This window comes from Channa argus, chromosome 10 (assembly GCF_033026475.1).
Source record: "Channa argus isolate prfri chromosome 10, Channa argus male v1.0, whole genome shotgun sequence".
In the NCBI taxonomy this organism is placed as follows: domain Eukaryota; kingdom Metazoa; phylum Chordata; class Actinopteri; order Anabantiformes; family Channidae; genus Channa; species Channa argus.
In genome coordinates this window covers 25,004,191-25,125,863 of record NC_090206.1, presented here as the reverse complement: position 1 = coordinate 25,125,863, position 121,673 = coordinate 25,004,191, and the positions used below count along the sequence as shown (strand labels likewise).

Below are 121,673 nucleotides of genomic sequence, written 5' to 3'. Positions count from 1 at the left end.
TAATGGCAGCATCTTCACTCCCCTCCAAAAGTATTGGAACAGTGAGGCCAATTCCTTAAACTGAACACACTTGGTTTTGACATCAAAAGATGGAGAAAAGAAATTAACATTTGAGCTTTTATTTCCAGACTCAGAAGTCTAAAGAAACATTTTGTCGGCCAATTTAAAGAAAGATGCAACCAAACCGAGTAGGAAATCCTTCATCATGCAGCGAGATAATGACCCAAAACACAGAACTTAATCAGGTGTTTAGACTTAAACCTTCTAGACCTGCCAAAGAGGAGCCTGAACTGAATTAAACAAACAACTGAGGCTGCAGTGAAAACCTGGAAAAGCATCACAAAGGAAGAAGGCAAAGGTTTGGGGATGCAGTTATTGCAAGCAAAAGGATTTGCAACTAAATATGAAGTCTGCACTGATCTATTATGCTCAAATGAAAAATGGGCAGGTTCATACTAAAAGTGCCGTCATCTAAGTTTGTATCACTTCTCATATTCATCTTTTAATGTCAAACCCAAATGTTTTCAGTGTACAGCAAAATAAAGGAACTGGCCTCGCTGTTCCAATACTTTTGCACGGTGTGTAAAGGTTAGTTACTTGTCAAATTGGTGGATATGCTCAACTTTCGACGGACACCATCTCCTGCTGATGTGTGTTATTAGACTCAAATAACAGGACAAATGCCTCCAGGCCGTCATGTTTGGACGTAGCAGACCACTGTCCAGTAAAGTCATTACTATTTAATGTTTGGCCGGGAGGCAACACGTCAGGCTGAGGAGCCAAACAAATTAGCTCCAAAGTTGGTGAGGTGATGAAAAAACCTGCAGCAAAAAGGGGAAAGATGAAAAGCTGAGCCTGTACAGAAGCACAAATAGTGACAGAGAAGAGATTGTCCTGGTTAACAACAAAACTAAAGCTTTGGCCAAGTAGAGAAAAAAAACTCAGCTTATCTGTGCCCAGGCACCACCCAGACCCTGAAGTGGAGCCAAATGTGGGTCATGTTTTGCCAAATTGAAATGAACAAATGAATATACAGAAAAAACAGCTTTGAAGCTGAAACATCCAGAAATACCATAACCAATCTAAACCATTCAATTTAGTTCTTTAGATTTTAAATTTCTGAAGTTTAACTTCCTCTTCTGACTGAATACTTGTTTTTCAGGGCAGAATTAACAGGGATAGTTTGCTGCCTTCAGGAAACATGGGAACTTTGACTACACCACATATTTTAACTATTACCTGGAAAGAAAGTTGTATTTTCCAGCCTGACACGGTGCAGCTTAAAGGCCGTATCTGGCCTGTAAACTGCATTCACTCATTTTGCTAGAACACGTCCTTCAACTTCATTTTAATTAACAAAATGTAAAAATAAATCACTGCAGGACCTGATTTGAATCCATGTCAATTTACACTGCTTTTTCACTGCAAACTTCATGTCAATCAAATTACTGTTTAATTATTGCCACATACTATGGTGGTTGTGTCCAAATCCAAACTTTACACGTGAGGCACATGGAACCATCATGTTCTAAGATTCTGGCATCATTTGTCATCCAATAGTCTGAGCTTTAGGTTTCATATGTTCTACATACATTTGGCACCGTGTTTAACCAGCCGATAAAGTCAAAGGAAACCAAACACACGAGGTTTTAAAACAGTAAATCACTTTTAATTTAGTTCTCTCTTCGGCAGGGGAGCGCATTTTCAACATGATGACAAATGAAGTGCATCGTTAGAGAGGATTTGATACATGCTCCATTCAGACGCGTTCGTGAATCCACATATTACAAGCCAACATTAGTCAAATAAAACCACTACAGCTCAGTTCTTGACCTGATAGAATAAAAAGATAAGACAGATCCAACGCTAGATTCAACGGTGGCAGCAATACACAGGATTGCCCAAGCAGTAAAGTACACGTTCCTTTAAGAAACAGGGAGAGAGAACGCGAAAAAAACCTAAACTCCGGGTTTTTACATCCCCAATTCAAGTAGTATTTACCCCTTTTTCATGTGTTTGCGTGTTTCATATCTTAATAAATTCAAGTTCAGCATGAAAAAACAAACATGACAAAAAGTCCAGATAATACATGTGTTGGTGGAGGCAGGAGGAAGAGAAGGGGGGAAAACAATGACCTTGTGGGTTCCTTAAAGAGAAACAAGAAGAAGAATGAGGTGAGGGTGGAGGGAGAAAGGAGGCAGCCGTCTTCGTGACAGATGTTGAGACGGGCTGTTTGAATGCAGCAGGAGCTGAGGTGACCCGAGGGTGAGAGCTCGACCAAACCAGACGTCCCTTTGAAATACTTGTTGTTCAGGAGAAATTATGAGGAAGAATCAAATCAGGGCACGGCAACCAAAATGTGGCCTTAAAGAAATGAGCTATTCTGAGTTGTTGCTTCTAGATGTAAAGGAGGGTTAAGGTTTTACGTTTGCCCAATTGGTTCCTGCTGCATTAAATCAATAACCGCTAGAGTAAATTACATCCAAACTGAATTTAAACTTAGACTTGGAGCCTCACTGACGCTGAGCAGAGTAGCGCCCCTCGCTGGGCCCGGAACCCCTTCCGGAGCCAAAGCTGGGTTTCTGTGCCATGCCTCCTCGGGTGGGGGGACCTCGGGGTCCTCCACCACCTCCTATTCGCTCTCTGGGACCACCGGGCCCTCCTGGGCCGCGGGGCCTCACGTCCCTCCTGTCACCCTCTCTGGCAGACCGGGTCTTCTTCTCCTCCACGTTCAGACGGACGTCGCCCCTGAACTTGATGGGCTGAGGAGACGAGAATTAAGAAATCAAGCTCAATGGGAATTACTGCCTTTACAAATGGGTTCACGTTGGGGAAAGTTTGTGAAAAAACTTCAAACGCAACAGTGAGAGCAGGTAGCGTCTTACCCTGTTGCTGAGGATTTTCTGTACAGGTTCAGAGTCATCAAACACCACAAAGCCAAAGTTTGGCAGCTTTCCTCCACTGTTGATCCTCAGCTCCAGGACTGTACCATATTCTGGAGGAGGAAAGACATTTACTTCATCAGTATCCAATCGTCTACCACCATAGATAATGCACATAATGTTATATTATATATTCAGAGCTACAGCTGTTGCCGTACACAACCATGAGTGTGTAATGTTGGAATATTTTTGTATCATGACACCTATGGTGAGTTTAACAGACCAATCAGAACATGGAGCTGTAACTACTTTTCCCAACTCATGAGCTGCTCTGTTGCTACTGTAGCTGAACCCAAATATCTGTTCATAACCTTCACGCGCTCCATTTGATTTAGACGTTTTCCACCTGATCAAAACTGAGACTGTCAATTTTTCTGCCAAGTACATCTCTCTTGAAATGAACAGTTTTAATGTTTGTCCCCATTTTGTAAATGTTCACTTATTAAATAGCAGGTTCCAATCAAAATTAAACTCGTTTTAAAAAAAAAAGAAAAGTACAGATTGTTTTTTTTCTCGTGCTGACTTTTGCTCTTCCTCTCAAGTAACTGAAATTTGAAACTTTATCAAGCCCCCACCCCAGCAGTTTTTCTGCTGCCTCATCACATCTGACTCACGTTCAAAGAATTCCTTGAGCTCAGTTTTGTCCACATCATGAGGGACGTTTCCCACGAAGAGCTGGTGAGTGTCGGGATACCTGGTCACCCTGCGACCCTCTGACTCGCCCTGCTCACCCTCCCGGGCTGAAACAAACAAAACCAACGGGTCAATACATGTTGCATTTCCTCTTCATTTTAACAACACAGATAACATGAGTCATGCAGACTCGGAGCAGCGTGGCCTTAAAACTCAAGAAGTCTTTCACAAAAGTTCCAACAAATGGAACACGTGAACCTGCAGGAATTTTAATTTACCTACAGTTTCATTTCAATTGACGTCAAGAAAAATCTTGTGAGGACTTTTATGGAAACCAGTTTACTTCTGTAAATGTACAAGCTTCAATGTTTGATGCTTCAGTTAACACAGCCACTGTGTCTCTCGCACTTACGAGGCCTCAGTGCCAAATTCAACACATCAGATTTGATTACGTTCACTTGATACTAGCAGCCTAATGCTTGTTTACCTGTCAAAACAACTGCTGGTTAAGTTTGGTTGGAGGTCATTGATGGAGTGTATTTCTCTGTGCATACCTGGTCTGGGTCCTCTGTGCGCCGGTGGGGGGCCGCCTGGCCTCTGTTCCCTCGGCCTCTGGTCTCTCTGTGGCCTCTGTGTTGCTGTCTGGGACTCTGACTTCACCTCCACTCTGGGCTGAAAGAATCAAAACACGCACACTTGAGGAAACCACGCTCTCTCCTACTACTTGAGGCCGATAAACAAATATCAAGTCTCATTAACATCATACAGGTGCAGCCAGCAGGCTGTGTACACGTCCTGCTGTTTTCATCTCCACTCTGGAAAACCAATCAAATTTTCAAAGCCACTTGCTTTCTGGAAGATTCCACACAACAGCAAACAGAGACTCAGTTTGCCCTGAACATAACTGCTCTCGTTTTTGCACACAATAACAGACGTGTGGTAAAAATGAGACCCCACCGCTTTGGAGGCAGCTACTACTTTTAGATTTGTCCCGTCATTCTGCAACAGTGTTTAGGTGGAACTGCACTGCAAACGATTCATTTTATTCAAGGCAAAGGTCAAAAAAGGTAAATGTAGTTACAATTAAAACTGATGTCATGTTTGGCCTTTTCGCAGTGAATGTGAAATGCACTTTGGAGTTTTACACCAACCAGGTGTTTGCAAACCTACCGGTGCTGTGGGAGCAACTTTGACGACGTGTGGGGGGATTCCTGAGACTGGGACAGCCCCACTGGGTGGGAGGTTCTTACTGGTGACTAACGCCCAGGAGAACGGCTGCAGGAAGACGGAACAAAGAAGAAAGTCAGGCTTGCTGAACAAAGAACGCATCTTTATTCCAGTGTGGTTTAGAATGACAATAACCACATGAACAAACAACATGCTACCATCATCTTTTAAATAAGAATAGATATCTGCATAAACAAAGTCATTACTATCCATTTGCTCTCATATCACTGCCGATTTTTCACTCTTTTCTGTTTCCCTACAGTACATTTAGGTTCATCATCTTTGCAGACCTACCCTGTTTTCTTCTGGAGCTGCGGGGGCGGGTTCGGCTGGCGCCGACACAGGTTCTGTGGTTGGTGGGGTGACAGAGGGGCTTTTCTCTGTCTGGTCGTCGGCTGCGTGCCCGTCTGTTTGAGACTCCAGCATCGTCTCCTGTTTCAGCTCCACCACAGCGGCCTCTTCCACCTTCTCAACTTCTGGCTCTGGCTCTGGACTTGCGGCTGCTGCCACTTCCTCCTCGTCAGCAGGACCCGCTGGCTCTGAACTGCAGAGGACGAGTACAGAAAATTAGGAAGACAAATCTGCCTTTTGTGCTGTATTTAACAATATGTTAATAGAACTGTGTGTTTGTGAAAGTGCCACTTAAATAAAACTGATTTTGAAGATTTTCCTCAGTGACAAGTTGCACTGCAATTGCAGTTTTTTTTTCACTGTTCATATTTTTCATATTAGAAATTTGTGTAATTGAATAAATCCGACTTTGTGAAATTCAGTTTAAGTGCTGACATCAGTTTAACATTAAGCTTCAAATTAATGAAAATCTAGTTCCAACAGGTTTACTGCCTCCAGGAACACAAGAAAGGAGGCATCTAGCCAAATCTTTTTTGATGGATTTTTGCCATAAAACAAAAAACAACCCACAACAAAGCAAAACAGTTTGGACCTGTGAATCTAATCCCCGCCGGCAAAGGAGAACTCTGGCCACGAGTGGACGATTTACGAGACATTTCTTTGGGAACATAAGTTCATAATCCATACCAGGCTGTTGAGTCGTAGAAGGGAGTGGACTCCTCCGGAGCGACGTCAGGGGAGGGAACCCTCTCCTCGATCTCCTCCACCTCATCCTCAGACTCTGAAAAGGCACCAACACATTCAGGACAATCAACATCACATCAACCTTGTGCTGCTCTTACTGAAAACAACAAAACCAATTTAGACTCACTTTGTCATGCTGCTCATTTACACTTTACACAGTTCAAGCAACAACTGCTACTGTAATGACCAACAACTTTAATAATGAGTAAAGAAACTGTTGTATGTTGTAAATGTTAAAGGTCACCTTCTGGAGGCTCAGAATCAGAGTCGCCAAACACTTCGTCTTGGTAACGAAACACATCGTTGTGGACATAGAATTTGTTGGCAACAGTGCCCTGAAGGCATAAGAAAAACAATCATTTAAGGCATCACAATATTTATTCTGCGTGAAAAACATGATCAATCTGTACGACTGAGGAAAACCACAAACCTCAGGAGCCAACACAAAGGTCTGCATGAACTTCCTCATGGGCTGCATGTTGTTCGACAGCTCGCCCATCACCTGCACCACCACGCCCTCGTTCAGGGTGGCATGGGCGTCCACGTGCCTGATCTTTGTGTGGCAATCGCGAAAACTTAAAGCCATCACCTGCTTATGAATCTCCTGCAAACAGAGAAGTGGGCGTTAAATAACCACAATCATTCAAAGAGTGAAAGTTTACTTTACTGCAGTATTTTCTAAGAACATCTTCCCCTCACTTCCTTAAAACAGAAGCAGAGATAATGTTAAATGTCTCTAGTGAAAACTGTTCATTTCAGCTCTGTGGTGTTTTTCCTGCCGTGTTGGTAAGTGGGAGTGAAGTGCAGTGCCTCTCTATGGAAATAAAACTTTTAAAAGCTGTTATCTGCTGGCTGAAGTCTACTTACAGATTGTCCATAAACGGCCTCTACTGGTTTGCCGTTGCTATCCAGGCCGCCGTGGACGTAGGAGGAGTTCTTGCCATAAAACCTGTGCAGAAAAAAGGTTAGTTTGTTCCATAGAGCACTTTCAATAAAAATATGCTCATATGATAATTACCACATACTGCAAAGACAGGTCTTACCTGTGCAGGTAGTCGGGAGCCTGGTTCAGGAGTGTGTAATACTGTCGGACAAACTCTCGCCCGACCAGCTGGGCACTTGGCTTCTCCATCACCATTTCTTTGGTCAACTGGAAATCTCTGAGGGACAGGAGCAGGACTTTTTACCAGTAATTACCACTGAAGAGAACTTAAAACGAGTGATGTGTTTTCTGATTGGCTGACGTTTATCTGGAGCATATCAACCCTAATGTCTGGTTTTGTTCTACATTTGGAGACCAAATTATGCTCATTTCCAGTAGTGTAAAAAAAGTGAGCATTTGATTTTTGGTCATTCCACTGGATTTTACCAAAAAGTCACAAACTGAATTGTTACATTTTTCCGCCCCGAGTCTTCAAACATCTTTAAAGTGTGAGAATTGTTTCCTCCTTCGATTGATTTACTTCTCAGCAAATTACAAACCTCTGCGCCGTCAATGGAACAAAGTGTTACATTTAAACACGTCCCCCCTAAACCATAGTTAAGCAATGTTTGCTCAACAGTGACTTGGCACTTTCATAGTCCTTTGCAATTTCTCAGTTTGGCTGTAAAATATTAATTAACTACTATAAAATGAGTTTCAATTTAAAGTGATTAAGGATGTTGCTTACACAGCAAGTCCTTGTGAATTTATACATCTACTTAAAAATAACTGCCATTTTTTGAGAAACTACCTGTTTAGAGGTCACGCTGGATTCTGACAAATACTAACTCAACTTGTTGCAGCAGTACCTGTAATTGCCAAAGTGCAAAACTAAAAACGGATCATCGGATGCTACTGTTGAGGCATTCGGTGCTGAGAAGCAGTTTTGTATCTTTGTTATGTTAAATACTTTGCGAAATGAAAACACATCCACGAATGAAGTTGGGACAAAGTTTCTTCAGACCACCTTCACCTCGGAGAATTTGCAGAATGACGATGAATCAGCTGGCTGTCCTGACCGGAGAGCGGTCTGAAGTGTAAATTAGGTTAGGTAAACACAACCTCCGGTTTCACGATGACACACATCACGTTACAAGCTTATTTTTAAACTTGTTTTTCTGGACTGCTGAATGCATAAAGAATGAAATGTACAAAACTAAGAGAATTCTGCCCAATGTATACTGGCCTGTTTATGTGCACAGACAAACAGTCACCCAAAGGCACGAAAAACAACCCCAGATTTTAGAAGTGGGTTAAAAAAAAAACTTAAATCTCACCATCATTGTACTCAACTGTAAATTCATTACTCATCCCTCACTTGCACTTTTCATTATGATTCTTGCAGTCGAGCCAAAGGCACTTATTAAAACTACAGTGGCACAAGCAAAACTCAACAAGTGCCAAGTTATCTGGATGTTCTTCTTTGTCGACTGCTGTGTGAGGTCAATATCAGTGATTTAAATAACTGCTGGGATCATGCATGTGGGTTGCATTCATAAGCCTGTGAAAGTCTGAGAAAAAGGAACAAATGTGGACATGACCTGTTGTTTCTTGCACTAAACCCGGCAGCCTCCTCCCTGCACAGACTGCAGCACCACGTGAATATTCTTCAAATATGTACGCAAGCTTCGACAGACCCACATTCTTCACCATTTCCTGCACATTTTATATAGAAAATGCAACCTGGCACTAATGTTGCAGGCAGTCACTTACATGAATAATTGCACACGGCACATACATGCTTATCACACTTGAATCGTGGCCCGTCGCCACCAAATCGTGTACCGAAACTTACGCCTGGGTAGAAGACAGGAATTGGTAAAACAAAAAAAGAAAAGGACACGTTCTTTTTAATGTGCTATATTCTGGATGGTTTGTCAAACGTTGCGCTTTTCCAGTTCATCTGTGGCTCCAGGCTTAACGATGAAATCTCTGAAGAGGAGACACACTCTTTGAAAAGTTAAAAAGGCTCAAATTTACACAACAATCGACCACTAGTGTTTTTAGCAAACAGTAATCGAATTGTGAATTTTTTTAAATTAGAGACCTGGTGCTTTACAGAATATTCCCGCTGTAGGAATGACTGCAGTGATCTGCAAAAGCAGACAAACATAATTCAACAAGAGGGAAAACCTATGTAGTACACAAAGTTTCGATTGTTGGTCACTGGACACCGAATCAAGAAAACCAGAGCAAAGATTAAAGTAACCAACAGTGGTGCTCGCTGCGTGATTCGTGAGGTAACGCATCTAAAACACGCAAACACGCTGGGATGGTCCACTGCAACCCGGGGAACAAGTGCTTTGGTTAATGGACTGTGTGCCACACCTGCCCACAAAACCTAGAGCCATCTGTTGTCCGGGTGCACTCTTAGCAACCACCGCACCAGCAAACACCACTGCTCCAACAGGCTGAGGCGACGTGCCCGACGAGCACAAAGTGTGCAGGGCGAGATCTAATGTTTCAGGAGGATTGAGCGAGTCTGGAAGCTTAGAAACGCACATGCTTAACTGCAGCAGCCATATCACAAAGCAGCTTGTGTAAAAAAGAGAGAGAGAGAGAGAGAGAGAGAGGGCGAGCGAGCATGGCACGCAGACAAAGGCCACGCCGTGCCCGCAATGATGGTGCCATTCACACACACTCAGCGCCAGTCATGGCGGCTCCGTGAGGCAGTCCTCCACCAGCGGTTTGCACATATAAGGTGGGGTCAAGTGGCCCCCTTGGCTGGCCCCACGACAACTGGACGCGCACACGGCCCCCAAGGTAACGTTAGGGCAGGCGAGGGCTAACGTTGTAGCTCGGTTTCAAGAACAGCCCCAACACGTGTCCCGGCCGGTCACCAGCTACACTTTACATCGCCACCGAACCCAGTTAGCCGAGTGTGTGAATTTGCAGTGCGAACACCACATAATACCTGCTTTCCAAACTCATTCACTGGGTAAAAATACCACAGAGGACACACAATCAAGGCGGCAAAGAAAGACAGGAAGGGAGGGCGTCACGACAGAATGAGAGCTAGAGCTGGGCTACACTTGGGCGGTGGGTAAGTCCAGGAACCGCCAAGTGAAACCAGATAGTGATGGCGTAATACGCTACTACTTCACACACTGCTGTATTAATATACACCAACTGCCAAATTATTGAGTAACTTTGCTCAAATATATAGGTTGACGAAGCTACGCTGCTTCCGAAGGTTGCTAACCGCTATCGTCTGCTCACCGGGATGTAGACGGGGCCCAAAGGGGCGACCCAGTCACTCAAATTAACACGATTTTTTAAAAAACGATTGAAACTTCCGATTGACAATTAGTGACGGTTCATCTAAAATAACAACTTACCAGCGGGTTAATGATCAAAAAAAAGAGTCGTTGGTCTAAAAATAAGTGTCTTGAATCACCGCGGCAGTTGCTACAAACACTAGCGGCTTCACAACGTGCTGGAGTGTTCGCTTACCGGTTTCGACTCTGCAACCGAACATGAAATCCCGCCCCTTTACACATTTCTAGCCAATCACACACAGGTTTCACGACAGTTTAACCAATTGCGTGGCGGTACCGCCGGCGCCAACAATTTGTATGACCAGTTCCGATTGGCTGCAGCTCTACCTGGCTGTCGCAAGAAGACCAATTGCATCAGAGTAACGGTTAAGGGTGCGTTGGTTTCATTACATTGTACACACCGATTCCTTAAGGTTGCGGACGACGGTGCACCGAAGTCGTTTCTCCGCTTGGGGACGACAAAACTGTAGTCGGTGACAACGGATTCGTTTGGAGAAAATGACTCATCACATGATGCAGATTATGCGAGCAAAAAAAAAAAGTTCCTTATTGGAATAATATGTGTGTCTGTGATACAATCAGCAACTATGTATTTATTTTTGCAATTTTTATTTCCATGGTCAAACATAAGTTGGCCCCACAAAATAAGACACGTTGAATCATGACACCCAATAATATCACAAAATATTTAAAATGGTCCCCACATTTTTAACAGGGTTCTGTACTTAGTTGACAGTGGTGTCAGCAGACTACATACGTGTGTTTGAGTCACATGAAGGTGACAAAGGTGAAACAGGCCTTGTATCATCTGAATATGTTTCTTGTGTGCAAATAATATTTAAAATCTACATCTTATTACCACATTTTGTGGTAGATATGAAACAGAGGCATGATATTATGGGCATGAGTTGTATTCACTTTTGCTTTTATTATTTTTATGTTGGGCTTTAGTTTTAAATGTGGTTTTCTCTTATGTGCTCATTTTGTGTGTGATCTTGCTGTTTTATTCTCTGTCACTGATTTACTTTTCTTACATGTTCACACGGTTTTTCAATGAATTCTATCAGCGCTTTCAACTAAAACAGGTGCATCTCAACAAGAAGCATTTCTCAGTACGAGAGTCTTCAAAAACTCAAATTTGTGGGACGATAACAAGACGCTTCACAATTTCATAATCTATTGATTTGTTACTGTGACAAAGCAAGCAGTAAGAAGCAGCTTTAAACCATGCTGAGAATCTGAGGTGTGTCATCAAAGGAAAAAAGAAGATAAAAGACAAAAGCACTTTAACCTCCCGTAAAAGGACTTCTATTGAAAATAAATGACATTATACTACTTCCCCCTCTTCTCCCCCTTTTTCTCAGTCACAAAGTGAGACTCAGAGCGATGGAGGAAGCTCTTTTTGCTGCTGCGGCTGAGAGGAGGGACTTCAGGCTTTGTCAACGAAGCACCGCTGTTGTTTCACATTCTTGACACTGGAGTCTGGATGAGCGGGTGGAGATGGTAACAGGGTGCTGAGTCTCTCCCTCCCTCGTCTCCCAGGGGACCACAAGCAGCTTCGCACACCACCAGACCACAAACAGTCAGAGTTTGTGTACATACTGTTCTTTTGTTTCGCTGCTCCTTAATTTACAGCTTCATTTAAATAGCACACATGTTGTGTTCAGGTTCATAATAATAATGTGGGAAGAAACAAGTATAATTTCTTTATGTCCAAATGTTGAACATAATAACCAAAGGAAACATGCACAAAATGTTAATTTTCCTTTTGATTAAAGTTTATTTTAATCTGTTTAAGCTCAGCAGGGGCTTAGACTCTGACGTCCTCTTAAAGTACATCACAGCTCTTTCCACTTGTTCCTTAATTTGACAACTTTATGGTCAAAAACGCACCAAAAGCAGAGCTGCTGCCCACTAATAAGCTCCTGTGGTGGGTCAAATGAAGAAAGGATCCCAAATGATTTTACTTATACTACAGTGGAGGCCAACAGTCTGAAATCTGTTTGCATCTGTTTTTATTTTTGAAGAAACTCCAGTAATTTCCCAGCATGTCGCTGCTGGTTCGAAAAATAGGAAGAAGAATAGCAGCATAAGACAGAAGCAAAGGCTGGGCCTCTTTTTTCAGGTCTGTCAGTCAGGTGATAAATTAGACTACTGAAGCCTCCTGTCAGCGGCGGATGGTGCAGAGGACTGTAGGTTTAATCAAACTTTTCTTGGTTTAAATACCACATGTCAGCTTATCTTCCCTCCAGCTGATAGACATCATTGTTTTTAGCTGCTGGTACAAATAACCTTTTACACGAGGACAGTCTCCACCCAGAAAAAGCCCATTGATTTGCTACATGCTACTTTTCTGACAGATTGTTAGGAGCTTTTTCTTTTAATAAACACCCTCCTCAGCTCTTTCTCCTTTCCAGCCTGTTGTATCATCTCCAGTGTTTTGGGTAACAAAGGTGTTTATGTTGCTTCCCTTCTCTCCCCGCTGAATTGAGCTGAGCTGTAACATTGACCTGCATAAAACTCCTGCCCCCTCTGGTGGAAATGTAAAGTCTGTTCCATCTATAACCACAAAAACAACCGCTGCTGGATTTCTAAGGTCTAAAGCTTCCACACTTAAACAGAGAAACCATTGAAGAGTTTAGTTTTGCTATATATTCTGAAAATAACAAAAGAGGTAAAGTGGCCTGAGCGGAATTTCACCAGTGCAACATTTGCACTTGAAGCATTTGGCTGAGCGGCTGCGGATTAAATTCCCAGGGAGAGTGGATCATGATCATGGTTTAGAGAAAGGAGCTGTAGGAAAGACAACATGTGCTACAGGAGAAAAGACAGGAGGAGCTGTGTCAGACGATTGTAAAATGTCTAATTTTGGATCAGAAAAAGAGTCAGAAGGCAGCGTTTCACCAGCATTACTGCAGCATTCAGACACATAATGCATGAAACGTGATTCCTGAGGAAGAGAAGTGAGGATAAGCTTTATTTAAAAGCCAAATCAAAGGTCAAACTGTCGTCCTGAACCTGATGACTGACGGAGCTGATGCCTCACCAGAGGAGAAACTAAAGGGAATATGAATGCATGCAGAGATTTCCACATCTTTTCATAGTCTTTTATTTAAGGAAAGAGTTTGCTCATGGTCTCAGTGAACTTGTTGACTGTGAGAAAAACTCTCAGCCTGCGAGATTTCCAAACAGTTCATCCTTTCCACGGTTTTAAAACATCACATATATCGTTCGGGCACACAGACTCTGTATGGACATCAAAAAACTAGCAGTAGTCAGAAGATTCAAATACAAATACACAAAACGACCAAAAATAAAAAAACATAAGTAGTTGTTTTGTAGAAAGCAAGCAGAGGGGGCTTTTATTTAGAAACTTTATTTTTGACTTTACAGTTTTGTCTCCTCAAATTTTCCAATCCAATTTAAACCCTGAAGAAATCAAAGCACATATATAATATTGTCAACAATGTACATTTACATCAGAGGTCTTTAGTTTTTCTTTAGGTGTTTTGTATAACAAGCAGTGTGAACAACATGATGATTAGTACAAACTGTGCAGGTTTCTTTTCTGTAACTGTTTTTCTAGTGGTATAGGTAGAAAAAGTCTTTATTAAAAAACAAAATAAAAAAGGATTTGTAATTAGCACCGTTACTGTGATTTCTTTTTTAACTTAGGGATCAGCACCTTGTCCCGTTAGTAGCGACTACGAGTTGTCATACTGCTGCTGCTCGGACGAGCTTAGATGATGAGGTCTTTGTCCACATCCTCTGCAAACACAAAGACAGAAGAGACACATCAGTGCTGTGATCTATGAGGGCACAGCAACATTTTTGGATTAAATTACTTTCTCTTGCGCATGTGAAGTGATGTTAAAAGATGAAATATGCAGTTTCTAATGCAAATATTTAGGAGTCATTGCCATGAAACAACACCTGTGCAATTTAATGCATCCAATACATTGGCAGGTGGTTCTAATGTTTTGGCCACCTCATTCATTTTCAGTAGGGTGGACAAAACATTAGAACCACCTGTTCTTATAATGCACTTCAGTACAACTCCACCACCCACTATGACGTCAATAATAGAGTAGAATTATCACCTTTTTGACAGTTTGAACTTAAAACCTGAGGAATTACAACGCTGTGAAGGTAGAATTCATGGCAGAGCTGCTGTTTTGGATTCTACAGGTGGTCACAGTGTGATACCTGATCAGTGTATAACACATACAGTAGATGTCTAATGTTACACTGTGCACAGGACTGTCACAGCACAAGCCGGAGTTTGGCTCCAGAGTTACATAACAAAACCACTTAGGTCCAGCGTTGGAGAAAGATTGTGGTTTTCTAACCTGAAAGTGCCGTGAGAGTCTAAAGACAACCATACAAAGATTTAAAGACACGATCGTTGGACGAACTGGACGTTGTGCTGCAAGATGAGGTGTTTTGGCAGAAAGAAAAAGGGTCTTTGCCACTGGTCATTTATGGTAAATATCAAAACATGGTCAGTATGATCAAAGAAAATATGTCCAGAAAAACACATTTCAGTGTAGTTGTACATGATTTTTAGGAGCCAGGGTTGGACTTGACTTCACCTCAGGACTTTTGGTCGTTTTATACGTTCAATGAATAACACACACGGTATTTACAGTACATCAGTGGCTTGTAAGAAGTACTCGATACTCACGCTCCTTGATGCCGAAGCAGGCGGCCCACTCCTCCAGGGCGATGTACTTGTCGTTGTCAGAGTCGCACTGCTCGAAGAAGCGGGTGGTGCAGTGCTCCATGGGAATGAGGGGGGCACGCAGGGGGGCCAGCTCTGTGTGAGTCAGGTATCTGGAGGAGGACACACGGTGATAAGTGTTAAAGAGGTTACAGGTTACGTTAAACGGTAGCTTTGCTTCACTGTTTCCTCCGAGTGGAAGACACAGTCTGACTCTTAGAGGAAAGAGGTGGAGGGGGATGAGGAGATGATCACCAGATGAAAGGAAAATGCTGAGAACTTTGTGCTGGGGCTGGTGCCACATCATCAGGTTTTAGCGCAAATGAACAGCAGCTGGTGACCTGTTTTCTGTGGTGTGAGATCTGAGGCTGCATGGTCCACACTGAGAACCAGTGAGTCTACCTGTCCAACACACACACATTTCTAAAGTATATTTATAGTTTGACATGTGCCAACTGCACCGTGTCGGAGCGCAACCTGAAGGCTCCTCCATCTTTTCATCTCTGAGCTGTGGCAGCTTCCAGCCTGTTTCTCCGCGTACGTACCCGTCGATGGGGTGCTGGTCGAGCTGGCCAAACTGCCAGTGCACGGGGAAGATGTACATGTTGTAGTTCTTCTCGAAGTCGTGGGCCAGCAGGTCCAGAGAGTGATCGCCGGCCTGCAGCCTCTTCTCATTCTCGTAGATCTTCCTCACCTGAAGGATCCAGGAGACATGGTTAATGTCACCAAAAACGCCACTGAACTTTATTTAACCTCACTATTTATGGTATTTTTTAAATATAGGTGGTGTGTGTGTGTGTGTGTGTGTGTGTGTATGCGCGTGTGTGTGAGAGATTTCACTGCGCTAAACTGATAAATTTTAAAGGTACATTTAAACTTTGATTGGATTATTCTATGTATTTTTTGGTTATTTAGGTAATTTTTTTGTAGCTTTTCTCAAATTTTCTGTATTTGTTTCGGTCATTTCTGTTTTATTCTGTTCATTTTGTGTCACTTAACCTTCAAACAGGAAATATTTTCATTGACCTCATACAGATGCTCTGGCCCATCAGATCTGGGATCAGTTACTCACCCTGAGCTTCTGCTTCTCTGTCAGCAGGTTGTTCTCCTCATCGCGCTCGTACAGAGTCACCAGAACGTTCTTCAGCCAGTCCCTCATACGCAGGGGGAACTCGCCCAGCTCGTTGTCCATGCAGGGCTCGATGTCTGCGGGGAGAAAACGCTGACAGCATGAGCAAAGGCATGAAAGTTCAGCCCGCAGCTCTGCTTTATGTGAAGCAAAAGTAAATAATATTTGGTGAAAAGCAACAAAAGTCAATGAAACTGACCGATTCTCTGTGAGGAAATATTTCAACAGAACTATTTGACACTGTTATATTTTAGTGTTTTACTGTTTCTGTTGCTGTTTCACTGGCCTTTTTTCTTTGTACCGTTCATGGAAATGCAGACACACTGACATCCAGAGAGAAACACACACCATCTTTAACCGTATCCTGTTTTATTGCAGTGTACTAAACAGCACCTTGAGCTCCATCTGAACCCTTCAGCCCTGACTAAACTCACTGTGTCATCTTGAGTATGAACAGTGGAAGAAATGCAGCCTGCATGTCTGGACTGGTTCTCCTTCTGCAGAGCTGCAGCCTGCAGTCAACACGTGACGGTGCCCATTAAGGAGTTGTACTGTGTATGCACATAGTAGTCAGTGAAGACATTGTGTGCAATGCACAGAGACAGAAATATCCATTCATTTCTGCTTATTCTTGATTTAATCTTTCTTGTTTTATGTAGATTTGATTTATCTGTTTTTATCTAAAAGCCAAACCAGGGATAGATGCTGCAACTTAGCTTTTGCTACTTGCTCTTTGCACGACATCAGTTGCTTAGTTGTAACAATGTTTAGTTGTATTGTGGCTGTAAAAGAAAACACACACACAATTCTCAGACGGGACATTTGTCCACCTCATTTGATTGAAAAGCCAATTTTCCCCAGAGATAACGTCCACGTCTTATCCTGTGACGGGTGTGTCCAGGGTGGAGACAACAAACTCATTTACTGAGTCAACACAGTTTAAATGATGACTAAAATTATTCCTAATTACGCTGTTCATCATCTTTAATCATTCTACTAAATATAAGCAGTAAGGCAACTTGAACTGAGTCATTTTTCTGATCTGTCCTTCTTAGTGACATGAGCCACGAGGGTGGATCTGCAGGAAGCGTCAACAGGTTCAAGTTCAGTTTTCCATCAGTATTGTTTTAAACACAAGCTCTCAAACAAAGGCTTTAACCAAAACGTTAATCACTAAGCAAATTTCCTAAACTGCTTTGGGAGCTTAGACTACTTTCTTGAGACTCTCAGGTTGACGAGTCTTGGGGTCAACGTTTGTGCAATGGCTGAAGACTGGGAAGCAGAGAGTGAGAGCTCACATTTGCAGGGCCCGATGTAGTCGAGGTGCAGTTTGTGGCCCTTCTTGGTTCCCTCCAGGGTGCACTTGGTGGCGAAGAAGTGGCAAGAGGTGTCGTAGGTCTTGTTGTCAGTGCCACAGACCTGCAGAAAAAGACAGAGAAGCTTTTTTTATAAATGGTTTGTGATAATTAATGACTGTTCTGTGGTTTTGGATAAATCCAACTGGACCGATTCGGTTTACTTTTTCGGGAGACAAGTGGGAATTTACTGTTTCAACACTTGTGAGAAGAAATGTTTTTTAACATACATGCTCGAACTCTCCCTCAGCGGTGGGGCAGGTGGAGGGGTCCTGGCACACACACATGGGGGTGTTGCTCTCATCGACCTCACACACTTTGCCCTTCTTGCAGTGGTGGTTCAGGCAAGGATCTGTGAAATAGAACAGCCCCAAGAAGGGGTGAATCTGTTAAACAATAAAGTAAAAACTGTGACCGAAAAAAGGAAAACTCAGCGACGATGACAAAATCACTGAATAACAGCCAGTGTTAAAGCAAACTGCAGAAAGTGTGGACAAAGGCACAAATTCAAGTTAAAGAACATACAGGTGTGTGTTCTTCATTAACTAAAGGGGAATTTAAAAGCTAATGACATTAGGTCAATAAAAGGATTTTTTAAATGTGTTTATATTTTCAATTTTAGATTAACACACACTCAATTCATCTGTTTCTGAAATTATATATATATATATATATATATATATATATATATATATATATATATAGTCTTCCTGCTGCTGGATGTGGCTGAGTTCCTGGGCTGAGCTGCTCCTTAAAGCAGAGTGGAACATGTAATTATAGGCTTCTGTTCACAGAAACAAGAAATAACAGAGTCTGTTATTATGGTGGTTTAATTTCCAAGTCTGGAGCTCCACTAAACACAGAGGTGCACGATGCAGCCAAATCATACGTTGACATTCGGTGCATGAAAGGAGGCTTGCGTGTAAGACATCACACATGGCACAGGGAGTCACCAAAAACTCCACGGACTAAAGGACTTATTAAAGCGCCAGCTCGTTTGAAGTGTCTCAAACCTTATTGTGAATGTTTGTCTAAACTGCCCGTGTGCAGGCGAGTTTAGTTGTTTAGTCTGAATGGTTTCTGACCCATAAGTGCAAAACTATAAGTAAACTGAGTGTATGAAATCCTGAAAAACTATCTGCATGTAGTGCATAAATAGATAAAGACGAAGGAAAATACGTTTGTTTCATCAAACCTTGAAACACTAAATGACATTTGTAATTCAGTTTTTTGGGGACAATCTCCAGGTCCCTCTGAGTAAAACCTTTGAATGCTGGGTTTAAAACTTACTCTCAGCAATGATGTCTTCAACAACCTCAATGGCCTCGTCAAACTCTCCAATCTCGACCTGCACTGGGTTGGCCCCCACCTCAGCCTCCTGAAGAACATGAGAGGTTAGAGGTCAGTAAAACACCTTCAACAGGACCCTAACTTCTGCAAAAGGACACGTGAGTGTGGACAAATCTGTAACTGTCATTGCATTTGGACTGATTTAGGTCCAGATGACTTCAACTGTCTTCAGCTCTATTTCTGCATGACAGCTCCTTAAACCAAAACCACTCAAAAATCCCTGGTTTCCCTGAAGAAAACGTTTAAACATCACCACTAAAGTAGGTTCCTCCCTGAAGGCCAAACAGAGTCTGGGAGCAGTGAGACCATAATATCCAACAATAACAAGCAGCTGCGTCCACATGTGGTTAAGCCACGAAAAAATGGAGTGGCTTCCTGGCCGGCTGCTTGGCTTAACGGGAAACTAAAATGAACGGCTGTGGGATCTCTGGTCCCACTGGACCTCGAGAGCAGGAAACGATGAAATGTTCACATGAAGGTTTCGCTACAGAAATGTTTCTGCATTTCAGGTTTGCTTATCACTTTTTATGAAGGATATTGTCCCGTTTCAAAGCAACTGTATGTCAATAAAGAGATTTGTTTCTCTCATGACAGGACCAAACCGTGGAGGCAGTTAGAGGGATTTTGTTTTTGCATTTCTGTCTGTTTGTTGGACAGAATAAAGTAAAAGCTCCAGAGATAACAAGTGGACTTTGGAGGAAATGAGTGACTTCTAGAGATGACAGCGACTTCCAGAGGAGCTGCAAAACATAGGAATGTTCTGGAATGTTTATTTGCTTATATTTAGTCTGGGACATTACAATCTGGAGCTCACTAGATGATTGAAGATGTAAAGGAAAACACGTTTCCTTTTTATTGTGAAATTCCTTTCGATTTACTTCCTTATTCATGCATCAAAGACTTGTGTTAGTATCTGGATGTCTGCGTGACAAACAATCTAACACTACAGGAATCTCAAATCAAACAATCCCAAATTTAAAAAAACATATTTCTGTGAGACCTCAGATTTCTTTAATGTCTTGTTTTCATTTCGAGGTCGAAGGAAACCAAAAAAAGTTGAGAATTCCTCTGACACGGTGGCATCTTGTCTTCGAGATCAATCAGACTCCGTAGTTTTCTTGGTAGATCAGTTCTTCTACAGGGTTAAACATGAGTCATTCGGCTGTAAGTGTTTTGAAAGCCACCACCACGTGGTCACGTGAGCAAATACCACAAAGATCACGTCTTTAGCTGCAGTGTTGGAACCTCTAGGCTCCATCCCAGGTCGCATCATCTGTGTGAGCAGCTGCCTGGCTCAGGAAACACATCGCCACCGCCGCCAAATCGCAAACACAGATGAGAGCAAAGTATCTGAGTCATGTTTCTGAGAGAAAGTTCAGGGGGGCAACCACAAAATGTTCTGGAGAGAGAGCAGTAAAGTCACCGCATTTGGACGGGAGACAAAATCTCCTCTTACAACCCTGTCCCATCGAAAAAAACAGGAAACCATTTCATACGGAACCGGATTAAATTTCCTGTTAATATATTTATTTACAACCAGTCCGTCAACTTCACCAACCAGTTATTGTCCATCAGGGGAACACTCGATGTGATCGATCACAGTGTGGAAAACTGCTCTTTCCCATCAAAGAATACGACATTATTGGATTATAACTACTTTAAGTATTGGGCTGATCGATCTTAAACATCTGATCTGATAATTATTATGTTTAATTACTTTACATACCAACAGGTAGGTTGTAACTTGCACACTGAGGATCAATACAATCAGATGATTTTATTGTGTTATGTGCTATAAATCTGAATAGTAATTAGGTACTTTTCATTACAGGTGTCAAATAAATGTAAGGAAGTAAAAGTCTCTGAAATATGGGGAGTCGAAGAATAAAGTAGCAAAAAATGAAAAATGAACATTTTCACACTTTCACCGCAAAAAGACAGTGAAGCTAAGGAGGAATAATAGAAACGCAGAGCAGCTACTAAAACAGCGGATTTGACTGTGTTCTATCAGACAGGAGGAAACATCTGGACTGACCTCAACAACTGTCTCCTCTGTTACCAGTTCTTCCATGACGGGCTCCTCCTCAGCCTGAAACACACACACACACACACACACACAGAAACACACGTTAAACCACCACAACTTTCACATGCGAACACACATTTTTGATGCATTCAGGAACAAAACACTTGAGTGAAGGACGTCAGAAGCAGCGACAATCTCTCACGCACACAGACCTATACACAAAGACACACATGGAAACATGGTAATACACTGACACATCAAAGGAGAAAAGAGGAGCCTCAGGAGTCCTCGACACAGCCACACAAAGAGAGGAACACACTCATCAGGACAAAAGGCGACCACACACACACACACACACACACACACACACACACAGTGTAACTTACAGGAGCAGCCATGGCATGGCCAGCCAGACACAGGAGGAAAACAATCCACACCCTCATCTTCAAAGTCTGTCGAGAAAGACGGAGTGACACAAAGTTTCTTTTTATTCAGTTTGACTTTGTTATTCACACAAATGGAAATGACTGTTAATTTAAACTGGAAGCATTTGGTCTGCTTTTCTGAATTTCTTCCAGGAGAATAAATATGAATTCAGCAAAGAAACTGAAGACGAACAGCAGTTTGTTGGTTCAAGTGGTTTTCACACACAAATACGAAATGATCTCTGTGAAAACGTAAAAAAACGGGACATAGCAAAATGCAAATTAACACACTGGCTTCCTAACTTTAACAGAAAATGTGATCCAGTTTTGTTTTGATACAATAACAGGTAAAAGATGAGCTGTATCATTTTCATTATTATTACTATAACATTGTCTTAATGCAGCTTTTATACAACTAAACTGTCAATACAAATGCTTTTTTTGGGGGGAACATAATCGCAACCAGATCACATTTTCTATTAACACAATGAGGATACGTTGATAATTTATGTAAACAACAAGTACAGATGTTGAACCTGAACATATATATTTCTGATCCTGCAGTGTAACATCACATTTTTGCAAATTTACCAGCATTAAACCTTTATTTACATTTGTGCTTAGACACACAGTACTTGGTTAGAGTTATAGAAATATTGTGGTTTGTCTTAATAGAGACAACTAATAAAGTTTAAACTGAAATAACCAAACAAGGGAATTTGAGTCAAACTATTAGTCCTACATCATCAGATCACATTTCTTACACAAACATTATTGCATTTGTAGTTTAGTTGCAACATCATTTTTAAATTGAGGTTAAATTGATGCTTTGTACATTTGGAGTTATTCATATATAAGATAACATTCAACGTATTTCAACCCTTTTTTGAGTAATATTTTCCACGTGGATGGTGCAGCTTTGCAATGCAAAGGGACCTCAGAGGGTTCCGTGTGGAACACCCAGAAAGAAAAATGAGCCGTTAATAAAACTTAAACTTAGCTTTGGTTCACTGAAAAGGACATTTGTGCAAGCTAATATTAATAAACAGGGTCACTGTATAAAGAGAGAGGAGGATAATAAAACTCGCACCAAAATGACTTTAACACAAAAGAAGAGATCTGGTTCGTAAAGCCGCCATTTGTTAATCTAATCTTTCACTCGGACCAAACATTTATACTGATTATTGTCTCCATGATGCATCTTGCAACTTCTCACCATAGTAACAGTACCGTATAGTATATCTCCACTTTGATGCTAATAAATCAAAAGAAGTGGATATTCATGGTAAAAAACACACTTCCTTATTTCGCCTTCACAAAAAACCCACAGTAGCTGACAAATGAATTTACGTAACAGTAGATTTCACTGCTGTGCATCTCTATTTCATAAGAAGGATAATTCAACTTGATTAAGTTTCAACAAAAAACGACTCTAATCGTCTCATGAAGAGCTGGAGCTGTTCTGCAGACAACAAAAGCATCGGGACACAGCATGTAACACAATCTCACTGCAGACTGATGGACGCTTTCCAGTTTCCCAAACAAAAGGCCTCAGTGTCAGGTCTGTTTACTGCCATGCTGTGTTCCAACTGTCTGTGGTTGTTGTTGAAATGACGTTTCACTCTGGGAAATGGATTTTCTATCATCCTGGAGCAGAAATTAGGGCAAACACATTATGTACAGGTCCACTTACACTTTCTTTGGTACTCAGACCTCTTCACTTATGTTATTATGTTGAAGGTTTAACGGTAAAGGAAGAAAATTGCCATCTTGGAAACAAAGAGATGGAAACTTTAAGGACCATTCATGTTTCCCAGTCTGAGTGTCCTGCAGGCTTTGGTGATCCCCTGACTTTTTCTTTAGACCCGCCGTCAGATCAAGTGAAATAACTCAACTACAGGCTCCTGCCTGCAGACAAACATCAGGCTCAAACCTATTACAGTACTTTCTGCCAAGTCATTTGGTTCAGTTATTCATGTTGGCCTGAGGGAGAATTATAATTAAGGGGCAAACACATCTTTGTCCGACATCTTTAATTCGTGACATAATACTAGTCCCATTTGCACTTTGTTTTACAGCTAAAGAGCAAAGGGCTGTAGACTTTAATGCAAAATTGGTCCGTGATCTACTGTTTTGTTTTAGTGCAGTTGTTTGGGGCCTCGTGTCAGCATGTTTTTCGTAACAGATGCTAATGTAATCTACTTTTTCTGTCTAAAGACAGTGGAATGGTTGTGATTTCACTTTTTCTTTGAAGCACAAACATGTTTCAATGCCTCAGCAATCTGTTTTTTTTTTTTTTAATCAAATCAGATGAAAGTACATATTTGTCAGAGGAGACTCCCAACAAGCTCCCTATCTGCCTCTGACTTTGCCTTTTATCTCCATCTGGCTGATGAATGGAAGCTCTGATGTAAAGTTCTTGTCTCATCTGAAGGACCATGTGAGGCCTTATTTGTTTGGTCATGGAGCACAGCATTGCTTAGTCTATCCTACCCGCTCTGGCAAGTCAGCTGTGTCTCCCAAATATACGGAAACAATCTTCACTGACATCAGACGATGAACTGTGTGGTATATGGGGGTAAGTTTGTGTCATAATGTAAATATCAAAGATAAAAAAAGAAGAGTTTCACGCTTCACAAAACCTTTGACTCTTTTGTGAAGCGAATTCCTCATGCGGGACAGTAACTTACATGCTAACTGTAATCTGCATGCTGCAGGAGATCAGTGGGGGATAATACGATTTGCAAAAACAGAGCTGTGCATAGTTTAAATTCCTGCAGCTCAACTAAGTAGGCAGCAGGTTTAAAACAACCATAAAATGCATCACACGAAACAAAGTGGTCCATCAGTGTTTAATGATTATCAGGTGAGATGTGGAGGATCTGGAGACACTTTGGGTCTTAAGAACATCACTTTGAGCCAAACCCAACCTGACATTTTGAGAGTGGAGGGACAGTGATCATTCGGTTGCTGGGTGCCCAAAAAAAAAAAAAAGCAGGACATGAAGAGTCTGAATAAGGCAACATGTTACAGAGGTGGATGGTGTTTGACGGTAAAGCTGACAAAGAGAAATTTGTCATTTTCCTTTTGGTACATTTTTCATCCAAGTGTTCACAAATTGTTCGCATGAATGTGATGTAGTGATTTGTTCTTGACAGTGAGTTTTATCACAAGATAAAACCACCAGAATGTGACTGAAGAGCCGTGTCAGTGCAACCGCAGTTCACATTTACATGTAGTTATTTATATAGAACTTCACTCACTTTGTTTTCCAAATTAATTTTACCTTCATATCTCCTCTCTACTCTACAGTTGTCCACGCAGCTCCAGCCACAATCTCACCCTAAATCTGTGCTTTGTTTGTCTTTTTTGCTTTTCTTTCTGTTCTTTTCGCCGCCATGTTTGTTTTGGCAGAACTAACAAAAATTTCAGTTCTCATGCGATTTGCTTTGCAGTGGATTTTACTGTCCAGCAACTCCCACAGGAAGCAAAACAGTTTCGTACTTGTATCAGTGCACTGTGTCGGCAAGTACTCAGCTTTGTCTTTTAGCCAGTTAGAGCCAGTTTTCTTCTGCACAACTTAATGCAGAGTTTGACTAACAATACCAAGAGTGGAACATCGAGTTCTAGTCACAACTTTAAACGATCTTACCGGTGTTTCTTACAAGTGGATGCTACACTGTTACCCCAACATTATCTGTAGAACCGTTTGCTTAGAAGTCTGAGATCTGTCTCCAGTAGATGTGGGTGTCAGTACCACAGATGAGTGACGGTAGTGGAACAAGAAATGCTACTTCTTCTACAAGACATGTAGAAGACCCCTGAATAAAGGAAACAGCTTTGTTATTGTTGCACTGTTCTCGTCCACGTGTCCACGTCCGCAAAGATTTCAGTGCTTCATGAAGAGTCAGGGCCAGGATTCTACAAGTGGGACCACTGTTTGTGAAGGTCCAGAGATGTTGGGCTGAGAAGAAGAATAAGCAGGTCTGGATGTGAAAGATACAGGAACACTCCAGATAATGACGTTTTCTAAATAACCCGAGCACAAAGAATGATCCTTCGACTTTTAAATAAGCTAAGCTATTAAAAATGTTCTGCTGACAGGAAATTCACTTAAAAAAACATAAAAACATAAGCAGTGTCTGACTGAGAGCGAGTGCTAGAGTAAATGTGATCCCACAGAGAGGAAAGTCTGCTCTCGTTTCCAAAACACATGGTGTCAGTATTTGAGTTGGAGGGATATGATGTTCCCGTCGTATGTCCACTTTAACACATTCCTGTTTGGAAGGAAGACGCAGGACAGACTGACATAAGAGCAAGACAAATTATTTTACTTGGAAAGCTGCTCTCATAATCAAACAGGACTGAACTTCAGGCTCATAAAGGGGCCTTTTCTCCCCCAAGTGTATTTAATTTGGGAGGTTAGTCAGGTAAGAGAGTGTAAACGCACTATGGAGGAAAACAACCTGGAGTGAAATTGCTGCTAAAAAAAAACAACAGTCTTTTTCCGTCTCTGTCCTGCTGCTGCTGCTTTTTCCGACCAACAGCTTTAGATGTATTCTTGTTCCGTCTTTTCTGCGACGTAACAGGCAGGTTTGAAGGAATGGAAAAACTAAAATTGAGCAGACTGTTTGGCAGCGGACACTGCAGACGTCCGGCATGCAAACGACTGTGACGAGGGAAATATTCAGAACAGTGATTTGCTCTGTCTGCTCTGAGGATTATGAGCCGGGATCTATCTGAGTGGATTTCGATCAATAAAGAAAAGATTTGCAGCTCTGAAGGAGATGATCTCGCAATCCAAGGTTATTTTTTTGTAAAATGAAAAGAAAATTGGGACAATGTTAAAACTGTAATAGATAAGGATTTAACAGTGCACAATTTAAAAGTTGATTTTATACTATTTGAGCAAACCAAAAATGGAAAATTTGGAAACAATGTTCAATTACAATCTGTACAATCTGTGTGTCCAACACAGCTTCAATGTTCAATTACAGAAGCAAGGAATTTAATTCCAAGTTGTCAAGATAAAAAGAAAACTAAACTCCACATGAACACATATAAAGTTCAATAAATTAATAAAGAGGTGCTTGTTCAGGCAAAAATATTTCCATTTGTCTTGTTAATCTAATCTAAGATTTTTTTAACAGAGTCTTGCTTGTGTTTTTTTCTGCTGCACAGCTTCTTCCCGCCCTCCACCTCCCAAAAAAATCGAAAATCAGTAAATTCAGGAATGTGGAAATTTCTAATTGAGGAAGGAGGTTGTTCTTAAACAGCTTCCACCATCTGTTTTTTTCTTTTTGGCAGGCTTTTTGGGGGATCAAACAGGAGCGCAGAAGGTCAAACAGGTGTTGAGAGTGTCAGCAAAGTTAAAAAACACCTGAAAGTTACGGGGGCGTTTCACTGTGTTACACATTTCCAATCATATCACTTGGAAATATTGTTGGGCAATAATGTGAAACATGGAAAATGACAGTAACATTATGTTTTTGCTGCACAAATTGAGTTTTAATTAGATTAGACACCAGACAAATGAATGTCCCCTGTAGAGAAGACGAGTCAGGGGGCGACTGGGGGAAAAACCCAATCAAGTCACCTGAACAAAGTCGTTTTCAGAGAGACCACCAGTCAGGAAACTGTCAGCACAAACAAAAAGAGGAGGGGAGCTCAGGGGAAACTGAGAAGAAAAGTCATGATCTGTGTAACCTGAGGTGCTTGTGACCTGAGCTCTTTGACTCTAGCCCCCCATCACCCCCCCCCCACCACCACCACCCTTTGCTTTTGTCCTTTCTCTTCTTTTACAGTAAAGTACTGATTATCTTTTAACATTTACCATTTACTCTAAAATGATCTGCTATTAGCTGTGGCTTCACTTCCAGCTGGAGGAACGATGGAGCGCAGCGTAACCTGTGTTTGCCGAGCAGACAGAAGCTTGTCGTCCAACCTATGATGCTGGAGATGCAGCAGCACTGCACCACTGAGCACTGATCACTAAACATGGGGGCACATCCGAAACACAAGCATCTAAAGTCAACAGGACTCACTTTTTAGCTCTTTAGCTTCTCTCCCTCTTTTTCAAATCGCAGCTGTCACCTTCGACATTATCTTACAGTTCGATTTGCTGTATCTGCTGGGGTTTGGTTTTTTTCGCCTTTTTGACTTTAACGTTGGCCTGTGTCGGTTTCTGAGTCTTTGAGTTATTTTGCTGTTATTGTAATGTTTCACAACATCTCCTTTCTGTGTCTTCTGCTCTCGTTCAGGGCTCCTTCCCTCATAACCTTCCTGTTTAGTCTCTCCTCCTTCTTCTCTTCTTGCTTGCTGACACTGAACTTCTGCTTTTACCTCTGCTTTACATCGAGCCCCGACAGCCGGACAATCCTTTCATCCCTGTTGGTAGATTAGAGCTTGTCTAGTGTTCCCCAAGCTGACCCAATATTTCCCAGCCTCCTCCTCCTCCTCCCACTTTGGTCCAGACCTGCCACCTCAACAATTAAGCAGCCAGACATGTTTCTACCTCGGTCATACTAATGCAGACACTTTGTCTTCGGGTCTTCAGGCAGTCCAAAAGCAGCTCAGCTGAACTGAAATTCTCAGCAGGTGCGATGAATACGGAAAAGCAGAAGCCAGTTTTGCACCGGACATACGTTACTAAATGTGAAGGCAGAGGAAAAGATCGGAGCAGAAGGATTTAGTTTCTTGAAGCCGCATCTGAGTAGCTTCAAGGAAGAAAGTATGTAAACAAGCTCAAAACCTTTTGCTAACAAAGGGCCAAAGGTTCCTAAAGTCTGATCCACTAAAGTTCCTATTATTTCAGGGCTAAACAAGGGGGAAAAAAAGTTTGGTTATAAAAATATAAATAAAAATAAAATAAATTAAAATAAGGGCTCCAATGGTTTACTCTGCTCCTTCTATACATGTAAAACTTAGTGGAGACAATATGTGGGTCTCTGAAATAAAATTTTCAAGAAAAGAGAAAAATCTCTAAAGCAGATATAAAAAGTGTCAGTGCATCCACCCTCTGCTACGCTGAGGCCAAAGGTACTAAGGCCAATTATGAAGGCTGGACATTTTGTTCTTAAACAACCTTAAACACAAGCTCAGTAGCGAAGTTTGTGAACCACACTAAGCTGAATCACCCATTTCCTCCTCGTTCCTCAGCGTAAGATGTAGCAGGTTTCTCTGCATTGAAGCTAAAGGGTCAAACCGTGACAAAACCAATTGTCCATGAGTGACACCCCAGCACTTGAAGGCATCTGAACTAAGTCAGGGAGCATTTTAAACAGCTGGTGACCAATTGCCATGGCAACCCACATTCCTTTACATGAGAGTAATCGGGGGCGAGGTGGGGGGGGTTGGTATTGTGTGTTGGAGAAATCCTGCCAGTTTCTGTTGGAATTTCATCCACTCCCAGCCGTCTGCTTTCCTCTCTTTTTTTCTTTTATGAATTTTCACGCAGAACTGTATGAACAAACCTGCAAATTCATGTTTCTCCAGCCAAACGTAGCAACATCTCTCACACTACGGTAGAAAATCAACTATTAGGATCATTCAAACAAATTAACCTAGATTATTAGACACACTGTCACCGTATGCGTCTGCATCCCCCTCCTCCCCTAAGCCCCAGCCCACAGTCCACCTCGCTCCCTCCTCCTCCTCCTGTTGCCGATGTGGCACACAATACCTCCACAGAGAACGAATCCTCCTAATCACAGCTTGTTTACCTGCAGGGAGTGATTTTCCTTGCAGGTGTTTTATCCGTAATGACAGAGGAGATTGTCCCCCGAGGCTTCAGCCCACACTAGCCGCATTTTAAAGAGGATGCCAGTCATTTTAAAGTGAGCTTAAAATTAAGCGTGAGCAGTGGAAAACTGAGGGGGAAGTTTGCTTTGTGTGTTGCAGCTGACAAACCAAATTATAACCGTTTGAACAGAAAACAATCTGGAACTTCAGCAAGCTACTTTTCCAGGCTCAGAAATGAGACTTTATGCTATGTTGACACGTTTAAACCTGACATTTTCCGGCGAGCTCTTTTCATCATTATCTCCAATTATCTCTGTAAATTAATGCAAAGCCTGCAGCCAATAAGATCCCGAAATTAAGTCTTCTAACTCTTGTGCAGATAATCAAGAGCTCTTACCTTCGGCTTTGCAGAGCAGGGACACGAGGAGAGAAGTCAGCTGTGTGCGGGGCCCGGGATAAACTAACTGCCTCACCAGTTCACCCAGAAGACATTTCCAGTGGGACGTCCCAGTTAGGACCCCCCCACCCACACCCCTTCCCCCTTCAACCAAACCTCCCATTACACCCTGTCTCTTCCTGCCCTGGGTGGGGCTTCTAATATTAACTCTCTGCTCCCACTGCAAAGGGTCTACAGTGAAACCTGCAGTTTGGGACAGTAAAACGTTTTCCTCGGTTTCTTCATCATTCTCCTAATCACATAACCACAAAGAAGAAACATTTGTCGGGGAATAATGGAATAATATTTTTTTTTTAAAAATCATTTATTTTCAAAATAAAATGGCACAAACTTTACTTAGCTGGGTTCAAGTAAATGGCTCCAAGAATCAACATTGACTGTCGATGAAAAACCAAACAGCAGCTTGTTACATCCAATGTTTTGTCGACCATTTCCTCTCTAGTCAGACTTTTTTGCTCTCTAACAAAGTCACGGACGTCCTTCACTTGCTGTGTCTTGATATATGCAGGGGCAGATCTAGAATTTGTTGGGGTGGCACAGGGTTAAAATAGGGGGGTGCATTTGGAAAAGGATTTAAATGGTTTTAAACTGAAATTTATAAAACTTTTTACAACAACTTAATGTTGTTGTTGCTGTGACCACGAGCACGTTACATACATGACTAAACCCAACCATGTATATTTTCAGCCTAACCCTATGGACGAATAATGACGAGCCCCTGAGCACGAACAGATCAGTGCAGCCCTCCTCCTTTTTTGTGGTCGTTTTACTTTTGGAAGTCGTTTATCCTTTTTTGTCATTTTGTGTTTTTGTCACTTGGTGTTTTTGGATATTTCGTAGTAATTTTGTGTCTCCTAACTGAGCTCTTTTAATCAAGAATTGTGAACAGTAACTTCATTGACTGTGGTCCAGGTGGGTGCCTGACCTCTTGGACTCCTGGACTGGGGCCCAGTAGGACCGTTTAGTGATCCATCCACGCCTAAAACCAACCAAACCACTGTGTTTGCACCGTTGTAAAAGTGTTAAGAATGAGAAATCACAAGATGGCAGCCACTATTTAGGTGCCCAGCACCTAGGGGATGCAGTTTTAACAAACACCTGCTGCGATGGCAGCGCTCTTTCAACAAGAACGTCTCCGGGTCATATGAAAGGGTGGGACTAATGCCATGTGGTTGTTCAGGTGGGAGGACTTCTTTGTGTGCTATGAGGATGTCACACCACTTCAGAAACTAAAAGTTGCCTCTGAACATAAATCAAGTCATGAGTGTAAATTAGCTGGATATAATCATTACTTCGAGTAGAATGAATTGCGTGGGTTTAAAGCTTAAAGCAGACGTCTGTACGTCCTCGACCTTCTGAATATTTCCACTCTTCCTCAGACGTCTCACTCAGACAGTAGTCGGAGCTGATAATTCGTTCAGCAGAGTAAATGCATGACATCACCCACATTTTTTCATCTGTGGTCATGCTGCCTATGGGAGCAGGCTGATGCAACTCGTTCCAAATAATTATCAAAGTTTTCAGCTGCTCTTGTTTAGGAATCAGTATTGTCAGTTTTATTATTATGGCCTTGTTTCTCCAATCACACATTTACTCAAAAGGGCTTTGCAATCTTCACAATAACAATCCATCCATCCATCTATCATCCTGTTCAGTGGGCTGGCAAAAGGCACTGTACACCCTGAAATTGGTCTCCAGTTTTATGGGCCAACACAAAGAGACACATTCACACCTATGGACAATTTAGATTCACCAATTAACTTAACATGTATGTCTTTGGACTGTGGGAGGAACCCGTAGTACTTGGAGGAAACCCAGCTTTACCCAGGTTTGTCCTCCCTCTTGTGTACTTTTTATTGTGTGGTAATGGTGAATAAAGCATTGCATTTTCATTACATGTCTCATGAACATGTTACAGCTCTGAAGCATCAGCCTCAGTTCCTGTAAACATTGAATCCTCTGGAGAGTTTCAGCCTGTGGAACATTCACCTCATTGACGCCCACGATTCAGGCTTTAAACACCTGCTGCTTACTGACAGAAAGAAGCAATCAAGCTCCGAATCCATTCTGAGAAAAGAAAATCAAACAGTTGTTCCTCTTTGCTGGATTGCTCCTGTCTGTTCCAGACCAGACTTGATGTGAAGAACAGCTGGATGAGAAGGAGGGAGGGAGCTCGGAGGTGCAACGTGGCATTTTCCATTTTGCCTGGAAGCCACAGTCCAGGACTGTGAGAGAAAAAGAGGAGGAGGAGGAAAAGTGGGAGGAGGTGTCATTACACCGTGAGATTCTCTCTTTCCTCCTCCCATATCTCTTATCCTCTGCTTCATCCAGCCTCACTCTTTTTTCTTCTGTTTGTCTACTTGTTCCGTCTCTCTACTTTTAATTCTCTCTCTCCTCTCTCACACCCTTTCTCTCTCTTTTTTGCCCTCACCCACCCTATTTCCCCCTCTTTTCCTCTGCAAACGTGGCAGTCGCCTCTCTAGATTTGACTTGACTTGTCTTTCAGAGATAAAGAAGTGAGGAGTCACCATTATGTGTTTTTCAAATTATCCATCTGCATCTCTGCCTGTTTAAACACGTGGCTGTGAGTATGTATGTGATATGACTGTGGTAAAGTGGTTTTCTAGATCTCAGCTCAAAACGTAAGGAGTATTACTAAATAAAGTAACGTGTACTTGTCTGTTCCATATCATTTGGTCAAGTACCAAATAAGGAAACTGGTTTAAAAGCAAAGATTAAGAAGCAACGCTGGCCCAGGTAAAACTGAAGATAAATGACAGATGATATTTAAGGCTTCTAAAAGGCTTTTCTACACAGAAATGTCAGGGTTTTTTCCTGTATCAAGACTCATATTAATGTTGATTTGCTTATGGTTAATGTTACTTTTGAAAATAACTTTCATCTTTTATTCAACAGCTGGTGGTTCATGATGGTGCTGATGTTTCCAACCACTGACAGCTGAGGGGGGATAACGGCAGGATGTACTTTGGGGTTTGCTACCTTCTCCAAAAGAACAACAGCACAACACGCTCTCATCCCACAGTCTCAGATATTGACTCTTTCTAAGACTCTTCAAATTGAACCTTTTTGTTTTTTACAGCCGTAGCTCAGCTGGTAAGGCAGTGGTCAACGGGTTGCAGGGTCAGTGGATCAATTTCCGTTGTGTCTTTGGGCCAAGACACTCAACCCCAAGTTGCTCCTGGTGCGTCAGGTGAGCACCTAGCATGGCAGCCAGTGCCATCGGTGTTTGAGTATGTGTGTGAATGGGTGAATGAAGACAACATTATAAGCACTTTGGATAAAACGTTACACTTTACAACTTATCGTGTGAACAGGCCCACAAAGGAAACGCAGCTCTAATGAAACCGCATCTCTTTTGGCACCAAAATGGCAGCTGGTGTAACCCAGTTTCACCTTGAACTGTCAACAAACCTGGATTACAACTGTGCTAACGTAGTGGTTTTGTTGAGTTGAGGAAAACAGACATCAGGTTTGGTTTAGGCACCAAATAAACATTGGTAGTGTCAGTAAGAACCTGCCTTCAAAATCACCGCTTCATGTTGCTCGTTACCAAAAAAAAAAAAAAATACCAGCACTTTCACAACAGACTTTACCTTTTAAATCGTTTTCTCCTCTTTTTAGACTTCAACTCTGACAGTTTGTTTTACAGTCTAAAACAGAGTGAGAGGCATGAGAAAGCGAGGCAGCAGAGAAATCTGAATATTGAAACCTAGCAACAAACATCAAAGCTACTTTTTTAAGCACCATTTCCTCTATAAAGTCACTCTGGCTCTTAAACTGATTACCGCTGTGCTCCGAGGGACAAGGAGCCTTTTCACTTTGACAAATGTTTTTCCTTCATTCAAATTGCTGCCAGTCGACAAACACCAGCAGTGTAATGAAAAACAAATTATGGGTCTTTGCAGGATTCGTTTTGCCCATTTGAATCCATTTAAAGGCGTAAAGGACTTTAAATGTTGACTGTGTAGAATTTTCTTGACAACTTCAGAGCAACCTCAAGAATAAAGCTAAACTAGGAGAAATGTTTTGGGTATAAAATAAAAGTTATTATTGGCTACAATGATTAGTGCATAAGTCTGCTGTTTTTCTTTTTTGGTAATGCACGAAATACAAAGCAAATCTTTGCCAAGTGAAGTTAAGTCTTTATTTTTAGTCTCTGAATATTTCAGTAACTATGTATATGTGCTGGAGCAAAGTCCTTGTTTGAATCTCATGTCAAAACTGGTCAAAACGGAATCACGACTCTGATTTACAAAAATAAAACAACAGGACAATTCTGCAAAGTCTGTGATTGAATTAAGTTACAATATTTCTTATGTAGTTTGCTAACACATTGTGCAAACTCTGGCTTTGCTTTGTAGAACATTTCCACATACCTATGCAGCATCATGCTGTGGCTGTCATTGTGGACTGGCTGTAATAAGAGTCAGCACCTTCAAGTCAGAGGTCCTGGTTCTCTGTCAGAAAATGGTGGACTGCTTCCTTCAGATTAGGACTGAGTCGCTGATGAAGGCGAGGCTAATATGGAGCAGTGTATCAGTGCACCTGTTCCCACTCTCACCTGTGGTCATGAGCTTTTGGTAGAGACAAAAAATAATAAGATTCATACAAGGTCCCTCATAGGGCAGCTCAGTTCAGCTTTACAGGTAGGACATGCTTCGGTCCTTCGACTGGGATCCTCCAAAGATCATCTGCTGGAGATTTCTGGATGTACCCCATCTTTGAAGCGACTTTGTTGTAGACGGAAACTAAGCATAAGACACTGTATACGTCATCTGACCAGGGAAGGCCCCAGGATGCTCCCGGAGAAGCTGGAGAACATCTGAACCACCTTGTTGTAACCAATCACAGGTGACAGCCCAACAAGCACCTACCCCCTCCCCATTTAAGTCTCTAGAACTTGATTTAGTACTACCTCCTGAGGGGGGCTGGTCAATACACAGAAAGGTAAAAAAAATAAGTAGAGGTAAATGTATATCATGTACTAACATATTTCCTATTTGGCGAATAATAATAATGATATCTAACATCATTAGGATTTTCTTTTTTTTTTTGTTTCCTTAGTGGATTTGCTAACGGCTGAATTTTAAAATGTGACAGAGCGAATTGTTGGTGTGTTCAAGAGAAGCCTGCGATTTAGTTGTTCCTCAAAGCGAACTGACTGTGCCAGCACACAGATGCACAGCAGCCTGATGGAAGGTCACAGGCTGTGACTGCACCAACAAAGAGGCCTGGAGATGAGCTCACAGCTGACCACCGCGTGGGACTTGAGTCACAATGGGAGGAAACGCCGTTATCTGCAGGAGGGAAACACTGTGATCAGAAAAAGATCGGTGCAGGTGATGACAATCATGTGGTTCACTATTAATCAGATTCCAGCACAAATCGTTTACTAGACAGTAACTGGACTGATGGTCACCACATCCCTAAGAAGTAACATCACAGTCACGTCTGTAATACATCTGGAACGTGTTCCGCATGTTGATTCGGCATGAGTTTTTACACCGCATGCCCTTCCTACCACTGAGCCCCCAGTTTAAATCCCAACCCTCCAATAGTAAAGTTCAGTATACTTTCCTAACACACTTGAAAGGAATCCCCCCAAAAAACATCAATTGACTGTGTGCATTTCAAATCCAACCATCTCTACTAAAAATTATATCCATACACAATTAATCTGCCACAGCAATAACATGGCAAACACTGATCCCACTGTCTTCCATCAAAAGCATGAGTTAATGTTAATAATCTACAGACTTGGTATATATTGATTTTGAAGGTATCAGGTCTTTGAAGGATTTTTGATTCATTTGAGAAAAGGGCAGAGGCCCCTAGAGCCCCCCCATCACTGCACATGCCTTCATGGGACAGATGGGAAACAGGTATCTGGTGGGAAACTTTTCCAGTTAATAATAATAACAATCAGCATACGGCAGGTATGAGGGCGTAGTAAATGACTTATTAAACATTAATAAAGCCATTAATGTTTTTACAACCTTTATGCTCTATCAGATGTCTGTGCTGCAATGTGAAAGTTTAACTTGATAGAGTGAGAAAGCCATAAAAAACACATTTGAATCTAATATGTTCATATTTTACTTAGTGTCCCTCTCACACAGCGAAGAGCTGGACAAACAATGACAGTAAAAGTCCTGTTTTTCTGGGTTATAAGCGAAGACAAAACCCTGGACTCTAACTCAAAGCAGCAGATGTCAGCAGCTGCAGACAGTCTGCTGACGTGTAAACCCGGGAGCTAAACCACAGTTTGGACACAGTGTACCCACATCAGACACACACACACACACACACACACACACACACACACACACACACACACACACACACACACACACACACACACACACACACACACACATACACACACACACAGCAGGTTTTGTCTACTGTACCTGACTGTCAGATATGCACCACACACACACACACACACACACACATTAGAGGCTGGACATTGTTTTGTATTGTGTAGATTAAAGGAGGACAAAACATTTTTGCTCTGTGTACTTTGTGTACTTACACTGAGGACACGCAGTACTTTGAGGAGAGCTGAGGAGTCAGCAGTAGGAATTTTGCTTCACATTTGCTGACAAACTGAACCTAACTAAAGTCACTGTAAACATATAATAGTAGGATTAAATGAATGTGATATGGTTTGAATAACTGAGGGATACAATAACCAAAACAGACTAAATCTCTTTGTGCTACTTATTCTGCTTTTACAGTAATGATACAGGATTTAATCACTTAATTTAAGGGTTTGGTTCGGTAAACGGCATCTATTACACATCACAGGAAAACTGTAATATTAAACGTTAATGGACTTTGATACCATATAAGTGATCTGCACAATTTGATGAAACAAGATTTAGGTGTTTTTACTTTGTATTTTTTTAGGTATTTGACCACAGTTAAGGATTCAAGGAAATCAGTGATTTTTTTCCTTTGTTTCTAATTCTCTGGGACCTTCTAACTATCATCTAACTTGTTCATATCCACAGCTACGGTGTAACATTGCCTTAACTGCTCCTTTTTGCAGGTTTGTACAAGTTGCTCTGCTTGTTCAGCACAAACTCTAAATAGCTACAGTATCTTTGCTTTGAATCTAATTCAGCAGAAACTCGGGCATAATGGGAGTGAGAGCACCTCTCGCTTGAGGACAGCTGCTAAATGCCAGCAAGCTGCTAAATGTCACAACGTGAGGGCTGAAATACACTTTAACTTGCAAAACTGAAGAATCGCATTTAACACTTTCTTGGTGGGCTCAGAGTGTCTGCTGTAGTATTCATCAATTGCAAGTGTGCAACACCAGCCCAGGGCCCAAGCTGATATGACGGACTTTAGTTAGGTCTTATACATCTAAATAACCTTTTCTGTGGCGGTTTCATGCTTGTTACAAAGTTATCCTTCTTCACATGAAGGATTCACCCACGATCAGGTAAAACCACATGTATACATGTTTCAGGTCATGTGTACATGCTCATCTGCTTTTACCTGCCTTTTCCCCTTTATCTGGCTTGAACTGTCTTCTTCCAGGCCTGTGGTTGAGTGGACATTGCCTGCATTTCTTTGCAAGGTGACAAGCAAAGACAAGATTGTTCCACTGCAGGAATTCTAGATGGTCCCTGTCACCTTTCACTTTTGCCCTCTTTTTCTGAATTTTATCTTTTCAGTTGGACTGATTTGTCTTTGCCAAAAGAAGCAAAGGGGAGAAGGCAACAGGAAACATGTTACAACTTTGTCTGCGTCATGTGTTGCTGCAGAGACTCACGTCCTTCCACAATTGTGGTTTAGCCACCGTAAATCGTTTGGTTTGTATCAATCCAAAATGTTTGCTGGCTCTGACCTGTGAGATGCATTTGACATATTGGGATGACAAATAGTGATCCATGCTGCTTTTTTTAAAAAAAAAATAACGATACAAAAAGTCTAAAGGAACATGTTAATGCACCTGTTGTATGAATATGATTTTGTATGTGCCGAATGACAAGGTGTTAACAACTCATAACCTGTGTTTGCAATGTTGATAATAGGCAACTTAAAATGCATGGAGAAAGCTAAAGTGATCATTTTAGCCTTGATCTCAAATCATAGCAGCTGAAGTAGAATTCTAATGAGTTTAATCTACGCAAAATAACAATTTGATTTAGAAATGGGAACCTGGGCCCTGCTTGTTTTCCAACTATCCCTGCGCTGTGCACTGATGTTGTTTGCCACCCCTGGTTTTTAGGTCCTATAAGATTTAAGGTTGGGCTTTAATTAGTATACAATTATTCCAGGTTATGTTTTAGAGCTGCTGTTTTCCATCTTCTAACCATCCTCAGGTCCTCAGATAAGAATGTGTTGGATCCATGTGTCAGCTTTGAGACTAGATAGGATATTTTCTTTGCTGTCTGGTCACTTCTTCCTGTCCTTTATATCATGATTTACTTTTAAATAAATGCTTAAAACTAATATTTATCAGTAGGACACTGTTGTTACTGCTGTCTACTTTTTGGTTCCATCCCTGTACTGGTTTTATTCCTTGCTGTGTCTAAAGCATTTTGTAAAATGAGTTTTAAAAAATTATTTTTATTATAATATGAATAAGAAAATTAGAAATCTCCTTGATTTGGAAAAGGTGTGGATGGATGGACCATAGGTTAACGAAGAAGCATCCAGATTCAATAACCCACTAAAAGGCAGTTTGACAAGAACAGGAGTCCAAACAAGAAACCTATCGTCATTTTGCAAGTACAACAAAACTGTAATCGTGTTGGTCCCATATAGTTTATTATATTTGGGTCATCATGCATATTGAAAATGGGAAATGTCACTGATAAATAATCTAGAAAAACAGTTAGCCCTAAGAAAAAACTACAAGAGTGCAAGAGTAATCTGTGATCATCTATCGACTGTAAAATGTAAAGATAATTGTTGCACAACAACATCAATCATCCAGTCATTGGTTTTGTTTTACGCTTTCTGTTATTAATATTATAAACAAACATTATAATTTGCTTCTGCTACTTAACTGGTGTTTTTGCAAATAGCCCTTAAACCGCACACGATTCATTTTTCCTCTATGCATGTTACCACTCACTGTACATGCAGCTCAGTGCACAGTGCCCTGTTTCACTGGATGGAAACGTCAGGCCTGTTATCAGTCCACTCAAAGGGACATTAAGTTAACTATTCAACACACACAAGGAAAAGTGTGGTAACTACTTAGCAACCTGCTGGTGCATAATAGCTCAACAATAAAAGCAAACAGACTGTATTGACTTCCGTATATTACATTAACTGAATCAACTGTGGCACAACAGAAGGCGGCGGAAAGACATATAGTGAGACACCTACACTAGAACCCACCTTTTCAGTGCATGTAGTCATGGAGAGGATGAACGCACACAGCTTTTTGTCTTTACTTCCCTTTACAGAGCCACACCTGCACAAAAGCACAGTTTTCTGTGGATTATAATACTGTGTGTCTTGCTCAAGGGTTGTTTGGCTGCGGATGCTGATGATTAAGTGATTTATTATCAATATTTTAAGACAGCTTCTGTATACAAACTCCAAATCTCCTTAAGCGACAGTGTAAACTAAGCTAACGAAAGCACGGGCAGCGTTTGTGTCTGTTGGGGAGTAAGATGAGGAATCCAGTGACTGTGCTGAACACGCTGTTATCTGTGGAGTTTGTGCTATACACAATGAGTCTCTGTTCACCCCAGTGGCTGGTTCAGAATGAGGGGGCCAGTGAGGGACTCTTTGCTCTCTGCACTGTCTACAAGAGCTTCTCCAGCTGCACGGCCTTTGCAGCCTGGCTGGGTAAGCATCCACTATGCTGTGAGGCCATCTTTCACTCTTTTATTTTGGACAGTCAGAACTGTGAGTACACTTTTAAAGATGATGTAGAATGAGAAACATTGAACACTTTATCTGACAAGCTTAAAATATGTCAAACCCCTCTTGCTGATTATTTGATTACATCTGCTAATAGCTCCTCTACAGTGTATTTGACTGGATTTGCCCCACACAGTCATCATGAGATGAAACTGGATCAGGAGTCACACAGGTTTATTGCTGCATAGCTGTTGGAATTGTATCCATATTGCTGTAGTGTTGTTGCAGTTTCACTTTGTGGCAACAAATTTCATTCTTTACGTCAGAGATTCTGCTTTGTTCCACCTCAAGGTCCATTTATTTACATTTTCAAGAGCTTTAAGACAAACAGGACATGTTCAACCCATCCATGTATAAATAAATATTGAGGATGAAGGTTCATTTCTCTGGAGCCAATGATGTTAAATTAAGCACTAAAGTACATTGTGGACAATCACAATTACATTAGAGATGACATGTACATGTGTGAAGAGCCTGTGCATCCTCCAGGTGATGCCAACAGGCAGGAGAGGGGCCTCATGAGCCATGACGGCCTTGAATGAGGACAGGATTCACCAGAGGCAAAACTCAAATAAAACACGGGGAAACAAGAAACGATCGCGACAGAGAGCAAGAGCAACAAATAGAAAGAGAGAGCGAATGAAGAACACGCTCAAGTCTTCCAGGAACAAGAATGTCAACAACTGTGGAGCCAAAGACATTATGTGGTGTCTCGTAGACTAGAGTGGAACTAGGTGACATTCTGATGTAGCAGTACATTTGTAAAGACTAAGATAAAGGGGCTTGTTCGGGCAAACACTCAGGTCCAGATAAGAACACCAACAGCAACATGGATTGTAACATTTCATATCTTCTGCTTGCAGGTAGCTACAGTTTGTCCTGGATGTTTCTATCTGCTTCCTGTCTGCTGTCTCTGACCGCTCTGCTCACCGTCAGACCTGCTCTGTCCAGAGGAAGAAAGGCCATCGCTGCTCTGCTCCTCAACACCACGTCTGGTACAACACACAACAAATTTCATCATTTCATTTCTAAGGCAATTCTACATATGATTATAAAGCAAAACTATAAAGTAAAGTATTTTAGAACGTTGCACTGCCTTGTATATTTGCATTATTTGGAATATTATTTGGACATGACAATGAATAAACTGAACATCTATTGAAATCATCATGCATGTTTCAGCCAGTGTTTCTTTTAAATTTGCACGGAAAAACATTTTTTGATCACGTTTTAATTATGTTTTCTCAGAAAATACTTCCAACTAAGGTATTTAGGGTTGTGGGCAGGGCCTTTAAACACAGTGTAGGGTGAAATGTCTTGCACTGTGACACTACATAGTATCAAATTTGGGCAGCACGGTGGTGGAGTGGTTAGCACTGCTGCCTGTCAGCGAGAAGGTCACTGGTTTGAATCTGGTTTTGGAGTTTGAATGTTCTCCCAGTGATTGTGTGGGTTTCCTGTGGGTCCTCCCACAGTCCACAGACATGCATGTTAGGTTAATTGGTGACTCTAAATTGCCTGCAGGTGTGAATGTGAGTGTGAATGGTCGTCTGTCTGTGTATGTGTCTCCGTGTTGGCCCTGAGAACGACTGGCTCAAGGCCAACGCCTGTTGCCCTATGACAGCTAGGATAGGCTCCACTCTGCACCCGTGACCCTGGGCATAAAATCTAGTTTTACTGACCCCCAATGATGTACCGGCACAGGTGTAGATCCGACTTGGACCCTGTGCCACAGACATTTCCACACAGTGCTTGTGATCCTGGTGTCGGCACTAATTCCTTGTACTTCCTCGTTTCCTCTGCAGTTGTTCTGTGTGCCAGTTCTCTGATCAACTTCCTAGTGTCTGTCAAAGAGCACAAACCAGAGCTGCAGCAGCAACTTGGCTGGAGCTTCTACATCTGCTGCGCCACGCTCTTCTATGCTTCGGTAGTGACCATGCTGCTGGGGGTCATCCACGGTGAGAGAGGACAGGTGGAGCCAGCTTTGAGAGGAGGGGCTGTGGATCTGTCCGTCATAGCAGCCGGACAAAGTCACTGACTATGTACTATAATATGTCATGTTTTCAGTTTTTCATGAGGTTGCATATTGTTGTTCTACACTCACATTACAATATTGGGCCGTTTACTATCATGTTGCACCAGATTATCAGGAAAGTCTACTGCAACAATATACAGTAGTTCTAACATTTTAAACATGTATCCTTATCTACCTCTGACTTAAGTCTTTTTCAATCTTTCCACTGAGGGATCAGTGTTTTTGTAACTTAAAATACACCCATCTCATGCAATATATGGGCAATTTGCTGCATGTTATAATCTGGCAAAGCATTAAACCTTTTGCATTTTGCACTCAGTGCTGGAGTTCATCCTCATTTGAGTGGGAAATGTTCTTTACTTGCATTTGAATCCTTAACCAAACAGCTGATGGCCTGTTCAAAGTTTCGGTTCCTGTCTCAAAGTTTGAAACAATAAACTTAGCAACTGGTATGAAGATTGAGAATTGTGCTTTAAATTTCTCCTGTTACAAAGCACAGGAATGAAGGGAATGTGGAGCATTTCTAAGCAGGAGAATTGTTAACATGTCTTTCTATCTGCATGAGATAACACACTGTTCAAAGCAGTTTAATGAGCCCACAATGATCACACAGCACCTCCTGGTGGTTAAACATAAACTTATTATGCAACCTAAACATGATCACACATTCATGTGACAATGTTATACAATGTTGTGCGAGGACAATTGTCCTGGTACATCAGTACAGATATAAACACGAGGATCTGCTGTAACAAGATCACTACACACCGGTGTGATTATAGGTAAAAGTATAACTACTATAGTCTATATTCTACTGAATACATTATCTCTTCAGTTACTTTTTTGTGGTGAAGTTTTTTGCACAGGAGCAAATAAATCAGGCATTTTTTTTTTTTTTTGCTTTCAGGTAAGAAGCAAAGACAATTATTGTGTAATTTACTGCCGGTGATCCTGACAAAACACAGAGCCTGCAGTGAAAGCAGTAAAAACAACTGTGACCATTTTGCTTCCACCATCATAAAGCTGATGTTCGAGAAGCCTTTGGATAAAATGGGCTTCTGTATTGTATTCATGTATTGTCAGTACTTTTTCATTTTAACAAGACTTAACTGAAAATAAACACTTTCATAACCACCAGATGCACGTGCATGCAGTACAATAAAACTACTCACAATTTTCCAGTGAGTATCAGCAATGTCAAACAGTACTGTGCTGCCACAGTCCCATTATTTGACATTAATGTATATTATAATTATGTGTATATACACACACTGCATCTTTAAATTCACATTTTAAAACATAAGTGAATTTTGACTAATACTACATGCAAAGGCTCTGGTGACACCACAGGATCTTGACAAGGAAAGTTCGAATGTTTCACACATACACGCATTTCCTTCATAGAAAGCTTTTTGCAATTGTATATGTATAGACACAATACATAAAGATACTCAGCCTTTCATATTCTTTATCAGGAAAGACCTGCACTGTTTTCTCTCTCTTGGCAAACAGACGCAATTAGACTTGGCCAATGTGATTACTGAACATGTTGTTTTGAGTAACTGCAGCAAAATCATATTTACTTTCAATACCATCTGTATCACATTCCTTCTAATGAAGTTACCTAGACGACAGAAAAAAACACACTGTAGCATAAATGATTTTATTTTCTCTGTGTATACATAACATAAAACTAATGAAAAAAGGCCTAGAGAGACGGTCATGTTCTAAGAACACAATAGTCTGACTTACTATAATCACTTTAATAACAAACGTATAATGTATGTTAGGGAATATGAATAGACATAATTTGCTTAATCTCTGGACTTAGGGTCTATAGTAGTGTAAACTATGATAAAGAAAGAGTAACGGTAAATTAAAAAAAGTCCAGCAAATGATACCCGAAGGTTTGAGTTTCCCCCCGGTGCAGATCCATAGACATCTTCATAAATGGAGCTGTGAAAGTTGACTTTTTATGTGCAGAGCCAACTCAGTAATACAGTAATACTTAATAAGATGTAGCAAGGTTGTTACTTCAAACAACATTTTTTTTTTCTCAGTACATTAAACTAAAACACACTAAACTGAATGGTGTGAAGTGTAGTGCTGAAGATTTCCTCACATTATTTCACAGATTGACTACAAAACTTTGGAACTGTTGTCATTTTCCAAACATGGTCACCAGTTCTCAGTGGGCAAATAGCAATACTGAAAGAAGAGCTGCATGCGCAGGGGATTATTGTGCGTGTGAGCTGTGGCGTTGGCATCTGAAGGGGGGTGGATCCCTCAGACTCTTCCCGACAGATGAAGATGTTTATTTTCTCTACAAATCTTGACTTTGCATCAACAGCAATAATTTCCTACAGAAAACACACAGGTGTTTAAAAATAAGATGTCATCCATATCATTTGATAATAAAGGATTAGCGGATATTGAGATGATCAAATTGAGAAAATGGGCCGCCTCTATCTATCTGAAACCCCAAGATTAAATGTATATATTATTTTTTGTATATTTTCTGTCTGTTTTAAGTGAAGAGTCAGTACACAGTCTTTGGACCCCCACTGGATAGTGAACTTGGCCATAGTTGCAATACGAATGTGCTCTATATAAATTCAAACTTAATGTTGCAGAAAAGAATAAAGTCTAGGTTGTTTTATTTGTACTGTGTTCTGAATTAATGTACTGTAGGTTTTTCTTCATGCATAGAAACATCTCGAATTAAATAAGTAACATAAGTATCATAATCTTCTTTTACCCTTTATGATCGGAACAAGCTTCCACAAATTGTTTATGGGGATCATAAACTGTTGGAAAATATATCTAGGAGTTCAACCGCAAGTAAAAGACCAGACTTTATCACAGTGTCACCATTGTGTCACCTGCTTTAAATAAAGTAGATTCCTTCATTTAGTGCCGTTGTACTTGACCTCCTTCCCGCATTTCTTCAGGGTCTCCATCAGCACTTCCACATCTTTGTCGGACTCAATCCAAACCAGTTTCTTAGGCAGGTCGATTTCAAATTTGACATCTGCGAGCAGAGAGAACAAAGACGAGAGTTTGTATATTTCAAGAAGCAACAGCACCAGATCCCCTGCATCCAAAGCTTTAAAAATGATCCAAGGCCATACTACAAACATCTATGCTAGCAAGCATAGAGAAGTCAAATAATTGGAATAATCTAAAGTCTTCCACATCACATTGTTTGACTGGGAAGACAAAGACAGATCGCAGTCTCACCTCCCAGCTTGTTGAGCACTCTGGTAACAGCACCGGAGCATCCCTCACATGTCATCTCCACCTCAAACTCGTGCTTCTGTTTGAGAGACATTAAGTCATGTGCTGTTATCTGGCATTGCATTGTGGGGGTAAAGTTCGTTTCCAATATGAATGAATCCACTCTCTCGGCCATTTTTTATTTTAATTTAATTTATTTTATTTTATTTATTTTTTTTTTTACAAATAACCAACTTAAATTCGGTAACATTACGAAACGAATGACACAAACCTATTCGTGAATCGATTATCTAAACACTCGTTGCGCATTTCCTTTTCTGTCAGTCAAACAACTAATCGATTGTTTCTGTTCGGAAAATCCCAGCACTAGAAGCGGTGATATTGCTAACAGTCGACATGCACCGTCTAAACAATTACAAAGGAAACATACTGTATGCAAGAGCTAACCTGATGCTGCTGACTAAATCAAGTCTGAACAGGCAGATGTTGGTACTGATGGAATAACTCATTGTAAACTCGGGAATGAAAAAAACGGAGGAAAGAGGAAAGTGGGACGCCTAACGTTACGTTAGCTCACAGGCTACTAAGCGCCGGGACAAATAAGCGAAACTTCCTGGCATATAAAATATCGGTCGTTAGAACTCACAGTCATGTTTGGAAGGATGTGTCGCAACCTGCTTTCAGACCAGCGTGGACCTTTGCCTCCGAATGACTTGCAGGTTTTGCAAATCACAAGGAAACCTCCAGAGACGTGGACTAACCGGAACGCTTGTCCGGATGGTCAAGCTAACGCTCATTCACAAACAATTTCCGGTTAACATTTTTATATTTTGCAAAAGAAAAAAGTGTGCTCGCATTATGCACATTTAACTTACGTCTCGTTACATACATAATATATAATATTGTAAAAATATATATGGACTGAAAGAGTAGGTAAGTCACTTGGTTTGTTTTGTTATACTTTAAAGCCCGCTTCACCTGTTTATTTTCCCAGGGCATTCCGGCTAACTTGACACACGGCGAACCGGCGTCGGGTGACTGCATATTTCCATGTTTACTGATGAATTTTAAACCCTTATGTTGTGTAGTTTCCTTTCACTATATTACGTGAAACGATTTCAGAAGTGAGAGCGACAATAAATGAAAAATAAAGTACGTAGATAACATGGAATTGTACTCTCAGCGTTATCTGGCTGCACCGGAGGTTAAAACCAAGCGCTTACAAGCTTCATGGGTTGTGTCTCATTCAAATAAAAGCCCTGCAAGTAGTGTAGGCGACATTTTTTAATTTTATTTTTTTATTATTAAAATTAATTAAACGCACACGTTTACCAACATACATAAAAACATCGAAATATTAATATTTTGAAATACAGATAAAATAGGTCAATTTTAACTTAAATATAACGGCGCTTAAAGAGGTTCGCGGCAACTTTCTCAGAATTACAGCACGTCTCTATGGAAACCGTGCGTCAAACGCAAGGATATAGCTCGTACTCCGCCAGCAGGGTCACGTGATTCCACCGCTGGCTCCCCTGAAAGCCGAGTCCTCTTCAGCTTTCAATCGCTGCAGTGTTGACGCCGCGGTGGATCCAGCCAGCAGATATGGCCAGGATAGGAAAATAAGAGGTTTTCGGCGAGGTGAACCTCTGGTAAAGCCAGCGAGGAGCGGAGGCAGAAGACACGGTTTCTCAGAAGGCTGCGGGTTAGTGTTTACGCTCCCATCGGAAAACGTAGTTAGCAAATGTTGGCTAACCTATTTTTTTAATGACATTTAATATCAGCTAAGCTAGCTGCCGTGTGTTCTTCCAAACAAATCAAATACTACGTTTCCACACGGGCTAAAAGGAATGTTCAGCTGCGGCCGTGTAGCAAACGTCTTCCACCGTTGCTATTCCGGTCCCTTCTCGGCGTTTGTGTTTCTTAATCGGAGACAAATGTCAAGTAAACAGTTTGTGCTCAGCTTTCCTGGCAGAGCACAATCACCAATAAGCTCATTTGGTGGGACAGTTTCCTGGCCAGATCCCATCGGTGCTGTTCGTCTGCCTTTTTATCGCCACGTCCATTGAGGCAGTGACATGGACACACGTCTCCTGGTCAACAAATTGCTAATGATTAGCAATTTGTTGGCCCCATCGATTAGCCCCATGGTTTATCATGTCGGTCTGCACAGTGTGTGGGATTTAGTTTGGGCACACCCTGATAAAACATGTGTGTGTGTGTGTTTGCTGGCACCTGAAGTCAATGTCATAATTAATATTGACATTCAGACCTCGATTGGACAGGTCTCTATTTACACCATAGTTCTGTGTCACTTGAATTGAAAGAACCATATAGATTTTCAATATAGACCCTCTGTTTGACATTACACTAGACCTGATTCTATCAATCGGTTTTCAGTCAAAAATGCCATTCGCTTCTTTTTGTTTATTAAAAACTGAAAATCTTTTGGAATTTTGATTCATCTTGGGTCAAAATAAGCTATTTTTAGGCATCGCACAATTATACAGGCTATTCTTAAGTAGTTTATCAAATGGACAAAATGTAAATGGCAAAGAATAATCGAGACTAATGAAAACAACCATTAGTTGCAACACCAACAAGCCTGAGATACAGCAAAGAAAAAGATGTCATTAAAATATAACACAGAACTGCAAAGAAAGTAATGTAATAAGTTGCCACGTTTAATAGATGGTTTTATATTCCATCTCAGTAAAAGTGCTATTTTGACCTTTGTTCAAGAGCCTGCATGTTATTTTTCTTTCTCTCCTTGCCCTGTGAACTACCTCGTGATTGTTTCTTCTATTAATAATTGTTATATTGTTGAAAGAAGCTCACATATTCACATCTTTCTGGATGCTTTTGTGTCTTTGAGCTGATGATGTGAAATTGCACACTGATGTTTGTATTTCCATTATCATTTCTTTAGTCCTTGCTCATGTTCACAGCACATTGTGAAAATTACTTAAGTCAGACACTTTGGCCTGTTACTTTGCAGCAGTTGTGGACACCATGCTTCTTTTTCAGCATGATCACTGAACCAGTGCTTAAAAGCAACTCATGCCCAAGAGGAACTAATTTTAAAACAATATCTGTTTTTCATTATGTTTGGACACAGGACACATTTTCTGTAAAATATTCTTATTTTGTTTTTCTATGGATCATGCAATAAATGATCATTTACAGTGACGCATGAATCTCATTAAAATCACTATTCACTAAATGCCCTTGAGAAGAAGATAGAGGAACTGTGCTTACTTGAAAAGAAGTTACCGTCAATGGAAATTACTTTTGGTTCCTTAAAATTTCAGCAAGGTCTGAAATTTTCTGTTTTCTTAGGGTGCACCTAACATTTCTTGTTGGGTTAATCTCTAGATTATTTTCCCATTAAGCCCTTTTTTAGTTTTAAATAAATATAACAATGAACTTACAAAAATATAAAATTTGAATTCCTCAATCATTATATTTCAATATTTTATTCAATCCTCTTTACTTTAAACTAATAAATATGACAAAGTATGCACTGCAGGACATTATTATTCCTCAAACAAAATAAAGACCAGTCTTAACTGTTGTTCTGTGTTTTATAGACTAATAAAAAGTCTGTCTACAATCTAATTAGAGCCAGAGCTTGTTCCATCAAGTCAAAGGGAAGTGGTGCAATCAACATTTAGCAATTCAACTGCAAAAGAAGTCAAACAATTTGCAGAGCACCATGGTTTGTCTCTGCTTAAAATGCTGATTGCGGTTGAGTACGCTGGACTTACTGGACGCAGTCATCTTACTTACTACTTGTTGGGATGCATTAACGTGTGTATATATGACGAATATCATATTTAGCCTAAATTGTATTTATATATGGACGATTTAGGCACATTAATGAACAAGCAATAATAAGACCCATAAACACAAGTTTACATAAAAAATTACCAATGGCCAAAAAGTGTAGCAGCTACTACTGAGCCTCCAGCTCCACGTATGTTCTGCACATCCAGAATCCACAGCAGCCAGAAACCCTGGCTGAAACGGAAAAATGGACAGAAAAGTTAGAGACAGTTGGACACTTCAAATGTAAACTATTCTAACACAGGGTTGACAGGATTATCGGTACCAGTGAAGTAGAATATTTTGTTTGGGCCAGTTTTTCATACACTACTGAATGAAAGTGACAGTATCATGGGAGCATTTAAAAAAATTTATACTCAAATGACTTATTGTCATTGTTCATAGAAAACAGCCTGGTTCAAAGACGCAACATCAAGAACATGGTAAAACTCACATTTTCTTTACTGCTGAAATTTACACTGAAGTACTTTCTTTCTCTTGTAGTGGAAAGGTGTCAATGCTGGACTCCCTGACGTCCCAGGATTAGAATCTGCCAGTCTGGGAGAGACACAAAACCACCTGATTCAACATGATGGCATCAAGTGATGTTGACATCCGTGCTGAAGGTAGTCAAATTAAGGCTTATTTTCTTTTTTCTTTTTGACTTGTCACATAGTTACTAGATTATAATCTCAGAAAAAAAAAGATTATGTAACACAGAAACAGGACAGGATAAACAGGCTCCATAGTTGCAGTAGGATTATTTGTAATTCCATTTGATGAGTAAACACTGAATCATCAAAGCAGGTTTAATTTCTTTTTAATCTCCTTGATGGCACTGCTGGTCTTTTGTGGGGTAGAAGTTCACAGCAACAAGTTAAATTTTTCCCATGCTGTGGCATTTAGTCATGACTTACTGTATTTAGTGGGAGACTGGAACACAGCTCTCCCACTTTTCTCATTAATAACTTTTATACTTTTTATTATATTTCACTTTTTATCAACTTTTCTTCCCATAGAAAATGAATGGAAGGCACTTACAAACTTCCCCTCAACTTGCCTCTATTGATCAGCTTCTTGTATCGTCATACTTTGGCATAGAAACTTCATTTAAACGGGTCTAGTCCCTTTCAAGTTTTTCTATATTGATCAGCTTCTTTGTATCTTCTCTACTTTTTTGAATAATCACAGTTTTTGCCACCTTTTGGAGCTTTCTCAACTTTTCCATTAGTGTGTATTGCAGAATGTTGGAGCAGCTAGAGTGGGTGACATCACACGCACTCTAACCTTTCAGCTCCCACTTTTAGCAACTTTTTTCCTTCTTTTCCTTCATTTCTTCAGTCAACTTTAATCTACATAAACAAACTATATGTCAAAAGGTGGGCATTTTTGTCTTCTTTCAGTAAATGTAACTGTCATAGTGACAGGACTTACGGTTCTTTCTGTAAGAGTCCAGAAGCAGAGAGAGTGCCGTCTGAAACTAACATTGGAGCCCATTATAACAGAGATCCTGAAATCACAAACTGGGGCCGTTTGAAAAGTACATCACCGTGTTCGTTGAAGCCTTTTGCCGCTCGCAGTTTTTGAATTTTTTGATAGGACTAATACTTTTTCATATTTTGAACATTTTGGGAGGCAAAGCCTCAGCACGCTCACAGCCTCTCTTTGCATTTGGCTGTTGACTCAGCAGGCAGGCAGCAGTCATTGTCATGGTAACAGACATAGCTGCATGAGATCATGTGATCAGCCTCAGAGCTGTGTCCACACACTTTACCGGAGTTTTTCTCCCTCAACATACACAGTGGAGACACACACACACACACACACACACACACACACACACACACACACACACACACACACACACACACACACACACACACACACACACACACACACACACACACACACACACACACACACACACACACACACTCCTTCACAGACAGGAAACACCCTTTCAAAATAAAAGCCTTTCATCATACTTTATCCACTTTTTAGCATTTAAATGCTAAAATGAGTTTGTGTTAACGTCTCCCTACAGTGGACACACCAAACACACACAAACAGACAGGAAACACACTTTCAAATTAAAGGCTCTTTTCAACTTTTTTCAGTATTAAAATGCTCCCTTCCTTTTTTCTTTACACTTTTAGTAGCAACTTTTTACTTTGCTTCTTTCTTTGTTTCTTTTAACTTTGAATATTTACCTTTTCCTTTGTTTCTTTCTACTTCTTCTTTTAACTTTTGTTCTTTCAACTTGTTAGTTTTTTACTTGTTCCTATTTCTTTACACTTTTAATAGCAACTTTTTACTTTGCTTCTTTTCAGTTTAAATCAACTTTTTACTTATTTACTTCCTCCATTGTTTATCTACTTTTTTTTTCTGAATTCAACTTTTCCTGGACTTTAGTTTTTTTTTCTTGTTACTGTCATCTTCTTTTTTTCTCCTTTACTTCGTATTTATCCGTCTTCAGCGTTTGCGCCTTTGAACGTGCGAAAGCCTCCGCTCTCTGCAGCTTCTGAGCGGTCGGCCTCTACCGGGCGACTTAAGAGCTCTCCGACATAATTTCCTTGGAAATTGCCCTTTCTAGTTAATCTTTAACATATGCCACGAAGCATCTATATTTACATTATGCAGAACTTCTGTGTAAACTCAAACTGAAATCAGATGTGGTCATGCATGTTTACAGTCTACAATAATGTTAATGTGTATCCTAGAAAGGATTAGAAATGGTTAGGGACTGGATGGGTGTGCCCATGTGTGTCTAAAAGCATATAGCAGGTTAGTGCCAGTAGGGAGGGTGTGACAAAGTAAACACACTTGTGCTTTAGCTACATATCACAGGCAGTTAGGGATACTGAACATTAAGAAGCACACCAGCATCCGGACCCAAGCAACGTTTGCAGGTATCTTTACATGCTGTTTTATTGTTTTGCAGTTAAGCAGGTACTTGGCTTTTTATTTTTTGGTGGCTTATTCAGTGAACTAAGGTACACGACAAGTGTGTTTAAGATAAGGAGGAGACCTGAGCAAGAAAGTTAATGGCAGTTCTTGGTGAGAGTCTGTGGCTCCTGTGTTGTGTACTTGCTGCTGTCTGACTGTCTGCTATGCCTGTGATAGAAAATTAATGAACTGCTTAATCTAATTGACTGACTGGCTGTATCAATATAAGATCTTTTTGACATAGATGGCTACCAGGGTGTTCAATTCTCAGCTTTTGTTTCCCCTTTTTTTTTCCCAAAGGAGAACACAGGAAATAAATTACAGAACACATGTGCTAACTGTAGACTGCAGACAAAAAAAATGCTACTTAATTTCAACTTAACCTAAATGCGTAAAAGAATGCACATGACCACTGACTATATTTGTTATGAGGCGAGTCAAAGCTGTTTTCATGTCAATAGGTGCTCAGGGCTTTATGGTCACACCATGATAATGAGTTGGCCCTCACAGGTCCTTGCTGGTTGTAAAACAGTCACAAGAGACTAAAACTCCACAAATCCTTGAGTCTGTGTCCTGAAGCAGTGACATAACGTATGTCAATAAGCAGGTAGCACCAGCTGAGTGTAGCTGCAGGGCTTCAGACTGTCAGGGCTTACAAGTTGTTTTTTGTTTGCTTGTTTTCGATATCCAAAATGAAACAGCCAAACAAATATCTCAGATATGTTACAGTCAGCTGATTTACAGGAAATTGTTTTGTAGGAATTTCTCTTATCTTATTAGGTCATTGTGAAAAACTGTAAGCCTATGCTATACTGAGAAGTCAATAAAAGCTCTGTTTCAGCTAAACTAACATAACCCGAGGGCTTGAAGTGGAGTTTTTGGGGCTTTTAAAGAATTAAAACCTTCAATGACCGTAAAAAGCATCTAATTTTACAGTGTTGTCTTACTGCTCTCTTCTGCACTGTATTCAGATGTGGCGAGCAAGATTTAAAAAAACATTTTTATACGTTTTCTCTCAGCAAAAAAAGGCATAAAACCTCACTATACTCTACTTTCCCAGCATCAAGGGTCAGACAGATGGAGTTGGAGACAAGCTGACTCAGAATCACTTATCATGTTGTTTCAGATCTGTTGAATGTGCAAATAGGCAGATGCTTGATTAGCAATTTACCATATCATCATGTAAGTTCATAATATGTAAACTCTTGTTTTTGCTTCTCCCAAATAGCTAAAAGTGTCACAATATACTTAATTTGGTTGCAGTTTAGTTACAGAGTTGCTTCATTACTTGTGGACATGACTTTCTGCTAGTGAAATAAAAAGAGAAACTAGTAGGATCTGAACAGGGAGGCTTTAACACAGCAACACTGCTATGTTCTATTGTGTAAAATTGCAGTCATCAGTGGCTTTTACTTTTTCAGGCTTTAATGATGGGCCACAGTTGCTTGCAGCTGAGCAAGCCACAATTATCCAAAGCTCTGTCAAAAACGACGTAATGTGACTATGCAATGGAGCTTTCGGAAGATATGCAAATGTGTTTTTGCCATGTAGAAGCTTGTTAACTAATAAATTCCTGTAGGATAATTCATTAGTTATTTGTGAGATCACCATAATATGTAATTTGTCGACAGGTTCTTTGTTTTCTGACCAAAATCCATCAGAGATGGACGCTCTGTGTCCCTCTCCTCCTGGACCATCCAGACCGCAGCGTAACTATGAGAGAATTGGAGAACGAACAGGAACATCGTAAGTTTAATATCAAGCTGGAAGTGACACATGTGGTGATAAAACTACTTAGGATTTTAGCCTTTAACCTGGACCCAGATGATCCTCATACCTCCATGCTTTAGGCCACGTGAAGTCTGCGCACTGTTGACCTACTCCCCTCCGCTCTCTAACACATGAATAGGGATTAAAATATATGCTTAGAAAAATGTATTCACCATTTTATTGCTGCTCCTTTTCCAAGGATTCTCAATGGGGAAAAAAAACATTATTTTTTTGGCCAAAAAAAGACATGATCAATCGCTAAAATGCCAGCCAGTACGCAAGAATTGCCTCACTGCTGATGCTGGTATTTTGGAATATGCTTAAATGCTTACAATGTGTAATATAAATGTAGCTGGCCTTGTACTAGTGAAAATGTACTAATACTACAAACCTGCTTGTTTTTTGTTTTCCCCCCTCCAGTTTTTTTCAGACTCTTATCCACCTCTTGAAGGGGAACATTGGTACAGGGCTGCTCGGGCTGCCTCTGGCTGTCAAGAATGCAGGACTGGTAGTAAGTACACAGAGATTTTATCACGTGATCACACCACCTTGATCACTAATTTTCTACTTCCGTGTCTGTAAATAGAAAATTAGATTCTGCTCCAATTGCTGTCAGATGTTCATGACATGGTACAGATGTTATGCTTATGTGGTGATGGTCCTGGGGCTGTCATAAATAGATATTTCTTGTATTAATAAGTAAATGTATGAGTAGCTCTTAATTTCAGAAGCTGTTCATTTTTCCTTAGCCTTTCCTTTTTTCCTTACTGTTAGTGAATGTTGCAGGAGCATTAACTTCCAGAGCTGTGAAAAGTCAGAGTAGAGAGCTGTGGTTGTGATGTGTAAATATGTACATGTTGCAAGGAACAGACTGATTCTATCAGTGTAATGAGATACACTGGGTGTTCTGCATGATAGAAAAACGCTTTTATTAGTTTCCTGGGCCACTAACTTTTAAAAGAGGCTGAATTACTGTCAAAAAAGAGAGTTTCTCCCACCAGTTTTGGCACAAAACACAACTATCACAACGGCCATAGTAATATCAGGTTACTTTTAACATGAAGCGAACACCAGATTTTTAATTTTATTCTTTATTCAGTTTTATTCTTATTTAATCTCCATATTTAACGTTTATACTCATAGCGTTGATTCTTAAAAAATAGTGGCAAAGAAAAGAAGTACATGAATATAATGTAACCTTGTGGAAGCAGGCGTTTACGACTTATAACATGTAATTGAAACAGGTCTGGTTTAGGTCCAGACACTTTCCTGTCACATATCATTCACCATTCTCTGCACTTTATATACTTTTACAATGGAGTGAATGCAATTTACTTTAATTATTTAGACCTGCATTGTGTTTTTAAGTTTATTTTTTTGTAATGTTTATTGAAATATTACAGTACATTTTATTAAAACTTTTGCAACGTCCTCATTCTCTGCTCCGTCTCTGTCTTTTTCTTAACAGATTGGACCGTTAAGTCTACTGGTTATGGGTATCATCGCAGTGCACTGTATGAAGCTGCTGGTGAAATGTTCCCACCACCTCAGTGCAAAGTAAGTTTCAAACAAATTCATCACATTGGCCGTACTGGATTTATGTAATGTTCATTTACTTCCAGCAGGTATAGTGGAGTTGAATGACATAACATTGAAGGTCTCTGAAGTGGCAGTTAATGCTATGATTTTGATTTACCTACCACTTCACATACACTTCATCATACACACTAATCTGGAGTACGCTTTTATGTCACTATGAATGGCTGTGGCTTAAATGGTTTTTATTTTTAATACATTTACAGACATATCATCATGGGACACTGAATGTAGATTGATGAGAAAAAATAATGCTGTATTATTTAAAAGAATTGTATAATTAGACAAACTGGTTAATGTAGTGATAAGTCCATGTGTATCCAAGTTCAGGTACATGGGTTGGGTAGTAAAACTTGAACCCATTTTTCTCCCAATTCCCACTGTGAGAAGAAATCCTTAAACTTATACTTATTAATTATAATACTTGATTAAATGCACTTTGCCATGGAGTAAAAGCATTGCCTGTACTTTAACAAGAGATATCCAAAGGGTATGTGAACCGTAAAAAATTTCTCATGTTAACTGTTATTGTTAACATCACTTTTCTTTTTCTGTAGATGCAGCTGCAATTGTTTTGTTTTTAAAAAACAGCTTAAAGATGACAGGAGGTGCACTGTCGCTTGTTTCTACCAAATAACACGATAATATGAGCTCTAAAACCCCAGCTTGGCTTTGTATGCTGCTGGCTGACACATTACAATCTACAGCATATGACTGTCACGCCACCCTTTTCTACTGTGTAGTAAGTTTTGAGTGTACACACTGAGGCTGTCATCTACTTTGCTGAACAGACACAAGGCAACTGAAGAGCAATCATCAGATGTAGTCCAGTGAAGCACATAATTATGTAACCAAACCAGTGAGACCAGAAATCAGTCTATCATCTGTCATCTGTTTTACTGCTACCGTGTGATAACTGAGGTAATAAGCGTGTCATAACCACTTTATGAGCGTACTGCTTCTGACAGTTAACCTGCCCGACCATGGTGCCTCCCTCTTTCCGTCGGCTCATGTGTGAGGATTTTCTCCAGCCCTGCCCAGCCACAGTAAAGACGATTAATCAGATCATGTGTGAATGAACAGTTCCTGTTGCAGGCCAGAGTCAGAAATGGCTCCCGAACAAAAAAAAGTCACACATCAGTACAAGAAATGCAGAAAAGAAATAATCATGGTAGGATTAAATGCTGCTGTTCCTGTTTCTGAGGTTTTGTTTGTGCAGAGTCAGAGTCTTCACTTCCTCTTGTTCATTTCGTCATGAGGGAACCACAAATAACGAATGCATTCTCATATAAATTAGGAAAAACAATTCACTTACACCCCTGCTTTTTATTAGTTTTTATTGTTTCTTCCACAGCCTCAGTTGTACTTATTAGTGCTATTGAACTGTTTTATTCTTCATATATTTCACTCATTGTTTTGTAATCTCACACTGTGGCCTTTCTCTCTTCTCCCTGTGCTTGCGTGGGTTTTTTCAGAGTCCTCCAGTTTCCTCCCACAGTAATTAGTGACTCTAGGTGTGAATGGGAGCGTGATAGGTTGTCTCCCCATGTCTTTCTGTGTTGGCCCTGGGATAGACTGGAGACCTGTCCATGGAGTGGCCCACCTCTTGCTAAATGACAGCTGGGATGGGCTTCACCCCCCCCATGTGCTTGAACAGGATGAGCTGTTACACATAATAAATGGATGGATGGATGCATCTGATATCTAATTCCTAATAAAATTGTGTTTCTATGATAGCTCAGTTCCAAACAGACAAATTCAGTGGCAATAAAAGATGTATGTGTCTTATCTAGTATGAACAGACAATCCCTGACATACGGCGAGGCAATGCAGTACGGGATGGAAACTGTCCCATGGCTGAGGAGGCATTCGCAGTGGGGAAAGTAAGACATGGGTTTACCTGTTTGTTTTTTAATTTGGTCTGTCAGTAGGTATTTAGCAGACATTTCTAATGTTCAGTGTGTCCTCATCAGGGTTTGAAGAGTGTTTCAATTCTATAAAGTCTTGTACAATGATTCAGAAATGTACAGGCCTGTATAATGAAGCATGATCAAATTAAAGAAACTGTTAAGATTACGTGTTTTTTTTGGTTTTTGTTATTTTTAAATGGCTTTCTAGCCAAGAGTCAGAAGACATGATTTATAATAGGCTAGTGCCAGAAAGAGGTGAGTTTAAGGCCACTCACTTTAATATATCTAAAGATGGAAAAATAAGTGGGAATAAATGAAAATAAACCTATCAGGCTCTAAAGCTATTAAAGGATGTTTCGCAAAATATGTCAGTAATTCCTTATTAAAAAGCATTGTCCATGTACTTTGTAGTAGTTCATTCTCATTTATTGTGGAAACATTTTTACCCTTTTGTCTGACCTCTTTTCTCGTCTCTCTCTGTCTCAGACGGACGGTGAACTTGTTTCTCATCATCACCCAGCTGGGCTTCTGCTGTGTCTACTTTGTCTTTCTTAGTGACAATGTCAAGCAGGTTATGATCACACTCACATGGTTTTCCTGCACTTTGAATAATAAAAAAAAAAAAACGTATTCAAACACAAATGTTTCAGCTTCACATTCACACATGCTGTCAAAACCACGTTGTCAGACTATTTACTGTGTCAGCATCACAATTAAGTTACTGTTTCCTCTTAAGACTTATGGCCTTAACTCAGTTACATGAAGGTTATTTAGTTTCTATGGTAGTTTCCACAAACATGAAAGAGGTATTTAACATCAATTCCATCAGGGGCAGAAGGTTAACATGCATCAGTTTTAACACAGCACATTAAAATAATCCCAAATAATCCCACAATTGTTTTACATGTAGCCGTATGCACAGCTACCACTAGAACTGAATCTTGCACCTTTTGTGAAACCCGTAACAAACTCTGATACAGCTTCAGAGGACTTGGACAAATTTTTGTATAATAAAACAGTTTCTATTGAATCCATTTCATTAAATGTATAATTTTGTTAGACACAGTCACACTGGTTTTGAGTTTATTTTTTACTTTTGTTCATTTTTGTTGTCTTGGATCAAAGGCAATGAACCTTAGATTCTGTAAATGTAACCTCGTTTAAAAAAAAACCTTTATGGATTGCATATAGTTGTTTACATCTGACTTTATCATATGGTTTTAAATAGACTTGTACTGTAGTACAGTTTCTGACCACCAGATGATGGTGTCTGTCTGCTATGGTGGTCTCCTTTGATCAGCTACCTCATCATGCAGAACTGACTACATTTCATTGGAGCAATCATTATTGCCACTTTAAGCATCATTTTGCCCTTTTTTCCAAACCAAACATTACAATATGTTGTGAACTAATTAGTGTTCCTAAGTAAAAGTAAAATTGATTTATGCCCACTTTCATAATCCGATTAACATTACTACCAATTATTTCCTTTTTCTACTTAATGTTTATGTAATTAAAGATTATACTAAATTGTTTGTGTTGTCAGATAAAATGGGTGTTAAGAGATTTTCTTTGGTGTCTAAAAGATGACTATTCAATGACTTGATACTGAGAAAAAAAAACAAAAAACCCAGAAGATTGTTTCAAACCTCTTTGATGCAACAGGATTCCCCCCAAATCCCACAAACCTACCTTTGTTCCTCCATCAGATTATCTTTATGCACAGTCCTTTTCTTTCCTTGCCTCTGATCGATTTCTCTGTTCTCCTGCCATCTGACTTTACCAGGTGGTAGAAGCAGCCAATGCCACCACCTTCAACTGCCAGATGAACTACACCAACCAGACCCAGATCCTGGTACCGAGCTTTAACTCCCGTCTCTACATGCTCTGTTTCCTGCCTTTCCTGATCCTGCTGGTGTTCGTCCGCAATCTGAGGTACCTGGCTCCCCTCTCTCTGGTGGCAAACCTGGTCATGACCACCAGCTTAGTTCTCATCTACATCTACTCACTCACGGTAAACACTGTATTTATGTCTCATCTTTTTGTGATCTGCCTCACTTAATTTTTATTCAATGACTTACATTCTCCACACTTGGCAACCAAATAAGATCAGAAAATTATTATACGTACAGTACTGCATATGTTAAAAGTAATACATTATTGTTTAATATTAAACATTGACTTTACACAGTGGTAACTTTATTAGTGATTCCTCTCATGGATGGATTACTGAATGGGCTTCCACAGGCCTAGAACCCTGAGAGTTCAGGGGCCCCTGGGACAAAGCCTCTGAAGTTAATTTACATATTTATTTTTGGAAAGATATCAGTTAAAAGATGAAAGATTAACACGAAGAGGTGCAGAACAACCATTAAAAAAAATATGCAAAGGACTTAAAAAAACAATGAAATAAATTCTAGAAACAAATGTAAAATTAACGCAAACAGACTCAACAAACCAAAAGTGTTGGGGGCATCTCCCCTGTCTGCGCACAGGTTACCGATTTCATAATCTGTCCATGATTCCTGAACAGTATTTATACAGTCACTTGTGTCATACTCAACAGTAAACTTTTATGATGCCTTAAATGTTCAGTTGTAGATATTTTTATTGAAGATAGTTAGTGCAGTCCAGTGTAACCCTATCACTATTTTTTAAAATCTGCCCCCTTATGTTTTTTTTAATTGGAGGAAAAAAATGAAAATACCTGAACACAATCCAGTCCAGTGTACCAAATGTAATTTACACACTTCCTAGGTCAAAAAAAGGACTTTATTAAGCTGCTAATGATGATTCATAACAATGTTTAAGTGCTGAATTGCATTAGTGTTTAACACTTCCAATACAAAAGATATATAAATACCATCTTTCACATCAGTTAAAATGCTTCGATTTATTAGATTTGCATACACACCAACAGAGCTGTGCTGACAGTGATCATTTTCCTGATTTGAGTCATTGTCATGAAAATGCTCACATGTGAAGCCCAGTTAACAATTGCAAAAGTTAGGTTTATTCAGCAGAATCTTCCCCTTTATGAATAATGAATTGAATTCTTATAAGATAAGTTGTTGGGTTTTTTTTTTACTTCTGAGTATATGATCATTACCCATATTTGCTGCCCTTTTCTAGCCTCACCTTTCAATATTTATACATCTTTACAATATAGCCCAGATTAAAAGAATCTGTGTGACCCTAATTAAACAGGTCACAATCATAAAGTCAGGCACACTGACCTTATTGTGCACATCCATGCAGCCACTGTCCCACCGATTATTACGACATGGGTCTGTTCACTTTCAGTCGTGTTTTCTATGTTCCTTTTCAAATTTGAACATTTAGGCGGGAAAATAAATCTATCAATATATAGCTGAGATAAAGAGAAAACGATTAGCTGTGTAATGAGATCTTTAAACTGTCTGCAGATCAGCCTGGCTATCACAGTAATAGTAGTGCAAAACAATAGGTAGTAATTTGTTACTGTGTGTTTGTTTTTTATTGCATTTGAAGCAGTAATCTAATTTTATTTATTTATTTTCAATAAAGTTTTTAGCCAGCCAGCTTAATCTCTCACTTTTCTGTCTGGCCTTTACACTCTGCCTCTCTGTTTCTACCCAGCTGATTGCTTTTTGGGGTTGTTATGGATAACAGGACGACTGGAGGTGACACAGGCTCCAGATTACCTGCTTTCCAGAGTATTTCATCATGCAGCTTCTGCTCTTTACAGATAAATAGCGGCCCTGTTCCCTGAGTAACGGCCATGTCTTTAAAAAAGCAATTTCTTGCATCAAAGATTCAGACTTTACAAAAATTCCGCACTAAGAGATATATGTGGCCCATAAGGTGTTTCTGTGGCTTATATATCATATGAGAAATGAATTTGAGGAAAACTGGAGCATAAAGGCTACGAAGTGAAATGACAAGAAAAAAATAGTCAAATCCTGATTTTCAGAATTAAGTGGTAATAAATTTTGATCCAGACTTCATCTCAATCACAAGTATAGACAAACACAAAACAAAACATGTATGTCTTTGTTGAAGTCACTCATAACACATTCACAGTGAGGCTGAAGAGTAAGTGAACCCAACCATCTAATAACTGGTTGAACCTCCTTCTGCAGCAATCATGTCCAATTCTTCCTGCAACTGTGGATTGGACCTGCACATTACCTTTTCCATGGCACCAAGGGGTTATCCAGTTTGTTTCAGGAGATTACTTTGTCTTGTAATCACATTTTATCAAGCGGTATTATGTATGTTTCGACTTACATAGTTGTGTCTTTTTAAACAGTGTATGCAAACATCTTGTTTCAACTGTATAATACACAATCAGGACACCACCGGATTTAAATTTGATATGACTAGATGTGAAACTGTATACTGCTATTCATAAATAACAGCCAATGGAAGTTGAGCAGTCAACTCACGCTTGGGCTGTAATATAAAATAAGATGATGTGAAAAGTAAATATTTTTTTCAACTTTTTACCCCCTCCAGCACATTACATATCCTATCAACCTACCAAAAGTTGGAAGAGCTAAAGACTACCCTCTGTTCTTCGGGACGGCTATCTTTGCATTCGAAGGAATTGGAGTGGTACGTTTCTGACTGATCAAGAACACACATTATAACCTAAATGGTTAAACTCAGTTTGTACCTGGTCTTACAGCAAATGTTTATCCATAAACATTGACTGGATTTGTCACGTTGTTTAATTTCTTCCGTTTCTTAGTGCAAACCATAAGTTTGCTGGGATGTGTTTAGTATAAACTCAGGGCATAAGGCAGAATAAAACATAACCTGTTTAATTGTGGTTAGAGTCCTTGACTGTTATGTGAAGCATATCACCCTATTCATCATGTTTGAAATTTAGAGCTATGAAGTCAATTTATAACATTTTTAATAGTCACGTCTTCCAAAGTGTTCAGTAGCGTGTATCAATTCAATAAGCACTGCAATCAGTATTGTTTAAAATAGTTTTCATAGTTAAACATGTTTACTTTCGTACTAAATTGTAGATAATCTACTTAGTAAAGTAAATGTTTTGAAGTGGTACTTCAGTTTGTGTACTTCTGCCACCTCTGTACACAGTATGTATCATATTATGTTGAGGCTTTGTAGCTGCAGCTGGCTCAGAGTAGCCTTGCTGAGCCTTGTTTTTAATAAGTTTGTTACAAAGACAAGTTTTAATGTTGGGACTAATCTTCATATATGATCAGGCTTGTTTTTATCAAAGCTTGGTTTAAAAAAAAATGAAGTGAGCACTCAAGCATTCAAATCCATAGGACAGTACTTACTACAATGTCTACATGTCAGTGTGTTGTCCTTTTTTAATCACCCACTGCTTTAATATGCACTGGACAGATAACCGAAGCAAATGTGTTATTGGTATTCAGTTAACATCACCCAGTGTGCTGGAGAGAAGATTAGGCTTGAGTGCAGTGCAGGAGATCTTTTGCTAAATATCATCACAAATTGAGTACTCATTTTAATGCCCATAAGCTAAAATTAAGACATTCCAGCCTCAGAGGAAGTGACATTTTCCTTTGGACTGTTGACTTCTAAAGCTGTCCATGTCGCATGTCCATTGTCCTTTTAACAGTCCTATTGTCTACTTTTGTTTCTGCGGTTGAGCAGGTCCTTCCATTAGAGAACAAGATGCAGAGGCCTCAGACCTTCACCCTGGTTCTTTTTTTGGGGATGGGCATTGTAACTTTCCTATACATCAGCCTTGGTACCATAGGATACCTGTGCTTTGGGGAGCACATAGGAGCAAGCATTACTCTCAACCTCCCAAACTGTTGGTAAGTTTACAGCACGTTTCCTGGATTGGATTTTTGGTGTTTGAGTCCCCAGTCAGCAGGATTTATCTTTGAACTGTATGTTCTTTTTATTCAGAATTTTTATTTTTTTTTATTCAGCTAGTTGAAGTGTTTTATTAAATAGATATGTCGATATCAGCATCCGGTATGAAGTCCCTTCTAGATATACCATAATGCATGTAAAGTAGACTTGACCACAGACGTTTAGAAGCTCCAATGATTCTTTTAAACCAGTGCTTCTCAATCCTGGTCCTTAAGGATTCCTACTACTACTTCAGTCAAAAACTGGAAGATACCAAGGTAAAGAGGGGGAAGACAAATTGAACCTGTATCTTCCAGCTTCTTATTGACTAAACACACTTGATCGACATAATCAATAATTAGAAGTGCCTTGATAGTTGGGGGGGGGGGGGGGGGGAACAGAGCAGGGGTCCTTGAAGATGGGGGGTGACAGTGGCCCAGTTGGTAGAGTTGCTTTCTACCCACCATAGGGTCGGAGGTTTGTGCTCCGCCCATACCGACCACATGTCAAAGTGTCCCTTAGCAAGACACTGAACCCCCAACAGCCCGTCCTCATCCCCAGCTGTGCGGTTCCAGTCCCAAGCCCAATAGAAATTAGGGGAGGGTTGCGTCAGGAAGGGCGTCTGGCGTAAAATAATATCCACATGTGGACAAAAAAAGGGGGTTCGTGAAGACCAGGATCGAGAAGCACTGCTGCTGGTTTTTTCTCATCTCATTGAGCATTCGGCATTGGTGATCACTGATATTGCCCTTGTTACTGCCCCTTACTGATGAAATTAAAAAGATACAATACAATTTGGCACAGGCCTAAATATGGAACGCTCTACAGGTACACATTGACACATTTTTGTTAATTGAAGTCTAATTATATAATTGTGCATTAAAATATACATATTTGTATTTACGTTTTTCTAACCATTACTCAGCCATCAAAAGCATTGCAGTAGCAACTGTTGAATTTGGAAGCAGATGACAAAGTGGTGGCTAGTATTCCTCTGCCACCTAGTGGCCACCTGGAGTTTGTCATTTCAGTTCGATTTTCAATGGGCTCTGTCATTGATGCTATGGACAAAACATGTAAGCAAACTCTAACTCTGTGTGTAATTCCTGAATTCATTGGGGCACAGCAGCTCTGTCTTTTGCCACCAGATCCATTAGCACAGTTGGTTACGGACGAAGGACGAGTTTCTGTAGATATGGTTTTCTTTAAGGTTGTCACAGCCTATGCTCACTCCTTATTTCAAAATGTATTTAAATTAAAATAAAAAAAAAAAACACTTTCTTTGCACCTAGGGATTTTTACCAGGCAAGCGTTTCGCTGTCCTGTGTGTTCAGAAATGCAAATGTAACATATTTTATAACCCAGCAAAGATATAATCAGCATTATTTGTGAGACTGTAAACTGGATATATTATGGATGTGGAAACATATTACTTTTGGTTATTAAGCAGTGTCTTCTCTGCAGACATACAAACAGGGAGCTGATAACAGATCTCTGGGAATTACACAAGTAATGTAGGTTAGAATATGAATCTTCTCTTGCAGAGAGCAATCTGACGTTATAGACAAATGTCATCTGATTCGGTTGGCTGATATTTTCATCCCAATGATGGAAAAGGCCCAGGCATGACTTGTTTTATTCTATCTGTAATTTTCTTTTCTAATAAAGTTATTGAAAGCAAATATGGAGATTGCATTTATTTGCTCGTTACTTGTTACTATCCTCACACATGTAAGAGACACAAAACTTTTGAAATGCGTCCTCATGCTGATGCTGCTAATTAGTGGAATAGATTGCCTGTTCAATGAGTTTGAAATTTTAAAGACTGTAATTACTAACATCGCTGTTGTAGCCCAAGTGAGGAAAAGACGGTCAGTGTTTGCTGTTTGTTTTACAATGATTACCAAATGATTCCTGTTCAGTTTGTAATATGTTTTGATGGATCTTCAATGTGACAAGTGCAGCCTTGCACTGATGCTTGTGTTGTGTTGGAAACAGTTTGGATTAGCTGCATGTGAGTGCACTGAACAAACCTCAACATGGTTGGTTTTTATTTGCTGTAACTTTTTTTTTTTTGTAACACCACTTTTCATTCGTTCAGTCTGTTCACATCAATTTCTTCCTTCTCAATCACTTTCCAGGATGTACCAGTCTGTGAAGCTGCTGTACTGCTTTGGTATTTTCATTACCTTCGCTCTGCAGTTCTACGTTCCAGCGGAGATTCTTATACCACCAGCCCTGGCTCGCGTGACAGAGAGGTGGGCGACAACTGTCGACCTGCTGCTTCGCACCGTCTTGGTTATCTTCACCTGTGAGTATAAGTCTTTCATCAAGGTTGTGCATGGTACAGTTCAGTTGTACACATTATGTCTGGATGCAGTAAAAGATAAAAGAATGCCCTTGCAGATTAATAATTTGAACTTTCTTTTGGGGCCTTTAAGAACTACTTTAAACTTTTTTTAAACTTTTCACAAGTTCTTAACTTGCTTAGAAAAATGTCAACAGATGCTCATAGAATTTAGAAATTAATGGAGAAATGACAGAAGAAGCAAAAACCTACCTGCTCTTACACTTGTGTTTTTACAGAGGAACCTTTGCTGAACTGAAATACATTAAATTGCAGTCAGTTTTGTCAGTGTGCATAGGTGCAGAAAAGACTGAAATCACTAGTGAAGGGATGGTCAACAATGATCTGGCTCTTTTGAAGACTGGATAAGAATAAAGGAATCAGAGTGCTACTTCTGAGCTATTCTTTTTGATGTTCTGGCCAAATGTCACTGCCTGACTTTCATCCACTCCCCTTCACGTGGACAATGAGAATCAGCCACTTAGAACATTGTCCTCTCAGTTTCTTTAAAGGCAGTATGATTTGTCTGTTGCTGTACCTAATGCATCATTTAGTTGCTCAGCAAGTGAGGGCTGCACGAAATCAGTAGATCAAAAGTATAAAACCTTATTTTCCTAATGTTTGAAAGCGGTTACGTTCTTAATAGCCACATCAAGGATCTTGTGTGAATGCGATTAAAGGCTACTTTTCTCCTACCTGCTTGTCTGCGGCTTCTTTGCTCTGCAGGTGTGTGTGTGTGTGTGTGTGTGTGTGTGTGTGTGTGTGTGTGTGTGTGTGCGCGCGCGCCTGCGGTCAGACAAACCCATGAGACTATAACTGGATGCATGTAACTTACTGAATACTGATATTGGGTCTGGCATTTTAGTAATTTAGTGCTGTTAACCACCTTTTGTGATTATTCCAATAACCACAGCCCCCTAAAGAAAACATGAGCCAAATGAACAATGAGCTGGTTGGTTTGTTTGTTTGTTTTGTTATTTGTTTGTTTGTTTATTTTAAACAGCTGTTGGAAAGGAATAGAGCCATAAAAAAAATGGTTTCCTTCAGAGACCATACGTCCTATCTCCAGAGATCACCCTGGCTTCTCCGTTCTGTAGCTTGAAACGTGATCACCCACCTCTTTTGCACTTTGTATTATCATATTTGTATTATTACAGTAAAGTTCAGTTCAGCACCATATTTCAAAGGTACAACAATAATAGTTGTAAAAGAATAGAGATGTACTATGTTCCCATTTCGAATCTTTGATTAGCAAGTAAATTCCCAAGAACGTTTGCTGAAAGATGCCATTCCTTCTGTCATAACACTTTAAATGGATTTCCTCAGCGTGACTGCCCCTGTCGAGTCGGTGTAGGTGTGTCTGTGTTTGCACGTGTGTGTGCTTTCTTTCTAGGTGGTCTGCTTGATTGGAAAGCCCTGCCAGATTTGGAGCACTTGGGATCGGGCCTCTGGAAACTATAAATGATTTGGTCTCCAGTATGTCGGTCTCTTTGCTGCTAAATTGTTTGCACGTTTCAATGCCTCATTCTAACTGATTTGAATGACTTGACTGACCAAAACTTAAAACAAGTTTTGCTTCATCCCCTTTACTTTAACTGCAATTTAGCATTTATTAAAGGTAGGCGGAATCCAGCCAATTATTGAGATTCATGTACTGGGTCTCTGCAACTAATTATATTTATTATAGTAGCTCCAAATACAATTGAGCCACAGGACCTAAACTAGGACCTTAAACTTAACTGCTTTTTTAAGTGTCTAAGGGTTAGTTATCCTTCCATTAGTTAGGGACCGGTTCTGAGTTTCTTGGATCCAGTTTCAAGTGGTAAAATGCCTGGAAGGTTAACAGCCAAACCAATCCCCTGACGAGCTTTTATTTTTTTCTCAATCTTTTTAGCTAACAATAAAAAATAAAAAACAAAAGACTGACGTAAATAAAGAATTGAGTTATCATGTTCAAACCCACGTGGCGGAACGCCCAACATTTCAAGGTCAATGAAAAAACTGAAAAATGTTTTGTCTGTGGTAGCCTCCAACATGTTGTGATCCGTGCACACGCTCAGGCTTCTGATGCTACACCACATCCTGTGATCTGTAGGAGCACCGTGAGTTTGCAAAACACCAAAGCTGATGATCATTGAATTTTTCACACACAGTTGTTGTTGTTTCTATTTAGACCCCCTAGGAACCTGGACAAAGCTTTCCAAAGCAGTAATTTTGAACTAATTAACATCTCCTGGTTATTGCCTGTCCTAAAATCAATACTAATGGCAACCAGTACTTTCTCATATTGTAAATGAAGCAGTCACTGTGGTGTGGTTGAGAAGCATGTTGGACAGATTCACTAAACATCAACCCTGCAGACTTAACCTAATGGTTCAGGAACTACTATGAAGGTGTAGACGGGACTGCTGCTCTCATAGAAACAACAATTAGCTGGAAGGAGACACTGTTTATTTGTGCCTTAATCTTCAGTCTTTAATGTGACACTTGATTCTTGCTCCCCGGCCTCTCACGTGAATGGAAGTGAAACCCAGTGGCTTAACAGCCACGTGTCTTTTTAACATCCACCCACCCTGGCTGTTCTCCCCCCTCCCGTATTTTCAGGCAGCACTTAACACTTTCCTGTTATACCTCTGGTGGGCTATATGTAGCAGCAATACGCTTCCAATTGCTATTGATTCTCATCAAGCCTGGGCTGTTGATCTTTTACCTTTGCTGATGTCACGTGCCTCCCTCATCAGATTGATGTGACTCAGTGTGAAGATGCTAAGACAAGCGCTGCGTTTGAGATTTCCACGGGATTGCATCTCTGCTTTTTGCTGAAGATGTGCAGTACTATGCAAAACTTTAGGGACTTGTAAAGTCCTGTAAAGGTTTGACTGAATATTTTATAATAGTAATTCTTATTCTTGTTGTGAACATCTTTCTCTCAACAAGATTTAAGCTTTGTCATTCTTATTGTGGAGGAACAATAAGGGGAATTCATTAGATTTTGAATAAATTTGCATTTAAGATTAAAAGTTAAACAGTCTAAATTTCAGCTTTTTGATTTATACCCGCGTATGTCAAACAACATAGAACATGGCGCTTTTTTGTGTCAGTGACCCAAATGTTTTAGGGAGCAAAAGTGGTGGTACATGCAGGTGTTTCTTCATGCCTATATGTCTGTTTTTCGAAATGAGGATTCTTGGTTTGTATGTGATGTTACAGGGCGACGACATTAAACAAACATTGGGCAAAGTTAATACAGTAATTTGCAATTTCCCGATTAAGAAAGAAACTACTGGTGTACAGAGCAACAGCTGATTACAAAACATTGGTTAAATTACAATAGCACGTATTTTAAATGTAAACTATTTAAACAGCCTATTATGCTTCATGGCCAGAAACCCACTGATGGAAGCACTGACATACTGTCATGACACTTCTCAGAATCACCACAGAAAGTCAGCACACAGCCTTCAACCTTCCAACACAAAGGGATGAAAAAATGAGGGGGGAAAAAATCTCATAAGACGGCACCTGCATCCCCCAACAGCTAACACACTGTGACATCAACCTCACATTCTCTATACGTGAGGAAATGTAAAAGTTCCATTCGACCTTACTTCACTACCTATAGACTTTAACCTAAAATCCCAGTGCTGTCATTGGAGTTACAGAACTACATTTGTTTGGCCCCAGGATCTTCATTTCCTTTACTGGCTGTGATTGGAGCATATAGAGAACTATGCAGATGCCATTGGCCACACAGTGTGGGATTCGACGCATGCATTTTCTAGCTAAGCCAATAAAAGTGAATGGCTAACTGCATACATGTGCTACTTCACATCTGCAAGATCATTTGCAAAGAAGCCTGTGGTTTCATAGGTGCTGATTGGAATGTGTGTTGTGAATGTGGAGATGGGGTAGCAACAAGAAAAGACTGACTTCCAGTGGGATCCAACTGATGCATGGGAGGGATGGGATTGGAGAAGGAATCCTGTTGCCCCTACGTGCATATCCACGGGTTGGAGATTGCTTTGGGTTTTCAATCAGCATACAAGATGTGATTGAAGCAGTGCATCTTTGTATATGTATAAAGTAAACCTTGAAGAGAATCCCTTTGAGAGTCTTAGTCTTTGAATTGAGAGCAGATGACGGTTCCTGCCCATCCAGTGGGAGAAGCTTTTGCCTTTGTTACCCAGTACTGCTGCTTTAGTCTAGGGATGCGAGTTTGCTTCTCTTGGTCTTTGCTGCAAGGGCATCTGAGTGGGCATTACAATACAAATTACAAAGAAAAAAAACCTTTCACAGAATAAGTGTAGGTGCATATGTTTGGATAGTTTTTAAATGTTGCAGTAAAAAAAAAAAAAGGGTTCGTATTAAAATTGTCATCACATAGACACAGAAATCTCTGCAGACACTTATGTCTGTGTTTATGAGAGTAGTGGAGCTTTCACCTCAAGGATGCTTCATCTTCTGTGAAGTTACCTTCAATTTAAAAAAAAAAAAAAAACACTATCTGTGAATGTGTTTAAGATTTTCAGTTGTTTTCACTCGATATGGCAGTGGAATGGATCGTATTCGTGGGAAAATACAGTGTCGAAATGGCTTTCAAATGTCACAGTGCAGTACTGACTGATGTTTAAATATAATCCGTCTCATGATTCAGTTTTTGCAGTTGCTGCGACAAACTCTCATCTTTCAGTTGTATTTGCTTCAGTCTGAGCTTGATCAGTTGGATAAGAGTTAAAAGAGAGGAAAGCCCTGTGCAAACGCTCCACTTTCCCCCACTCTAAAGGTCAGTTTATTTCAATGTTGGGAGATTTCTTTTGAAGTCAGCACTCTGTTCTAATTAGGCAGGCTGAGGTTGGATGAGCTTACTAGTGCCATTACTGTTGTGTGCGGGTTTTTTAGGGAGTGGGGGGTAAATGCAAAGGTAATTCTAAACCTTTTGGTGAAGTGGCATCTTGTAATTCTTGAGCCATAGTGGCTGTTTTTTTTATATTCTATTTATATTTATAAATAGAATTTATAATTCTGCAAGCATGATACCATGAACTTTCCAAATGATCTCTGTTCTACCTGCTCTGATACAGCTTTGCAACACTCGTTGTTCTTTACACTTTGCTATGCTTACCAAACTACGACTACCCCTATAAGTTTCATTAATCGAAATAAACCTACTACTCTTGCAGACATTGTTGCTCTTCTCCAATAGGTCAAAAGGGCTGAAATGCTTTTGGAAACAAATACCTCTGCACCACAACAGTCTGTGTCACTGGAGGATTTCATCTCACCTCTCACCTCGACATTAAGATACATTTTGGAAAATGGCAGAACTTTACAACGACCCGAAAAGGATTCACATGGGACGTATTATACTTCGGAATGTTAATATGGCAAATACAGCCTACCATCAGCATTCACTTACTTGAGACTTTGGTGCTATGTGAAAGATATAAAGCTATCACATACTCTTCTCCTCCGCTTCTTTCAAGAGCTTCTCACTAATTTGTCTCTTTTTTAGGATCTTTTCTCTCACAAACAGATGTCTGTGCTTGAAAATGTGCTTGACTAAAAGCAATATAATTAGCTATCCTGGTTCTAACAACACCATTACATCTTCATTTGATTTATTGTTAAAGCCTCTAAGTGTATTATTTCAAAAACTTTTGGCTGACAACTTTCAGGGATAGAAGTGACACTGTGTCAGACAGCAATTCCCAACTGCACTCTGCCTCACTTTTCTTCTTTGCCCCTCAGTTCTGAACTGAGGACAAAGATGAATGAGTTGCCAACAACACAGCCTGCACCAATTTTGTCTGCCATTATATAATTGTTCTACAAACAAAACTATATGCTATCAGAATAATTTTTAAAAGATGCTGTAATCACACAAAAATGGGACTTCAAATGGGGAAAATGCTCTTAATCATATTCGCACATATCGTACATGCTATGAAATTAGCCATGGAACACAATCAGTGTTTTGTGCCTGTCTGTACTGAAGCTATATTTGCTGCACTGGTCATTTCATTTCGGCTTTTAAAGTGCTTCCTTTCTCTGAGTCACATTGCCACAGGCTTGAGCTGAGCAGCTAGCGTGTGTCGTGAAGCTGTTGATGGGAACACGAGAGGACACGAGGATGTCGCGTGAGCCTCCTACTCGTCTTTGTGTTTTTTTCTTTGTACTTCTTCTCAGGGCACAGTAGCACAAAGGTGGCGTGCCGCTGGGAACGCATGCTGCATGTTGTAGGGCTGTAGTGCTGTCATATTTTTACCCCTTCAAAAACATGATGTGGGCACATTCACCTTTACGTTTCAGGGAGCTGGATCACCTTTGTTGTTTGGCCTTTGCTTTCTGCTCCTGTTTTAGTTAATCTGAATTGCCATAAGTCTGAGAGGCAGTGAATCAAAGATCACATGAGGGGTGACGTGATGAACCTGCTGTTGTTTTTAAGGTCTATTTTTAGAAAAGCACTTATAGAATAATGGCACTGGAAAACAAACTATATGGCAACAATAAATAATTTGAACCAAAAGACCTTTAGTAGAAGCAGTTGGCTAGACATAAGACATTTTAAACATTAAATAAATTACCTAAATTGGTAAAGTAAGTATAAATCTTATAAGGTAGGCTGGGGAGTGGAGGAGCTCACAATTGCTGTTACTGCTATTTTGGAAACATGCTCAAAATTTGATGCCTTCATGCTTTCAAACGCTGATGGGAATTTTTCTCTGTCTAGAGTCGATGTCATATGTAGATCTGTGAGTGCAACTTCAAGACAGCACACATCTGCCAGGACTCCATTTATTTCTTGGCGTGCAAATGAACGTTGGCAGGTGAACGTTGCCAATGCCACTCGGGGAAACTGACGCACAATAACAGTTAGGTTAAGTTTAATACAGGATAGTAAAATAATGACTGGGTGGCTTCTGGCACTTAAGACCCGAATGTTTTCTCCAAAAGCCCTTTGGAGAAACATTGGAGAAAGACTTTTTTTTTTTTTTTTTTTTTTTTTTTTTTTTTTGCTCCAAAAGAATCTTTCTGAAAAGCTGTTCAACTCTGGTCTACAAGCTTAGTCAGAAAGCCTGAGGGAAATATGACAATCAGGAAACAATTTTTCAATTGCTTACGTACTGATTCCCCACAGTGACCTCAGGGAAAAAAATAAAAAATATACCGTGACTGTGACTTATTAAGGTGTGCGGAAGAGATTAAGATTAAGTTTTACAATCTGGTTTCAAGGGATTTTCTCCCATTCTGCATTAGTGAGGTCCAGTGCTGATGTTGGATCATAAGCTCAGGCTTGTTACAGTTCGCCTCCAAGATGTAGCATGAGATTTGATGTTGGGCTAACCATTTATGTACTGACATGACTTTGTTGACAGGGGCATTGTCATAGGAGACAAAATTCTAAAACACAGCATAAAAATAATGTTTTATATAGTTTAGTTTTATTTATGCCTGAATGAAAATATTAAAATTAAATAAAAAAACTGAAATTATTCCACTGACACCCCAAGCAAAGCTATCATTCTGTGTTTGTGTTCCCTTAATTGGAACTAACGAGCGTTGCCCCAGTAGGATGAGCACAGTATGTAAATACAACCAAAGCAAACCCTGTTTTAATGCTAAGCAGAGCGACCTCAGCAGTTAAACGCCGATTCTTTACTACTCAGATACCAGTAAAGATGTTGATGACCCCATTTTTCTCTGTTCTATTTCAGTGTACTTACACGCGGAAGTTTCGACAGTCTCACCTGATCTCAGATCACAGGAAGAACAGTCAGAGCTAAATGACACAAACCAGCGTGTCTGAATGTGCGAGTCTTCTTTAAAATGCACCGTCTAATCCCAAAACATTCAAACCACCAGCTCTTAGTGTGTGTGCCGAGCTGAAAGAAGCACAGCCTGAGTAGCTGGGTTGTAAGCAGGTCAGCCTTGGGACTTCTGCCTGTAGCAAGGACCTCCTGCTGGGTGGAGAAGGTCAACTTCCCCCTCTTACTCCATCTTTGCCCACTCCCACTCCTCTTCTGCTTTTTCTGTGCTTTTCAGCGTTGTGTCCCTCTCTCATACTTTTTGTTGTTCTGTTTTTTTCTGAGTCTTGCTCTGTGACCAGATGCACTGTATAGTGCTTAAATATTTGTAACAACATGATTAGGAAGCTACAATCCTCACCTTGGAAACTGGCATATTGTACTTTCAGTTCCCAGATGGAACTGGACATTGCTCTGAAAAGGCGAATGTAATGTTTTTTTAACTTAACAAGATGGAATATTGGTGGGAGATGTCAACCAACCTAACATGAACTTGCGGCTGTTTTTCGTGTATAGGCTCTCTATCTGTTGTGCTTATCCATCCACTTCCTCCTTCTGCAGTGTCAAGATTTAAAAAGGGCACAAAAAGGAACTGGTATAGCAGTGGCCTCATTTAAGGAAATTATAAAAATAGAATGTGTTCTTTATACTTTCCTAATATCGAGCTCATCACTGCATAAGACCCCATTTACTTTCACAAGGTGAGATTCACCAAAATGTGGAGACGTGATACAGAAAATTTTCCTACGTTGTTTAACTTGTAAATAAGACAAATAATCCTGAAATACAGGGGATGTGAGAAAAACATAACTTCCCTACAACAGAAGGAGAAAAAGCTTAAGTCACCATCATTGGATATTTGACTCTTACACTCTTAGTATCATCAGATATAAAACATCACAGATCGGCTAAGACGGGTAATATGAGCCTGCTGAGATGAGAGTTTAAAGTTGAGTTCCAGCGCTTTCAGCAATAGAACCAAGACACTGCAGCTTTATGCTACATCAGGGAGTCAGCAGAATGTCAAGCGCTTTCCCCCTGTGACCCTAACAACCTTTCCTCTTTCTTGTTGAACAGTAACAACCAGGTCTTGCATCTGTATCATCTTTTAAGAGCAGGAAATGCAGGTCGACACACTGAAAAGTGTTGTTGTCATTAAAGCCTTTGATGCACTACCCCACCCCCTCAAAGATCTGGTGTATATGGTTACTAAACCAGGTGCCGGTTGTAAGCCTAAAAGGTTGAAGTAAATGATGATGATTATTCTTAATTTATATTAGATTTTATTTTATTTTGCATCAACTCTAGTCCCTGCATATTTACTTAATACAAAATAAAACTAAGAAAAACTGTAATAGTAATAGTAAAAATCGTTTTGGACTAGGACTTTCAGTATTTGGATCAAGTTGCACATTAAACAAGGACTTTGTCTTCTAACATGCAGAAAATAATGAAACATTGCAGACCCTGCAGACCACTAGCAGGGCTTTAGCGTTCTCATTTTGTTAACATCTGAACACACTCAGTTTGTCCTTTGTGTTTGATTAATTTTTTCGGCATCTTGCAGGTATCACATAATGAAATGTTACATTCCCAACCAATGGCATGGCAGGCTACAAAGGTCTCTTGATGGAATTGTGTTGTTGTACAATGCACCACTAAGAAGGAATGGCAGCTCGTGCTGGGTTGTGTTGTGTGCCAGAATTGACTGTCCTTTTTAACTTTATGTGACTTTGCCTTCGACACCCTCACTTTCGGTCACTTTGTCCAACAATCCGGCAGAAACGTCTTTTTCCGACCTTGTTTTTAAGATGATTGAGAGCTATGATAATTTGCAGCACCATGAAGAAAGACGCTGCTGACTCAGTGCACAGCTATGGGTTAGTTATTGAGCAACATGAGTGTTATCATTTCTTTACCTTTGCCAGATTTTCTGTTTCTGCCATTTTCAATTTACTTACTTCTTTGTACCTCTAGGCCACCACTGCCTGCTCAGGTGTATGACTCAAGTTTGTCACAATCTTTTCATAAACTTTTCCATTTTCCCCAGGAAACGTGATTGCTTGCACTTTGGCCTGCCTTCCATTTTCCCCAAGGTGCACATCAATTATATCAAAATCATAGTTTTAGAAGAGATTGCAATGGATTTATTCATGAAACCAGGCTGTAAACATTCAGCCAACATGCTTATTTATGATACCTCCCTTCACAGCCGTTCAATTTAGAGTAGTGATTTTGCCCAGTTGTTGGCTTTGCTTCAGAAGGTAAACAGTCATCAGCATTCGTTGTAATTCCACCCTGAAGGCCACGCTGTGCTTTTTCTCATTTTCGCTGCTGCTGCTTATTATCATGCTTACACATGAAACCCAGGCAGCTGTTCAAGGCTAAATCTCTATTATGTAAAATGAACACTGAGAGGTGTGTTTTTGTACTTTGTTCTTCAAACACTGTTTAAATGCTGTAATAACGCAGGGGGTCCTTGTTTTTGAATGACATTTAAGCTGAGTGGTTTTTTTTTTGGGGAGACTGTGGTGCAGGAGTTATAGCGGTTGTCCACCAGTTTTTTATCCCCGGCTCCTCCGGTCACACGTCAAAGTGTCCTTGAGCAAGACATTGAACCCCAATTTAGTTTCTCCTGGTGATTGTGAGTGTGAATGGGTGAATAAGAAGCAGTGTAAAGTCTTCGTCCGGTCCTAGAGTTGAATAACACACGTATTACATTGACTGGACATTAAGTAAGTGTTATCATGGACAAGAACCCTTCTGCCCGTCAGTATGACATTTTATTGGCGTCTTCATGTTTTTTGCCTAAGGCACCTACAGTAGTTGTTTTTATGCTTTAGTTAAGTAAAAATTTCTTTGAGATTCACAAAATAGTCTCATTACAAAGAAAATGTATACACCAAACCTGAGATTTCAGGCTGTGAACACCAAATTACCAAAAAGTCAAAATGTACGTAATAGACACAAAATGTGTTATTGCATTGAAATCCAAGCGTAAAACAGAGTTAAAAGACACATTCTTGACTATTGTGTTTCTCATTTTCCCTAAATGTTCCTCAGTGTTAGTTGAACACCAGAATTCTTTGCCTTTTGCAATTAAGGTAGACTTTTTACAAAATGGTAAATATGTGAACTGCACAAAAAAACTTTTATTCTGGGGAGTAAAGGGCTTAATCTGAGCCTTGAGCAGTCACATTCATTCACACCATGGTTTTCCTGATAGCACAACATGTTAAAAGGCGTTGTTTACCTTGATGACATGTTGGATTTGCACGGTTTTGCCTGCAGCTCTACAGCTATAAAGGCTGTTTTGTACAATGGTTTCCTGCCTTACTTTAACTGATCCACCCAAATAAAGTACCAAACACAGTTTGTTCTGTAGAGCATTTTTCGCTAGAAGAATAGCATCACTAACTACGATCAGCTGATCCAGAAATGCCTCCTGGTAATTGCCTGAAAAACATTTATTGAAGCAACAGCAGTTGTTGAGTTTTCTATCAGCAGTGTTAATAGGCCCGGGATGATCTGTAAACAAAGGAATTTTATCTGAAACTATAAAAAGAAGGTTTAAGTGTAAAATATACAACAGAAGGACAGTTGGTTGCTGAGTCTTTCTAAAGCTTTTCCACTATGTAATATTGGTGTCTAAACTAATTTGATCTCACTGAATCCTGCTTAAAAAAAGATTAAATTAAATAAATAATGCTCACAAATTGATTATAGCCCCTGCAGCCGACTGTCACCTACTGATGAAATGAATCCTCAAACACTTGTAGGGGAGAATTGTAGCGGCAGGTTCTGTTACCGGGTAGTTTTTTAATTTCAAACAACCATGAGCCACGATAAATTGGATCGGTAACTTTAATGAGACTTTCCACCTAGCCATAGGTTTTGATTTCTCCCAAAATGTATCCCAAGGGCTGAAATAATGTATTTCATTCTCTAACAAATTCGAGCCGTGTGTGGAGGATCTAGAATGAATAGTTTAGTGAGGACAGTCACCCCCTCTTACTAAAGTTTGTAATTGCATAGTAAGGAACTTTTTTTACAGGCCCTCACTAGATATAACCCCTCCTCAGGCACACATATGTTTCTCAGTCCAGTGAAAATACTTCTATTTTGTGCTGGAGCCACTGTGACTCATTTTGGCTTGAGGTAAATACGGAGGACTGTCATGAAAATAAGACGGATTGTACTTTGGCAACATTTGATTTTTCTCTGTATCAGCAAAGTACAAAGGAACTTTGTGAAAGAGCTTCCCAAGCTCAAGTAGTAAAAGTACAGTAAAACACCCTTGTAATAGTGACTTCCTAGTACGAGGTAAGTACTTAGGTTTTTGCAGTGTGTCCCGTCCTGTTAGTATCAAACAAGGTGAATTTACAGCGTTCACATTGACGAGAGAGACCACTCTGATCGACTGTTCAGCTTAGGGAATCAATGCATGGGGAGAGATTTTGTGCCATTTGTAACCTCTTACCAGACACATCCTCAATGAATGTAGCCAGGAACCTTTATTGGCAAGCAGATGGTCAGCAAACTCTGCTTTGTTTGTTCCTTCTAATACCGTCCTTCCGGTAGTAGCCGCAGTAGCGGTTGTTGTAGTGTAGTAGTAGTATTAGTAGTGGATTATGTTATACAAAACCCATTTATTACATGTATATCCTTTTATAAAGATAGACCTGCAGTGATCATTCCTTACTCACCAGTTATTAGTATAATTGTGTGAAACAACTTTCTATTATTAAACAATCTGCCAATTTTACAATTGGTTAATTATAGAGTGTTCTAGAGTATTTTCCCACGCCCTTAACCCTATTCTATCTAAATAACTGTTCTATCTAAATTGGCAGTCACATTCCTGGGAGTCAACAAATGGATGAGTCCTCTAATAGAATAGGCTGAACACTGGATGGATATGGCTTGAAGTCCCACTCAAACCATGTCACTGACATTTTACTGGCACCGAAGCAGCTTCATCGTTGTTGGGGCAGAAGAAAGGTTGAGTGCATCTTAAACATCACTCCTTAAAGAAACCGTGTAGAACCATTAATCTGAAGCACCGTCTGTTGGTTTGGATATTGGCCATTTTGATGGCTTATCTAGGCAACGAGAATAGTGAATCAACAGAGTGAGGAAGTGGTGGGAAGAAGCAGAAGGAGGAGATCCAGAGCTTATGTCAAAGAAGAAATGGAGGAAGAGGAATTATTCAGAAAAACTGGCACCATGAGGTGTGTTTTTTGATGCCAAGTTGATGATGAAGGAATATGACTGTTTTGCTGCCAATGATGAGACTGTGCCAGAGAAATTGAATTTATTTCCTTGTCATCATCTTTCCAGCGTCACTGCTTATAGGTCAACCTACATTAACAAGGTCGAGTAAAATGAAATATAATGTGATTTGAACATCACAGTATGATCATCAGGAAATTGTGTCCGTGAAAACTGGCTGTTTGAAGGGCGTTACCAATTTACCTGATTCTGGTTTTCCTGCAGCATGGATCAGTGGAGATCTATTGATATTAAATTGATTATTACACTTAATACGCTTGAAATCATTCATTGACATTCTGACTAATAGAGCAGAGGAGCTATTTCATTCAGAGAGTGCCATTCAAATTATGATTGTGTCTTTTAATTTGGTCATCGTCCCTTTTGACACATTTGTGCACCAGTAGACTTTTTCCTATCGTTTATGAATAAGAAAATAACAGTAAAATCAGAACCTAAGAGCTTTGAGACATTTCACTTTATCAGCTCTATACAGGACGCAGACACAAATAACCAAATTACTGCTAAGCAGGTTGTATTCTTGACATATCCTTGGAGCTATAACCAAGGGTTTCTATTATTTATTTCCCTACAAACAGTGTGTTTTGTTGACCACAAGGACCATTTTCTTTGGGACTTGTGGTCAGGTTTACTTGAGATGCATCCACCTGTGGCAAACTGGCAATTGATTGGACATGAGATGCAATCGTTGAGACAAAGTTGAGTTTTTGAGACAAAAACAAAGACAAAGTGAACTATGGACATGGTCATGGGCGCCCAAGGCATGTGATGTTGGTCATGATGGATAGGTGGCAGGACATCCAGGTTCTGAGTTGATCAGGCACTTCTACAAGTACTTGGTAAACTCCTTCATTTATACAATAATTGAAATGCCGTTTTGCTGCTGAACCAGTTGGTGAAGTGTGTTGAAGTGGAAGTGTGTCTCCCAAAGTCAAAACCATTTGATACAAATCTGTAGCTGACTATTTAAAGAAAATGCAATTGGACATCGTCACAGTTTTTTAAAAGTAATTTCATTATGCGCTTTTTATAGTTTGTTTTTTGATTCTCTTTATTTATTGTTGATTATCTGCATCTAACTTGAAATGAATCCTATGTAGATAGTTATGTGTTTTTCTTTTTTCACATGAAACCTCTCTGTAGATGCAAAGTCCGACCTTTAAGATTGATTCAGTTCGCCTCTAACAAACACGCTTGACTTTGCCAGACATTATAAAACTATGATCATCATCCCGTTTTCTCCTTCCCTGACATTTCTGTGGTTCTCTGAGAAGTCTTTCGGTGTAGAATGGTGTCTAAGGAAACCCCAGCAGGATGGCAGGAAGAAAACGGAATATTTTATCTTTGTTTCTGTAAGATTGGAGGTTTGTCGGGCCAAATTAGTGTGCTGGGAGCATTTCGTCCTCAGGTCTTTGAAGCTGCCTGATGATCTACAGTCTGCCTTGGTCTCAGGGGACAGCAGACAGCCTTTTAGCTACAGCCTTGCAGTTTATTTGCTCTGAAGGCTCAGCGTACCCTTTAGGTAAGCCCCTACCCCCTCACCATACTTCTTCACTGCCTCGCCTGCCTTGTTTGCTGGCTTGGAAAGCTTCAAATGTAGTTTGAAGAGCACCCTTCGTCGGCAACGACCTTACCCTAGAAGTGACAGGTTTACCCCCTATGAGCGTGTGGCGGCAAGGTCCTTTCACCACGCTTGTCACATGAAAGTTCGACCTTGCCGTTGCCCCGTAGGTTAATTTGACAGACGTTGTGAACCCACAGCAGCAGGCTATTGATTGCAGTTTAAAGAGTCTTTTATCATTTCTTGGTAATGGGTGTCCGACATTCAGAGAGAACAAGAACACCTGACTTGTCCTCTCTGCTTGCTATGGGACGAGATGAGGAGTGTGTGTGCCTGAAGCAGCAAAGCAAGCTCGTCTCTGTTCAGGAGTGTCCATGCATGTAATGATCGCTCACATGCAGACATTTCAAAATCAAAGCTTTGCCGTGAATCGTGTCAGCGGGATCGGAAGCACCCACCTCAGCCGCAACAATGCCGAGCGGCATTGGAGCGAGACTTTGTTTTGTCCGAGGGCAGCTGCAAGGTGCTGTTAATGCCGATCTCCACGGCAACAGGTGAAGGTGACTTGGGTCCTGGGGACTATAAGAACATGGGTACCACTCGTGCTGACACAGGAACAACAATGCTAACAATCACTGCTTTATTTTTTCACAGCAACACAATCTGCCCTCTCCCTCTGAATTTGTTGTTTCTTCACCGTTTCCTGTTGCATTATCACCTTTTTTGCTAATTTATCTGATTTTCTTACTGTCTACTTTTTCGCCCCATGTCATCCTGTCATCCTAGTTGTTTTTTTTTTCCTCGTATTTGGGACCTGCCATCTAGTGTAATAGAGAAGATTACATTTTCTAATTTGACAGGGATACATACCAGTACAATTTGAAATAGATAAATCAATGAAAACCTTATTTATATAGCACCTTTTGGACAGATTAATGCAATTGAAAGTCATATGCGGGTGATTGAAAATTGAAGAACGTACGGTACAGTAGGAACTACTATAACAAAACCCACAAAACGAGTAAAAGAAAAAAAAAAATGCATATAATTCAATTTTATTTCCAACTTACTTCCAGCTCAGGCTGCAAAAATTACTAAGTCTTCCTTTTTTTTCTGGTCACATTTGATCACACAAGTTTCTGTGTTGCTCCTGCCTCTAAATCTATCATTAAATCTCTTATGTTTTTAAAGCCATTTTGAATATTCTGTCACATTAGTTAAAGGTTTTTGTAAGCGTATGTAAAGATGATGCTGTTTTTTAACATGGTCCTCAGCATCTCCGAATGATAAATCCGTGAGGTGTGTTGATGAAGCTGCTGTTGTAGTCGAGTGATGGAACCTTTTTTTTTTTTTTTATTAGATGCACTGCTCCGATGTGCTGTAAAAAAAACAGTTTCCCACAACCTAAGTTTTTTTCATCATCTCTTGCTTCCTGTTAGCGCTGGTGCACTGCGCACTGAACTGGAGCAGAGTTTCCCACAGTTGAAAGGACACACGTGCATGAAAGGACAATCTGGACAGTGTCCGAGGCTGAATTCTCCTAACGTTGTCTGTTCATATATGAAACAGACAAAACACCTGCAGAATGACAAACTTGACAGTTTGGTCAGTGGGATCAAAAAGGTGCATCATGTATCAAAAGGCTACAAAAACATCAAATTTAGGAAGTAGATCTGTATGTGCTTTTCCTTTGTATATTTTAGAGCTTTTTATTTGCGGCGAACCACAGTCTGTTACACTCTGTCTCTCTTAAACCTAAGCCTCTCAGGTGGGGTCACAAAGCCCTCTCTCCCATGCTGTCTCTGTTTGTCCTCCAGGTGCTCTCGCCATCCTGATACCGGAGCTGGACCTCGTCATCTCATTGGTTGGCTCTGTCAGCAGCAGTTTCCTGGCACTGATCTTCCCTCCCATACTTGAGATGCTAGCTTTTCACACGGAGGGCCTGTCCCCACTGGCCACCGCCAAGAACATCGTCATCAGCCTGGTGGGGCTGGTCGGCTTTGTCACAGGAACCTACATCGCCATCATGGAAATCGTTGCCCGAAACGCTGAAAAGCACGAAGAGACTTTCTCCAACTACATGGTCCAGTGAAGACCTCAAATGACTGGTGGAAGCAACGTACCCAAGACTTTCAGAAAGCATTTTGGGGCACATTACATTTTTTCTTCTTTGACTTGCTGCTGTTGGATTTAGGGGCCATTGTAGAATTCGAGCAGTGTGAGGCTGTAAGGATTTGTGGTGCTTGATGTTGTGCTCCATTATGTCCCCCCTGTACTACAGTGTCCTGTTGTCTCTGTCGTACATGCCTACGGGCAGCTACTCGCATTTTATTAACCGCAGCCATTTAGTGCAATCTAACATTATCATAATTATGGTAAAAGCTAAGTAATATAAATATCATTAATAATATTTATCAAATAGGAGAGATTATAAGTAGATTTTCAGAGAGTAGATGGTTTTTAGAGGTAATCTATCATTCTGACAGCCTGTTTAATGCTTCAATGAGCAAAAATCAAACTACCTCAAAAACTGGTATCGATTTGGTCTTTGAGCTTTTTTTTTTTTTTAAACATCCATATTAGACACTGTTGTTAAAATTGTACAGACATCTGTACCCACCATGTCATAATGAGGAAAGAAATTAGCCTTTTTTCTTTTTTTGCACTTTGATTTATGCCTTATTCAGTATAATAGCACACATCATACAAACATCATACAAACTTTAAATCGAGTAACTAAAAAATCAGTTTTGTCAGCAGTGTTTGAGCAGGTGTACTGTATTTACAACAGTGCCTAATTGTACAGAAGTATTTTGCATTCACCAAGGCAAATTACAGGAGACCTGTACAGGACACAGGCTCTTTATCGGCTACTGTTTACAAGATTCCATTCCCTCAAGAAACTCGGCAGCAAACAGTAGCAGATTTCAGTGAGAAAGCTCATTTCACCAGGTGGATTTCTCCTGCTCATTTACAAATCAAAAAGCTGCAAACAGGGAAAGTAGCAGAGTGAAGGGCATGAATGGACCTTGAATACAACTGAATTAACACACAGTGGCTCATAGAAATTTAAACGGGTCTGTTCTCGAAACCTTTGTTATTCAGGGTAGTTTCACAGAGAAGTTAGCCAATCACACGACGTCACACTGGCCACTGCCCAGTAGAGGCACAGCCCCTACGGAGACCTGATAACGAGCTGGCTTCTCTAAGCACTAGGCCACCACTGCCCTGTTTAAACGAGTCTGGGCTTTGAAAAGGAGCTTGGTTTTCTCTTGCTGCACTTTAAGTCTGTTAACACAAAGCAAAGAAGAGGGATAAAGTCGAGAAGCATCTCCGGTCAAAACTGACAAAATCTGGGACCAATGCAAACTAAGTCCAGGTTAGAGGAGAAATCAGGCTTCTTATCTGCTCTATGTACAGATGATTTGGATTTACACTAGCCAGGTTACTTAAGTGCATGTAAAACAGTGTGATATGACATTGGATTAATATGGAAGCTGCTCGGGCCAAACATTATCTAAGAACTAAAAAAGTAGTTTGAAAAGTGTTTTTGTGCATAAAGAACACGATGATCAAACTGAACTGTTATTACAACCTCATAATTCTGAGATCTGGATTTCTCCTCATTTTAAGGTATTAAGTCCTTATTATGCATTGTGAATCATTGTAATTATGGTAAACTAGAGCATGAATTATTCTTTGGCGAATGCAAGGCACTCGTGTACAAAAGTGCAACTAAGCAACCAAATAACTGAACAAAAGGGAGAAAATGTGACGGCTGCGCGTGTGTTGTCTGTGGCTTTAGTTATGTCACATGGGAAAAGCCGTAAGGCTTCAATGAAATCGAAGGGGCAAAGACAAAAATCCAGCAAAACTGTAAAACAAAAATGTCATCTTTCCAAACGCAGGAGAAAAATACATCCGATTTTAGGAACTTGTTTGTACTGTTTTAGCACTTTTTATGTTTGACAACGTTTATTTTCATCTGTTTTATGTTTTAATGTATTTGCTAAAATAATGGTTAGGTTTTGTAATTTTTTTTATTCAAACTGTTTTTATTAGGAGTTACAGCTAAATTGAAAATGTCATTTCTGTTTTATAACCCGGACACTCTGCATGTAATGTATATGTGTAATAAAAACCACAGGTTTTAATGACACGACGTAGGTATTTTACCATAAAATAATAAACCCTGTCTGTCTGCTTCAGTGTTCCATAGCCAAACATGAACTGTAAGTTTATTATGTCAGTCTTCAGTGTTTATTTGGCAGCTTAAATCCATTTTTTTGATTTTTATCTTTCAAAATAAATGTTTTCAGCTTTACATATATTGATGTGAGCCACTGTAGGTTTGTAATTGACAGGTTCTGTGCTCTGTCTTATAACAATTTTAGCCCTTTAAAGCATTTTTGCTTGTTTCGTATGTGTTTTTGGTCATTTTGTGTGACTATTTGGGATGTTTCTTGTTTGTCATTTGTCACATTGTTTTAGGTTTCTATCATTTCTGAAGTGTTTTGCATCTTTTTTGCATTTGTTCTTGTTATGTTATGTCTTTTACTGGGGCCCTATGACCTCACAGGCCCCTGTGCTTGTGGGTGCAGATAGCTGGAATTAGTGCCCGATCACAACATGATCGATCACAGATTTACTGATGCAAAAATGTATAAGAAACATACAGGAGCAACAGCTTCCTATAGAACATAAGGAGAAGTGAAACATATAAGCCGGTAGGAAAAAACAAAGGCAAAAATCTGGCAAACGAGCGGATCCAAAAAAAAGTCATTTAATAACCGGTGCTTCACTTAAATCCTCATTACTTGTCATTTCCAGTTTCACACTTTGCTTAAATGTGACCAATTGAAATGGGTATAACTGAGAAAATTTACAAAAAATTGATTTAAAACACTTTATTTTGTTTGTCATTTACTTAGTTTTATGGTTTTATTTAATTGTGTCTATTTTTATGTAGGTTAATTTATCTATTTAATTTTTTTTCTTTTTTTTTAATCTGTACCGCTCATTCTGATATTTGTCCACTAAAGCCAAAGGGTCTGACCTGTCTCAGGGGACACTTTCATGCCCGAATGCCCAGCTGAGTACTAACGATTCCTCTTCTGGTACGTAATGCAACACCTGAATGTGACTTTAGCGCTTATATACAACACATTGTTACATAAAGCAGTAGGCATCAAATTTATGACAATATTTCTGTAGTATTTTGATGCAGGATAATTAAAGTAATGCAACATCTTTACTAGAGATGACTGTACATCATATTAGTTTCTGATGAGATTATCAGCTGAGCTAACAGATAAATCACTGGGATCATTGTGAGCCTGGCTGTTAACCTGCTCTGGAGCAGGTAGAATTAATCTCCACAGTAACTTAATTTAGAACAATTTAACCTGCTTTCATACAACCGAGTCGAGGCTTAATTCAGCCTGGATTCAACCGGAAAATCCCAGCGTAATCCCTCATCTTGGTTTGTGAAATACACCTCTGATCCTCAAGTCCCACTGCCCTGCTTGTTTTGTTCAACGCTGATGATTCACTCAAACACAAGCTGGAAGATAACAATTCCTATTTTGCTCCAAGTCTGCAGGATCAGATCTCAGCCCACGCACCAGGTGTTTCCTTGAGCGAGATACTCAGCACTAGCTGCATATATTCACTCCGTGACAATAATAAAGGCCGTACAATTACTTCTAAGACATTAATACACTGAGTAAATGTATGGAAGAAGGAGAATTCATGGTCTTTCCAGCTTCAGTTTTCTATCATTCATCTCACAGCCCCCTTGGTTGTATCTACAAGATCATCACTAAGTATTTCAGAATTGAGGGTCCTTGTGCACAGAAGGTTTGAAGTGTTTTCAATATTTAATTTAATGTGTTGATGAAAAACTATTGTTGTCTAATGTCACCGTTATGACTTTTTGTGCAAAACCCTGTTTGATTGATTATTGTAGCTGAATTCTCACATCATGGAAGCTAAAAGCAGAGAATGCATCCGTGTTTGTGTAAAAATCCTACATTTGTTGTATGTGTAACTGTCAGTAAAAATAGTACTTAACCATAAAAGGGCAAACTGTGCTCGGTTCTTTCCCGTCAGTGTGTTTAAGCCTTCACGTCTTTGTGCCAACGCTCTGCAGAATGTAAATCACAGCAGCAGAAAGGACCTTGGAGCTGTGAAGGCCGAGCTGCTTCTGACACCATCTCCACTTGTGTTTTTCTTCATCTCCGTGTGCCTGAAGTGCAGCTGCCTTTCAACATTTCCAGCACAAGCGGTCCGGGGAAAACCATTCACTGCCTAACTGATCTCAACCTGAAGGAGGCCGCTTGGGTCGTGAACGGGCGGGAAAATGTCCTTTTGCAAAGCTCCGGCTGCTCTTACAGTAAGGTCTGCCAGAAATGGAATTTCATTAACCAGAGTCGGAGCAGGGGAGTTTCTCCTCTAGACCATTGTCTCGCATTTCTGATGAGCTGATCATTACTGTGTGTGTGTGTGTGTCTGCTTAGCCTTGGAGAACATGCCCCATGCAGCGTCAGGAAGTAATGGGGGGTTGTTCTTTGCAGTTTCCGGCACTGGTCCGAATCACATTGGTCAGTATTCATGTTCTCGCACGTTGCATTGCCCCTTCTGAAATGACTTCTCTATTTTGTTTATTAGCGACTGACTAAAAGAGGCCAAATAACACGCTGATGACTCCTATTCAGCACTTTCTCATTTGCTGTAAACTAAAACCCTATTCACTCGCACAATGCAGCGTCTGTGACATAATGTGTGACATTATAAGACTGCGTGTAATTGAGATTCTGTGTTCAAGCTAAATTATGCACATAACAGCTCAGTGACTTGTTGAGCATTACAGCTTGAAGCCAGTGTTGTTTTGTAGTAGTCGTACTTTTAGTATTAGTAGTCAGGGCCAAGCCCCCAGGATCAGCGCTGGGCAGTGAAGCAGTTTTGGCAGCATGGCCTGCAGTGGCACTGCGACCTCCACGTCGATCACATGATGCACACTGGCCCAAAAGGGCTTATTCTGATAGAGAATTGTTGGAAAACCGTGAAGAAAGTTTCTGAGCATCACAAACCCTGCGACTTGACTCACTGTATTATCAGATTTTATTTGAGTGAATTTTAATTTTTTCACTAGATGCACTGAAGATCTGAGCAACTTGCACAGGATTGAATGGGCACTATGTTTGAATAGGACAGATCCTCTACAGATGTCCATTTGCAGCCCAAAGTTCAGTGTCTGCACTGTACAACACCCCACAACACAACAAACAAAGCAGTTGTTGTTCTTCTTGCTACTGTCCAGCGTTCCTGTCTTGTTTTGTAGTGCAGGTGTGGAACATTGTGGTGTAGGCATCTGCACAGTGTTGGTATATGATGACAAGCATAAACTATGAATGGACTTCAGGCAGAACTTGTGCCTCATGGATGACCTCACGTTACCCTGAAGGTCAGTTTTTAATGACTTTTTTCAACTTGTGTGACACTCAGCCAAGTTCTCTCTGAATTCTGACAAACTCCATTTCCCACACATTTGTTTTAATCTTTTTCATCTGTACAAGTTTAAAAAAATTGTCTTTTCTTGTCAGCAGCACCATCAACATTTGGCTGTGAATTACTGCAGCAACATTATTTACGTGTTTTTTATAAGGACACAATAACTAAAGTGACTGCTGATGATTCTCCAAATGAGCCAGATGCTGTTAAAACCACCTGAGATTCTGGTTAAAAAAATCATATTTTTGCAGGGCAGCACGGGGGGTAGAGTGGTCAGCACCTGCCACCTCACAGCTAGAATGTCCCTCGTTTCGAATACCAAGTCATCTGTGGCCGTCCTGTGTGGACTTGCATGTTCTCCCTGTGCTTTCATGCGTTTTCTCTAGTTTCCTCCCACAGTCCAAAGACATGAATGTTAGCTTAATCTGTGATATGATATGAGTGGGCCTAAGATAGACATGATAGCTGGCCAGGGTGGACCCCCACCTCTCGCCCACAGACAGCTGAAATAGGCTCCGGCCACCTAGATGATAGATGGATGGTTCTGTGCAATAGGTCGTGTTTTCTTTTAATTTGGACAGAAGCGTGTAGGTGGATTTGGGAAATACCTGCAGAATTTGAGTGAGTTTTAACCAGCTACATGAGGGGTTCAAGCCTCGATCAGGCTCATGTATTAGTCCTCATCCTTTTCTGCTGTAGAACTACATGAACCACACTTTCAGTAAAGGGATACTTTTGAATGGCAAGTGGGTTTTTAAATGCTTTTCGTTCTGGTGTCCAACGTATTAAATTAATTACATCCGATTTTACACGAAAACCTAACAGATGTGTCCTCTGACTTATGGACCCTGCTGAATATTTGAAAGACAGAAAGGATCAAATCCGACTCCTCAGCACTGACCTGTCAAACCAAAGCTACGGTTCTGCGGTTTTTACCAAACTGAACAGATGCTCGTTCAAAACCTGTTCGTGTTGTTTTGGCTGAAGCTAAATTATTCTGAGGGCAGGCGGCTTGCGTGGAGCCGTCAGGAGTATGCAGCTGCACCACCTCCACTAACAGCACAGAGATAAGGAGAGCTTCCCTGTGGACACTCGGCTTAAAGGATTTCCGGCTCTTATTTCTCATCTTTGAAAGGCTGTTTTCCATTTCAAAACTCGGAGAGAGCCGAGCTGAATGCGTATTTGGGTTTGATAGGGTCTTTAGAAATGGTGGGCGGCTTAGCGTAAGCAATACGGCCGTTTGTTGTCTTAATTGAAAAGCAGCAGCCACGCGGATGATTTCAGGCATGCAGCAAGATAAGATGTTGCAGAAGTCAGTAGCTGAGTACAATGGCTGCACATGGACAACAATACATTTTCATAGATAACTTCAGTGATTAATTGGCTTTTTCTACAGTAATTGTCCAGCAACTGATTAAAAATAGCAGCAATATTTGATTAAAACTACCCAGTGGAGTCCAGCTGGTTCAGCTGCATCATAAAGGTCTAAAATATTTCTATTATCTAAGACAAAACCCTGAACTGCGTGAATGGACTGGAGAAACTCACAGACGTGGTAAGAAACTAAGTACAGTTACTCAAGTATATAAGTTAAGTACAATTTCACTTAGATAATTTCCATTTTGTTACTTTTACTGCACTGCAGTTCAGATTGTACTTCTTACTCCTGTACATTTATTTGACAGCGTCACAGGGTCTAGTTAATGTACCAAATCCCTGAATTCTGTGTTTGACACAGAATTTTTCAGCCTCCCAGCAGTTAGTTAGTTAATTAGAAGGCTAATTTATGATTTCTTTAAAGGAAATTCTCAGAAATCAGGCTGTTGAAGTGGTTCCCTGGTTTTGTTAATTTGACTTAAGGTCTAAACATTTTAGGTTTCCGTTTAAAAGGATTTATTAGTACTGATGCACACAAATTCAAATTCTTAAGGAAAGAATTTACAGTAAGATTTACTGTTGGGTGCAAAAGTTTGCGTCCTTTTATTCCGAAATGACAAAAAAACCTTATATTTAATTCGCAAGTTGTAAGTTTGTTTCGAGACGAAACAAGTGAGCGATGCAGGGGACATTTCTTTTAAAAAGTTAATTAGAAGGAAGGGGATTAGAGTGGGTGGTGACAAATGGTGTAGGGTCTCAGCCTGGAGTTGCAGTGCAGAATTGCAGCCTCTCTCTCTCGTCATTTCTGTGTATGAGATCTAACAGTCAGAGCAAGATAACGGAACTCAATTGACCGACCTCTGGAGTATATTGATTGTCTTACTTGAGAAAGGGGAAGTGCTGGTTGGTGAGTGGTTCACAGGCTGGGACGAGGGGATGCTGGGGTGATAGGTTGGCAGGCGAGCAGGTGTCCAGCAGGGGCGGTGAACCAGTACGTGAGGAACCCGGAGAGACAAAAAACGTTAACACAGAGGTGGTGAGTTCAGTGGAGGGCTGACAAAATCAAGCTGAAGCCACTGTGGTGGATGAAAGAGTGCTGGTGACAAGATCAGGTGTGTATTTCTATTTTGAAACCGAGGGTCCAAAACTCAAAATATGAAGTGGGTAAAAAGAAATGGCCACTCTTCTCTCAAGGACACAACTTAAAAGGTCCAAAATCCGCTTGACTTATATAATTTAGGAATCCAGGTCTTCAGAAATCCAATTCCAAATACACATAATCTAGGTTTCCAGCAGTTCAGGCAGGAAAAGGCTGGTCGGCCAGAAACATATCTTATGTGTTCAATCCTGGTTCTACTGGATCAAGTGAGTATTTTATAGACCTGGATCTGACCTGACCCAGGATCTTAATAGATAGAAATAGAAACTCTAAACAGCAACTTTATTTCTTGCAGTTACACTGAACTAGACTAAGTCTTCTCACACCTGTTCAGTTATTTGGGACAGCAGGTGATAATCTGAAGAGTCTGTCTAACTTTGAAAGCCACCATCATTTCTGTAAAGATGGTTAATATCTGTGTCAGGCCAGTCAGGGTTTCACCTTCTACATGTGATGAATACTAAAGCTGACGTAAACAGGAAGTGGAGTTAGATGTTTAAAGTTGAATCTGTTTCTCAGAAGATGTTGAAGAAATGACATAGAACAACTGGCCTGGGAATCCTCCGAATCCTGTCAGGAGGGGTGGAAGACGTTGCTGGGGAAACAAACACCTGGAAAATCTTGCACTGTGAACCAACTCTGAATGAGCAAAAGATAATGGATGAATGAAAAAGTTTTGTTTTTTTGTTTTTTTGTTTTTTTTTAATGACGCACGTCACGTCACAACACACACACACGGTTCCATCACAAGTAAAAAGAACAAGATGGATTTGAACATTCACAACACGTAACTCCGGAGCTCAGGGAGATGAGCTTGTATCAGCATTGATTGTGTGATGATGTGACTGTCATGAGCATAATTATGATGATTTATTCATGTCTTCATTTACGTTCATCAGTGCTAATTTGATTTACGGCCCATCCTGCTGCTCCTTAGTTGCTCGTGCTGCTAGTATTTGATGTAAAGGTGTCTTATAATCCACTAAGTAATGGTGCGACACTTAATAAAATCAATTTCATCCAAATTCAAATCATTATTAATGCAAACAGCCACTGTGCTGCTTGTGCACATGTACACAGTTTGCTCTCTCGTGCTGCTGCTGTTGAGTGACGGCTGCGGGAATTTCGTTAAATCAATTCACAAACGCATTCGCCATACGAACAGCAACGCGTGAGCCTCATGAATAAACACATATGAAAATGATCGATGCCCTGTGTCTCTGTCGGCTAGATGACCGATACAGGCGGGAAAAGGGAGAAGACGACAGATGCTGCCACATCGAATTCATCGCCAAATGAATTTGTGTCACTGGGCGGATCCAGGAGCCTGTGAACCTGCTTACTGAGCGTAAATTTGTAAAAGTGTTAAAAGATACAAAAACAATCAGAAAAAGATGCATAATCCCCAAAAAACATTGGGTCAAGGTCAAGGGGGAAGGAAGGGGTTCAAACATCGCTCACTGGACTTGAAGGATTTATCGTGAAAGTACCAAAAACAATAGACACACAAATAAAATTGTGATGCTTGTTAATCTACGATCGTTTCCACAAGCTTCTGAAGCTTGGAAACACCTCGTAATGCGAAGAAGGTCCATGAATTTTATTATCATCTTAACCTGAAGATGTGGACTCTGCGGTGGTGAAGTAGATTTGCTGATGGGTTTTTTTCACCTTGGATGCTTTGTGTGTGTGAGGAGAGGAAGCAGACAGCAAGAGGAGATGAGTTCATGGGAGAAGACAAGATGTGATCACCTCCTTTTAGGTGCTCGGATTTATAGTTTTATTTAGTAGCAAAGTTGAAAAGCATTTGATGGCAAAGACATTTTAATTTACCTTTGCAATGTGAATATTGAAACAAGCCAGAAGGTTTTCGCTGAGTGAGGTCAAAACCAAAACTAGGCTCAAACGACTTATGGAAAACTAAAATGGAAATGTCTTTAAAAGGAATCATGTGCAATCTTAATAAATGCCCCCGAGTTAGTTTAAAGCTAATTCTGATCTATATCTCTCCTTATAATGCTGACACTGTAAAATAGAATCAGTGTCACAGTTTGTGTCTAAGGATGGACCCAAGTAAGAGTGACACAGTAAATGGGGTTTATTAGGTTACAAAACAATAGAACCTTAGGACCAGAGGCGGTTTACATGGACATGGACACAGGTGAAAGCAATCAGGGTCTGACGATGAGTAGTGAAGGTGGCAGTGAGAATTATAGAAACAGGAACTGAGAGAGAGAGGGGGGGGGCTACCAAAGTAAAAGCCAGGAAAAGGAAATAGGACTGGAGAGGGAGGAAGACAAAGAGCGAGACTGAGAGGGAGAGACAGAGAAGGGGAACACAGGTATGGACGTTGATGGGGAACTGAGCAGTAAGAGCAGGCAGAAAGGACAGAGAAGTGTAGAGTGGGAATTATGACAATTGGCCAGTTGTTCTCCAAATTTAAAATGACCAAGTTAAAGTCAGAATATTCTGAGAGGAAGGTTGGAACACTGAGAACTATCAGGACGATTCTAACAATGAATAATTAAAACACTTCTACATACTGTAACTCAATCCAACCACAGGCATTAATGTCACTGTTAAAAGTGAATGTGTGTGAATCACCAATAGTCACTATAAAAACAAATCTTACCTGACAGCTCTCACCTGTTAAGGCAGCAACAGATGATGGGTACTGCTTATGTTCACTGTGCAGTAGAGAGACACTTTAGGAAAGAGTGAAGTTAATGCTTCCTAATTATAAGCCGTGGACGATTTGTCTGCCTAAGGAGACACATTCCCACTATGTCAATGAAGCTTCGCTGTTTGCTGAGGTGAAGCTGCACCTTTGACGGACATGTGTGCGGCTTTTTCTGGTGAGAAACTTCAGCCACGAACAGTGATAATGAGGCTACACACCACGTTACCTGCACAGGATGAGACAGATGACGCGTGTGTGTGTGTCCACAAAAATCAACTGACAGCATCGGATAAACTTAAAAGTATAATTAACACACTTCATTGGCATGAAAGCAAACATCATGCTGTTAACTGCTGCCCAACTTAGAAACACTAGTGCAAACAAACTCTTTGTTCATGAATGAATAACTCTTAAAAAAGAGCCTTGACGTCCATCACTCTGGTCTTCTATCATCCATCACCACGACCCTCCAAAAAACTCAACATATGTCAGAACCTGCTGCAGCTATTAAAGTGTAAAAACACCCACAGCATCAGAAAACGTGTAAATCTGTAGCTGTGATGGGATCAGAAACGAATCAGTTTATTGATTTGAAAAATTGACTATTGACCATTAGTCAATTCTACCACTGATTGCTGGATCAGTGGTAAAGCATTGGGTTGGGAGAAGGCCACGGGTTTGAATCCCGCCTCTCCCGGCCACCTTGGTGGCCCCTGATGGGAGGGTTGCGGCAGGAAGGTCACCAGGCATGAAAACACATGACAAATCAACATGCGGAGCGTGTTCTGCTGTGGCGATGCATTTAGGGACAAGCACAAAACCGTTAATCTTGATCTACATCCAAATGTGTTCCTGAAAATAAAAAAATGGCTGAGACGGCGTCTTACAGTTCTTTTATTAAGACATGTTTTCCAGGGCTCATTTGATTTCTTTTGTTGTCATCATCATTACAGACATTCAGTGGACACGTTCTCCCCAGCGATGTGCAAAACGCCGTATGAAAGGAAAAACACGTACATTCTCATTAACTGTGGGCTTCAGCCACACGCACACACTTTGCTTTACACAGTAGTTTTTTTCTGTATCCCAAAACACACAAACAAACAACAGCAAGCAACTGATTTTTAACACGTAAAATCGAGAAAAACTATAGAGAACTTTATATTTCCATCACTAAAGGTAAAAGGCAGCTGTTGTATCATATAAAATGTCAGTGCTCCAGATGTTTCTGATTCTGTGTCCCAAACATGCCACAGCTACATGGACCCCAGATGTGGGTCCATGTAGCGACTTGCTTTTATCACTGCAAAGAGGAGTTTTCACTCTTTTACCTCATTTCTCTATAAGTTGGACGGATCTTGAACATTGTCTCGTTCTCCAGATAAACCCACTTCACCTGGCTCCTCGTAATCAACCCCATCATTATTTCATTCAGGGGCCACTGTCATTACCTAGTTCATGTTTTGTTTTTTTTTGTGATTTGCAGGTGAAAGAAATGTGTAAACTGTGCAGATGTGTCAATGCTTTTAAAAAACTTATAGCTGAAATTTAACACGTTTAAACAAAAAAGTCATTTCATTCTGAAGTTACACTATGCTGTACACTAGAACATGGTTATATTTGCAGCTGACACAAAAGTTATTTGTAATTTAGTCATCTAAAACATTAAATGTTAAACTTTCATACTATTTTTGCTCAGTTTTAGAAAAGAGTGTGAAGGATTAAAAGCGCTTAAAAAAGCTGTTTAAAATCTTTAGTTTGGGACTAAAATGTCGTCGTTGGTTGTCTGGTGTGTGGAGTCTTTTCGGACTTCACACAAAGATGAGGGTCAAGAACCAAAGTTCAATTTGAGATGACGTTCAGCTACTTTTTTTACTTCTTTAGACATTATCCTAAAATTCTTAATTGCTTCTGTGTATTAATTGATATCATGCATAGAAAATTGTTCATATGTTCAAAGATATTCCACACCCACTTTAAGCGATAGAAAGCGACCTGCCACCTGGTGTGTGTGTCGGTTGAATTACTACACAGTGTGTGTGTCTGCAGCTGAGGCTGTTTTTCTCCCCTCTTGTCTTAGTGGCTGGAGCAGCAGATGAGCCGAGGTCAAGAGAGAGTGTAACTCCAAAGAACAATGGTGATTGTCTGGGCAATAAACCAACAAAACTCTGGCAGCAGATGCTGAATGCACATCCTGAAAATCCAGCACCGCTGCACATTTTTCAAAAAAACACACTGTCAACTCTTTGTTAAGCAGGAGCTGTTTTGGGCCAGATCGTGGTCAGATCAATGAAGCACACAAAGGGGGGAAACTGAACCAGAGGTCAATTGATTCACACTAAAAAAAGGGAAATTCCCTTAGTTACACAAATGACAACACTGTCAGTCTAATTTGATTTGCATGTCAGTCTTGTAGTAAACCATGTAAAGAAATACTTTACTGAAATTGACTTACTTACTGACTTTACTTAACTGCTGAGAGTTATTTGAGAATATCCATTAAGTAGCTTTAAAGCTCTAAGCTCTTCCCCTTCCTCTCTTTGGACTTTGTTTTGCCTGCAAATGATCAACGTTAATCTGTAGAAAAAAACCAAACATTTGCCTTTAAATTCCCCCTTAAAGTCCTGTGAGTGAATTTGGAAGCAACAACTTTTTGGCAAGAACACAAAGCTTCCACAGACTCTCTGCCTCCAACAGCTGGCTCTGTTACCAATTAAAAAAGTCCTTGGTGGACCTTTTTAAACGGCGAAGAACTGGTCTCAGAAGAGCCTGATACAAATACGCGGCTCATTAAAATGGGACTGAAGCACAGGCAGATTATCACAGCTGCTACGCTCTGCTTTTTCATACATATGCAACATTCAACTTCCACTTTCCAGGAGTTTGCAGCACAGTGATGTGGTCAGAAAACTCTCATCTGTTTAGATTTAGTATTCAAATGTACAGTATGTGTGTGTTTTGGGAACTGAAATGAACAAGTATGATGGGTGACGACACAATATTGCTTCTGAATGGACACAATGTTTTGTCTTTTTTCCCCTTTTTCTTTTAGTTCGTTTAAACATCTTACACACAAACACATCTGGGCTCACAAGTGTGAGGAAACGTCTTTAAATCGTCACAGCACATCAACACAGGCGCAGAGGTGGAGAAACCCTAACACTGCTGTGCTGCTCCTGTCTCGGGTAAAAGAAACTGTTGATGTGAAGGGGCGAGACAGTCCCAGAGGACAAATGGACACAAAACAACACTACCAACACAGTGTTTGCCAGAGAAAAGAAAACTCAAGAGGTAGAAGAAAAGTCTTTGTCCAGTCACGAACCACAGTCCCGAATGTTGGTGCTAAGAAAATTCTTACTTCATAACCAATAAATAATAAACGACTTTCCTTTTTAACAAGTAATTCTGGGCCCCTCAGCACATGTGAAGCTATTGCAACTTTCCTTAATAGGTAAGAACATGACATCGGAAAATCCACCCTGCTGCCATAGTTTCCATTCACTATTATTATGTGAATTCTAGTTGATTTGTAGCAATGAGCAGCGGGTGAAGCTAATTTTCCAGTCGGGTGCCGTCAAGCCAGACGATAAGATGACAATAAGAAGAACTTGTTAATGCAGTGGTTAAATAACCTTATTCGAAATGTAGAAAACGCATTGTGGATTTCGGTTGTTTCATTCATTCATTTGAAGTTTGGTTGCTTGTTTTTTAAAACCTAAAAAAATTTCACACCCTCCAGAATTTCACAATGTTGTTATCACAGTCATTTTTCAGTGAATCCTGCTCAATCTGGTGATTTTGTGCAAACCCACCGTCCGTACTGTCCCTGAACACCCCAGCTGCAGAGGAGAGCTTGTTGCTTTCTTAAAGTAAAACCCAGCACACAAAGGCAAATTATATTTTCACTTCCAGCAGGAAGAGAAGACATATCCAGCTGACATTATGTTGTACATGATATGAATTGTAGTGTTCAGGGAGCCGCTGTTAATATGCAGGGTCCTGTCAAACAAGACAATACCCCGATGCTGTGCACAAAAGCACGGATAGACTGTGCACCACCTTAAATATGTTCAGTATCGATATATTTGCATTTACGTGTCAACATATTCTGATATGTTCACAGGACGTGCTGGAGATCTCAGAGGAAAACATACAAAACTTTCCAGTTTAGTTGTGAAACTAAACAGAATTTCTAGGAGACGGGGTTGAATTGTGAGACCCACATCGTAGCTAACTGACTACAGAGTTAAATTAAAACACGTAGTGCTCACATGTCCACCTCAGTTAAGGAAGGTCATACAGTAAATAACTTTGTGCTGTAGAAGGAGCAGCCGCTCAGCATGGCTTCATATCAATATTTACTTCTCTCTAATGCTTGTAGTCGGGAAAAGTATTGGATTGTCGACAGAAATGTCTCAGCCCTGTCTATTTTTATAGGAGAATTTCAAGTCAGGTCAGTGTCAAAGTCAGATTATTTGCTGAGCCTGAAGTAATCACATTTATTACTGGTCCAACTCTTTCACCTCCATCCCTCAAACTCTCATCTGTATTTGTCCCAGTTCATAAACCTCAAACCTCAAATTTAAAAGTCATTAGTGTAAACAAGTGGGACCACATTAAGCTGAAAAGACCCTTCTGGACTTAATGTTAAACCTAAACGTTCTAGACATGTGCATGTAGCACCTTTAATCATTCCTTAATTGGAGAGTGCCTCACACTACTTAATACTTTTCTTTCTTAATCTGTAAAAAAAAAAAAAAAAACTGTCTTTGTTGTGAAATCAGCTCTACTTTGAACATATTACATTTTCTCGTCCTTTGAAAAACTAAGAGCACTGGAGTTTTTTTCCTTCTTCTATTTCACAGAGAGGTAAAATATGTCAGAGGGGAGACGTTGATCACAGTGTTTTGGTGGCGGATAAGTCCAACATCAAACTGCAGTACGAAGTTGGTAGAAACACAGGTAACAACAGTAGTTTATGACTTCATTACCAAAGAAGTCGTGATAAGACATTACTAAGAGTTACTGCCAAAGTCTCTGGGTCCGGGTCTCTGCCTCCCTCTCTCTGTATTTATACATGTAAGTCTCTCAATTTCCCTGAAGGCATTATTGATAACTCCCAGTGTGGCATCAGTTATTTGACTTCATCCTCATCCTTCACGTCTTCTCTCCTGTTATAAATACTTTTTTCTTTCTTATGTACTACCGTGATTTTTTTCTTGAAGGACTAGTTCTTAAACTTTAATTCAACCTCTGTTGTATAGAGTCTTGTCCAGAGGTTGGGACAAGACAAAGCTTGTGTACATCGTCTCAGCAATGCAACTTGAAGATGACCAGGACGATCCTCTTGTATTCCTTCCTGAAGTTGTGGTTCAAGACGCCATAGACGACGGCGTTGAGGCAGCTGTTGAAGTAGGCCATGAAGTAGCTGGCCGTAAACAGCCACTCCGGTATCGCTCGGCTCAGCCCGGAGTCCAGGGCCACAGCCAGGCCGATCAGGTTCAGCGGCGCCCAGCAGACAGCAAAGAGCACAAACACCACAAACATGGTGAGGAAGTTGCGGAGGTCGTGCGGCTTAAGCTTCGGTCGCGAGTCTGGCTTGACCCTCCGCCTCACCTGGATAACAAGAATCCAGATGCGCAGGTAACAGTAGGTGACAATACTGATGGGCAGAATGAAGTGCACCACCACCACAGTGATGGTGTACAGCGAGCTGACCGACTGGGCGAAGGTGCAGGAGTAAACGCGCGGGTCGTACTGCAGCGACTCAACAAACCAGTTGGGCACGATGGCCAGGATGGTGAGCGCCCAAACCAGCACGACGTAGCACATAGTGTTGCTGCTGGAGAAGACTTTGTCATACTTGAGGCTGTGGCAGATGTAGCAATAGCGGTTGATGGCGATGCCGGTGATGTTGAAGATGGAGCCGATGACGCTGAGGCCCATGAGGAAGCCGCTGATCTGACAGTGGATGTAGCCGGCGATCCAGCCGTCGTGGAAGATGGCGGTCAGGACCAGCGGGTAGGGATAGATGGCCACCACCAGATCAGCAAGAGCCAGGCTCACCACGAAGGCATTTCCTGCAGAATGAGAGGAGGAAGGTGGGTCAGATACAGGAGACAATGAGTAGAGCAAAGAAGTGAATTATATTTATTTATCTTGTTTTAAAATGATGTGAATCAGATTTATTTTAAATTGTGCTGTACGATTTTGTGTTTAGTCTTGACCACAGGTATGAAATTCACTTGCTGTCCAGAAAGGATTGGTTTGGTCTCTATACCTCTGTTTGATGATCTGACGTAAGCAAGAACCTAAGATCTTTAGTGAAACTCTGGAGATTCAGACCATCTGGGGCAACGTTTGTTCCAAATTTCCTCAACCAAACAGTTGGATGAACCAGCAGGTCCACAGCACAGATGAATGAGCTAATTTAGGCTGCAGACTGATGGACTTTAGGTCTGATTCAAAGCAGTTTCTGGTTGGTTTTTAGTGCATTGTTAAAAATAGAAATCATTTAGAAAATTGTGCTTTGAGGATTACGTCATTAAAGTTTCATTTAAACTACAAATTTAAGCATAGTAATTTTTTTTAATAAAAATTATTAGGGAATCCTTTTTTTTTTCACCTTGGAAGTTGTCAGTACACCTGGTAATAAATCTGATTCTGGCTGCAGAAATGAGTGTACAGGTACACGCAGTGGATGCACTGCATGAGCTGGTGGCAGTAAACCAGTCCTACCTTAGTCTCAAAAACATATTTCATCTTCATTTTTGCACTGATGCAAACTGTCCTTTCTGACAGACATCATCAGTACTAAAGGATGGGAGATGTAGCAGGTGTAGCTGTTCTTTACTTTGAAGTAAACAGTGAAAGGCAGCCTGCGAGATTTGGAGTCAACAAATGTGAAAAGAAGATGAGAAGAAAGAAGAAACGGAGCAGAACACAAACAGCGAACACGGAAGGGCAGCAAACGAAAATAGCTTCCCAACAAACAGACGAATAAAGCAGGAAAAAACCCAGGAAAACAAGCTGCTGGTCGGGTGCTGTTCCCTCCTCACACCCCATCACTGCTGCTTCCATCATCATTACCTCAGGCTAAGTGCAAAGCTGCTCCTGGACACTCTGACCACAACTCATCTAAAAAAACATTGCTGTTTCTCCAGAGAGCAGTAAACACTGCTTTGTATTACACACTCCTGCAGGTGGAATTGGCTGTTTTTCAAGGGTTTTTTTTTGTTTGTTTGTTTTTTTTTGCTCGGGCCAATTTCTTTTTCAATAAAAAGAAAAAAAATCTCACTCGGCAGATGTGCTGTAAAGGTCTCCCACACAGGGAAATGAAGTTTGAGGTCCTGATTTAGGAGTTTAACATTTACCCGTCCCCCCACGTGAACCACACTGCATTTCAATTCTATTTTCTTACCATTTATATTATTGGACCAAAGCTCCTTTTATGATACTGTCCTGTTCCTGTGATGCACTAGCGTGGAGAGCACTTCGCTATCCCGGTTATATTTACCCTCCAGTCAAATGAAATCCATTCAAAGTCCAATTCAGGCATTTCCTCTTCAGGGAGGCTGAAAACCCAGACTGAGCAGTTTTTTGTGACCATGTGCAGCTCTGCCTGCTGTCATGTTGTATTACTCTTTCATTTTCAGTTCGTCATTGATTATCAATTGAATTCATTGATTCTGTTACTGTCCTTGTCTGTTGGAAGAAGGCAGGGAAGGAAACGGTGGGTCAGGGTTCTATCTGACCAGTGAGCCAATCAGCATTTATGTCCACTGCTCCAGTTGGACAGTATTCACCACTCAGCAACAGTACGTCCGGTTGCAGTAACTTACATTAAATGCGCCACAAACAGATCATTAATGATAAGGAAACCATCCACCTTCATCGAAGTTCCACTTGCATTGAGGTTTTATAGACAATCATATTTCTGACTTTAATATCTCGACAACTATTGCATGGACTGCTATGAAACAAGAGGAATTTACTTTGATCTCCAATGTTTTATGTTAGATTAACATGAACATCAGATCTGGGCCACTTGCGTACGTGGTTGTTAGATCGGATTTATGTTCTGGCTCTGGGTCGCTGTCAGGACGGTCGGATCCGAATCCATATGATAATGTTGTTGACAGCGGCCCCAGACCACCCACACATCAGTTAAATATTTTTTGGTGGAAATCTGAGATGCAGATACCCTCAACGTGGACTAATAAAACCAAAGCGCTCAGCAGATACTAAGTGCCATTAGACGTAAATGAGAGTGGTTTTCTGTGACCTGTTTATTGATTTATTGTACCACCAAGTCCCTCACTCTGTCATTTTCTAACCAGTATATCAACCAGCTTCTGGCGTCACCTTCACGACTGGTTGCACTTGACGTGTAGTCCGACCTTCGTCTTCAGCTGTGATCCATTTACATCCAGACTACAGTCCTCAGGCCCTCAGCAGATGCTCCAATTAGGACTGACTAACTACTGTGTGTGTGTGTGTCTGTCATCTTGTCATCGAGTTGAAATGCAAGGTGTGTCTGCTCACTTGGCAGCTGCTGTAACTGATATGTTTTGTTGGAGGAATCCGTCTTCAAAGTGCATCTATCTTCACACCCAGAGTGAAGTGTGGTCATTAACTGTGGCAGCATTAATATCACCTTGTTCTACCTGCTAAACTATGTGATGTCATTCAGTATTTATCACCCTCTGACTCTGTCTTCATTATGAAGGTGCTTCATTTATTGTATTCTGCGTGACAACGCCTTGTCACAAAAAGCTGACTATGGATAAGCTGTGGCTGAGAGCAGACAGACAGGTCGCTTGTTAACCGCCAGTCAATATGTATTAGTCAGTGCTTCTGTCTTTATTAGTGTTTGACCTTTGCAGCTGTGTTAATCCGTGAGGACGAGCCATGCTGTCAGTGTTAGAGGACTTTCATTGGGGCCATGTTATGCACATATACATTCCTGCTGTTTGAAGGTGTTTCATACAGAAGTGTTAGCTGTTGTTATGACCTCAGCACTGAAATGCTGCACTTGCACTCGTATGAAAATACTAATTCAAAGAGAACACACATTTAAAGTGGGAGCACGGTGAGGGAGCGGTTAGTGCTGCCACCTCACAGCCAGAAGGTCCCCGATTCGAATCCCTGGCCACCTGCAGTCTTTCTGTGTGGAGTTCGCATGTATCTCCCCATTGCTTGTGTGGGTTTCCTCAGATTTCCTCCCACAGTCCAAAGACATGCACGTTAAGTTAATCGGTGGCAATAAATTGCCCGTAGGCATGTGAATGTCTGTCTGTCTGTCTGTGCATGACTCTCTGAGTCTGACCCCATGACAGCTGGGACAGACTGCCACCCCCCATGACCCTGAACAGGAGAAGTGGTTAAAAAGACAAAGGATGGATGGATGTGTTTTAAAGGCTAATTGTATGTCACTAATTAAAAATTAAAAGCAACGTTTAAACTAAATCTAAAAACACTAGTGCTGTCAACATGGTCCTTTTAAAACACCGTTAACATGTTTTTTGTGATAATGACCCGTCAGCTCACCTGTGCTCGACAATGTGAGTGATTCTAAGAGTGTCGACCGATTCTCCGCTGTGACGTTCTAATTGTGGTGTTTATGAAGCGTTTGTGCGGTTTGGTGTTAGTGTTTAACACACAGCAGCTGCAGCAGCTCTCAGGTGGACAACTCTTACTGTGTGGTTAACAGGAACAGGAAGTCAGCGAGTCAAAAGGCAATTAAAGCAGTTCATGAAAACACAAGACCTGACCTCCGCTTTCTCTCTACTAGCCTCCCTCCCTGTACCAGTTGTACCAGCGAACCACATCCGATAGAGAAGAAAAACGCATCAGCGAGCGATAGTGACGGGTTCCTATCACTTTAAACTCCACCTGGTGATTATTATCAACCACATCAACTATGTTGTATGTTTCATTGAGGAATAAACACTTAATGCATTGGGTTTTTGATGAGAATGATGTCCTCCCATTAATCTCATTTTACATTTTAAAAACGAGTCATTGCCATATTAAAGACAACTTAAAGCTCCACTGAGGGTTTTTTCACTGCTATTATTGCTGTGAAGCTGTTTTTTTCTATTTTTTATTACTACGTCTCTACCTAGCAAATAAACATGAATGCAGTCAGTGTAGGATTAAGAAAAAAAACATTTTGCTATGACATATGGAAGGAAATGGCCTTGATTCATTTGTTTTACAAGAAAATTGCACAGGGCACCTTTTACTCCTGAATATAAAGTCAAAAAATCATAGCAGATAGAAAGCACACAGTGACCTTCACATTTTACCAACAGTCAGACAAGTAGCTAAGCTCCCTAATGATAAATTAAACCCGACCAGCTATGCTAATTAGCCTCTTCACTGAGACAAACGATGAATTAATTAGCAATGATTTGTATCAGGCTGCCGTGATCTTTGCCTCCAGAATGAACTGAAACGCTACAGTGGTTTCAAAGACACTGTTTGGTTTTTTTTCTCCGCAACGAAATGTAAATTCATGCAGTGAGTCGCTTTAAAATCTAATCAGATAAGTTTCTTGAGTTTCCGGCAGCCACACAATAGCACCGTGGAGCGTCTTGTAACCACAGAGAGCCTGTTCAAAATCAAGAGTCTCGCCTTCGTTCCTTTACTCTGCTGTTGCGTCAGCAAACAGCAGCAAACCCTGATGTCACTCACACAGAGACACAAGGTTTCACAAAAACACACATTTTCACATTTTCCACCTGACTTTAACGGACATTTCTGGATCATACTGGAATATTGTAAAGGAAGAGCAGTTTACAAGAGAGAGGTCAGGATAGTTTAGAGGGTCTTGACCTAAGGAAACTGAATTTTCATAATTTCTGTTTAAATTAATTTGAAACTGATGTTTAAAAAGGTAAAACAGTATTTGAGTAGAAAAAAACAGACGCCTTCTAGTGGTTCAACAACTCACAGATCATTGACATGAAACGAGGTCAAAAGGCTGAAAGGTGAACATCCTAAGAGGTTTTACTGTTTTTCCCCAACCACAGTCCAATTACACCGGCCCACAGTTGTAAGTTCGTACAGTATTTGAATCCACTTATTGAATTAAATGAGGCCATTCCAGTTACCCTGAGGGGGGAGCCAACACACAGGGTCTGGCAAACAGCATGTTGTCCAGCAAAAAAAAACATGAATAATTAAATCCTACTGTTCACTATGTGGTTGCAGCATAACTTTCCAGAAGCTACAACTTCTGGGCGGCACGGTGGGGGAGTGGTTAGCGTTGCCGGCTCACAGCTAGAAAGTCCCTGGTTCCAATCCCAGCCAGTGTGTAGTTTCCATGTCCTCCCCGTGGTTGCTCCAGTTTCCTCCCACAGTCCAAAGACATTCATGTTAGGTTAATTGGTAAATGTGAGTGTTGTCTGTCTGTGTATGTCTCACTGTATTGGCCTCGATACTAGAGACTCGATGGCAAACTAGAGACCTGTGCAGGGTGTAGCCCTCTTCTCCCCTTATGACAGCTGGGAACCTGAACAGGAGATGGATGGAATATGTTGTATAGATGCATATTGTACTTGAAAATTGAGTAGAAACCATTGTAGATGTGACGTGTCACCAAATTATACAAAATGATACAGTGTCGCTGCAACATCTCCAGCTTGTTCATTTGTTCAAAAACTACTAGAAGCACATCAGTCAGACACGTTGTTCCACTCTTCATTCCAACACATATGGTTGACATATTTCTACCAAAAGTTGCTCTACATGCAATTTTCTTGTTTGGGGCTGGACCCGCAAGGGGTCCTCACACAATAAAGTGCCCTAAAAGACCAAATGCAATCAGGTGCCCTCTAAGTTTCCCCCGTAGTAGAGCAAACAATATAAAGTTCCATCTAAGGTGCCCGCACCCAATGAGGTGTCCTTTGGGTGCCACCATCATAGAGTTAACACGGTTAAAATCTGTCTCATTGTTCCCCACTGATATCAGGTGCCCCTTTTACTTTAGCCCTGGACCCTCACAAAACCCAAATCCACCACTGGTTCTGTATATAACCTGACCTTTGAAGCCCCTGCCCCCATCTCCTCCATTTACCAGAGCAATGTCCATCAGTTACTTCCCAAAGCTCGGCAAGCAAGTAAACTAAAGACTAAAATGCCTTTTTGCAGCTGGGTCCCCTTGTTTCAGAGACTGTTCAAATAAACCGCAGTTCAGACCTGTGTGCTGGGTACCAGCATTCACCAATCTCCACAAATGAAAAAGCAATGCTACAAACTTCACACAGCTCTTTTTAAGCCTGCAGGAGCTAAAAATGTTATTCTAAAATGATAAAGCTACTGCTGGTGTAGTGCTTGTCGATTTTATTGGGTTAAACCGTGCAGTGTACATGTCCCTCCCACAGCAGAGACACTTATAGATGAAGTTTAGTTTTAGAGTCAGCATCTGGGGGTGTGAGGTTAAAGATGAGCCCAGTAGTTGGGCCTTGAGTGCCTCCAGCGGCAGTTGTCTCCTCACCAACACTGAATTCACAGACAGAATTACAGCGAATGATGGAAAAGCTGAGCGGTTCAAGGAAATTAGAAAAAAATAAATCACAGAGCTGTGGCAGCTCACCAGAGCGTCTGAATCCTCGGGCAGGTGTGCTGCAGCCGGGCAGAGTCGGGCAGGTGGCCGGGATCAGGTCAGGCTCATCAGACATGATGTCAGGGGGACGAGGGAAGCCGTGTCTGCATGTCCCCGACTGCAGCAGAGCACATGTTCACAGCCCACTGGGCTGGTGAGCTTCCTGCCACCTGCTGTTGTTGTTGTAACATCTTTCCTCTGCTGTCTGTGCAACCGGAAGTTGCACCGTTTTGTCGCCAGAGTTTAAATTCTCCACGGATAGAAGTTGCGCTGCCGCTCCAGTACAAGTCAATCTCACGTCTGAAATCACTGAAAAATTGTACCACAGCAGCACCGTTCATTTGGCAGTAGGGGTGATGACACAATGTTCAGAGATGAGTCTTTCTGCTAAAGATTTTATGATGAAGCATTTGTCTTTTGATTTGAGTCCAGTTAAATGTTGTCTAGAGAACCTTTGCCTCTCTGACGCCGAGCTCACCTGCTGCTTCATTAAATACTCAGCATCTTTTTCCAGACACATTTACTAATTGTATTTTATGTTTGTCCCCATAGCACCTTTTCCCAGACTGAGTACAAGTATTTTCATTTGAGTACTCGCCAATACTGAGCACTGAGACAACAACTAACCTGTTTTGTTTCTAGGATGAGTTGCTGGACAGTAGGATCCTCTTCCATCCACTGCAGTTAAGCAAATCCTGTGAGAACAGAAATTTGTTCTTCTGCCAAAACAAATAATATAGTGATGACCAGTGTTTTAAAAATAGAGCAACTTTGAAGAGAACAAAATGGAGAAGAAAAAGACGAATAAAGCACAGATTTAGGGTGAGATCCGGGATGGAGAAGCGTGGACAACATGGACCTTAGAGTCTCCACAGAAATATGAAAACCTTTGGAAAACAAAGTGAACTTTGGGTAACTTTGTAGATTCTATATAAAACCGTCAATGTTGCTGATGTCAGTCACAAATATTAAACGTTTGTAAAACATGAGTATGACTCTTAGTAACTAGATCTTACGGCTTTAGAACAGCATAGTTTGTCAGCTTTACTTTTGTGCTATCGATTATCTAAAAACAGCTCCAAACCACAGACATTTTTCTTCACCTGTCCACCTGTGCAGATTCACGTTTTACGAGTACTCAAGTACACAAAGACAGGATCGGACCGGATGCTCGATACTGATTCGGGACATAAGAAAACAGGTCCAGATATACAGTGCACAAAAGACGTGATGTACCATAATATGAAAAACAATAGACTCATCTTTGGCCTGTTTCCAAACCCTCCTCAGCTGAACTGAAGAGCTGAAAAAGAACCAAGAAGAAAGCGAGTAGACTTTTAGATTCTACATTTGTCCAGGCCATCATTACTGTAAACAAGGTGCCAGACATATTATCAAGCTCAGGACTAGATGCTAAACCCCCCCATTGCTGTTAGAGTGGTGAAGCGAGGCCGTGAAAACACTTCTGGCATCTGACCCAAGGCTTGTTCAGCTGCCACCGCTCTGTTTGTTCTGTGTAACTCGGCTCCATGTTGTTACACGACTTCCCCTCAAACACCATCCTCTCGTAATGCAAAGTCAGTCATTCCGTCTAATTAGACACCTTTACCAGCATTTCCACAAGGCTGGTCAAATTGATCCGTAACACCATTACAAGCATCAAAGCATTTGCTAATTAGATAAACCAATCAATTCAAACTTGTACGAGAGCAAACCACAAACACCTACAAGGGCTCATCTGATAAATGATACATATATTTAATGTATAAGCTACTAATGGCTTTAGTGCAGCACTTCACCACAGGTTCCTGCTATTAGAGTAAGAAAACTCCACCTCCATTCTGAGTCACACAGATCTGAATTCTTATATTCACTTTAAATCCCCAAAGCAACGTGTAGATGCAGGTGAACATTTTAAAATGATCCTTTAGTCAGTGTGGCCCAAAGCAACAGACTTGAAATTTTTAATCAAGGATGAAGTGAAAGTTTTTCCACCTGGTGTTAAGTCTTAAATGGGGGGGGGGTCATTGTTGACCCACCTTTTTTTTTTGCCTGTGAAATTTGTAAAACTGTTACACTTAAATGAAGATCATGTAAAAGTGGTCTCATGAATAAAGTGCAATTGTAAAAGGTAGAAAAAAAAAATCATGTGGCAGAAGAATGTGACCAAGTGATCAGTTCCGCAAAATGTAACTTGTTTCAACTCAAAACACGAATTAAAGTGCTGCTTTATGTCAAATCAAGAACAAAATTTCAATCTTCGTTAAAGCTTAAATGTTACCCAGATTAGAAATTGTTGATGCTCGTTGATGTAGATTTATCAGTTTATTGAACAAGTCAGGTAGTTGTATTGTGTAAACCTCAGTCTTGTTAGTTTGATTCATTCTAATTAAAGTGTTTATTTATTAATCATTATTGTTATTCCTGTAAAGTTAAGGACATGGCAAACTGGCTCAGTCTATTTGAAGGCTTAACTCTTCAAACTGAAAATCAGTTGTGCAGCTAAAATGACAAAGCTGGACACATGGTGCTAAAGTGAGGACAACACAATCGTGTTCGGCTCCTCCCAGTGTCTGTGTTCAGGGGCAGGAGCTGAACTCAACGCTCGTTTTCATCATGGTTGTTTTTCATGGAGAAAATAAACCACAATGACCTAATTGACTATATATTGAAGGCACAACCAGTTTCCACCGAGACATTTTGCTTTAACCTACAAAAAAACAACATTATTCTAAAAGCTTAAATTCTTGAACAACATATGGTGGGAAATCTTCCAATACGCCTTTTTTTTTTTTTTTTTTTAATCAACTCAATTTATTGTGATCCAACTCCTAGAAATGTTTTAAGGTAAAACATGTCAGAACTCTTTTTAAGGTCTGAGCATAAAAACAAACACATTCACGTTGAATTAGCTGAAGAATATAAAACTAAGATATTTTTATATAAGATAAGATATCTTATAAGATATGCGTTGAGTTAATTAAAAAAAATATTAGCTCATTCCAAAATAATTCTTGTATGATAGTTTAAAGTGTGTATAAGTTGTAGTGGCTAACTCAGCTCTAGCCTGCTGTGACTCAGAGACAAACATGGAAAATGATTTGACTAAAATAATGTTTACCCTGAACTGATTGCTCTGATCACCTGACGCCAATTCTTTCCCAAATCTCTAAAACCGAGGATGCGATGTCAAAACCAAACTACAGCAGGTTAAAAAAAGGTTGATTTAATATATTAATAGACAACAGGGTTCCAGATTCAACGTGTACAATTGCTCATGTGTGTTGAGGATATGATCCCCACATGCGACACCAACTTTTCTGCCGACATTTCACTTTTTTTCACAAGTTTCTTCCGAGTAGCCCTCCAGGCTCAGTGAGCTCCTCAGAGGGAGCTGGGATGTGTGTTGAGATGTTGACATGAAATTGAAGGTCAAAGAGGAGTCGTGAATCCCCTCGGTGGGTGGCATTTCAGAGCAGACCCTCCTTCCTGCTGCTTTACAGCTGTCGGACCGGTTGGTTGCAGATTCGGTGTCGGGCCAAGAGAACAGCCATCTGCTCAGCTTCTACTCGTCATGCTGCAGGAAGTGACGCCACCACCCACCGTCCCACTGTTTAAAGATGATGTATTATCCTGTTCATTTACAACTTATTAACTTGTGTGTGATATATGTACATGGCTCACTGTTGTTGACCTTTGCTCATTCTGTGTTGTTTTGAGTTGCATTATGTCAGTTTTCTGTCATATTGTTCTTTTTTTGTCATTAATAATAATAATTTTGTGCTGCTGTTTTAGTTATTGTGTTGGTCTTTAGTCATTTGTGTTCTCTAAGTCATATTGTGTTGGTTGTTTTTTTGTCTATTATTTTTCATGTGTCTGTTTTGGTCATTTTGTGAATGTTTTAGGTTATTTTCCATTTAGTTTTTACTGATTTTGCTTGTAGTTATTTTGCATTTAGTTATCTTAGTTATGTTTGATCGTTTTGTGTCTGTTAAAACGTTTTGGGTTCTTGTTTGTCTCCAGTTTGAAATTTGGCCTCATTTTGGGATCATTTTGTAACTCTTCATGGTAAGTGAGTGTCTTCGTGGTAAGTGAGTGTCTTCGTGGTAAGTGAGTGTCTTCGTGGTAAGTGAGTGTCTTCGTGGTAAGTGAGTGTCTTCGTGGTAAGTGAGTGTCTTACCATGAAGCTGCACACAAAGGCAGAAAAGACGCCCAAAAACCTCCCATCAAGTGAAAACAGCTTTAAGCAGAGTGACAGGGTCTTTTCTTTTTCAATATGTAGAGAAAACAATAAAGAATCAAAGACAAGAGGATGCAGAGAAAGAGAAGTTAAACTAAGTGTTTTTCCTGGTAAATGGTCTGCACCTGCATGCTACTTTTTTACCTTTAGGTAACGAAAGCACTTTGCACTGCTTCTCATTCTACCATGTTCACTACCAACACACACTGATGGGGGAGCTGCCATGCAGCTACTGTAGCTGAAGTTCGGTGTCTTGCTCAAAGACAATTCCACACATGACAGGACCCACTGACGCTTTGATTGGTGGACAACTGCCTTTTTGGACACGTTGCTGACTAGACAGCAGCAAACTGTGACAAAGTCGGCTGAATGATTTGATCTGCGGTTCAACTTTTAAAGTATATTTGATGTGCCGTGGGAATTGTCACTCTGATTGTTGAGGGAATATTTCATCTGTTAAACACTTCCAACAGCAGGACATCGGGACTACAGACTGTTTATTTAAGCCATAGTCAGGACACTTGGGGACTTGTCAAGTATGCCGGACATGGAGGTGTATGATGCATGAAAAACTATACCCAGTGCATTTCTCAAGATTCTTCTGCTTCAAGCTACTGTTAAACAACTGTAAATGTGAAAGTAAATTCAACCCCCCGATTTCTTAAAAAAAAAAAAACTAATTCAGTGCGTTGTTAACACATAAATGCGGCGCCTTCGTTGTTCAGTTTACGTCCCCCAGTGTTTCTTTGTGCCAGTTTAAACCGTAACATGTTTTGCAATAAAAACAGGCCTCTTTGCTTTTATCAGCGCTAAGGCATCAACTGCCAGATCACATGCAAAGTCTGGATTCTGACTCCCTGAAAGGCAAAGTGTGTAAAAGCTTCGAGGACCTTTGAGTGATGTTATACACACTACAGTGCACTTTCATACAATTTGAGCAGCTTTTGCAGCAGCTGGCTGCAGTGAAGCTCCTCTCTTGGCTGGAGACCAGCACTTAACATTAACAGTAACATTTAATGCATAATTGTGTTATTAATGACATTAATAAGTCTAGATGTATTAAAAATGCATGCTCATGAATGGGCTTTGGTGACATTTCGAGTTCATTAAGAGACCAGTCTTCTGTGGATTACTCCATCCAGGAGGGCACGTCCTCTGTCTATGACAAGGCTGAGAACCGCTGATCCACCAGCCAGAGCAGTGAAACCTGTCAAAGCCATTTACATCTCAGCAAATTGATTTCCGGCTGGATTCAGTTTTCAGATTCAGGGACGGCGATTGAGTTCAACCTGCGATGATAAACACAATGCAGTTTCACCTGCATTTGTGCAATTCCTCTGAGAGCTGAACGGAGAAGTGAGGCAGTATAAATAAGCCTGTGCATTGACATGATAATTGCCCTTTTTAGATGTTAACAATTACAGCTATTTTCATTCAACCACTGTCCTAGATGGGATTTTACAGGGGCTGTTCACACGAAGGTAATCTGTTGATTTTCTAACATCCTGAACTGTGACAGTACTCGACTAATGACCAGGTTTGTCTCAGATGGGGCAGACGGAGAGAGAAGATGGATGGAAGAGGAGGGTGGGAAACTGAGGGAAAGAGCAGGAGTTCAGCAGCAGGAGAAGAAAGCGGAGGAGACAAAAGAGTGCGAATCAAGAGGAGATGTGAGATGCAACATCTGACAGAGCCAGGGAGTAATTAAGAGGAAAGGAGCGTGATTGAAAAAGGGGAGGAGAATAAATCAAATGGAAAAGATGGAGGGGAAAAAGGCAGGAAAGGGGAGAGAAGAATTGGGGAGGCAAGAGATGAATTTAGACAAGAGTTTTCACGATGTGGTCACAGGAGAAATGGGGTAGAGAGAGAGAGAGAGAGAGAGAAGGGGGTGGGAAGGCGATCGGTGAGCAGGACAATTTGTTCTCTTTTCCATCTTCAGTCATTCATTTTAGAGATCATCTGGTTTAGGAAGAGCAGGAAACAAATGGCTTTTCTGACAGACGCTCGAAACCTGGGATGAGTGACAGAATGTGGCCGTTTATGCATCGATTTATGCTCATTTGTCACCGTTAATAAGTGTGGAGCTGTAAAGCTGCAACCAGATAATTAGCTCGCACATCCAGCCACTTCCACGCTGCCCTTTGCGTGCGTTTACCCGGGTGTTAAAATCCAGCGCCTCGCTGAAAGTTGAACGCACGTTGACCCGTAAACCTTTTCATTCTAATCTCTTTGCTCTTCACTCACTCAGGAAATTCACGTTGCGTGTGTGTTTGCTGAGCAAGTTCAAACGGGCTCATTTAAATGCAAATTTAGATGCACACACATGAGATTAGAACCAGGTTGGATTTCGGCAGAAAAAGAATGTTCTACTCTACATGTGAACATTTGCAGCACATCAGTAGCTGGATTTGCTTGTGAAGAAGGTCAGAACTTTAAGCTGAAGTACTGTACATGTAACCCAGAAACGGTTTCCACCGATCCGGTCCCTTAATATGTTGGGTGTTTCACAGCTGCACAAACACACTGAACAAACACATTTTCCCACTGGTCTTATCGTGAATTAGTGAGACATTTCTTCGTTTTGAGCGACTAAGCGTGTGGATGCAGGAAACAGTTTGAATTTTCTCCTTCTTGCTCACTTTTTCATTATTTACGCTGTTTGTCGCTCTTCTTGTAAAGTGGCAGAACTTGCTCCAGGGGAAATTGCCTGAGAATGAGACCCGTTATCCCCCTTATTTCACTGGCATCCTGTCTCCGCCTCATCTTCCAGCGTGGCCATTCAAAACTGCTTTTTATCTGTCTGTCACAGGACATGTTTCCTTTTTTGTATCACCCTAAAGCTGTTGGTGACACTCTGCCAACGTGAATGTGATGCCTTCTTCTACTGAAATACCCGATGCCACTACGACACTTCCAAAATGTACACACCTCCCACTCTAACGCAGAGAAGACAAAGTGAACAAACACTAAGCTTTTAGATGCATAAAAAACAAAAGTGATGTTATACTCAGGCTCTGATGACACGTCTTTCGTCAGATTAACCTCTAGCATTAATTTCCCTGTGCAGCATCTTCCCAGCGCAACCTCTAGTTCCTCCCCGAGTCCGCTGGCACAGTAACAGGATTAGGAACTGAACCAAACACCTCATCCTCGTTCAGACGCTCAAAAAGGAGGCAGCGCTCCACTTTCCTCCACTTTCTACCAGCTCTGGAGGGTTTTGACCCGCAAACCCTGAGGGCTATTACACACACGTTTCTCTAATATCAGCAGTCATATAATGGCAGGCGGAGGCCAGGAAGTCATTTTACTACCTGGAATATTAGGATTGGAGCATCTCAAGATTATTATTGGCCAAACAACTTATTAATGTATTGCTGTCTAAGTGCAAATGGTGTTTATCTTTCCTAAGTGCTTTTAGTCTTTTAGTTTTAGTCTTTAGAGTCTAGATCCACTATCAGATTTACATCGATTGCAGTGACTCACTAACTGTAGCGTCACCACCTTTAATTTTCACCATCCTTGACCAGGAGCCAAAATCCTGGGTCTCAGTAAAACTACAACATGTCACACAGTGTTTGCCATCCGATCATCTCATCAGTGTGTCACTGAGGGGAAACACCAGACAGCGACAGAGACACAACAAAGCCAAAAAACTGACCTGGTGTAGTTCTGTAAGTTTCACAATATCCACGTCTTGAATTTCTTAAAATATTCCTGTTGGGGAATTTAATTTACTGTATGTGATGACTAAATTCAAGTATTTCTAATAATATTGTACTATTATAGAAATGTCATAAAAGTGGGCCCTGATATAGAGGGGAGACCTGTCCAGGATGGACACAACTTTTGGACAGGCTCCAGCCCCCTGTGACCCTGAACAGGATACGCGGTTAAAGATAATGGATGGATGTCATAAAACTGAAGCTTTAGAGTGTTTATGGACGCACTGCCTGCAGAAACAAAATACAAGAACTGTAAAGATTTACTAACTTTCATAATCATGATCATGCACTTAGAACTAAAGTGCAGTAATTGTAATTGTGTCAGTGTTTTTAAGCTTTTACACGGGCGCAACAGCTTCACCTGCTTTCCTGAGTTTCCTGTTCCTGAACACGGACACGATGACCAGCAGGTTCCCGATAACATCCACCACGATGGTCGTGATCAGAACACCGGCCAGCAGAGTCACCACCCACGGGAAGGAGTTGTAGTGCGGACCCGGGGCGCCTTCCTCCCCTGCGTGCGTGGAGTTGCGGGGATCCAGGGTCCCCTCCACCAAAGTGGGCTCATTGTCCTCCAGGGACATCAGTTGCGGAAGGTGCCTCGGGTCGACGAATCGCATCGGGTTCGGTCCATTCAGCATAACGCATGGCTGCCACGCTACGTTTGCCTGGAGACTGTGCACATGGCTGAGCGCAAGAGGAGCGGAGCAGGGCGCCCTTTGATTTGGACATTTACACTCAGTGAATCTTCCGTTAACAACATTCAGGGACGGATTTCTCTGCAAAATCACCGTATTTTAACCGTACAAAGACAATTCTGACCCGTTAGTTTGTTCCGCTTTGGTTCCAGCTGAAGTTAGTAAAAAGAAAACTGCAGATTGGACCTTTTCAAGCTGCTCGTTTCAGCTGGAGGACTGTTTCATTCAGAAATCTTCCACGACTGCAGCTTCATTCAGCTTCACATGCAGTGTCTCAGACTCAGAAGCATGAAACTGTTACGCGCTTTAAGGCGTCCACCAATGATGCGCTCTCTCTCTCTCTCTCTCTGTCTCTGTCTCTCTGTGTGTCTGTGTGTGTCTCTCTCTCTCCCTGTGTCGGTCTCTGTCTATGTGAGTGTGTGTATGTGTCTGTCTCTATCTCTCTCTCGCTGGTTTTCTATAAATGTGTGTTCACACGTTTCTGTGCCACCATTCCACCCACCAGTGATTCACTCTCCCTCGACTCTTTTACTTCTTTTCTTCTTTTCTACTTTTGTTTTATCTGTACAAGTTTTCCACCTTTCCCGTTGATGCTCACCCTCTCCCTGCATCTCTTTCTCGCTCAGCTCCTCATTGCCTCCTCCAGATGATGGACCACTTGCCCTGGACCCTTATGGTCCATTTAGACCGTTGGCAGTAAGAAACCTTGGCCTTTGCATCAATTCCAAAAACATGTCCATTAGAGGAATTAACACCTTATCCAGAATTAAGCTTAAGTGTGTCTGTAACCAAAACCAAACAGCATGAGTCAGTGATATTACAGACTTAAACATCATTCATTTAAAAAACAGGACACAGGGTAATGAGATTGGGGCAGATATTTAGCAGCTGGATGGCAGCCAGTCACATCTTGACTAAATTTATTAAGGCTATTATATAAAATCAGCACTTATAACCATAACTGCAGCCTTTCATTCGCTTAAGGCTCGATTCTAAGTGATACAAGAGATGTTCATAACTGTAACTACTTTTAAAAAGAAAGAAGTGACAGAAACTATGAAAACATCAAGAACGCTGAGTGAATAATGAAAAATAATACAATTATTGGCTCCTTTTTGCACGAACCTGATGCACAGACACATGACAGCTCAAATCAAAGCAAATCAGCACAGAGGTGTGTACGATGGTGGATCCGGACCATCGGCACTGGTCCAAAACAAGAGAAGGAGACGAGTTAGAAGAAGGTGGGAGCTGGGGTATAAAAAGACAAGATGGTACCCAGAGAATTTGAATTATTCATTTCCACATCAAACGTTCACCAAGTCTTTGGATTTCCTTCCAAAAGGGGCAAATACTCTCTCCACTCCCTCATCTGACACACACTTTGTTGGTGTTTGAAACATGCGAGTTTCCACTGTCAATAATGGGAATCAGTGTGTTGCCTGTAAGCATCCACACACACATTTCACATAACACACATGGAATATGCCAATACACCTGTGCTTGTCAGGGACATTTGACCAAGCGCTGTGAAGCATAATTTAACTTTGATTTTTGATGCAGCAAAACACACACTTGTGCACAATGTTGCAAAACATCTTAGAAAAACATTTTTTTTTTTAGTGCAGGTTTATCGTTTCTGATCTTGGTTGAAACAAACCAAACGGACAGTGGAGTGCAGTCTAAATCCATATTAGATGGTTTCACACCTGAAAGTTTAGAAGAGTACGTCTGGATGATTCAATGTTTTGGAACAATGCAGAACCACGGCACAGACAAATTAGATAACTGGGATACATGTGCATCAAGAATGTGATTTCAGAGTGAACACGAGACACAAGCAAATGAGAAAAACGTAATTTACAAAATGACCAAAGTTACTGTATTTTTAACCATTTCATTAGGGTGAAGCCCACTGACCACGTGCCTGACAGGCCCGTTCAAACAACACAACTTGTCACTTCTCAGTCACTACACAGAAGACAAAGAAATACTAAATGCATTTATCAGTGTCCCAGTGTCCCAGTGTCCCAATCCCTGCTGCTCTCTGCACCTACTTTTTTTGTTTAGACGACCGGTTGAATTACTGTTAAGAAGATATTTAATATGACAGTTTTCTTGAATTTCTCCTATGTGCAGGTCCTACAGCATCCAACTGTCTTTGACATAGAGGAAGAACAGTGATAATTTAGACTGGACCAATTCAGACACCAGCACAGTATGTGTGCTGGATTCTGTCTTCAGAGTAAAAGTTTTAAAATTTCGCCTAAAATTAGTTTTTATTTTAACAATACTGCATCAGGCCATATTCTTGAAACACAGAAAAGCTGAACAGTGTAAATACTAAAGTGAAATTACAGACAAAAAAAATAAAAAAAAACTTGAAATAAATGTATATTTAGTCCATTTGCTCTTGTCGGTTAAGCCACAGGTTCTCATCTACGTCACACTGACTGTTTTTTCCTCGTCTTTGATCTTACTTACAGACTTCACAGCAACACAGAGGAGCATCTTTTATAGATGGATACAGACTGATTGGGGTCGCACACGTATATATAGGTATATATATATATATATATATATATATATATATATATATATATGTGTACGTATATATAGAGATTCATCATTTATTAAGTATCTTCTATCATCTGGGAACCAGTGTTTTTCTTTAGTTTGACACAGTCAATTCACTGAAGTTGTGGGTCACCGAATGTGTGTTAACAGTTTGGAGAAAAGAATGTGTGAAACCAATGAAAAAGTGTAAACACATTTGTAAAAAGTAGATTTCTGCTGTGTTGAGAAGGTGATGATAAGGTTTAAGTGGATCCCAGTTTCATTAAAGGCATCTTAGAATTTGAGAAAAACCTGTAACCTTAAACAAGAGCACTGGGATAACATTGATGTTTCAGCCCAAACATGTGATACAACACGAGCTTCCACTTCAAATAGAGATTAATCAGAGAACAAGTGGTGCCTCTCTCGAGCTCTTCATCTAAGGTTTCCACGTAACTACATGTGTAAATAATTCAGAGCAGCACAGTGAGTTGCACTGAACCCTCAGAAGCCTTCAGTGTAGCCATGATTTGATGCGGAGGACAGTCTTAGTGTCTTCAACGTTGTCTACGTCACATTAACACGGCATTCGTTAAGCATAGATTTTTTTCAAACCTTTGTTCTTAAAATGATGTTGAAAAATGATGATGAATCTCGTTGCTGCTATAAGTTGAAATAGGTCCAGGCCCCACCTGTGCCCATAAAATCGCACGAGACTGCCGGGCCGTGTGCACACACAGAACTCCCCAGAGAAACTATAGGGTTGAGACAATCAGCTTGAGGAAGTGACAAGCAAACGAACTGGCAGCGTCAAAAACCTGCGCAGGAAAAGACACCTGGGATGTAATGTAATAGAGTGTTGCTCCAATGAGTGCTGTATGCAGACAGGGATTCAGAACCAACATGTGTTGTTACGTAAAGCCAATCATTTTAGAAACCAGGTGGTGGAGTGGTTAGTGCTGCTGCCTCACAGCTAGAAGGTCCCTGGTTCACCTTCTGCTCACCTTCACCTGTTGGCCTTCCCTGCACCAGTCTACCCACTGACCCACCCTACGTTCTGGTAGTTCTTACACCTGCACTCTCCTCTGTCTCTTCCTGCCTTCCCATCAATCATCAATCATTTCTCCAGCCCTGCTTCGTCTTTCCCGGCTTTTATCTTGTGGTCCCATTTCCTTCTGGACTATAAGATTTCGGTCACTTCACTCACGTCATTAGTCCTGATTGTTTTCACCTGTGCCCCTGTTCATTTAAACCCCCAGGTTGATTAACTCCGTGTCAGAATCTTGTTTTCTTCTCCCTGTTGAATGCCCAGTCTCCTGTTTCTCCCTGATTCCTGTATTTGGACTCTGATATCGGATTATTTGGGCTGAGGTTTGGATTTCTGTGTTCAATTTTTGCCCTGTTTGTGTGCACATGTAGGTTTATTGATTATATCTGTGTCTGATCTTCTCTGGGATGCACAGTGTGTGTGACGCAGTGTGTGTGTGTGTGTGTGTGTGTGTGTGTGTGTGTGTGTGTGTGTGTGTGTGTGTATGTGTTGTTCTTACCTGAAGAAAAAACTCTTGTACAGATTCATGACGACTGTGTTAGTGGGTTTTAAGTTGAAGTTTCTTAAGAATTGGGATTGAATGTGGAGGAGGCCCGCGGTGGAAACTTGAAGCACAGATTCGTTATGCTAAACAAATCTCTGAGTTGATAAAATCCACCTAAACGTGTGACTCACTGGACAAACATCTGATCTTTATTACACTCAATGTCACTAATTTTGTTACATTTGATTTCTGCTAGAAATTGTGCAGGATCTCAAACGAATTCTCCTTCATGTTCATGTAATTTAAACATTTATTAGCTCTTTTCTTATTACTGCTGGCAGTAGACATGTTACAACATTTGCAGTATCTACAAAAAGATACTTACTAATACAATAATACAAATCCATATATATACAACTAACAACTGCTATATATTATCTCAAGGTATAAGTTCATGCAGCTCATAAAAGAGAAAACTAAGAAATTGCTACATGAAAGCCCACTTTTATTAATTTTACCAAAAGCTCTAAACTACATTTTTCACAGATGATGTACTTATGTCTAACATTGTAAACAGATCTAGTTTATTGTGAATAAATATGTTGTGACATTTTTTTCAGCCTCTCTTACTGAGTCCATGTAGTATTTCAAATAATCTATGACCAATTTGCAGCAATAACTCCCCTTTTTGCTAATAAGAGCAGAACAATGTGGATCCATTTTGCGACATGTTTCCCAGAAATCTCTGCAGCTTTGCATGAGTATTGTTGTGCTGGAAAATATGTTTTTCCAGACCTGTGACCGCTTCCTCTGTCCTCCTCTCATTACTGCCCACAGTCACAACAGCACTGAGAAACAGATGCGCGCACACACAGCCATGTTCATTTGCAGACACACAGAAACACGCAAACACCAGTGCAGAGCTATGAGCCAACATTATGTTCGCACTGAGGCTGCTTTATTGATTTCCAGGAATCCGTGTGATGTATGTATGAAAGGGTGGTTGTTAGGTATCACTGTTGTCCAAAAACTAAGACGTTATCATCAGTGAGCCACACGGCTGCGTGACAGATTCCTGCCTTTCTTTGCTACGCACAGAACATTAGGATGGCAGCACGGTGGTGGTGCTGTCGCCTCATAGCTAGAAGGTTGCGAGTTTGCACCCTGTCTGTGTATCTGTGGCCGTGAGATAGACTGGCGATCTGTCCAGGGTGTACCCTGCTTCTTGCCCGATGACAGCTGGGATAGGCTCCAGCCCCCCTGCGACCCACATAGGATAAGCAGTGACAGATAATGGACGGATAGATAAATATTAGGATACTCACCTCCATTCATGTAGGACTGAGACATTGCTTCTGTTTAAATGTGATTAATGAGACAAGTTTAAAGTGAACTCGTCATCTCTCTCCTCCTGTGTAAAAGCAGCGGGATCCTTTCATAAAACACACACATACACACTGATCATTTTAAGTGGATAATGAGGATGTCACCTGCTGTGTTGAAATTTCTGTTTGATGTCTCATCAAACATTATTCATACACACACACACACACTTCAGCCATGCTTGGCTGGTTTCTTACTTATGATATGACTTCAGTACATTAAAATAAAGTACGTTTTCAGAAAAAATTGTAATGCGTCACAGGGTCGTTCCATCGAAAACACAAATATCCCATTTAAAAAAAACCATTCACACTGACACTGATAACTTGTAGCAGGTTCATATCTCATATGGCCTCAACCTGATGTTGAATAAGCAACAGTGCAAAATAATGTACAAAAGAAGACTTCAGCTTGTTCCATTTGAATTGAGTGACTCTGAAGAAGCTCAATGAGTAGAGCAGCAGGATGGGATCCAGAAGCTGAGGGATCAAATCCCAGCCTACCCACTGCTTCCCCCCAGGGGGATGAGCTAAACGCAGAGAAAGAATTTAACATGTATGCGCACAATGACAATAAAGGTTGTTCTTCTGAAACGTGTTAGAGGGCAAACATTGATATTTTCCATTTATGTAGTGCAGAGTCGGAAGAGATGCCATTTGCAAGTCTAAGCTGCTTGAAAAGAAGTTTCTAAGGGTCCACATAAATTGGTTTGATGATATACTTTAGACATGAATTTCACAGACAAACTGTTAAACCAAACAGCACATCATGCTACTCTGAATGACTGAACTGACAAAAAGGAAAAGACATGTGGCATCAATCATGACTTGATGGCATTTGTTTCATTTGTCCATTATGGATCATCACTTGAGGCAGCCGAAAATCAGGTAGGAGGCCCAAAATGATTTCTTCTGACTTCTTCATGTTAATAATAGCATAATTTTAATTGAACCATTCAATCAGCCAATCACTTTTACTCTCGTACATGCTGAGATCATTACTGTCAGTCGACGAAGACAACGTAAGGTCATCAGAGTATTTCAAGAGAACCTGGCTGAGAAGACAGGTAATGTAATCAGCAGTGTACAGAGTAAACAATAGGGCTGAACTAATACAGCCCTGAGGAGCTGCCACATTAGCTCTGAGTGGAGGAGAAGGTTTGTCACTTACCTTTACTATTTGTATCCTATCCTAAGGTTTGGGTTGAAGTGTAACTGAATCATTTTAGACAATAGTAAAGAAGCTGAATTATATTGAATGCAAAGTTCAGCATGTGTTTGAGGCTATTTCAGATGTATAAACATATTTCAACTTATTTGTCACACACAAAACCATAAACAGTATGACATGTACGGTAGTGAAATGCTTGGTTCGATTGTTGATATAAACTCCAAAGTAAAATTAAAAAAAGAACATCAGGTAGAATAAAGTATAGATTAAGAAATATACAATAAAATGCAATATAGTGTATGTGATGTAAAATATTATATAATATACTCTATTATAATACAATGTTTCCAGTACAATGTTTATAACACTATAACATAATATATAATACAACATGTAGACTATACCATTATATATAGAAAGTAAAAAAATAAATATTATATGGAGCAGAGGTACAAGGTTTCCAGAGATGCATAAGTCTGTGCTGCGACCTTGTTTAATTGCAAACTCCAAAGCAACGTGTGTTTTGAATTGCTTTTTTGAGATGTGGAACCCTTTATTTGTGCCATGACTTTTTAATTTTGTTTTTCAAGAAGGCAGAAACTGGGTACAGTCACCTTGTCCTGAACCTCTTGGAATCTCAGGCCAAGCCCCTGGAAAGTCCCTCTGGGCAAATGTATTTCAACTGCCAAGTGTTGTCTGCTGTGTACATGAAAATAATTGTGCATATACACAACATACAAAGAGATAATCCAACCATGGCAACAGCAGTGACAAACAGTGACAACACAAAGGAAACAAATCAAGTCAGTAATTATGTCAGCACTCAGCATGTATAGATAAGCACACAGATCAAATGCTTCGTGTGCTCCTCATCTCTGTGACCTTTCACTGCACCATTAAATATCACACTACTTCATGCTTTAGCATTTAAAACAAACATTTGAACTGACAACCATGCGGTTTCTGTTCCAGATAGGCCAATCTCTAAAATTAGAATTCATCTGAGTGTGGAGATTCAATCTTAACCTCAAGGGGGGGAATATTTAACTACATATTAACTACAGTAGCATTTCAGAACCCGGATGGCTTCGAACAAGAGAAGTGTGGATCTCAGTTTAAAATACTTAAATAAATAAAATATGTTATTTGCACATTGTCCTACAAATAATCTAGTGTATTATCACAATTATCACTGATCTTTTCTCCAACAAAAATACATATTTTCCCCAACATAAGCTTATTATACTAAAGCTTTTAACACACAGAGTTCCACAGTAAACCAATATCAACATTTGAAGTAACTACTGAGCTGCACGCGCGGCGAGGACTTTTCACTGGCTGGTCACGTGACAAGACGTCGCGACTTGGAAACTAACGTCCACCGACCGCTGACCAGGGTCCCGTTTTTTTCGTTACTCAGCAGGTATTCTCTTTAAAATGCATAAATAGATATTGCTATAACATAATTTATAGGAAAAAAAACATTAAAAAGAATAAAAAAACAGGTCAGAGGTCAGCCAGTGATTTGTGTCTGAGCATGCGCCCTTTGTCGTAGCCGTTTGAATCGTTTGACTGTTGAAGAAATAATC

At 40.5% G+C, this 121,673-nt stretch overlaps 6 protein-coding genes across 11 annotated transcripts; 2 read left to right on the top strand and 4 right to left on the bottom strand.

Annotated features, from left to right (window-relative positions):
• Positions 1-1,647: 1,647 nt before the first annotated feature.
• On the bottom strand, positions 1,648-10,360 carry g3bp1 (GTPase activating protein (SH3 domain) binding protein 1). The gene is made up of 12 exons (XM_067518886.1): positions 10,218-10,360; positions 6,941-7,057; positions 6,765-6,846; positions 6,328-6,501; positions 6,142-6,232; positions 5,841-5,934; positions 5,097-5,346; positions 4,746-4,850; positions 4,130-4,247; positions 3,557-3,682; positions 2,886-2,995; positions 1,648-2,762 (listed from the first exon to the last, which is right to left on the bottom strand). Exons 2-12 carry the CDS (start codon positions 7,033-7,035, stop codon positions 2,514-2,516), a joined length of 1,494 nt encoding a protein of 497 aa, XP_067374987.1. The 5' UTR covers positions 7,036-7,057; positions 10,218-10,360; the 3' UTR covers positions 1,648-2,513.
• A 2,890-nt stretch (positions 10,361-13,250) lies between these two features.
• Positions 13,251-29,428, bottom strand: sparc (secreted protein, acidic, cysteine-rich (osteonectin)). 2 transcript variants are annotated; one of them, XM_067518386.1, is made up of 10 exons: positions 29,300-29,428; positions 21,124-21,189; positions 20,747-20,800; positions 18,652-18,739; positions 17,592-17,713; positions 17,305-17,425; positions 15,950-16,083; positions 15,423-15,571; positions 14,842-14,990; positions 13,251-13,925 (listed from the first exon to the last, which is right to left on the bottom strand). In XM_067518386.1, the coding sequence occupies exons 2-10, from the start codon at positions 21,178-21,180 to the stop codon at positions 13,897-13,899; spliced, it is 903 nt and encodes a 300-aa protein (XP_067374487.1). In that variant the 5' UTR covers positions 21,181-21,189; positions 29,300-29,428; the 3' UTR covers positions 13,251-13,896. The 2 variants fall into 2 exon arrangements, with proteins under 2 accessions (XP_067374487.1, XP_067374488.1); XM_067518387.1 differs by lacking the exon at positions 20,747-20,800.
• Positions 29,429-31,492: 2,064 nt separating this feature from the next.
• On the top strand, positions 31,493-42,189 carry LOC137133877 (uncharacterized). 2 transcript variants are annotated; one of them, XM_067517952.1, is made up of 5 exons: positions 31,493-31,943; positions 32,276-32,570; positions 33,742-39,202; positions 40,141-40,272; positions 41,083-42,189. In XM_067517952.1, the coding sequence occupies exons 3-5, from the start codon at positions 39,025-39,027 to the stop codon at positions 41,313-41,315; spliced, it is 543 nt and encodes a 180-aa protein (XP_067374053.1). In that variant the 5' UTR covers positions 31,493-31,943; positions 32,276-32,570; positions 33,742-39,024; the 3' UTR covers positions 41,316-42,189. The 2 variants fall into 2 exon arrangements, with proteins under 2 accessions (XP_067374053.1, XP_067374052.1); XM_067517951.1 differs by having other exon boundaries at positions 33,742-39,262.
• A 772-nt stretch (positions 42,190-42,961) lies between these two features.
• On the bottom strand, positions 42,962-45,354 carry atox1 (antioxidant 1 copper chaperone). Of its 2 annotated transcripts, XM_067517954.1 has the most exons (4): positions 45,196-45,354; positions 44,553-44,628; positions 44,195-44,343; positions 42,962-43,672 (listed from the first exon to the last, which is right to left on the bottom strand). In XM_067517954.1, the coding sequence occupies exons 1-3, from the start codon at positions 45,199-45,201 to the stop codon at positions 44,219-44,221; spliced, it is 207 nt and encodes a 68-aa protein (XP_067374055.1). In that variant the 5' UTR covers positions 45,202-45,354; the 3' UTR covers positions 42,962-43,672; positions 44,195-44,218. The 2 variants fall into 2 exon arrangements, with proteins under 2 accessions (XP_067374055.1, XP_067374054.1); XM_067517953.1 differs by lacking the exon at positions 45,196-45,354 and having other exon boundaries at positions 44,553-44,658.
• Positions 45,355-45,940: 586 nt separating this feature from the next.
• slc36a1 (solute carrier family 36 member 1) lies at positions 45,941-85,030 on the top strand. Of its 3 annotated transcripts, XM_067517948.1 has the most exons (12): positions 45,941-46,254; positions 48,879-49,000; positions 52,952-53,066; positions 53,511-53,601; positions 54,559-54,647; positions 56,480-56,569; positions 57,083-57,167; positions 58,383-58,610; positions 61,094-61,192; positions 62,234-62,400; positions 64,582-64,751; positions 81,263-85,030. In XM_067517948.1, the coding sequence occupies exons 2-12, from the start codon at positions 48,964-48,966 to the stop codon at positions 81,535-81,537; spliced, it is 1,446 nt and encodes a 481-aa protein (XP_067374049.1). In that variant the 5' UTR covers positions 45,941-46,254; positions 48,879-48,963; the 3' UTR covers positions 81,538-85,030. The 3 variants fall into 3 exon arrangements, with proteins under 3 accessions (XP_067374049.1, XP_067374051.1, XP_067374050.1); XM_067517949.1 differs by lacking the exons at positions 45,941-46,254; positions 48,879-49,000 and adding an exon at positions 51,158-51,283; XM_067517950.1 differs by lacking the exons at positions 45,941-46,254; positions 52,952-53,066.
• Positions 85,031-92,911: 7,881 nt separating this feature from the next.
• mtnr1al (melatonin receptor type 1A like) lies at positions 92,912-113,776 on the bottom strand. Its single transcript, XM_067519490.1, has 2 exons — positions 113,107-113,776; positions 92,912-98,253 (listed from the first exon to the last, which is right to left on the bottom strand). The coding sequence occupies exons 1-2, from the start codon at positions 113,384-113,386 to the stop codon at positions 97,484-97,486; spliced, it is 1,050 nt and encodes a 349-aa protein (XP_067375591.1). The 5' UTR covers positions 113,387-113,776; the 3' UTR covers positions 92,912-97,483.
• Between the last annotated feature and the right edge of the window lie 7,897 nt (positions 113,777-121,673).

Coding starts and splice junctions, on each gene's coding strand:
- g3bp1 (XM_067518886.1), bottom strand. CDS start 7,035: ATGGTGATGGAGAAGCCAAGTGCCCAGCTGGTCGGGCGAGAGTTTGTC. Junction 5,347..5,840: donor TTCTACGACTCAACAGCCTG/GTATGGATTATG, acceptor CGTCCTCTGCAG/TTCAGAGCCAGCGGGTCCTG. Junction 4,248..4,745: donor AAGTTGCTCCCACAGCACCG/GTAGGTTTGCAA, acceptor TGATTCTTTCAG/CCCAGAGTGGAGGTGAAGTC.
- sparc (XM_067518386.1), bottom strand. CDS start 21,180: ATGAGGGTGTGGATTGTTTTCCTCCTGTGTCTGGCTGGCCATGCCATG. Junction 20,801..21,123: donor GCCATGCCATGGCTGCTCCT/GTAAGTTACACT, acceptor TGTGTGTTTCAG/GCTGAGGAGGAGCCCGTCAT. Junction 17,426..17,591: donor CTGAGGGAGAGTTCGAGCAT/GTATGTTAAAAA, acceptor CTTTTTCTGCAG/GTCTGTGGCACTGACAACAA.
- LOC137133877 (XM_067517951.1), top strand. CDS start 39,025: ATGAGGAATCCAGTGACTGTGCTGAACACGCTGTTATCTGTGGAGTTT. Junction 39,263..40,140: donor TATTTTGGACAGTCAGAACT/GTGAGTACACTT, acceptor TTCTGCTTGCAG/GTAGCTACAGTTTGTCCTGG. Junction 40,273..41,082: donor GCTCCTCAACACCACGTCTG/GTACAACACACA, acceptor TTTCCTCTGCAG/TTGTTCTGTGTGCCAGTTCT.
- atox1 (XM_067517953.1), bottom strand. CDS start 44,643: ATGTCTCTCAAACAGAAGCACGAGTTTGAGGTGGAGATGACATGTGAG. Junction 44,344..44,552: donor AGTGCTCAACAAGCTGGGAG/GTGAGACTGCGA, acceptor CTCTGCTCGCAG/ATGTCAAATTTGAAATCGAC.
- slc36a1 (XM_067517948.1), top strand. CDS start 48,964: ATGATGGCATCAAGTGATGTTGACATCCGTGCTGAAG. Junction 56,570..57,082: donor AGGCATTCGCAGTGGGGAAA/GTAAGACATGGG, acceptor TCTCTGTCTCAG/ACGGACGGTGAACTTGTTTC. Junction 64,752..81,262: donor CGTCTTGGTTATCTTCACCT/GTGAGTATAAGT, acceptor TTTGTCCTCCAG/GTGCTCTCGCCATCCTGATA.
- mtnr1al (XM_067519490.1), bottom strand. CDS start 113,386: ATGCTGAATGGACCGAACCCGATGCGATTCGTCGACCCGAGGCACCTT. Junction 98,254..113,106: donor CAGGAAACTCAGGAAAGCAG/GTGAAGCTGTTG, acceptor CTCATTCTGCAG/GAAATGCCTTCGTGGTGAGC.